This window comes from Lissotriton helveticus, chromosome 4_2 (assembly GCF_964261635.1).
Source record: "Lissotriton helveticus chromosome 4_2, aLisHel1.1, whole genome shotgun sequence".
In the NCBI taxonomy this organism is placed as follows: Eukaryota; Metazoa; Chordata; class Amphibia; order Caudata; family Salamandridae; genus Lissotriton; species Lissotriton helveticus.
Window position 1 is genome coordinate 66,668,922 of NC_136064.1, and position 144,179 is coordinate 66,813,100.

Sequence of the window (144,179 nt, forward strand, 5' to 3'; positions counted from 1 at the left end):
GAAATTGAAGAATTTGGTGGTTTTCTTTTCAAGATTGGTAAGTTAATTCCTCCTTCTTCTTTACAAGAGAAGATTTTGTTGCTAGCCCACCAAGGTCATATTGGTATGTCATCTATGAAACGTTTGGTTAGAGAAAACTTCTGGTGGCCTGGCATTGACAAAATGGTCGATAGAACGGTAAGGGAGTGTTCTCAGTGTATTAGCAGCGATAAAATGCTTCATTTGTCTTCTGCTCCTCTTAAACCTGTAGCTTGGCCTAAGTTTCCTTGGCAAAAGGTGGCGTTTGACATCTCCGGCCCTTTTAAACATTTGCCTTTAAATGCCCGTTTTGCTCTAGTTTTGGTAGATTACCATTCAAAATGGCCTGAAGTTAAATTTGTAAATAATGTTTCTTCTCAGGTTGTTTTACTTTTCTTGAAAGAGACCTTTGCTAGGGAAGGTTTTCCTGAGACCTTTGTCACGGATAATGGTACACAGCTGATTTCCTGTGAGGTGGAACAGTTTCTTGACGGTTGTGGTATTAAACATCATACTGTTTCTTTATATGAGCCTAGGGAGAATGGTCAGGTGGAACGTTTTAATCGTGTCCTCAAGGATTGCATTTCTGGTATTGGTTCTTCTGACGATTCTTGGTTGGAGGTGGTCAGGAAAAGACTTTGGGTCTATCGCATCACCCCTCACTCTGTCACTGGTGTGAGTCCTTTTAAACTTCTGAAAGGTAGGGAACCTACTTCTGTCATTTGCCCCTGGTGGGTTAAAAAGCTAAACAGGAATGATTCTAAAATTGATATTGAGAGTCTTGCCAAACGGGTCGAAGATAAACAACAGTGTATGAAAGTTGCGTTTGATTCAAAAATGAATGTTGAACTTCATGATTTTGTTGTAGGTGAGTGGGTGAGAGTAAAAAAACCTGGATTTTTGGTTAAAGGATTTTCCAAATTCTTTCCTCCTATTAAAGTGGTCAAAGTGTTCAAAAACAGTGTTGCCACACAAGATGGAAGAGTTTGGAATGTTCGTAGGGTGGCCAGATGTCCTAATTCCTCTAGTTCCTCTAACTCGTCCAGTTTCTTGTTTTCCCCTAACTCTCTTCCATCACCATCACGAGCACAGGTTAATGTGTCTCCTCATGTGCGAGTTAGTATACCTTCCCAGAATTTTCCCCATAAAGATTCATCTGTTGCTTCAAGGGTTAAATCAGATGTTAGAGCAAAAAAAATGCCTAGTAGGTACCTGTCTTAGTTTTTTTATGGGGATAAGATGTGTTGCATTCTTGCTTTTTCTATGCTTGTTTTTCTTCTCTGTGATTTATCTCATTGTGCTGGAGCCTAGAATGTATGATGCGTGCCTGCATCTTACATGCTGGGTTCCACGTTCTGCTCCAACTGTTATCTTGCCCTGGACCTACTGCTTAACGGATGTGCTGTGCTTCTTCCATCCATCTTCAAATAAACCTACATTTATATATTCAAAAGAGCCTTCTACTTTTTTACACCATGCAGACAATATCTTGTGCACCGAAGGCAATGATTATTATGTCATAATATTCATAGAATAAGTAACACCCGGAAGCACAACCTTATTTAACAAGAACACGTTCTGAAACCAATAAATAATATTGATATATTAATATTTGTTTTATTCATAATGTTAGTGGCAATGCCAGACGACCTATAACATGGTTTTCTCTCACCATCTTTCTTCTGTGTCTCTCATTCTCTTTCTCAACTCACTTTTCTCACTAAGGGGTATATTTACAAGAACTGCTGCTACCTAGGGTTAGCATTAGTTGGCAGCAGTTTCCTTAACGCGCCCTATCACCAAAAACTATTGCCCTGTTACCAATGTGCACACTGTTTTAATCTAAATTGGGGGGCTGCTTTGAAAAACTTGCACATTTTATTTGGGAACGTTTTTAAATTGTATTACTATGTACCTTCACGCTTCAAGGTGAGTGCGCTCTTGCACATGCACTTCACGACTGCATTACGCTACGTCTGGCCGCCATTTTAAGAAGTGCGGTCAGCGGGCTAGTTGATCTGACGTTGTTCTACCAAAGGGAGACTGGCGCGCGTGCGCTTGAGGCAAGCGCGTCTGCGCCTGTCCGCGTCCAGATCGCGGCCAGTGCCAGCCATGCTGCCTGTGGCTCCCTTCAGGCCAGGACTGATTGGACTAGGGAGCAGTCACTTGCTATTTCAACTTCAAGGTTGTATAAGGCCTAAGTGTTTTGATCCTGGTTTAGGAGAGGGTGAGGAACATGAGCTACACTGTAGGACTTGCACTTTCAAATTGGATATGGCACCTCGGAAAGAGGGGGAGATATCAATAATTCAGTGGATGCATTGACCTTAGTACCCACATCTAAATCCTGTCCCAGCCCCCCCAATTAAGGCATGCCTGATCAACAGCAGATCTCTCCCTCAATACGCTTGTGACGCCTGCCTCACTCTAAAGACTAATGATTGGGATGTCCTGTTTCTAACGGAAACCTGGCTGAGGGAGAGCTCGAATCCAGACATTTCCCTGGCCATCCCTACAGGCTATAGAATAACCAAGGAATAACCAAGGTTGATAGGACTGACAATGGGCTTGGTGACGGCTTGGCTATAATTATGAGGGAAGGCTGGGAGATTTCATACGAGAAAATTGAAGACATTGGGCTAATTGAGGCCATGTCTTTTTGTATTAAATTCTCCATGACCTCCTCTATCGCAGGACTCTTGGACTATAGACCTCTGAATATTTGACTGCCCACTGGAAGAAATTGTATGATAGCATTGCCGATCTCTCACTGAGGCATACTAACTTCACTGTGCTCAGTAATTTTAACGTCCATATGGACAATGTGAACTGCCCCTTAGCGGTTCAATTGGGAGATACCCTTAAAGGGTTAAACCTGTTTCAAAAGGTACTACTACCTACACATGCAGCTGGCCATACTTTTGATCTACTTTTTACAAATGATCATACTCTACAGGTAGAGGATCCCTCACCGGTGACTTGGTCAGACCATTGGTTGGTCCCTTTTAAGCTAACTTGTGCTGCCTGAAACAACCACAATAGTTCAACTACTGAGGATAGGAGAAACTGGAGGAAGATTTCACCTGAATCAATGGGTTGCAAGCTACATAACAACCCCTCTAATCTCACAGGGTACCGGACCCAGGATGCCTCTGTCTTCAATGAAAGGGTTAACTCAAACCTTGATAAAATAGCCCGTATTAAGACAATGAAATTAGCCAGGAATAAACTTTCGCCTCCCTGGTTCACCATGGAACTCCGTACGGAGAAAACACTATGTAAGAGACTGGAGTGTATCTGGCGAAAATATTATGAACCTTCAGCCAAATGCGAGTGTAAAGCAGCACTGAGGAAATTTCATAGCCTGAAGCGTAAGCTCATTAGGGACTAAGTTGCAAAGCAGATCAAGTCCTCTGACAACTCCACAAAATAAGTTTTTAAGATAGTCCAAGGTTTTATGGAACCACAAGCCCTGTAGAGCACTATTACCCCGTCTTTCTCTGTGAAGATCTAGCTACTTTCTTCCAGAATAACATTTTAACTATTTATTCCTCCTTTCCTTCATCGGGATTATCCGATATGGCAACTCATTCCCCACTGGATACATGGTTGGCTTTCCACCTGTTTGGGATGGAAGCGTGACTGGGGGAACTAAATAAAATAAAATCAGGCTCTCCGTTGGACCCATGCCCGGCCAGATTTTTTAAGTTATTAGTCCCCTGGCTTAATGTACTTAACCCTATCTGGAACTCCTCACTTAACACTGGGGTCTATCCAACTAGCTGGAAAAAAGCTTATGTCCAGCCTATCCTCAAGAAAGAGGATGCTGACCCAGCAGAGCCAAAAAAAATTAGGCCTATATCTCTTCTCCCAGCCCGGCCAAAATTCTGGAAAAAGATGTCCAAAGACAACTCTCAGACTTCCTGGAACCGAACAACCATCTTCTCAGTCTGTATTTAGGTCGGGTTACAGCACGGAGACAGCTCTGCTTGAAGTGGCCAAATCGATCAGTGAAACCTTAGATCAGGGAAGCTGTGCAAGGCTGGTGCTGTTGGATTTGTCCGCAGCTTTTGACACAGTGTCACATAGGATCCTCCTGAACAGACTCCATCATTTAGGAGTGACAGGAGCTGTTTTGGCATGTTTCTGTTCATTTCTTGAGGGTCGCTCCCAACAAGTGATTCTTCATCCCCATGTCTCTAGTTCCAAGCCCCTGATGTGTGGTGTTCCTCAGGGCTCAGCTCTGAGCCCCACACTTTTTAATGTTTATCTGACTCCCCTTGCGGCAATTGTCGAGCAATGTGGGGTGAAAGTTGTCTCGTATGCTGATGACACACAACTGGTGTTCTTTTTTAGAACAAAAATTGCCTAAAATTAAATACCGGTAAGACGGAGGTCTTATTTTTTAATCAACCTACTCTGCCCGATCAGCGCTGTGGCGGCCAACTGAAGTTAAATCCACCTCCGCTACCAGTTCCCTAAGCCAGGAACGTAGGGTTCAAGTTTGACTCTCAACTCACTGGCAAGGTGCAAATTGCTCATGTCTCCTCGCGGTGTTTCTGGAAACTGAAGGCACTGTGAAGATTCCTTCACTTCCTGCCCATGGATTGCAGGATGTCAGTAGTGCATGCATTAGTCACCTCTCAACTTGACTATGCCAACAGCCTCTATCTTGGTCTTCCGGAGTACTTGATCAGGAGACTACAGGTTATCCAAAACGCGGCAGCCAGGTTAATTAGGAATGTGCCACTACGACATCATATTACCTCCCACTTGTGCAGTCTACACTGGCTCCCGGTAGAGAGAAGAGTGAAGTTCAAAGCTCTGGTCCTGGCACATAGAGCAGTTAGAGGGACCTGAAGCGGAGACTTCAGAAATATAGCCAATCCAGAGCACTCCGATCTAATGGTCAGAATCTTTTGATCACTCCCCGTTTTGCGAAGGCTAGGAACGGTGGCCGTGCTTTCTCTGTGAAAACCGCTACCTTATAGAATTCCACGCAGAGGGAGAGAATGGGTTTGGATAAATGTCAGGAAGATATGGTGCTCAGCGGGTACCTAAATGTAGGTGTTCGTAGATAGAGTAGGTCCGGTGCCAACAGGTCAGGGGAACAAACCCAGCAGAAACCAGCCCCTGCTAAGATAGAGAGACGTATCTCCTACCAAACAAATGCAAAGAGTGACCTGTGCACACGATTATCTAAATTGGTTCTGAAGTGAGAACCCAAAATTGGTAAGCGTTTAATATACGATTTCAGAGTCCATCTTCATAGAGTAAGTATATTTAATGATTATTTTATTTATTTATTTATTTGTGCATCTTGTACCGCGCAAACTAAAACCCGAAGGTGTCAAGGCGCCTAACAAAGGAATCAGAAAAGCATGGCATGACTACTCATACGCTTGTACAAAAAGGCGTGTTTTAAGGGCAGCTCTGAAGGTTTGAAGAGAGGGGAGGGACCTAAGCTCAAGTGGGAGGTCGTTCCACCATTTAGGAGCCAGAAGGGAGAAGGCCTTACCACCCCATATGGCTTTCCGGATACGAGGGACGTGGAGAAGAAGGTGATTGGAAGAGCGGAGAATCCTACCAGGATTGTAGTAAGTCAGGATGGGTCTGATGCCTGTAGGGCTACTTTTGGTCAAGGCCTTATAGACCATACACATGGACTTAAAAACAATCCGCTCCTTTATCGGAAGCCAGTGAAGCTGCTTCCTGGCCAGAGAGGCCGAAGAGCGTCGGGGGAGATCGAGGACAAATCTGGCTGCCGCATTCTGGACTACCTGCAAGCGCTGCAGCTGACTCTTATTCAGTCCAGCATACAGCGCATTGCAGTAGTCCAGACGGGAACCCAGTAGTGCGACAGCAATTTGCCTTCTTGCCTGCAAGGAAAGGTAGTTCCTGATTTTCCTGAGCACGTGGATTATGCCCCAACAGGTAGATACCGTCCGGTTAACCTGAAGGCGCATGTCAAGAATAGGGTCAATCATCACCCCGAGATTTTTAGCCGAGGAGGTAGGTTTGGGACAGGAACCCAACGAGTCAGGCCACCACTCCAGGGACCAGATGTCTTCCCTACCGCCGAACACCATCACCTCGGTCTTCTCCCCATTCAATTTCAGTGAGTTGTAAATCATCCACTGGCCGACGGCCTCCATGCAAGATCTAAATCTGGAGGCCGTCAGTCCAGTTGACTGGGAGAGAGACACGAGGATCTGGGTGTCGTCCGCGTAGGAAACTACCTCCATCCCAAAAGATCTAATAAGTCTGGCAAGGGGGGTCACATAGATGTTAAAAAGGGTGGGGCTAAGCACCGACCCTTGAGGGACCCCACAATGCACAGACAGGGATGGAGATAGAAATTTGCCCAGCATAACCCTCTGCTCTCTGAGATCGAGAAAAGAGGAGAGCAGCCTCAGGGCTGCCCCCCGGACCCCAATCTCACCCAGTCGGGATGTTAAGACACGGGGAGATAGGGTATCGAAGGCAGCCGTGAGGTCGAGGAGAATCAGGAGGGATGTCCGACCCTCGTCCACACTCATACGGATGGAATCGAGCACCAGGGTGAGGGCGGACTCGGTGCTATGTTCCCTCCTGAAACCATGCTGGGAAGGATCTAGGCAGCCCGAATTCTCTACAAAAGCTGTTAGATGCTCATTTAGATGGGACTCAAGCATCTTTGCCGGGGCCGGAAGCAGTGAGATGGGGCGAAAGTTTTTTAATGCCCCAGGATCTAGGGAGGGTTTCTTAAGAAGCGGTTTTACCACAGCATTTTTCCACTGCTGTGGAAAGACACCCTCCCTCATAGCTCCATTCATGATCTCAAGTAATGGAGGCAGAAGAGATCCTCTACACTGCTTCATGATCTTAAGAGGGCAAGCATCTAGCGGAGACCCTGACTTGGTTTTATCAAGCAGCGTATCGAGAGCTTGTAGGGAGAGTGGAGGAAAAAATTCCAGATAACCCGCCAAGGGGAGCTCCACCGAGGGGGCATCCGGGCTCACAATAGCCGGAGGCTCAGTCGTGGAAAGCCTCTGTGACTCCAGGGAAGTGTAGATGTCCGATATTTTGGACTGGAAGAAGAGAGCTATGTCGTTGCAGAGCTCCTGAGATGGAATAACAGGATCGGGGACCTGAAGAGATGTAAGAGAGTCCACGATCCTGAAGAGCTCTTTGGGAGATGAAAGGGAGGAGGTCAGGGCCACAAAGTGATCTTGTTTGGCCCCAATGACTTCCCGCTTATATCTTTTCAGCAGGGATTTATGGGCTTCCCTGTCTTTGAAATCCCAACTTGCATGCCAACGACGCTCCTGTCTCCTTACTTCCTGTCTAAGGAGTCTAAGTTGTTCAGAGAACCACGGGGCTGATGGTCTTTTCCTGGCTGAATAGCAGGACCGAGCCGGCGCCAATTCGTCCAGGGCCTCCATAAGAATATTATTAAAGTGTGGCACTGCCGAGGAGGGATCCATCTCCGAAATGGAAGACAGACTAGGAATCCACGGGTCAAATGAGTGTTCCCCGATATTTTTAAAATTCCTACGTACCTCAAAGGTACTCGGAACTTTCCTAATAGTTTTTTGGCCAGGGAAGGCTACATTAAAAGGAACGGCCAAGTGGTCTGACCAGGAGAGGGGGAATGGGTCCGTTACTGACAGTCTCTGGTCGTTAGAGAAAATCCCATCGAGCGTATGACCAGCTCGGTGGGTAAGTCCTTTCACCAGTTGGGTGAATCCACAAGCCGACAGAGCTTCCAACAACGTGGAGGTATCATGGGATTCTGATAGCTCTAGGTGAAAGTTAAAATCCCCTAAAATCGTTAGATTCTCCTGGCCAAAGTAAGGCTCCAGGAACTGAAGCAGTTTTAGGCTAAAATCCGCTCTGGGACCGGGCGGACGATAGACCAAAATCCCGTTGAATAGAGAGATATTAGGGTCATGTAGTGAAAAATGCAGCACCTGGACGGCATCCTTGGGTTCAGATAGAGGCATAGTACGGCATTGAAAGCTGTCTCTATGCAGGATGGCTAAACCCCCACCGACCCGGTCTATTCTGTCCAGCCGAGTCAGGCAATATCCATCTGGGACTGCTTCAATAAGATCTGGCCCCGATGAATCTTTGGCCCACGTTTCCGTAATAAAAACCCAAGTCGGGTTCTTCTCCAACACAAGCTCCTTAAAAACAATATTGTTTTTAATGAGTGAGCGCGCATTAAGGAGCAAACAGTTGACAATCAGTTCACCTGGAGATACTGGCGAACAAGGCTCCCGTGAGGGGACAGGAGGTAAAGGGTTTGCGCCGTCCTGGTCTAACTGAAAGCACCTGCACCCCTTGAACGCGGGGAGGTCTTCAGGAGTGATTCTGTGGAAGCATGGTGCAAGGATAGGACGAAGGCGTAAAATGTCCTGTATTCAGTGTTGATCAGTACATACAAGAGAAAATAGCCGACACGTGTTTCGTCACACCGTGTTGGGGCTGTGACTCTTCATGGCGCTGAAAATGAAGAGGTTCAGGATCTGGCGGCGTATAGGTAAAAATCAGCTCGGCAAGCCTTTCGTAGGAAAAAATGCACGTCTCAGGACAGGTCTGTCCTGCCCGGCTAGCTGTCAGATTGAAGTATCTTGCACTGGTGTGTGCATGTGGTAGATCTCGTCATCCGGGTTGTGGATCCACAACCCGGATGACGAGATCTACCGGCTCAACTGCATGCTCCTCAACGTGCGGTCCCTTTACAAATGCACCAAAGAAATCAGGGACCTCCTCGACGCCACCTCTTCAGACATCGCCTTCTGCATGGAAACCTGGACCAACCTGTTCTCTGGACCGAACATCCCCATCCCCATCCCTGAAGGCAACAAGATCACCCGCAAGGACCACCCTTACCGTCCAGGAGTAGGCATTGCCATAATCTACAAAAGCACAAACACTCCGACTGACCACACACTCTAATAACCCAACAGCGACCATGGAACACCTCTACTTCCAGATGCGGACCAACCAAAACACCACCCTCGGTGACAGCTTAGTCTACAGGCCCCCCGGACCATGAACCTCCATTCACTGATGCCATTGTAGACCTCATCACACCCCAGGCTCTCCCATCCATTGCCTGCATCCTACTCGGAGATCTCAAGTTCACCTGGATAACTTCAGTGACCAGACCACCAGCCCCCTCCTGGGCAACCTCACCAACAGATCACTCAAGCAGCTAGTCACCGCACCTACCCTCATAGCCGGACACACGCTTAAGCCCATCTTTTCTGCCAGCAGGAACTTCATCTACAGCAGAACTCTCCTTGACCAACCATCATTGTATACATCACAACTTCACCATGCCCACCATACACCACCACTATCGCCCCCAATCAAAGCTGGATCAAGGCCACTGAAGAACTTCTTGTCAACTCCCTTAGCACCACCACGCCACAAACGCTTACAGTTGCCAACACCGCAGCGCTCAACCGACACCGATGGATCTTTAACTGCACCGGCATCCCTCAAGAAAAGACCAGGCAAGCAAAACTCCAAGAAGGCCAACTGGTTCACTGCCGCCCCCCAATAGTCCAGACACACCTGCAAACGTCTCGAGTAGAGATGGTGCCACAACATCAATCAACTCCGCAACACAATCACCTCTGCACCATGGCACAAGGGCGCCTGCGTTGGCGCATGGCAGCCATTGTGCGCCATCATCGGTAAAAAGATAAGGGGGCTTAATCCTGAGCCCCTTCGGGCAGTTTAATGCCACTATGAATCATTTTCTTGACATACTAGTAGTGGGAATCTTGCACCACGTTGTACCGTATTTACAATGTGACACATCTAGGCATATGCATGACCTTGTGAAGCCCTGTGCCACATTATACCTGCCTCAGGTATGATGTATGTAGGGTGGGCATTCCCACACAACAAAGCCTTGTAGGATTGGCGCAGTGAAATCTCTCAGATTTCACTGCGACAATTCCAGGATGCCCCTGTGTCACAACTTTACGCATGCCTCATGGCAGGCATAAGGGTGAACCAGTGCCATAGGGATAGGCTGTCCCTATGCATTGCCGGAGTTTCTTCATGCTTGCAACACAACTGTAGCAATGCATGATTTTAGCGCTGCCAGATAAGTCAGGATTCCAGACGTATCTGTCATTGATTGTGACATGGATCGCCGTACATTGAATACAGTGCATCTGTAGTGGCGCAAGGAGGGTGCAGTGAAAATTGTTGCAACACTGTTTTGTTGCAGCAATGCAACACTTTTCATGAATGAGGCCCAGGAATGCACCCTATCTTATTGATAGGGCCCATTCCTGTCTATTTGTTTTGGTGAAGGGCAGCGCAGCAATGTTCCTTTAAGCGCTGTCTAATACCCAAACATTCAATATGTGGACCCAAGTGTTTGCACCTATTTTAAGACAAACTATTTTCTGGCAGTTTTTTAACTGCCTCTAACTGGACTAAGCAGCAGTTTTAGGGGGATATCGCCGTATGGGAATTTAATTGTAATTTTTGCTAAGTGGGGTTAGCAGGCGGTTTTGCACGGGAACACCCACCTTGCATCTCATTTTTATAAAGTCCCACTAACAGAAGTGACGATCTTAAAAATTCATGTTTACGCTGGAAAAGTGCCGCTAACTGCAGTTAGCGGCTACTCGTACATACAGCAATAAAAAAGGCTGCTGTAACATCAAAAAATAGACACTACGGCTCCGTTAAGTTCTTGTACATATGCCCGCTGTCTCTCACATCTATCTCCCTTGTTCGCTTTGTATTTCTTTCCCCTTTCCTCCCTCTCTCTTACTATACAATCTCTGCTTCTCTTGTACACACCTGTTTCTTCCTTTTGTTATCTCTAGCCCCTCTCCCTTTCAGTCACCTCCAGTACTTTCCATCTCTCTCACTTTCTCTCTTTTTTCATCTTCTTCTCTCCCTCACCACCTTTTTCTATTTCTCTCTCTTTCTCTTCCCTCCCTAGTTCTCTCCCTATGATTCAGGGCTGAACATAATTAAAGATAATACACATTACAACAGAGACTGCTGGTTTGGTACAATAGCTAATACAACTACATTATAGAATACAGGTGAATCCTGATTTCACGATCAGTATACACTTTCCCATCTGCCCATATTTTGTCAACCTATATACATCTTCAAACCTCCTCGGATTCGTGTATGTCTGGACTGTCTTCTCCCAGATTCAGTTTTCCAGCAGACCTTAATAAATCATCTACAACTTGTAGCGTTAATGATAGCCAACAGATTGATGACTGTGTAGCAAGTGCTTGTTTATGTGCAGAATTCAGCCTGTTTGACAGCTCTCCTGGCGCACTGTCTGCAGCATGTCTCCTTCCCACAGGCATCTGCTTTCTATCTCCTGCTCGCAGTGTAAAAGAATGTGGCGAGCTACTATTTTTCTTAAACATGGAAACAGATTAAAAGGCTAATCCCGTTTTAATGCTTTTGAATACAATCTGGTATTTTCTGATCTGGTGTTTTTATTTCATAGACTCTCAAAATAAATGATCCTAAGTGTGCTGATAGTCAGATCTGTATGAGGCACTAAAAATGACAATCCAGCCCAAGGGAGTAAGGTTTCCCTCCTTTATATGCACTTACTATAACGAAAGAGATTAGCTACGTTGAACAGAAACTGAAATGTAAAGAATGAATCTATACTTTCAAATATTAAATATATAGGAGATCTTCAGCCTCTCTCCAGCCTCCTTTGATGGATAATACTGTTGTAAATGTAGGTTAAAGCTGTCACTTTGATGCACAAATTCTATTTTAGTTTATTTATTTGTTCTCTTCTTATATACTGAAGTCTGCTTCAAAGGAAAAGATATACTGAAATCTGCTTCAAAGGACATGATGGAGTTTGATGTTGCAGAAGGCATGCAAGGGAGCACAGCCTTCTCAAAGAAAATAATAATAATAATAGGATTTATAAAGCACTTGGTTGCTCCAAATTGAGGTTCCCAGCGCTAGAAAATGTCCTGCATGAGCTACACAATATAACCTGACAAAAGAAGGAACAGATTAAAGTTGCAACCTCTCGCTGGAGAACAGACATCGGTCAATGGCCGTCTAGATTATATATAGTGACTGAAACAGACAAGTTTTCAACTTTTTACGAAAGTTTGTTTCAAAAGACTCAGACCTAAGACAGAAAGGCAACATGTTCCATATTTGACCAGTTCCAAGGCAGACAACAATACATTCAAGGCTTATATTAATCAGTTATTAATCAGTTATTTCACAATAAAGAAAAATGCTGAATTCTTGTTCTTCTTTGTTCTTTAATTCATTTTAGCCACACGCCCAACGCGTTTCGTCGCGGTGGGGAATTACCCCTTGCAACTTCCTCAGGGCTAGAACATGCCCCAAAAATACCTTTGTATTAATACACACAGTATATATTCATCATATACGTGCATGTATGGCACCCAGTGCAGAAGCAATGTAGAACATTTTAAGCCTAGTTTTGTGACAGCCTAAACCATCACAAATCCATGTTAGTGTTTTTCAATATCTCATCAAAATTATAAGTTCATAGACATATTTGGTTATTCTAGTTATTTCTAATTACTCAAGACCGTAATTCATCTCATTGAGGTTATAAATTCATAGACACATGTGGTTGTGCAAGTTATTACCAATAACTCAAGACTGTAATTCATATACCTATCCTACCAGTGACCTTTCATTGCTTATACTTAGTGTCCCATGACTTATGTTCATACACATTTGATCATTCAAATTATTCACAATCCCTTAAACATGTTCCATAGTTTTGAGTCTCGAAACGCAATGGAATAGACACTTATCCGGTTTCTTCTTAACATGTTGACTCAAGGCTCTGGCAGGTTGGTACAGTTTCACCAAAGGAGACATATAGCGGGGGCCTATGCGATTAAACATTTTGTGGCAGCAGCACATAGCTTTGAAGGAGATTGTTTAGAGAGCCAATGCAACTTGGCTAAAGCTGGGCGGAAGGGGCGCGTCTAGGAAGATTTAGCAATAACCGTGCTGCTGCGTTTTGGACTCTCTGCAGGTTTAGCAGTATGCCCAATGAAGCCCCCATGCTCTTTTCTATCTTCTCTGCCATGCACTAGGAACTCTTACCCTACATTATTAATCCCTCCACTCCCAGATCCCTTTCTGTGCAAGTGTCACTCTGCGGTTGATTCTTCTGAGGTTAATTGGTTCCCAATGAGTTGTCACTTCAGCTTCTCAATTAACCAATATTTCCCAATGAGTTGTCAGTTCAGCCTCTCAATTAACCAATATTATGAATCAATTGATTTTATCAATATAATTGCTCTATACTCTCACCTTCAAAACTAATCCTCTGGCGTTCCATATAAATAGTCGCTCAAGAATATAATCTGATTCTAATCATATAGTTAAACTCTAGTGACTGTTTTGTTTTATTTTTTTTTAGAACATATATGGTTGTAAAATTAGTATTTTATGAAACAATTTTTTTGAGGGTTGTTGGATTTATGGGGGTTTGGTTGGTAGTGAGTTTTAATTAAATAGACATATGTGTTCATTTATTAATTATGTTGTATCTTTTTATTCTTATTTGTTTAAATATTTAATATGTTTTACATTATTTTTATTTTGGGTTGTTAGAGCTTAAGTGGGTGTTTGTTTGGGGGAAATTTAATTAAATCCATAATAATTAATATTAATTGATTAATTTGTTGATTGTTGAATTGTTATTCATATGTTTATTTGTTTATTAGAGTCTGAATATATGTATTTCATTTTAATCTCAAGTTCTGGGGTATATTGTGACTTCAAGATATTTCTTTTAAATCATATATTCATGTACGTTAATTGATTATTATGCTATTTTCTTAAAACGTTTACATTGTTATTTATTTGTTTGAATGCTTTATTATTTCTTGAGTTATATATTGCATTTTAAATTCAAGTTGGGGGTTTATTTGTGGATTAGGTGGATAGGTTTTTAAATAACATGTACAAATGTAGAATAATTGACTGTAGTCTAATTATAATAATTTATACAGTTCAAGCAACTCATTTTCTTTTTAGTTGATAAACAGTATTTTATAAACTTTTAAGATAATTTAAATATTTTGAATGAGTTGTTTTTCATTTTGTGGGTTGGATTGTGTTTACATTTATTTTGTAATTACTGTTTGTTCTTTGTGAAATTTTTAAATGAACGACCATGTTTCATTAATACTTATGTTATGATACAGAGAATTGTTTAAACTTTTGTGGGTTTTTGGGGTGAGTTTGAAGTGTACAGTTTATTTTAAGTTTTTTGATTTTTTTTTTAAATACTCCCATTCATGTATATACCTCAAAAGAAATATTATATATATATATATATATATATATATATATATATATATATATATATATATATATATATATATATATTTATATCAATGTTTTTGAAAATATTTTTAAGATGAAATGATATTAGTTGGGTCTATTTAATGTGACCCCCTTAACATATATGTCCTTTACCCCAAGATTGGATTTAGGACAGTAACAGATTGGATTTAAGACTTTAATTGTGATTCCCACCCCCAATGTATGGTCTTGCACCAACGCCATTGTTTGTTAGACTGGAGTTGGAATACTAATTACCTACCGACCCAATATGTGTCATTTCATCAATGTTGGTTAGATTATAGTCAACATAGGAAATCTGACTTTTCCCCCTGCCCCACCCAAAGTAGTCTGTTTCCCCAATGTTTCTTACATTGGAGATAGAATAGTAAAACTGACACCCAGTGAAAAGGTGGATTTTGCCCCTTTGTCAGAACATGGGTTCCAGATCCCACAAAGAGGCTGGAAGAATCCTAAAAACTGATACCAGTCAGGTTATAGTTTTTGGTGTTAGTAGATTCTTCCTGGCTGTCAACTTTATGAGAATGAAATTGGGTCTGAAACTCTGAAATCATAGAACCTATTTATCGGGTGCAATCCTCTTAGTAATATTGATGGATACTTATGAAGCAGAATATTTATAATATTTATATATGATATATTAACATTCTTAATGTTGGATATCCAGAATTTTTATCATCTTTTTATATGCATGCCTTTTTAGCTTTTTTAGCTTTTTAATTATTTAAATGTTTTAACGTGACTTATTTTGCACCCGGAAATGGTGTCCAGGTAGATTCGTAGCACTGAGACAGGGGCAAGGACAGGACCCAAAAGATCCAGGCCACCAGGCCTCCGACCAGATATCCAACTTGTCTCCAAAGATAAGGACCTCCGTTTTGTCCCCATTGAGTCTTAAGAAGTTCTTGACCACCCATGAGGCCACCCCCGCATGCAGTTTTTAGGGCTCGGACTCCTCCCCACTGTAAGTGGGGGGAGGAGTTTCGAGAACTAATGTTAAAGAAGAAAAAAAAGAAGTATCTCCTAGGGCTTTGGCCGAGACAAATTCCACACATTCCTTAGCGTGTTCTGTCATCTGGCCAGTGATTCGTCTTCGTTGTGTTGTCGTTTTAATAGGCTTGAAGTGATAGGGTAAATTTAGTTTTGTTCCGCCATCTTGGGCATATTTCGTTCGTGCTCGCGCAAAGAAGTACATTAATTATAATTAGGAGCTGTCAGGGTGGCCGTGTAATGCATTCCAGATGGTGTGCGCGCGTTCACCATCTAGCAGTGTGTTGATGTGCTTGCTGCAGAGCATTCCATGTAATAGCAATTTAAAGGTCAGAAATCAGTTTATATAGTAGGTTATGCAAATTGTTAGAGTAATTACGCACAAACACACCTGATGTTTCTAAAGAAAATGTATATCTTACAAACCCGTTTCAGAACTTCCTTCACGTTTTATTGACTTGTGATGTAGCACATTGAATGTTTCTTTGTTCTTCCTAATTGGCTCCGGACTCTAATATGATGTGATGTTCAGACTGTTTGACCTCCGATTCGTGCTTTTATTTGTTGCTGTTTTATTTAGCGCGAGCTCGACCCGAAGGTAGTGAAGCGATTTACATGAGCACCAATCACACATTCATTTTTTTGTATGCACAGGAAGAGTAAGCGATTTATCCAAAATCATAGGATGTTGAGCCGACGCCTCAGACTGGAAACCCAGTTTCACAGTCAGCAGCTCTGGCTCTTACGCTACATCTCATCCTTTCAGCACGGATACAGATAGGATCTGATTGTCAATGAAGTAATGCATGTACAGTTGGATCGTACTAAAAGGAAGCTTAAGAGCTATGACTTTCTCCCTATGGTCGGCGGCACAGTGAAGCAAATGCTGCCTGTTCACTGCCCTGCATGTGCCTCATGGTTGGCACACTGCATCATGACAGTCTGTTTTTTTTGTTTTCTGGAGACAGCTTGGAATCTGGAATGGCAGGAAAATAGCTACTGGAACCAATATATAGCTGATTCTCACCCAGTGGTAGTACTGGTACGTTGTTTATCCATGCTGCTGGTGGTCTGCGTGTTTCCTGATAGCCTGTGTGTTGTCTAACTGGCATATATTGTGAATGCTACTTGACAGTTCTTTGCCCGGCGGATAGGTTTTTTACCCTGTCTGCCAGTCTGCAACCTGCCCCAGTGCTTTTGCTTGGATATTTTCTTACTATTTCCTTCCGCTGTCCACACCCTCAGCTTACCCTTCCAGCTGCCCTATTGGTTTAAACCAGATATTCTGTTTATCCTCTTTATAATCTTTAATATTATAAGACCCCCCACCTCCCCCCGAGCGACCTCGAAATTGTCTAAACGCGGCAACGCCCCCTCCTTACTTACTCATGTGTAATACTTGACCTTCACTAGTTACGTTACATTTCTTGTGTGATTGACCGAAGGTGAGGCTAATCATAACTAAGTCGTAGCAATGCTATCATGCCTTGTATGAGTGGGGACCTCGCCATCATTCCAGTGCACTGCGGCATGAAGTCTCAAGCTTTCCTATTCATGCACATATAAATGGTGTGGTTTGTTTTCATATTTCAAAGCTAACAGAGTAGTGAGTGCAGAGTAGTGAGTGCAGAGTATTGAGTGCAGAGTAGTGAGTAGTGAGTGCAGAGTAGTGAGTGCAGAATAGCGAGTAGTGAGTGCAGAGTAGTGAGTAGTGAGTGCAGAGTAGTGAGTGCAGAGTAGTGAGTGCAGAGTAGTGAGTAGTGAGTGCAGTGTAGTGAGTGCAGAGTAGTGAGTGCAGTGTAGTGAGTGCAGAGTAGTGAGTGCAGAGTAGTGAGTGCAGAGTAGTGAGTAGTGAGTGCAGAGTAGTGAGTGCAGAGTAGTGAGTGCAGAGTAGTGAGTACAGAGTAGTGAGTAGTGAGTGCAGAGTAGTGAGTAGTGAGTGCAGAGTAGTGAGTAGTGAGTGAAGAGTAGTGAGTGCAGAGTGTTGAGTGCAGAGTGGTGAGTGCAGAGTGCAGAGTAGTGAGTGCAGAGTAGTGAGTGCAGAGTAGTGAGTGCAGAGTAGTGAGTGCAGAGTAGTGAGTGCAGAGTAGTGAGTGCAGAGTAGTGAGTAGTGAGTGCAGAGTAGTGAGTGCAGAGTAGTGAGTAGTGAGTGCAGAGTAGTGAGTAGTGAGTGCAGAGTAGTGAGTGCAGAGTAGTGAGTGCAGAGTAGTGAGTGCAGAGTAGTGAGTGCGGAGTAGTGAGTGCAGAGTAGTGAGTGCAGAGTAGTGAGTGCAGAGTAGTGAGTAGTGAGTGCAGAGTAGTGAGTAGTGAGTGAAGAGTAGTGAGTAGTGAGTGAAGAGTAGTGAGTGCAGAGTGTTGAGTGCAGAGTGGTGAGTGCAGAGTAGTGAGTGCAGAGTGGTGAGTGCAGAGTAGTGAGTGCAGAGTAGTGAGTGCAGAGTAGTGAGTGCAGAGTAGTGAGTAGTGAGTGCAGAGTAGTGAGTAGTGAATGCAGAGTAGTGAGTAGTGAGTGCAGAGTAGTGAGTGCAGAGTAGTGAGTAGTGAGTGCAGAGTAGTGAGTGCAGAGTAGTGAGTAGTGAGTGCAGAGTAGTGAGTAGTGAGTGCAGAGTAGTGAGTAGTGAGTGCAGAGTAGTGAGTGCAGAGTAGTGAGTGCAGAGTAGTGAGTGCAGAGTAGTGAGTGCAGAGTAGTGAGTGCAGAGTAGTGAGTAGTGAGTGCAGAGTAGTGAGTGCAGAGTAGTGAGTAGTGAGTGCAGAGTAGTGAGTAGTGAGTGCAGAGTAGTGAGTAGTGAGTGCAGAGTAGTGAGTGCAGAGTAGTGAGTGCAGAGTAGTGAGTGCAGAGTAGTGAGTGCAGAGTAGTGAGTAGTGAGTGCAGAGTAGTGAGTGCAGAGTAGTGAGTAGTGAGTGCAGAGTAGTGAGTAGTGAGTGCAGAGTAGTGAGTGCAGAGTAGTGAGTGCAGAGTAGTGAGTGCAGAGTAGTGAGTGCAGAGTAGTGAGTGCAGAGTAGTGAGTGCAGAGTAGTGAGTGCAGAGTAGTGAGTGCAGAGTAGTGAGTGCAGAGTAGTGAGTGCAGACTAGTGAGTTCAGAGTAGTGAGTAGTGAGTGCAGAGTAGTGAGAGCAGACTAGTGAGTGCAGAGTAGTGAGTAGTGAGTGCAGAGTAGTGAGTGCAGAGTAGTGAGAGCAGACTAGTGAGTGCAGAGTAGTGAGTAGTGAGTGCAGAGTAGTGAGAGCAGACTAGTGAGTGCAGAGTAGTGAGTAGTGAGTGCAGAGTAGTGAGAAGTGAGTGCAGAGTAGTGAGAAGTGAGTGCAGAGTAGTGAGAAGTGAGTGCAGAGTAGTGAGTAGTGAGTGCAGAGTAGTGAGTAGTGAGTGCAGAGTAGTGAGTGCAGAGTAGTGAGTGCAGAGTAGTGAGTGCAGAGTAGTGAGTAGTGAGTGCAGAGTAGTGAGTAGTGAGTGCAGAGTAGTTAGTAGTGAGTGCATAGTGAGTAGTCAGTGCAGAGTAGTTAGTAGTGAGTGCATAGTGAGTAGTCAGTGCAGAGTAGTGAGTGCAGATTAGTGAGTAGTGAGTGCAGAGTAGTGAGTGCAGAGTAGTGAGTAGTGAGTGCAGAGTAGTGAGTGCAGAGTAGTGAGTGCAGAGTAGTGAGTAGTGAGTGCAGGGTAGTGAGTGCAGAGTAGTGAGTAGTGAGTGCAGAGTAGTGAGTAGTGAGTGCAGAGTAGTGAGTGCAGAGTAGTGAGTAGTGAGTGCAGAGTAGTGAGTGCAGAGTAGTGAGTGCAGAGTAGTGAGTGCAGAGTAGTGAGTGCAGAGTAGTGAGTGCAGAGTAGTGAGTAGTGAGTGCAGAGTAGTGAGTAGTGAGTGCAGAGTAGTGAGTGCAGAGTAGTGAGTGCAGAGTAGTGAGTGCAGAGTAGTGAGTAGTGAGTGCAGAGTAGTGAGCGCAGAGTAGTGAGTAGTGAGTGCAGAGTAGTGAGTGCAGAGTAGTGAGTAGTGAGTGCCAAGTAGTGAGTAGTGAGTGCAGAGTAGTGAGTGCAGAGTAGTGAGTGCAGAGTAGTGAGTAGTGAGTGCAGAGTAGTGAGTGCAGAGTAGTGAGTGCAGAGTAGTGAGTAGTGAGTGCAGAGTAGTGAGTGCAGAGTAGTGAGTAGTGAGTGCAGAGTAGTGAGTAGTGAGTGCAGAGTAGTGAGTAGTGAGTGCAGAGTAGTGAGTAGTGAGTGCAGAGTAGTGAGTGCAGAGTAGTGAGTGCAGAGTAGTGAGTGCAGAGTAGTGAGTAGTGAGTTCAGAGTAGTGAGTAGTGAGTGCAGAGTAGTGAGTGCAGAGTAGTGAGTAGTGAGTGCAGAGTAGTGAGTAGTGAGTGCAGAGTAGTGAGTGTAGAGTAGTGAGTAGAGTAGTGAGTAGTGAGCAGAGTAGTGAGTAGTGAGTGCAGAGTAGTGAGTAGAGTAGTGAGTAGAGTAGTGAGTAGAGTAGTGAGTAGTGAGTAGAGTAGTGAGTAGTGAGTGCAGAGTAGTGAGTAGTGAGTAGAGTAGAGTAGTGAGTAGGACATCACAGGCAGCAGCTGTGCAAGCTTCTTACACTCACAAGGAGACCACAGGCAGCTGAGTTGCAAGCTTCTCCCACTCACAAGAAGGACATCACAAACAGCAGCGGTGCAAGCTTCTCACACTCACAAGAAGTACATCACAAACAGCAGCGGTGCAAGCTTCTCACACTCACAAGGAGACCACAGGCAGCTGAAGTGCAAGCTTCTCCCACTCACAAGAAGGACATCACAAGCAGCAGCGGTGCAAGCTTCTCACACTCACAAGAACGACATCACAGGCAGCAGCAGTGCAAGCTACTTACACTCACAAGGAGACGACAGGCAGCAGAGGTGCAAGCTTCTCACACTCGCAAGAACGGCATCACAAGCAGCAGTGGTGCAAGCTTCCCTTACACACTCACAGCAGGTACTGTGCCAAGGCAGCAGCAGCAACAGAGCAAGAGTCCCTTACAAAGAACAGGCACAGCACAGAGATGCACAATGCAATCTTCTCATACTCACAGGCAGCAGCGGTGCAAGCTTCTCACACTCACACGAAGGACATCACAGGCAGCAGCTGTGCAAGCTTCTCACACTCACAAGGAGACCACAGGCAGCTGAGGTGCAAGCTTCTCCCACTCACAAGAAGGACATCACAAGCAGCAGCGGTGCAAGCTTCTCACACTCACAAGAACGACATCACAGGCAGCAGCAGTGCAAGCTTCTTACACTCACAAGGAGACCACAGGCAGCTGAGGTGCAAGCTTCTCCCACTCACAAGAAGGACATCACAAGCAGCAGCGGTGCAAGCTTCCCTCACACACTCACAGCAGGTACTGTGCCAAGGCAGCAGCAGCAACAGAGCAAGAGTCCCTTATAAAGAACAGGCACAGCACAGAGATGCACAATGCAATCTTCTCATACTCACAGGCAGCAGCCTGTGCAAGCTTCTCACACTCACAAGAACGACATCACAGGCAGCAGCAGTGCAAGCTTCTTACACTCACAAGAAGGACATCACAGGCAGCAGAGGTGCAAGCTTCTTACACTCACAAGGAGACCACAGGCAGCAGAGGTGCAAGCTTCTTACACTCACAAGGAGACCACAGGCAGCAGAGGTGCAAGCTTCTCACACTCACAAGAAGGACAACACAGGCAGTAACGGTGCAATATTCTCACACTCACAAGGAGATCACTGGCAGTACACACCACATGAACACACTCCATAACACATAGCAACAATACATTGGCATTTACAATGCCATTAGCTCAAACTCAAATAAATCCGAGCCCGATTGCATTTCTAATGCTTGTTAAAATTTACTGCAGAAGCTGAGACACTATCAGTGATGGAAATGATGATCTGCGTGTCCTCAGCGTAGGATAGCACTTCTAGGCCAAAGGACCTTACCACAGTGGCGAGCGGGGTTACATAGATATTAAAAAGGATGGGACTCAGTGAGGATCCCTAGGGGACTCCACAAAACAGTTTTTTAGGGGCAGAAAGAAACTGGCCCATCTTAACTTTTTGTGACCGGTTCAAAAGGAACAATGAAAGCAGGTTAAGTGCGGAGTCCTCTATCCCTATTTCCCGGAGCCCGCCAACCAGTCTACGAGGAGAAATCGTATCGAAGGCTGCCGTGAGGTCTAGGAGGATTAGTAAGGTGGTATGACCACCATCAACCTGCTGTCGAATGTTGTTAAAGACAATGGTTAGGGCCGTCTCGGTACTGTGTTCACTCCTGAGAGCCATCGAGCAGTTGGTATTCCTCCAAGTAAGAACTGAGATGGCGGTTAAGATGTTTTTCAAGGATTTCAGCTGGAACAGGTAACAGGGAAATAGGTCAAAAGTTTTTTAATTCTCTCGGGTCCAGAGAGGCTTTCCTTAAGTGAGGTTTTACCACCGCCATTTTCCATGCAGAGGAAAATTGGCCAGAGGAGATGACGGTATTAAGGATGACGGTCAGAGGTGGTACAATGGCCTCCCTTCCTAGCTTCAGGATCTTGAGAGGACAGGGTTCAAGGGGGGAGCCAGATCTCATCCCACCTAACAACAAGTCAGTGTCCTCTTGGAGAATAGAAGGAAAGGAGCGCAAGTGGCAATCCTTCAGCGGTACAACCAGAGAATCCAAAAGAGGATCAGGATTAGCTCCCGCAGAGTTTAAATTCTCCAAGGAGGAGTAGATGTCCTTAATTTTGGCATTAAAAAAACCTGCCATTTTATCAGAAAGGTCCTGAGAGACCTCGGTGTTGACATTGGTCGTGATGAAGAGTTCCCTCTCTATTTTTTTTTTTATTTTATTGGATTTGTACTGCGCTCAGCTACCCTCAATGGGTTTCCCGGCGCCAGGGACAGACTGAAGAAAGAGAACAAGCAGGTGCAAAAAAGAGATCACAAAATGATCATCTCTCTCTCTCCCTAGGGGAGAGAGAGAGAAAAAAACTCTGTTTATTTAGACCTAGGGGATCTAAAGGATTCCGTCATCATAGAATAACAGGAGACCTTTTCCTCATTAATAGCTTGCTTGTATTCCCTTAACCTAAGTTTATGCAGATCCCTTTCAACTATAGTGGGGTTCCTGCGCCACTTTCTTTCCTGATGACGGCAGACCTGTCAGAGCTTTCTCAATCTCTCAGAGAACAATGGGGATGAAGGGCACTTTCTTGCTACATAGTGTTTCTTGAGAGGAGCAAGAGAATCTAGGTATGCCGTCAGCCAGTTGGAAAATTCGTCATACACAGCATTGACATCAGTGTGAGGGGGGCAGCAAAAATTGCTGAGTGTTTTGAAGAGATCCTCCTTACTAATCAGATTGAGGTTTCTCTTCAATTCCACCCTGTTCTTAAGATTAGGGTCATTGTTAAAAACTAACATTTCCAGGATAAAAGGGATGGAAAAATGGTCAGACCAGGAGAGTGGAATAGGATCCATGACCTCTATCCAAGGATCATTTGAAAAAATCCCATCCAAAATATGTCCTGCCGTATGCGTTGGGCTCTTAACTAGCTGAGGGAAACCACAGGATTCCATAACTTCTAGAAAGGCCTGCGTTTCAGGGCAGAGGATTTTCTCCAAATGGAAAGTGAAGTCACTCAGAAACTTAACCTTGGAGCTAGCTAGCAAGGGCTCTATTCGGCTACTGAAGCTCTGGGGGAACTAAGCTCTTGGTTCAGGAGGCTGGTAGGTAACCACTCTAAAGAAGCTTTTAGTGGGTAGCACCGTCAGAGAGAAATAAAGGGCCTGAAGGGGATCTGAGGGAGAAGTGAGGGCCAGAGTAAAACAGGAGTAGGTGTCTATATACATTACTCCTAATCCCCCACCCAACTTCCCTTCCCTATGGAGTCTAGCAAAAAGATACCCACAAGGAGTGGCTTCCACTAAGTCAGGACATGAGCAGTCTCTGGTCCAGGTTTCAGTGATGAAGACCCAGTCGGGTTTACGAAGGGACACAAAGTCATTAAATTCCGTAGCATGTTTGAAAAGGGATCTAGCATTAAGCAGATATCTCATAAAAGAGTATTTCAGAGGCACGGGACTGGGCGACAGCTATCCTCAAAGGGATGGAGGGCTGCACCCACCAAGAAAGATGCCTCACATTTGGCATATTTAAACCTTTGACCACAACCCGGAGCCTCAAGGTTCATAGGACAACAGTGCCCCTGATCCTGTGATTGAAGTTCCAGGAGCTCTTCCCTGGAGTAGACCAGGGGCTTACCAGGGTTTGGGAACGATTGACCAGGGTCTGTGGTGCATGGCGCAGACCTGGCACGGACGGGAGCAGATGGGCTTGCCTTTGGCGTACATTCGGTGAGCCGGCGCGCGTCCGCTGCACGTCCGGCCGAGCATGCTGCCTAAATAGCTGGGACCGGTAAAAGACTAGAACGGCGTCCATAGTCTGTGACAGGGAATGCGAGGGAGGAGCCCAAGTAAATAACTCACTTCCCTCCACTCAATCGGCAAGCTGTGGTGGACCGGGGAAGGAGCGAGAGACCCTCTACTGACCCCAAAGAAATGCCCAGAAGAATGAAGTTCCCCAGTAAATTAAAATGAGAGTGAGGTAAAAAACAAGTTTCGTTTTTCTATTAAAAAGATTAAATTCCCCCCAAAACACAATGCAAATTCTAAAATCCCTGTAAGGTAGGCACTGGTTAAAACATATAAGCAGAAAACCGGGCTATTTAGGCCGTCCTGACCCTCGAGCTAACGCGGTAGGGAGACGGTGGCAGTGTCTCCCAGACCCGCTGCTGTGCTAGAGAGTGTCCTTCACTTTTACTAAGAAGTGGTAAATATAGGGGGCTGCGAGAAGCGCTAATACGAGCGGACTGATTTTAAAGTCTGTTGTATTTTAATTTGTATAACTGTGTTTTTACTTGGACAGACTCACGTGTTCCATCAAAAACTGTTTCTCTCCCTCTAATCACCTAGGCTCGATCTTACCGCCTGCCCGCCTCGTTCCGACCCGGCAATAGTGCCGTTGTGCGGAGGGCGGACAGGCAAGAGCCAGGCAGACAGCACTTCCGGTTTTCCCGGAGTTGAGGTTAGCGCTCTAGTGGCTACCTCACTCCGGGCTATTTAGCCACGCCCTTCCCATAAGCGCGCAGTGGTTGCGCGCAGGGGGCGCCTTCGAGCGCGCCTAAGAAGCGCCGAAGACAAGCCCGTCTGCGCCCGTCCGCGACAGGACGGGGCGAGGGGCGATGGACTCTGACCCTACCCAACGAGCTCTGACCGGTAAGGACACACGGATAATTAGCTACTCGGCCCAAACGCTTCTGACCCTTAGACCATCACGGTCATGTAGCACTAAAATTCCATGGCACCGGGTAGAGGGAGGTTTCTCCTGTCTGCAATGTCGGCGTCTATCTGGAAACAGTATTCCCCCCTCGGTTCTTAAACCCCCTCCTTCGGGCCTTAGGAGCTTCTTTCTTAATGTACGGTCATTACCCAAACACCAACATCAAGTTTGGGATTTAATTTACTCTATGCAACCAGACATCTGCTTCCGGGCTGAAACATGGCTAAAACCACATACAGTTACTGCCATTGCCATGGGGATCCCTGCTGGGTATAAAATTAAACATCTAGACCGAGAAATAAAAACCGGAGGCGGTCTCGCTATTATACACAAAGATTGTATAAAAGTTACTATAAGTGAGCAACACATGCACCCTCAGTTAGAAATAATGATTTTTAAATTCACTCTCACCAATCATATAACCTGGAAAGGTGCTTTGGTATACCGACCCCCAGGTCCCAATACGAATTTTGCTCTTCTTCTTCAAGAAATCTTAGCCCCTCACATTAAATTTAAAGAAGATTTTCTTCTTCTGGGAGACTTCAATACACATGTTGATCTACCTACACACTCTGATGCCACTGCCCTGATTACAGACCTTGCTAACTTAGGTCTGGAATTACAAAATCATGGACCCACCCATAAAGGAGGACATACGCTAGATCTACTCTTTTGTAATTGTGCTAAAGTAATTTGTTCCTCGGCAAAAGAAATAGCATGGACAGACCACTCCATGCTTGAATTTCTTTTGGTAACCCCTGTAAGAATTGTTAAGAGTGCTCCTCTTCCCCCTATTTGGCGACGAGAGTGGCATAAAGTCACTGCCAATAAAATCCAGGAACTCTGGACAAATCCGGAAATTTCAGCAACTGACACCGCTGATATGGCCTTAACTAAGCTCAATGTCTCTATCAAGCAAGCTATTGACATTGTAGCCCCATTAAAAAAACACAAACAGTATCCTGTGCTTAAACAAGATAGCTGGTATACCCATGAATTGAGGGTAGCTAAGCAAAACTGCAGACGAGCTGAGAAAGCTTGGAGAAAAGGGAAGACCGAGAGCAGTAGAGTAGCTTTCTTAGACACTCAATCCAAGTATTACAAAAACATCAAGCAAGCCAGGAAGCAACATCTAACGCAGCAGATAGCACAGGCTGGCAATTGCTCTAAGGAGCTTTTTAACATTCTGCAGAATTTTATTAAGCCGACTGCTTGTGACAGCTCTGAGGACTTCTCACAAGACTTATGTGATGAAGTCTCGAGATATTTTGAGGATAAAATAAAGAACATCTATGAAAAAATAGTAGCAGCCAATGACGCTATAAAAACTACTAACACAGGCCACCCCCATCCTCAAATATTGGTATCTAGCAACAAACCCACCCTTTCATCTTTTCCTCCGATCACCAACACAGAGCTCCTTTCCTTCTGCAGCCACATTAAATCTGGGTCGCCTAATGACCTTATTCCAACTAAAATGGTCGGCCCCATGATTTCTTTTTTGGGACCGCACATGTTGGATGTGATTAACATCTCCCTAACAAAAGGCCAGGTTCCTGCAGATTGGAAAAGGGCGGTGGTGAACCCGATTAGAAAAAAGGCATCTTCTCCTTGGACAGACCTCTCCAATTTACGACCTATCTCCCTCTTGCCTCACCTGGGCAAGGTTACAGAGTGGCACGTGAACACCTATCTTTCTCAACATCTGGAAGCGACGGATGGCCTGGACTATTCACAATCTGGTTTCAGGCCAAACCACAGCACAGAATCAGCCCTTCAGACAGTGACCAATAACATCAGAATGGCACTGGATGAGGGCAGCTCCATGATTCTGGTGCTGTTGGACCTTTCCGCCGCTTTCGATACGGTGTCTCACACGGTGCTTCTTGACCGCCTAGGTGAGGTGGGTGTGGAGGGAGAGGCTCTGACATGGATGAAGAGCTTTTTGACTGGTCGTGTCCAAGAAGTTAGGCTGGGCTCCCACAAATCCACGCTAAGGGAGCTCAATAAGGGAGTGCCACAAGGCTCATGCCTTAGCCCTACACTTTTCAATGTGTATGTGGCACCCCTAGCCAACTTAGCTAGATCTTTCGGGTTCACCCCGGTGTTGTATGCTGACGACACCCAACTCCTTTTCCCTTTTAAAACTCTCACATCTGCAATAAAAAGATCTTTTGCAGATGGTATGAGAGCCATGGCAGACTGGATGTCAACTAACTGTCTGCAGTGTAATGTGGGGAAAACGGAGGTCATGTGTTTTGGACAAGCGGCAACATATTGGTCATCTGACTGGTGGCCCGTGGAGCTAGGCCCTGTCCCCACCCCCAAGAGTTCTGTTAGGAACCTGGGAGTGCTCTTTGATCAGCAACTTACCTTTAAGGGACATGTTAATCAGGTTGCTGGTACCTGCTTCTGGGCTATTGGGATGTTGAGACGAGTCTTCCCCTACATACCAAACCATCACAGAAAAACGCTCGTGCAGGCTTTGGTCATCAGCAGGGTGGATTACTGCAATGGGCTGCTCCTCGGAGCTAACGAGGAGCAGCTCAGTAAATTGCAAGTAATCCAAAATACAGCAGCAAGGATTGTCCTGAATGTTCCAGCAAGGACTCCTTCCAGTCCCCTGCTGATGAGACTCCACTGGCTTCCAGTGAGGAAGCGAGTCCAATTCAAAACTTTATGCACTATTCACAAGAGCATGATAGGGGAGGGCCCGAAATACATGACTAAGATCTTTCAGTCCTACATCCCTGGGCGACTTCTGCGCTCCAGTCATCAGCAGCTCTTGCAGATACCAAGAGTAAAAAAGGCCAGACAAGGTGGCCGTGCATTAGCTTATGCCGGCCCAGCACTCTGGAATTCTTTGCCTCCAGAACTCAGATCAATTCCCAGTCATCTGAGTTTCTGGAAGACTTTAAAAACGTATTTGTATCCTGATAAATAATTGCTTTCCAGCTTCTGCACCCTATATTAGACACACTCTCGGAATTAGCACACTCTCGTGGTACAGCAATAGCGCGGAGATACCCCTTCGGGAGTCTAGTCTGGCGCTTTATAAGAATATAAAATAAATAAATAAATAAATAAACTCAAACAAACAGTGATCTGCTTTCCGCAGTTAAATTCCTCTCCCTATAATGAAAATGTTTTTTCTTATTTCTCTAGGATTGTACTTATGTTATGTTATGCTACGTTACGTTGTTATGTTAAGTTATAATGATTTGTATAGCGCACTAATCACCTGAGAGGGTATCCATGCACTTGGACCGGTCTGCAATTGTGTAGTGCCCAAGGTGCTCATACGAAAAACCAGGTTTTCAGCTTCTTTCAGAATACAAGAAGTGAGGATGAAACTCTGATGTGTTGAGGGAGATCAGTGGGTGTGATGTAGGAGAATGAGTGACCTTCAATTTTGCTTTTCTGGATGGGTGGAATGAGTGCGATTGAAAGTGAGGCAGACCTTAGGCATCTAGTGTATTGGGATATACTTTATTAATTCTGTATTGGAGTTTCATTACAAATTTTATTTTTAGGTTGTTGTTATGGACCAGTTTTAGATGACGGGCAACCGGGTAATTAGGGTCAGAGTTGACCACTGCACTATTTTCTACTAGACTGAATTGCATATCGTTTTCCTACTCTCCTCCCTCCATCTCTTCTGAGCAGTCTGCTAATTTAAAGAAGCATTTGATTCTTTTGTACTCATTTCTTGAAGCAAAAACAAACATCACTTTAACTTTAAATAGTTACAACTATATATATATATATATATATATATATATATATATATATGTACATTAAATTTAATAATAAATTACATTTAATGTAACATATATTTGTGTGTGTGTGTGTATTTATATATATATATATGTGTGTGTAAATATGCACATATATATATATTTACTTACATATATAATTTTGCATTTAATATAACAGCTTGGTATATAATACAAATATTCTAAACATTTGTATTTATTTAAAAAAAATAACTATATAAGTATTAAACCATTACAATTTTTTTTTCATGAGTTACTAAAACTATGACTTGTAAAAGACTAAAACAAATGAAAAAATAATTTAAGTTAAAATCTCGGAAAACATGTAGAAAAGTGTTGAAATAAATAGAAAATTGTAATGAAACTCCAATACAGAATTAATAAAGTATATCCTAATACACTAGATGCCTAAGGTCTGACTCACTTTCAATCACACTCATTCCATCCATCCACAAAAGCAAAATTGAAGGTTGCTCATTCTCCTACATCACACCCACTGATCTCCCTCAACACATCAGAGTTTCATCCTCACTTCTTGAATTCTGAAAGAAGCTGAAAACCTGGTTTTTCATATGAGCACCTTGGGCACTACACAATTGCAGACCGGTCCAAGTGCATGGATACCCTCTCAGGTGATTAGTGTGCTATACAAATCATTATAACTTAACATAACAACGTAACGTAACATAACATAACATAAGTACAATCCTAGAGAAATAAGAAAAAACACTTTCATTATAGGGAGAGGAATTTAACTGCGGAAAGCACATCACTGTTGTTTGAGTTGCCACACGGTTTTCTGCTTATTTGTTTTAACCAGTGCCTACCTTACAGGGATTTTAGAATTTGCATTGTGTTGTTTGGGGGAATGTAATCTTTTTAATAGAAAAACGAAACTTGTTTTTTACCTCACTCTCATTTTAATTTACTGGTGAACTTCATTCTTCTGGGCATTTCTTTGGGGTCAGTAGAGGGTCTCTCGCTCCTTCCCCGATCCACCACAGCTTGCCGATTGAGTGGAGGGAAGTGAATTATTTACTTGGGCTCCTCCCCCGCATTTCCTGTCACAGACTACGGGCGCCATTCTAGTCTTTTACCGGTCTTAGCTATTTAGGCAGCATGCTCGGCCGGACGCGTGCAGCGGGCGCGCCGCCGGCGCGCCGCCGGCGCGCCGCCTGCGCGCCAAAGTCAAGCCCATCTGTGCCCGTCCCCGCCAGATCTGCGCCATGCACCTGAGACCTTGGTCAATCATTCCCAAACCCTGGTAAGCCCCTGGTCTACTCCAGGGAAGAGCTCCTGGAGCTTCAATCACAGGAACAGGGGCACTGTTGTCCTATGAACCTTAAGGCCCCGGGTTGTGGTCAGAGGTTTAAATGTGCCAAATGTGAGGCATCTTTCTTGGTGGGTGCAGCCCTCCATCCCTTTGAGGATAGCTGTCGGGCCAGTCCCGTTCCTCTGAAACACTCTTTCTTGGGATATCTCCTTAATGCTAGATCCCTTATCAAGCATGCTACGGAATGTAATGACTTTGTGTCCCTTCGTAAACCCGACTGGGTCTTTACTCAGGCCCTCACTTCTCCCTCAGATCCTTATCAGGCCCTTTATTTCTTCTTGAAGGTGCTACCCACTGAAAGCTTCTTTAGAGTGGTTACCTACCAGCCTCCTGGACCAAGAGCTCAGTTCCCCCAGAGCTTCAGGAGCAGAATAAAGCCCTTGCTAGCTAGCTCCAAGGTTAAGTTTCTGGTTGACTTCAATTTCCATTTGGAGAAAATCCTCTGCCCTGAAACGCAGGCCTTTCTGGAAGTTATGGAATCCTGTGGTTTCCCTCAGCTAGTTAAGAGCCCCACGCATACGGCAGGACATATTTTGGATGGGATTTTTTCAAATGATCCTAGCATAGAGGTCATGGATCCTATTCCACTCTCCTGGTCTGACCATTTTTCCATCCCTTTTATCCTGGAAATGTTAGTTTCTAACAATGACCCTAATCTTAAGAACAGGGTGGAATTGAAGAGAAACCTCAGTTAGATTAGTAAGGAGGATCTCTTCAATACTCTCAGCAATTTTTGCTGACCCCCTCACACTGATGTCAATGCTGTGTATGACGAATTTTCCAACTGGCTGACGGCATACCTGGATTCTCTTGCTCCTCTCAATAAATACTATGTGGGAAGAAAGCGCCCTTCATCCCCATTGTTCTCTGAGAGATTGAGAAAGCTCTGACAGGTCTGCCGTCATCAGGAAAGAAAGTGGCGCAGGAACCCCACTATAGTTGAAAGGGATCTGCATAAACTTAGGTTAAGGGAATACAAGCAAGCTATTAATGAGGAAAAGGTCTCCTGTTATTCTATGATGACGGAATCCTTTAGATCCCCTAGGGAACTCTTCATCACGACCAATGTCAACACCGAGGTCTCTCAGGACCTTTCTGATAAAATGGCAGGTTTTTTTTAATGCCAAAATCAAGGACATCTACTCCTCCTTGGAGAATTTAAACTCTGCGGGAGCTAATCCTGATCCTCTTTTGGATTCTCTGGTTGTACCGCTGAAGGATTGCCACTTGCGCTCCTTTCCTTCTATTCTCCAAGAGGACACTGACTTGTTGTTAGGTGGGATGAGATCTGGCTCCCCCCCTTGAACCCTGTCCTCTCAAGATCCTGAAGCTAGGAAGGGAGGCCATTGTACCACCTCTGACCACCATCCTTAATACCGTCATCTCCTCTGGCCAATTTCCCTCCGCATGGAAAATGGCGGTGGTAAAACCTCACTTAAAGAAAGCCTCTCTGGACCCGAGAGAATTAAAAAACTATTGACCTATTTCCCTGTTACCTGTTCCAGCTGAAATCCTTGAAAAACATCATAACAGCCATCTCAGTTCTTACTTGGAGGAATATCAACTGCTCGATGGCTCGCAGCACGGGTTCAGGAGTGAACACAGTACCGAGACGGCCCTAACCATTGTCTTTAACAACATTCGACAACAGGTTGATGCTGGTCATACCACCTTACTAATCCTCCTAGACCTCACGGCAGCCTTCGATACGATTTCTCCTCGTAGATTGGTTGGCGGGCTCCGGGAAATAGGGATAGAGGACTCCGCACTTAACCTGCTTTCATTGTTCCTTTTGAACCGGTCACAAAAAGTTAAGATGGACCAGTTTCTTTCTGCCCCTATAAACTGTTTTGTGGAGTCCCCTAGGGATCCTCACTGAGTCCCATCCTTTTTAATATCTATGTAACCCCGCTCGCCACTGTGGTAAGGTCCTTTGGCCTAGAAGTGCTATCCTACGCTGATGACACGCAGATCATCATTTCCATCACTGATAGTGTCTCAGCTTCTGCAGTAAATTTTAAAAACTGCATGCGGGGGTGGCCTCATGGGTGGTCAAGAACTTCTTAAGACTCAATGGGGACAAAACGGAGGTCCTTATCTTTGGAGACAAGTTGGATATCTGGTCGGAGGCCTGGTGGCCTGGATCTTTTGGGTCCTGTCCTTGCCCCTGTCTCAGTGCTACGAATCTACCTGAACACCATTTCCGGGTGCAAAAAAAGTCACGTTAAAACATTTAAATAATTAAAAAGCTAAAAAAGCTAAAAAGGCATGCATATAAAAAGATGATAAAAATTCTGGATATCCAACATTAAGAATGTTAATATATCATATATAAATATTATAAATATTCTGCTTCATAAGTATCCATCAATATTACTAAGATGATTGCACCTGATAAATAGGTTCTATGATTTCAGAGTTTCAGACCCGATTTCATTCTCATAAAGTTGACAGCCAGGAAGAATCTACTAACACCAAAAACTATAAATATAAAACTATATATTGTCATCAGTGATGTCACTGACCATGTCATGAATGATGTAATATGTGACATCATCAGCAGTGGATTGCGTGCGCGCGAGATATAGTTAGTACAACTAACTATATCGGAGGAATTTCAATGGTTTTGTATGAGTAAAATGTCCAGCTAACTATAACACCCCTAAAATCTACAGTTTTTTCAGTGAATTTCTAAGGTTTTTTAAATGCTAATTCCTAACTATATCAGGCCTGAAACCTATGTTTTTTTCAGTGAATTTCAAAGGTTTTTTAAATGCTAATTCCTAACTATATCAGGTCTGAAACCTATGGTTTTTTCAGTGAATATATATATATACATATATCGCATCTCTCCCAACGAAGAAATCAGAGCCAGAGGGGAATCTAAGGAAGGAAACACGCTTTATTTGAAACATCATATTGGCGGCGAATGCATTTCAGCACATAGCCTTCTTCAGCGCCCTGCACTGCAAGGAGTCCTGCTTCCTGTTTGCCAATTACTGCTGCATCATTCATGCTTACATGCCCTGAAATCTCCTCCACCCCCAAGAGAAATGACTCAGCATACCTGTTGATCGTTGCACAAATGTCCCAACTACAACTACCAGAATACATCATGTTTATGTATCTGGGTTGGCAGCATGGGGAGAAGTGAACCGCGTTGGTGCGGGCATGTTCCTTATGTGCAGGTAGGTGGTACAGGTATCCCCCAACAGAAGTCCAAAGTTCACGGCTGCCTCCTTGGGTCCCATCGGACGGCTGCTACCAAATAAATGAAGACCGCAGTAGAGAGGGGGCACTCACATGACAGTATAGCGCACTAATGGAGGTGAAATACCCCGCTCCTCTCGTAATGGTCTTAAATAGTTGGTGGTCTCCGAACATCTCGGTACCCCGAGTCAAGTGGACGCTGTCAACCAACGTAATGCCAGTAAAAAATCCGGGTCACTTCACGCAGCAGGGCCTTCTGTACTGCACCCCTGGCCGGCGCAGAGAATATATCACCACATCTCTCCCAACGAAGAAATCAGAGGCCAGAGGGAAATCCAAGGAAGGAAACACTTATCTATATATATATATATATATATATAGTTTTTTAATTATGTAACTTTATTTAAAGTTACAGTAATGTTTCTTTTGGCTTCAAGAGGCATACTACAAAATAATCAAATGCTTCTTTAAATTAGCATGATGCTCAGAAGAGAATGGGGGAGGAGAGTGTAGCATCGTCCTGCCTGACTTCCTGTTTGATACAGGACAGGCGAGCAGGAAGAGGAAGTGAGGACACAGGAACGGTTTAGTCTGTAAGTCAGTGTGAGGCTGGCAGGGAATAAAGTAAGACGTACAAACCTTACCCCTGTGTCGGTGTGTCCTTGCAATGGGCGTCAGCGCTGCGACAATGGCGACGAGGGTGGGATATTTGTAAAGCCCACAAGCAGCATTGCCCAGCCACCCAACGTGGCCGACCACCGAACCTTGCAGCGGAGAGAAAAACCGCCGAAGCCAAGAAACACCTGACTGCTGCCGGCGAGAGGCGCTCGCCGCTACTGCCCAGGGACGAGAGGCGCGAAGGAACCAGAGCGCGGGTGTTCGAACGGCACCCCAAGCACCCCAACTGCTGCACCAGGAGGTAGGCGCGTATGTCAAAGCGCGGCCCCCACGTGTCCAGAAGAAGCAGCCGAGTGTGCAGCGCCGGAGAACAGCACCCGATCCCAGGCGCGAGCGAGGAGAGAAGAGCCAGAACAGAATACAGCGCGAGGAGCGAGGGTGAGTCCAAACCCTGCCGCTTCCCTCACGCGCGCTGTCTACCTGATCCTAGAGACAGAGACACGAGGCATACTGTCCCGCGCGGTGGCCATTTTGAAGTCAGGCGCCCGCCCTCAAACAAACCTGCACTCTCTCCATGGCGGCCATCTTAAAGTCAGGCGCCACTCGCTAATAAAGACATTGCCAGTATAAAGAGGCAACCAAGACACGCTAATGCTCAAGGAGCTGAAAAATAACCAACAAACACTGTGTACAGCCAATAAGACGCCAATAAGCACTGGATAACGCTCTATACAGCCACTCAGAGCCAGCTAAGCGCAGATGTCCAATCCGGGCCCTGATAGCTCCTCAGGCACTGCCACCACAGCGTCAAGCACATCAGGCACAGTGAGTTCAGGAAGCCCAGCTCCTAGTACAGGAAGCCCAGCTCCCAGCACAGGAGGCCCAGCTCCTCCAGCCACCGTACCCGCAATGGCGAACAACCCGGTTGGAGCCTCATTCATGCGCCAACCTCAGCCTTTACCACTGACGCCGGGCAACAGCATGGGCCCATCGTGGAAAACATGGAGTGAAGACTTCGAGGACTACATGGTCGGATCCCTAGTACAAGATTGTGGTATATAAATAAATAATACCGGATCTATTTTTGGATGAATGAATGAATAACAGATAGCTCAATAAAATAAGAGTCAAGATTCGAGGTAGTAGGAGTTTCTGCAGGTTTATTACAGCATAAGGACAGGATCAGGACAACCTGCATAGGATGACCCAGCAGCTGCTGGGGCTTGGTCTGGGATGAGCGCGCTAACTTTTAATAACAATACATCAACTTATATACATAGCGCAAACACATAGCATTACATTGCAGTAGGCGTAGCAGTGGGTGGAGCAGAAGGCGTGGCGCGTAGCAGTCGCGAAAGATAACAGTAAAAAGAGGTGTAACTGGGAGTATACTTAGGCATGTGGTGCAAACGTAACAGAATATGTCATGAATGGGGCGGAAACATAGGAGGGGGCTACCTAAGGAGCCGGGACCTCTAATCTAATGGTGCGCGAAAACTGGCAATGACGTGTTACTAGGAGAAGCTGGGGGCTACGAACTCTGTGCTAGGAGCAGAGACTAGAGTCTGGAGGGTCGGAGCGACATGTACCTAAACCCTATCTAGTATCTGATGTTTAGGGAACATGTTGATATAAACTAGGAGTCATGAGGGGAGAAGCTAACTTGACTCTAAGACTGGACCATGCATTATTCTACATGTAGTGCGTGATGAAGAATATTAAATGACCATTAAATACAGTATTTCTCTAACGTGGAGCCGAAAAGGCTAGACAATGACGGAAACTATTGATGCAGTTCAGTAGCTCAGGAATGCAGAGAAGGAGGACTGAACTGATAGCTGGAATCATAACATACTCTTGGCAGACTCAGAGGCAGAGCCAAGCTGCACCGGGCACTGCGAGGCAGGAAGTAAGTGAAGGGTCGAGGATACAGGTGGGGGCTGTATCGCTCCTCAGCGAGGCTTTCAGGAGACAGGAGCTGAATCTGTGGTCCGGGCCCTGTTGAGGCCTGGAAACGGGGACTTTATAATGAAATAACGTGCACACTGGGAAACGTGGCAACATAACTTTACATAGGCCTGATATTCGTAGTATTCACGAGGACTGGAAACTAACATACTAGAGGTGGACACAACTGGAATTGCGTCATTAATCGGACATGGGGAATAACATATGCATATTGGTCATGCACACATAACATATGATGGATGAGGCGTAGGGACACAGAACATGGCAAAATTTACTTTTCCACATTCCCTCCTTGTCACTACGTTTCCATCAGGAAACATCAATTTTCATGATACCATCTATCATTTCATACAGTACCATTTGCTCGTCTCGAATTGTCTTGGAACGGGATTTAGAACGGGGCTTGGGACTAGGAATACAAGAGGTAGCACACATGCTGCAAATCGCAGGGCCACATTGTATACAGAGGCAGCAGCTAAATATGATCGCTACTGCAATACCTAGAAAGGACAGGACTTTCCATCCCCATGCGGAAATTATATTCCAGAACCAACCGGACCATGTCCAGGTGCCTGGATCTTGGTGTAACAGATGGGCAATTTTATGGAGTCTGGTTATAGCTGAATAAACAGACGGCGCGTTATTTGGAATGAAAATGCAGCAACTAGATCCGATGACTCTACAGGCCCCGCCCCTATCGGCCAGTATGACGTCAAGGACGAGACGATTTTGCAAAACGACGAATCTCATAGCAGATTGTTCTTCGGTTAAGTTACCTAGAGCAGAGGCAGTCTCATTTACTACAGCTTCAAGGGTTCTCGTTAACCTACGGATTAGTTTACTATTCTGGACAGGTCCTACAAAGAAGAAGAAACCTTTATTGAAATCTGTATACTGTTCTAGAGTAGTTTCAGTATAATCGACAATTGGGGACTCCCTTCTATGTCTAATGTGTACTAGATGTCTGTTTCTGTGATAATCAGATGGGGCTAGGAAAACAGGTGGCAGTAGGAAAGCAATGTAACAGGTTCCCTCCCAATCGAGGGGCAGACGGACATATGCGGTCTGACCACAAATAAAATAGGAATGACGTGAAGCTTTGAAAACAGATTTCCTATTGTCACTATACTGGATAACAGTAGTACATTCACTATGACCTACATGTATGGAACCATAACTACGGACACATAATTCGCCTTTGACAGGTAGTACTGAAATAGCAGGTAAGTCTGGAGTAGTATCAGACTGAACATTCAGGACCATGAAATTCGACGAATAATTACCTAAATTATATACTTCATTTTCTAGATCTAAACCTGTTCTGTGGGGGAAACCTTGCTTGTCTGAGAAACATGTACTGTTAAGAAAAGACATATCTGTTGAGGATGACGTTAACGTGGACCATGCTCCACATGAACCATTATGTGAGAATGGATAAGGAAACAGTGGCAGAACTCCCTTCGGTGTCTGGAAAGGGGGGAGTCGACCACACACCCAACAATTAGTGGCATTGCTGGTCTGGTGTGAATAATGTAACATACGGATAAATGTGTTGTTGCGCATAGCGAGGCGGTAAGAATATTCGTGAGGAGGCAGATCACTAAGCGTGTGCTCTACTGTAGCATTAGCAGACATATTTACATGAGGAACTGGAAAATACAGATAGAATGCATAGCTGGTGCAGGAAATCATTATGCTGATGAATAATATGAAACTCAGAAAAATGATACATCTGATTGAACTTCGACCGACTCTCTCACTATGGGGGTCTATTTTATACATGTCAGAAACAGTCTAACCGTTTCACCTAGGGGAGGACTTATACAATCAAACTGACTGACTTATTTTACTAGACCTGAGCTTTAACTTATACTCCTGCTGCGGAGTTTTCTCTAACAAGGGAGGGGTTGTAATAATGTCTTGTGCGGGACAGTCCTTAAGAGCAATATTCTGGCAGTCTTTCGAATCCTGGGAAATGTTTTTAGAAACGGATTTCAGTCCTTTAAAAAGTTTAACATGAGACAGGTGGATCCATCCTTTTCTGCCTTCCAACTTGACGGCGGTACGGGTGGTGAGGAGGACCTGACGTGGCTCCTTCCAACGTGGTTCCAGCGGACTTGATCTGTCAAAATTTCTGATCATCACTAGGGAGCCTGGAACGATCTCGTGCGGTGCCACCTCGGTATTGTCTGGAAAAGCGGCAGCAACCTGTGAACGACATGAGTTGAGGGCAGACATCAAGGAAGCTAGGTAATCTGTCAGCATATTACATGAAACATCGGTAATACTTCGGGGTCTAGGAGTACCCCACATGTTAGGGGGGCGGCCGAATACGACCTCATACGGGGACAGACCTGATCTAGAATGTGCGACCATGCGCATATAAAACAAAGCAACTGGCAGAGCTACTAGCCAGTCCACACCTTTTTCTTTACAGACTTTGGCAATGCGGATTTTCAGGGTCTGATTATGTCTCTCGACCAGACCGGCTGCTTCAGGATGGCGTACACAATGAAACTTCCACTGGTACCCTAACAACAGGGAAACGTGCTTCATTAACTCTGAGGAGAATGGCTGGCCATTATCAGAATATACGACTCTAGGGAGTCCATATCTAGGGAAGAATTCACGAACCAACTGCTTGGCAGTGGTCGCGGCTGTGTAATCTGGGACTGGATATGCTTCTGTCCACCTGGACAAAGCGCATACAACTACAAGGACATACTTGAAACCTCGACATCGCTCCATCTGAATATAATCCATCTGGAGGACCTCAAAAGGGTGGTCAGGGGGCTGGAAACCACCTTGTTCCACCGGGACACTTTTTCCTGGATTAAACTGACAACATATCATACAGGTACGGACTTTCTGCTTGGCTGCAGCTCGTAAATGCTTGTTGAACCAAATGTTCTGGATACTGTCTAACATAGCTTTTTCTCCTAAATGTGCTGGACTATGTGCGGTATTAATAATGACTTGAACCATAGAATCGGGGAGAAACCATGTGGCTCTACCCTTCGTTAACCATCCTTGATCTGTCTGGACCCCTCCTTGTTCAGACCATTTCTTGATTTCATTGGGAGTAGCATGTAACTGGATATCTATGACATCTTGTGTAGGGTCCTTAACTGTCATGCATGTAATCGGATCTGGAGTATGTGTCTGATTAACTGGAATGTCTGGAGTCTGTGCTGTAAGCTTGGCTGTGCGGTCTGCTAGATCATTACCTTGGGAAATAATGTCAGTAACTTTCGTATGTGCTTTGCATTTCATGATAGCAATGGATGTCGGTAAATGTATGGCATCTAACAGGGCTTGAATAAGGAGACCATGCTGAATCTTGGTTCCATGAGAAGTCATGAACCCTCTCTCCTGCCAGAGCACTCCGAAGTCGTGTACAACTCCGAATGCGTAACGTGAATCTGTGTAAACATTAACTTTCAGGTTCTTGGCATGTATACAGGCTTGTGTCAGAGCGACTAGCTCTGCTGCTTGAGCGGACAGGGTATCAATACGGTGTGTTTCAATAGCTTCAGTGTCAGTAGTCACTGCATACGCGGCGACTAGTTCTCCTGTACTAGTTCTCATACATGAACCATCCACATAAAGTGTCAGGTCAGGATCTGGTACCGGAATGTCTGTCAGGTCTTGTCTTGGCTTTGTCGTAATATTAACTACTTCCACACAGTCATGTGTGTCTGGTTTTGAATTAACTGATGGTAACAGTGTAGCAGGATTCAGGACGTTGCAGCGTCTAATTTCTATGTGTGGCTGGAACAGTGTCAATTCATAACCTGTTAAACGTGCAATTGTCAAGTGCTGTGTTTGTGTTCGGTTCAAAAGAACTTCTACGGAGTGTGGAACTTGTACTGTCAGGGAATGCCCTAAAACTATGGAATCACTTTGTCTGATAGCTAGTGCTGTGGCTGCAACTGACTTGAGGCACACAGGCAACGCCTGGGCGACTGGATCTAATGTGCTCGAAAAATAAGCACAGGGCTTGTATTGTCCTGCTTGATCTTGTGTGAGAACAGATAATGCTGTACCTTCGCGTTCAGTAACGAAAAGTGTAAAAGGCTTACTGTAGTTCGGTGTAGCTAGAACTGGAGCTTGACATAGGGCTTTCTTTAACTCGTTGAAACTAAGTGTATGTTCAGATGTCCAAGGGAGGACAGTCGATACGGCTGCCTCCTGTGTCGTTAACTGTATCAGTGGCTTGGCTAGAAATGCATACTGGGGAATCCATTGTCTACAATATGAAGTAAGGCCGATAAAGGCACGTACCTCCTTCTGGGTTCTGGGCTGGGGAAGACTCGCTATTAACTGGATACGGTCGGGTGTCAACTGCCTACCCCTCTTGGACAGCAAGTGTCCTAAGTATACCACTTGCTGGACACAGAATTGAAGCTTCGAAGGTGACACCTTGTGCCCCATCTCGGCTAGAAAATACAGGACTGTAAGGGATGCTCGCTCACAAGCACGTTCAGAACGGGCTGTGATCAGGAGATCATCGACATACTGGAGCAGGGCAGTGTCAGTTGGCATGTGAATATTGTCTAGTTGTCTCTTGAGTGCTTGACTGTAAATACTAGGGCTTTCTGTGAAACCTTGAGGAGCGCGTGTAAACATATAGCTCCTTCCATTTAAACAAAATCCGAAAAGAAACTGGCTGTCTGGATGAATCGGAACACTAAAAAATGCATTCTTGAGGTCTATGACAGTGAAAAACATGGCTTCGGAATCAATAGCAGTTAACAGGGATGAAATATCTGGGACAACTGGATACTGAGGAATAATACATTTGTTAAGCTCTCGTAAATCAATCACTAATCGATATACTGGGGGTGCATTCGGATCAGTACGTTTCATGACTGGAATGATCGGAGAATTACATACATTGGAGTCAGTTTCTACAACTACTCCTTGAGCCATGAGCTCGTCTATAATTTTGGATAAGGCTGCTACAGCCTCGGGTGGCAATCTGTACTGTCTGATTCGGGGTAACACTACACCTGGTTTGAGAGTCACACGATGGGGTGTGATTTGCATGTAACCTACATCAGTTGGGCCTTGCGCCCATAAGTGCTGTGGAACATTAGACAATCTTGAATCAAAATCTCGTAATACATAGTGACCCTTAAAGTCACGTAGGAACAGACGTATTCCCTCTGGGGAACAGCAAATAACTGCACCTAATTCTTTCAGTGTCTTAATGCCTAATAGATTTTCTGGACATGACTTAGTAAGTAACAGATCAGTAGTGCGGGACAATGGACCTACTTCTAGAGTAACTGGCTTTGATATCTCATTAACTATTGGCTTTCCTGAAAATCCAAGGGAAACATTTCTTGAGCCTGAGAGCGGAGCCCCTGGAACTTCGGCATGACTAATTGTGGTCCTACTTGCCCCTGTATCGATCAAAAACTTTCTGTCTTTCCCTAATACTTGACTGTGAACATAGGGACCTTCTTGATCTACAGGTATCTCGATGAGAGGCAAGCCTACCTCCCTCTCTAGGCTGTTTCATGAATATGGCTGGTACTCTGGATACTCAGACTGTGCATACTGGTACATCTGCGATGTAACGTGCTGTGTTGCAGCAATAGGCTGCGGTGCGGAAACTGTCTGTTGTGCATTCTGTGACTGCGGAGTCTGTGAAACTTGTTCTTGTCTAGGCGGACGTGGTCTTTCTTTAGTCTTACCGATAGCTATGTTGTGTTTCAGAACTGCACACTCGTTTATAAAATGACCTGGCTGTTTACAATAATTGCAGTTCCCTTTAACGGGAGCTGCAGGATGACTGGCTTGATTCGGACCCCTCTTCTGACTGTCTTGAGGAACAGTTTGTGCAACTAGCACTTTCATTTTCGTGTCTTTCATACGTTTTCTTTCGTGTTCTTGTTCTTCCCTGATTCTATTCTGGTGATACTGGAGCATCTGGAGCATCTGGGACGGGGTATTAGCTTGCCAGGTGCTTTCGACTTTCAAAACTCGATTTTTAATTTGTGGACTTGAATTCTCGACTAATTTGGTAACGAAAAGGTGAGGGTATGACTCACTACTTGTCTTGAGACCACTGTTGATACTGAAACATTTTTCAAATCTAGAATAAAAATCACTAATATCTTCATCTTGTTTCTGTTTACAGGCTGAGATTGCATCCCAGTCTTCCTTCCTAGTTGTCAATAATCTGGGTAAAACTTGAATCAATAATTCTGGTAATTCTTTACATTTATCTCCAAGACCGGTACCTGGTACTCGTGCCTTGTCTTCAGCTTCTAGAGCTGCCCAGTCGATCTTTTTCTCTCCCACCTCCCATTCTTTTTCCTTTAGTTTTTCATACACCCCTGCGGGTAACAGAACCTTTAACATTTTAATGATATCTGGGTAAGTGTATTCTCCCATACGGAGCATGTCTTTTAATTCTCTATGGAACCCTGCTGGATCTTTGTCATGACAGGGAATTAATTTCTTCATTTCAAGAAGTTCCATCTTTGAAATCGGAGTGTATACAAACACTCGTTGCATTACGCCACCCGCCCCTTGGACTGGGTGGACTTCTCGTAACGGATTCTGTCTGTCTATGTAGAATGATTTACTTTCTGGGGGTGAGACATGAACAAAATGCGGGTTCAGGAACGTTCTATATTTGTGGCGCTGTTCTAGAATGACACTAATTAAATCGGTACCTAGACCTCTCCATCTATACTGGAGTAACTCGTTCAGGATATCATGTAACGGACCTGGATCAGAATGTTGACCCTCATACAGAGTAATAAGGTGTTGGATCATATACATACCCACCAGTCGTTGCTCGGCTGGGGGCAGTTTCAGAAACATTTGTGCCACTATTTCGTCTGGAAAAGTGGTAGAATCAGTAATCCATCGGACTGCTGATCGGGCTAGTTCTTGTTCATGCATGGTACTTAATTCACTGTAACCGACTCGTGATTTCAGAATGTGATCGGTAGCTTGAAATACTTGTTCTAGAGAACCTTGTTCTGGTGCTGGATGATGAAAAATAGACTTGTGTTCTAGGCGTAAATGGCGATCTGGAAATCTGGATTTTCCTACATACGCTATTCTGGCGGGATTCTCTTCTTCCTCTTCAGGATCAGAGATACTTTCTTTCTCGCTTACTTGTGCTGCTTTACGCTGTTCGTGTATCTTTACTATCTCTTTACGGATTTTCTTGTACATACTCTCCATAGCACTAATGGTCTTGTGCTTACCCTCGGCTACATTATCACTCCACCTTGTCAGGATTCTCATTTCGGCGGGATCTTTAGACGGGTAATCTTGTTCTCTTATTAGACAATTGATCAGGAACTTTAATATCATGAGCTGAATCTCGGCTTTCCTTTGAGACATAATCTCGCCAATACTTTCTGGATCATCCCCTGTACGGATGAAACGATATATTCTGTCTAGATCTTCTTTCATATTCGGCAAGGTGACTAGATACTCGGTCACTCTCCTTACACGTAAGGAATATAAAACCATATTATATTCGCCTGGAACTGGATCATAGACACATTCGTTAAGGGTTTGCCTGATTTCTGTAACAGACTGATGTTTGGGCGTACGCTGTAACGCTTGATCATGTAATTCGAGTAATGTTAAACGCTTGTGTGGCGGCGGGGTTTGAGGAAGACCTCCTCCCGCGGCCCCTAAACTGGAATCGTCGACTGACATTCTTCGTCCTGGCAGGGTCGGTAATTGTAACGTGGGCTGGACTTGTATGGCGGACTGGGCCGGGGGAGCTGTTAAGGGCACCCCGGTGTCTGGAGGAGCAGGAAGTGCCTGATTTACAGGGACTGGCGGAGCGCGAACAGGATTTGCATATTCGGGGACTGTGTCGTCCAAATAGGACGAAATAAAAATATCAGCTGCGGTCTGTTTGTGACGTAGCTTGGTCGGAACTAATGGCGGCGGGAAATTACTGGATGCCTCTGGGGTCGCTTTTGGCAAACCTTCGGCAAGGAGAGGATACATAACCTTAATAAGGGCATGCCTCTGTCTGTCTGACTGTTCGGCTTTGACTTGTTCACCTATCTCGATTAATTCTCTTTCTTGGGCTCGTTCTTGGGATTCTCTACTTAACTCTGACTTTCTGACTTCCTTTTCCGTTCTTCTATGAGCTTCCTTGCGCCATAACTCGATGGCATCTTTCTGTGACTGTCTGGCTTTCTTTTTCCATAATGCTTCTTCTACTCGCATGATACATTCGGCATCCCATGTACCCGATACGGGCCATCTATACTTTTCTTCTAACTGTTTGGTATACTCTACCCATAAATCTAGATACATTATGGCGCTTATGCCATGTTTCTGATACATAAAATGACCTGGACTGTCCCTAGGCGGGACAGGAACTGCTTCTTCTAATAAACCCTTTCTAGTTTTTAACTGACGTAACTTGGAAAAGAGCGGCATTGTAAACTTGAATCGGAACACAATACAATACACGAAAAACAATAACAATTGGGAAAACAATTCAGGCATACCATGACATTGGAAAGACATTAAACAACATTATAAATAACAGTTCGAACAGAATATTACCTGGAATACTGAGAACAGAACAGAACAGAATGTCTCGAGAACGGAACAGACTAGAATTACTGGATGCACTGCTGTAACAGTACGGAACATACCGGTCCCATAAAGGGACGCATCAAGACCCGTATCCACCTAGGTGAACACTTCGTTTGTGAGTCTGGGCACCACCAACCCACGGACCAGGAGTCAATTTAGATTGGTCCTGTCTAGATACTACCCCAGCAATGGTACTCACCGGGCAGCACGGAACGGAAAGCCTCGGACGGGACTGGACTGCTACGACGACGAACTTCGGACTTCGGACTTCAGTTACGGGTGGGCCTCCGGATACCTCGGACCTTGGACTCTCGGCTTGGGCTCTGGTCGGGACTCGCCGCGTTCCTCCACCGTCTCGTTCGGATGCTGGACCGCCTCCTCCGTCTCCTCCGTGGGCCTGAGGGATACTTGAAGCAGAAATATCTGCACGTGGCCGGTATGGTTCCGTCACGGCTGCAGAGGGTCAGGGGGTCGGCGTGGCTTCACCGACGCGTGGGGAAAGGGCAAGTCCCTATTCGGGCGCCATTATGTGGTATATAAATAAATAATACCGGATCTATTTTTGGATGAATGAATGAATAACAGATAGCTCAATAAAATAAGAGTCAAGATTCGAGGTAGTAGGAGTTTCTGCAGGTTTATTACAGCATAAGGACAGGATCAGGACAACCTGCATAGGATGACCCAGCAGCTGCTGGGGCTTGGTCTGGGATGAGCGCGCTAACTTTTAATAACAATACATCAACTTATATACATAGCGCAAACACATAGCATTACATTGCAGTAGGCGTAGCAGTGGGTGGAGCAGAAGGCGTGGCGCGTAGCAGTCGCGAAAGATAACAGTAAAAAGAGGTGTAACTGGGAGTATACTTAGGCATGTGGTGCAAACGTAACAGAATATGTCATGAATGGGGCGGAAACATAGGAGGGGGCTACCTAAGGAGCCGGGACCTCTAATCTAATGGTGCGCGAAAACTGGCAATGACGTGTTACTAGGAGAAGCTGGGGGCTACGAACTCTGTGCTAGGAGCAGAGACTAGAGTCTGGAGGGTCGGAGCGACATGTACCTAAACCCTATCTAGTATCTGATGTTTAGGGAACATGTTGATATAAACTAGGAGTCATGAGGGGAGAAGCTAACTTGACTCTAAGACTGGACCATGCATTATTCTACATGTAGTGCGTGATGAAGAATATTAAATGACCATTAAATACAGTATTTCTCTAACGTGGAGCCGAAAAGGCTAGACAATGACGGAAACTATTGATGCAGTTCAGTAGCTCAGGAATGCAGAGAAGGAGGACTGAACTGATAGCTGGAATCATAACATACTCTTGGCAGACTCAGAGGCAGAGCCAAGCTGCACCGGGCACTGCGAGGCAGGAAGTAAGTGAAGGGTCGAGGATACAGGTGGGGGCTGTATCGCTCCTCAGCGAGGCTTTCAGGAGACAGGAGCTGAATCTGTGGTCCGGGCCCTGTTGAGGCCTGGAAACGGGGACTTTATAATGAAATAACGTGCACACTGGGAAACGTGGCAACATAACTTTACATAGGCCTGATATTCGTAGTATTCACGAGGACTGGAAACTAACATACTAGAGGTGGACACAACTGGAATTGCGTCATTAATCGGACATGGGGAATAACATATGCATATTGGTCATGCACACATAACATATGATGGATGAGGCGTAGGGACACAGAACATGGCAAAATTTACTTTTCCACAAGATAACAAGCAAAAACTCGTGGCCTTGAGAAACCTGATTGGTCCAGACATTGCACAAATCATCAAAGAATTACCCAACGCTGCAACAGCTACCTATGATGAAACAAAAGCTGCACTTGACAGACGCTTTCTCCACAAACGCAACGTAGATTATGAGCGCCATACGTTCAATCTTGCCACGCAGGAGAAAGATGAATGCATTAGTGACTTCATCATGCGCATACGTAGGCTCGCACGATACTGCGACTTCGACACGAAAAAGAAAACTGAAATCACAGTAGACGCCAGTCCAGTGGGCCTGGGTGCCATTCTGGCCCAATACCGCGAAGACTCAGACCAGCGACACATCATTGCCTATGCAAGCCGCAGTCTAACGGATACGGAAAAAGCATACTCCCAGCCGGAGAAGGAAAGCCTAGCTGTGGTGTGGGCGTGCGAACACTTTCACCTTTTTGTTTATGGCAAACATTTTACGATCATTACAGATCATCAGGCGCTCATTACCATTTTTGGTAACCCCAATGCGAAAATGCCAGCACGCATTGAGCGGTGGGGCTTGCGCCTCCAAGATTACGTCTTCTCCATCATCCACAAACCTGGGAAAGCCGAAAACCTGATTTCATGTCACGACACCCGCTGGCAGGTGCCCGTTCTGCACTTTCTGTGGCTGACGAATATCTCCATTTCGTTGTCGACGCTGCGTGTCCTCCCACTGTTCCTGTCGAGGCCATCCAGGAGGCGTCCGCACTTGACCCCCTCGTCCAAGCAGTGATGACCCGCATTCGCTCCAATTCCTGGAGGGATGTGAAGCAGTCCTCCTCCGAATCAGCTCAACTTCGACAAGACCTAGCCGCATTCCAACGAGTGCGTGAGGAACTCTCCATCAGTGACAATGGTCTCCTTTTACGAGGGGGGAGAATTGTGATTCCACTCAAACTGCGCCAAGGGGTCATCAACCTGGCACATGAAGGACACAGAGGCATCAATGCAACCAAGAAAGCTCTGAGAGAACGAGTCTGGTTCCCCACCCTTGACCATATGGTCGAGACAACTCTGAAAGACTGCATCACATGCCAAGTAGTCAGCCGGGAAGAACCACCAGCACCGTTACAAATGTCAGAGCTGCCGGACGGAGTATGGCAACAGATTGCGGTCGACTTCTTCGGCCCACTACAATCAGGACAGTATATCATTGTTGCCATGGACGAATACTCCCGCTTCCCATTCGCACAACTGATATCATCGACTCGAGCAACGACAGTGATCCCAGTGCTTGATGAGATATTTGCAGCCTGGGGCATCCCACTGCGAGTAAAGACAGACAATGGACCTCCCTTCAACGGTCATGAGTTCACAAACTTTGCAACCCATCTAAACTTCAAACACCAGAAAATCACTCCGCTGTGGCCACAGGCAAATGGCATGGTGGAGCGATTTATGGGGACACTAAAGAGGGCAATCCAGCAAGCAGAACTGACTCACCGAGACATCCAGCAGACATTAAATGAAGTACTCAGAGCGTATCGGAATACGCCGCACAACACCACCGATCAGTGCCCAGCAACTGTAATGCTAGGAAGGACACCTAGGACAAGACTGCCCATGCTAAATGAAAATCCTCAACAACGAAAAGTCACGGTTGATCACAACACCCTCGTGGAAATCGATCACACCAAGAAGCATAGAATGAAGACATATGCTGATCAACGCAAACATGCCAAAGACTCCAACATACACGAAGGAGACTGGGTGATAGTGCGAAGCGATCGGCGATCCAAAGCAGACAGTCGATACCTCGACACTCCCATGCAAGTCACCAAGAGGAAAGGAACCATGGTCACAGCCAAAGCTGACCACAAGCAAATAACGAGAAACATCTCACATTTCAGAAAATGCAACCGGCGCGGCTGTCACGAGACCGTGTCAAACCTACCCTCAAGTGACTCTTCTAATCAGAGTGATAACAGTGACCCAAGCCACCACAGCCCCACGCGAATGGTGGAAATCACAAATCACCACAGTCCAGCGCCAAGACACAGAGAACGGCCGCAACGTCTGATAAGGAAACCTCGACGTCTGGTCGAAGAGATATAGAGGAGGTGAGACTTTGCAAAACAGGGGAGATGTAGCATCGTCCTGCCTGACTTCCTGTTTGATACAGGACAGGCGAGCAGGAAGAGGAAGTGAGGACACAGGAAAGGTTTAGTCTGTAAGTCAGTGTGAGGCTGGCAGGGAATAAAGTAAGACGTACAAACCTTACCCCTGTGTCGGTGTGTCCTTGCAATGGGCGTCAGCGCTGCGACAGAGAGTATGAAAACTATATGCAATTCAGTCTAGTAGAAAATAGAAGCGGGCAAGCCAGGTAATTCAGAGGTAAAGTCGAGCCAGGAGTCTGGCGTTGTTCTAAGAAGCAAAACATATACCGAGCTGTCAAAATACTCTACATAAACGCCATCCTGCAGTCACAACGTCATAGCATAAAATAACTCTTTACATTAAAAACAGGTTATTTCTTGAACGCCTGTGTTTCACTTAGTACGTTAGACTACATTTATAGAAAGTAATTGTGTGAACGTTTCACCACCAATGCCCTGACAGCTCTGCATGACTGAACCAAGGGATGTCATTTTATTATGTGTACCTGTCTATGTGTTCAGTGATGTTAATTATATGTTGAGCAGCATTCCATTATATGAGGAGCAATAGTCTATTAACCCCATGTTAGTGTATTTTTGTAAAGCACATACCATAAACTGAAATTCTTTAATGTGAGCCCAGATTTGAAATGAGTTATAGAAAAGTAAAATGATTTGCATAGGAGCACACAGTTTGGTCAAGTGGGGAAGTAGGGATTTGAAGCCAGTTTTCCCAGTTGCACTTTGTGCTAATTAGCCACTGAAATAATGTCTCCTGTCTCCTTACACCAAAGGACAATGTTTTGTGTTCAGTTGTTTCCTGACCTATATTATGCAAAATGCAAATTGCATGTTAATGAAATCTGCCTCGTTATATATCTGATATGTTAAATAGTCGTAAGCGTAGGCAGGAGGGTATTTCACATTAATAACACTGCTTTGTCCTGATTTAACAAACTGTGCAGAGGGAGAGGGTCAGTATCGCGATGACGGCATTTACACTGATTAGCAAGGGGGTGGGGTGGGGGCTCTAACTCCCAGCAAATATTCAGAGATCCAAGTGAGCTGCAGAGACACAGAGCAGAAAAGCACCAATTTAGATTCTGTGTACTCAGATGTTATGCAGTTAGAATTTACTAGAAACTGGTGGAGCGTCGTGGTCTGCCAAAATTGGTAATGTCGCACTTCACCCGTTTTGAAACGCAGGGATGCTAGCTCTTCGCCCCGAAAGATCTCTTTTTGTGATTTTGTGTAAATCCATGTATTCGTTTTGGAGTTATTAAAGAAAAACGTGAACCCTCCGCGGATCCAACAGATCTAATGCTGAGATCTGATTGGCTGCCAACACTTCAACCAGGAAGTGCTGGCAGCTATTAAAAAGTTTTTTTTTAAACATAAGGGGGCAGAGTAGTAATACCCTGACCCCTGGGCCAAAAACATTTTTTTTTAAGTTTACTGCGATTCCACTGTAAAATTTAAGAAAAAGGAAAACAGATGCAGGTTTTTTTTAAATGCCCCTCCCTCCGGGTAGGCCAGGTCAAATGGGGGGGTACATATGTCCCCCCTCCCCAGGCCAATTTCAGTCCAAGAACCCCCACCCCTGGGGCCCGGCCATGCATAATTGGGGGAGGTGGACCTTATGGCCCACCTCCTGACCCAATTTAGGCCCTGGGGGCCACCGAATCCTGGGGCCCAGTCATACAAAATTAGGGGAAGGGGTACGGCGCGGTTCCTCTCAGGGGCCAGTTTCTTGCTCATGGACCCCCGGCCATACACAAATAAGGGAGGGAGGCCGTTGGGCCCCCTCCCCAGACCGCTTTCAGCCCCGGGATGCAAACTCCTGGGACCTGGTCATGAAAGGGAGGGGGGTGCAGCACCCCTCCCAGAGCCATTAAAGGACCTCAGGGCGAGGATCAGCTATGCCCTCAGATGCCCACCCCCGGAGACATAGCACTTTGCCTGCCCACACTAGTGTAGGCGGGGAATCTGTTGAATAAGGGTGGCACTACCAACCAGAATATAAGATCCTTAAGTATTGCCCGGCGGTGTCGCCTCTTGAACCCACAAAGAAATTAAAGTATTGAAGAGGCAGGCGCTGGAGACTGGAAGGCAGGAAACAAGGTTTTTATTCTCTCCGGAGGAGAACACAACAAAACGGGCAGAAGGTATCGTTCTGAGGTGCTCTAACTGCATCCCTGAGGCCTGGCCTCTTATACACAAGTTTATCTCTTTATTACATGTAACACATTCTCGTCGATACTTTGATGTACGGAAAGACATCCTCAGAATCCCCCCTTCCCAGCCCGTTCCCACGCAAGGTTACAGTGGAAGTCCCCGCCCCGTTCACAACAGGTGATGATCATCGCGCAGCTGGATATTCCGCCGACTCACGGAGTGTGTGGGGTTCGATCGGATCTCGTAGGGCGGGGGCTTTGATCAACCCGGGGATCCCTTGCTGGGGGGAAACTTTCTATTGTACGGGGAGGGGCAAGGAACAGTATCGGCAGAGCTGGGTGTCGGCCTGGGAACGAGGAAGACGAACGGGCACACGGGGAAAAGGGGGGTTTGCATCAAAGGGCCGGGGATCATAAATGGGAAGAAGGGAGGCGTCGCGCTGGGAACAGGACGAGGGCCTGGGGCAGAGCAGCGCTGAAGAGGGGTTTTATGATTCGCGGCAGGTGCAGGCAGGGGAGTTGTCAGTATGCGGGGGTGCCGGCGAAGCTAGGAGGGGGAGAGCGGCGCACTGGCTCTCGGCGGGAGCAGGGAAGCCATGGTGTTCAAAATGGCGGCTGTTTTACGCGCACAAAAAGGTTAAGGAGAGCAAGAGGGCGCCGATAATGTTGACGGTCTCAGCCCAACTTTCAACAGTCCCCCCTTTTCAACATATCTAGCCAACTTGCTTTACTCAATGTCAATTTTCATCAAATTCCTAACTTCGGTATCATACAATGCTCTCATGTGTTCGCTTCCAAAGTCCACAGTTTTGAGAAAAATGCAACTCGCACATAAAGAACACATAGGTGGCAGACATTGAATTCCTAAGCATAGGCCACATATTACAACTACGGGAATCATGATAATGGTGAGCAGTCTCCAGCCCCAGCTTTTGATGGTGTCCCAGAACCAACCACCAAGCGACCATTCTTCTTGCTCTTGGTGAACTTCCGAAGAGAGTCTGTGAAGATGTTCGATGGCTTTGTACACTGAGGGTGAGTTGTCCGGTATGTATGTGCAACAGCTGGACCCAATTATGCGGCATGCTCCTCCACGGTCCGCCAGAACCACATCTAGAACGAGGCGGTTCTGAAGAGCCACCAAACGGACCGCTTGGAGCTCGGCAGTGTTGTTGGCAAAGATACCAGCTGTGATGTTCATGGTTGTTTCAACTGCCTGAGTTAGATGTCGGATGGCGCGGCTGTTCGCCATCGGGCCCCAGAGGGGGACGAGTCCTTTCATAGCATCGAGGAACTGCGCCCCTGTTGAGTCGGCTTGTTCAATGTCTTTGGCTCGTTTTTGCCTGTGGTGGTTCGCTGGGGCTACATAAGTCGGAGGAAGGACGAAGGAGATGTAGCAAGTGCCCCCCCAGCCTTTGGGGAGCCAGGTGTAGGCCTTCGTGCCGCAGATGAAATACATGTTTGGGGATGACACAAAGGATGGCGGATCTGTGGAATCCAAAGTTCTGGTGAAGCGGCAGGCGCTGTGGCCCACCAGCTGTGTCCCAAGTCCTTCTACACACATGTGGCCTGTGACGTTGATGACCGACAGGGCTACAGTCAGAGTGGCAGCCGTTCGTTTCCGCAGATAAGAGAAGGTGGGTCTGGTTGGATTGTTGAACACCTGCATTTCGATTCGTTCTTTAGCCGGGATGTCCATTTGGATCGAGTCGCTGGGGGTCAGCGGGCAGAAGTGTGTCTTTGTCTTGTTTCGCCCGGCCCCGTGAGAAGAATGTGCTGCAGCTCTGCTGGAGGTGGCATTGCCCGTATAGCTCTCTTGCAGGAGGATCAGCCAAGCAAGGCAGGAGCCGTGGACAGAGAAGGGTGAAGGGATGAATGGTATTGAATGTCCAGTGGCATGGGGTAGCAACCCACAGATCCAGCAGTTGGTGGTATTGGTGGCAAGGTTGTGCTGGTGAAGTAGCTGCACGAAAGAGTTGTTCCAAAACTCCTTTCGTCTCTCTCTTAGTTGAGGAGAGAGCGAAATTAGATAATGTTCCTTCATGGTGGTAGGCTGAGCAGTGGTTAGGAATGTTTCGTGAGCAGGTGCATGTTCTTCCAAAATCCAGAGCGTGGTCATGAGGAGAAAACAGAAGAGGATTGTGATGAAGAGTGCAATTGTCTTTGAGCTATGGAGTCTGTCTGTTCTCGGATTTCTGTAGTGGGTATTTCCTGCTGTCCCCGTCGGCTTCTTGTTTGGCGCTTCCATCATCTTCTTATCTGGCGCTTCCATCATCTTCGTTTTCAAGGTGCTCGGTAGTGGGCAGGACCACAGACTTAGTTTTAGCTTCTCTCCAGGTAACCCTTGGTAGTTTGGGTCACCGTTCTGAGATCCTTTAACCTAGTCCGTGGCCTACTTAGCCGAAGCTCCCTCCTTTCGACGCAGGAAATACCCTTCTCGAGATGGCACAGTGGGGTCAGGATGCTTTGAAAGTTCAAGTGTCTCTGTGTCAGGATAGCAGTTCAACGATGGTCGGTCCTGGTTCAGGAGCTCTTCTTGGGTGTTGACGGTGTCTGTCGTGGCCAGGGCTGGAGAGACCTTTTTGCAGTGATGAGCGTGCAGCCAGTGTTTCTTCCCCTCCACTCGAAGTGCAGTCCGAGTGGTGATCAGCACTTGCCAGGGGCCCGTCCACCGGGGTTCCAAACTCTTTGATCGCTGAAAATTTCGGATCAGCACGAAGTCCCCCGGCTGGATGGCGTGACCCGGACCCCTGGAAGCATCGGGGATGGCCTGCTGCACCTGCTGATGAAGGACAGACAAAGTTTCAGTCAATTTGTACAGATAATCAGACATTAGGACGTCCGGAACGTCATGAATGGGAGTTGGTTTCGGGGCAGACCAGACGCTCATGGGTCGACCGAAGACAACTTCATAAGGGGTTAAGTGATGTCGGGTGGGGGTAGAGCGCATCGATAGCAATGCCAATGGGAGGGCGTCTGGCCATTTCAGGCCCGTGGTAGCCACTATTTTGGCCAGTTTAAGCTTTAGTGTGGCATTGTGTCGTTCGACGAGCCCAGCAGATTGAGGGTGGAAAACTGCGTGGAATTTCTGTTTAATACCCAGCCCATTTAGGATGAGCTGGATAACTTTGGCTACGAAGTGGGGGCCATTATCACTCCATAAAACACGACAGAGGCCATAACGGGGGAAAAACTCCTTTAACAGAACCTTTGCAGTGGCCATAGCGGTGTTGTCACGGGTTGGATATGCTTCCACCCACTTGCTAAATGCGCACACCACGACGAGTACATATTTCAGGCCTTGGCATCGGTCTAGCTGGATGTAGTCCATCTGCAGGACTTCAAATGGGTGGTTTGGGACCCCAAATCCCCCCCGGGGTACTACAGTTCCTTTCCCGGGGTTGTGTTGCAGGCATATTAAGCATTGTTGGACCAGGCGTTTGGCGGAATCTGGGATCTTGTCATTGTGCCAAACCCTGGAGACAAGTTCGATCATGGGGGCTGATCCTATGTGGGCAGGGGAGTGTGCCATGGTCAATATGGGAATCAAGTATGAATCAGGTAGCAACCATCTGTTCGTGTCTTTTGTCCGCCAGCAGCCTTCGTCGTCTTTCAATCCCACCCGTGTCCATTCAGTCAATTCGTGTTGTGTGCTAGCCGTTTGTATGTCTCTAATTGTGTCCTTGGCGTCAGTCCAGTTTTCTGCTTGTGACCTGGTCACGTACATACGTGTTGTCGTTCTATTTTCAGCTGTCGTTCGGGCGGTGATGTCGGCTAGTGCATTTCCCTGTCCAATAATGTCTGTCACTTTCTTGTGTGCCTGGCATTTGATAACGGCAAGTTTGTTGGGGAGGAGGACAGCTTCGATTAAGGCGGAGACTAGATCCCCGTGCAAAATGGGTGTGCCGTGTGAGGTCAAGAATCCTCTCTCCCTCCAGAGGAGCCCAAAATGGTGAACCACCCCGAAGGCATACTGGCTGTCGGTGTAAATGTTCGCTGTGGTTCCTGTTGCCAGGATGCAGGCTCGCGTTAACGCAATCAGTTCCGCTGCCTGGGCAGATCGCTGGGTGGTGCGGGCTGTTTCTACTACAGTTCGAGCCGTGGTGACTGCATAGGCAGCGGAAGTGGTACCATCGGAGAGTTTGATGCAAGAACCGTCCACCCACAGCTCCCCGTCGGGGTCAGGGAAAGCCGTGTCTCTGAGATCGACCCTACTCCTGGTCTGTTCGTCCGTAAGAGTCACGCAGTCATGTACGGGGTGCACATTGGGATCGTTCTCTGGCAAGGGTAACAGAGTTGCTGGGTTCAGTGTGGTGCATCTTTTCAGGGTGATATGGGGGGCAAGCAAGGTCAGTTCGTATCCAGTCAGTCGTGCACTCGTCAGATGTTGCGTCTTGGTTTGGTTCAGGAGGGTGTCGACTGCATGGGGTACCAGTACCGTGAGGGAATTCGAGAGTACAATCCCCTCACTTTGTCGGATAGAGATTGCAGCAGCAGCTACAGCTCGAAGGCAGGCAGGCAAGGCTCTGGCGACAGGGTCAAGAGTGGCAGAGAAGTAAGCGCACGGTCGCTGCTTAGGGCCGATGGCCTGGGTCAGGACAGATAAAGCGCACCCCTCCCTTTCGTGAGTGTAAAGGGAGAAGGGCTTTTTGTAATCAGGGGTACCTAGGACAGGGGCTGAGCAAAGGGCATCTCGTAGTTCTGTGAAGGAAGTTTGACACTCAGGGGTCCAAGGGAGTGGGAAAGGGACGTCTTTGTTTAGCAGAGAAAGCAGTGGTTTTACAACGAGGCTGAAGTTTGGTAACCATTGTCGGCAGAAGGAGGTGAGGCCTAATAGGGAGCGAACCTGCTTCTGGGTCTTAGGGGCAGGGGTATCTAGAATGGTTTGGATTCGATCAGGGGTGAGTTTTCTTCCATCTTTGGACAAAAGGTGGCCTAGGTAAGTGACCTGGGGTAGGCAGAATTGCAACTTCTTCTTGGAGACCTTGTGGCCATTTTCCGCAAGGAAGTGCAAGAGTTGAATGGTGGCGGTAACCGCTAGAGGGGTGGTGTCGGCCGCCAAAAGGATGTCATCGACATATTGTACCAACACCACTCCGTCGGGTAACTGGACTTGGTCTAGTTGTCTTTTGAGGGCCTGGCTGTAAATGCTAGGGCTTTCCGTGTAGCCTTGAGGCGCTCGGCAAAACCTATATGAGCGGGCTTTTAGGGTAAAGCCGAAGAGATATCGGCTGTCTGGGTGGATGGGGATGGAGAAGAATGCGTTCTTGAGGTCGATGACGGAAAAGGTGGTGGCAGTGGATGGAATCAAAGTCAGGATGGTGGTGATGTCTGAGACCACAGGGTACTGGGGTACCACCACTTTGTTGATCTCTCGGAGGTCGATGATAAAACGGTATGCTTTCTCATCTCCCTCTCCCTGCTTCTTGATAATGGGCAAGATAGGGCTGTTGCAAACGTTGCTAACCACTTCCTCTACCACTCCTGCGTCTATCAGTGACTGGATAATCATTACCAATGCCTTCTCGCCCTCTGGCGATATCCGATATTGTGGGAGTTTTGGGAGTGTTGCGTCTGGTCGGACAGTAATGTGCACTGGGTCAATTAACATACGCCCTACGTCCGAATCCGCTTTGGCCCACAGATACGGAGGTAGAGTGTCAAGCAGGGATGCGTCAACGTCGGTGATGGAAAACATGTGTCGGGGAGAGCAATGTCTAAGCAGAACGGGGTTGTCGTAAAGAAACACTCGAACTCCATCTTGAGAACACCTGATCGTCGCTCGGAAGTGTTTCAGTAAGTCAAGTCCCATAATGGCGTCAGGGCTATTGGAGGAAAGCAAGAACGTGGTGTCGGTGGTGTTGTTTTCTACGTCAAAGAGAATCGGGGCAGACAAAGGGTTGGTGGAGGGCGTTCCATCGAAACCTGTCGATGTTATGAGTGAGCCAGACAAGGGTGCCCTTGGAATCAGTCGTTTAGATAACGCACTACGTGTCGCGCCAGTGTCTACCAGAAATGGAGACTTGGTACCCAGGACCTTAGCAGTGACATAAGGGCCCTGCTGGTCAACATAGAGCTCGACTGGATCCCTCCCTCGCCCTTGGCTGTCCTATGCGAAGGTGTGAGTGTCGTCATAGTCAGATTGTTGATATTGGTTCTGCCTGGGTCGATCGAACGTATTTGGTCTGCTTGATCTGTCATTAGTCGCGTCATTTGGGGGCCCTCGTTGTTGTCCCTTAGGTCTCGGTCCGTTTGCTACATCCCTGGGGTCTTTGTTTCTGATCATTTCCAGAAGAACTGGGCACTGGGATTTCCAATGGCCAGTCCCTTTGCAGAAAGCGCACTGATCTTCTCTAAGGTCTGTGCGTCCACTGTAGGAAGTCAGAGTGCGGTCCTGGGGAAATGTAGTCTTAGGGACGTTTGTCTGGTAGTTTCCCCGGTATTGGTCTCGTCCTATAGTCACCCCTTGCAGTTTGGCAATCATCACCCTCTCTTTTAAGTCCTTCTTCTTTTTCTCTGTCGCCCTATCGTTTTCATTTTTCTGATGCTCATAATATTGGGCCATTTGGAGAATCGCTGTAGGTTTGGAGGCTGCCCAACTACTCTCGCTGGCCTGTAGTTTCTGGGAGATTTCCGATGATAGGCCCTTAACATAATTCTGGACAAACAGATGGTGTCCGGTTGCAGTGGTCATGTCCTGGCCGCTGTAATCGGAGAACACCGTTTCAAACCGGGAGAAGTATTCCGATACATCCTCCTGGGGTTTTTGGCGACAGGCTGTTACTATCGACCAGTCCACTTTCTTTTCTGGGATTAGGGTTTTTAATTTCTCTACGATTTTATCTGGGAGATCTAGAATGGATTTCAAAGGCTTTTGTCCTGGTCCCCGTTGTTTATCCAGGTCATCGAGTTGTGACCAGGTATGTCCAAACAGCTCAAGGTGGTCGACTTTCCGGATTTGCTTCCACACATCAGCTGGTAGACATAACCCGAAGAACAAGTCGATGTCAGCCAGGGTCATAATCGTTGAGCCCAGGGCTGTACCCAATTCAGTATAGAAGGCAGTGGGGTTTTTACGTAGGTCGGGTAGAGATTTCCGGAATGTCAGTATCTCTTGCCGGTCCCATGGCTGGTAGACCCAGTTGTACACTACCCTTCCCTTCGCATCTTGGTTGTTTGCATCATCGTGAGTCCCTGTACCCCGAGGAGGAACCCAGTAAGGGGCAGCCTCTCGTATCGGCATCATGGTGTTAGATTGCTCGGTTGGTGGTTCGGTCACTACAGAGGCTGCGGATTTAGCTCCCGGCTTTCGTTCAGTGAGGTGGCGGAAAACCTCAAGCGTACGCGTAAGGAGGTCCGACACATCACACTCGCCCTCATCCCCGATATCGACCTTCCGGTACAGAGTCCTTAGGCTCTCGGGACCTTTGTCTCGATATCGGTCCTCGTATGCATTCAAGACATGATAACACAGTCGTACGGTAAAATGTCGTCTGTGACTCCCTGTATACGAGCTGAACACATCCGTGATGTACCCTTCATCCTCCTTCCTTTCTACCAGTGTCCTTGCTATTTTGTCGATCCCCGCTCGCTCATCTTTGTCTAGTCTGTTTGTTCTTGCAGGGCCAGCCCCTCGAGTCTCATGGTCGTCTATCGTTGTTGTGGATGCGGGTTTTAATACAAGGGGTTCGGCTGGCACAGAGGCCATTGGGGCCGACGCTGTGGCGGTACCTTCGTTTGTACCTGGGGGTGGCGCGTGCTGCGCCAAGGGTTGAGAAGGGGCATATGGAGGGGGCATGTAGATGATAGGAGGACCTAACAGCAGGTCCTCATTGGCTCGTTGTTTCGAGGGTAAATCAGGGTAGAGCATGGAGGGGGTTCTAACCGGACACTGGCTTGGCGTTTCCATTTCTAGTTTCTGTTTAGCTTTCTCTCTTTCCTTTATCTCTTTTTCTAGTTTCTGGGCAGCTAGGTGGGCTGCTTTTCGCAGCTCTTTTTCCAACCTACTCTCAGTTTTCTTTTTACATTGTTCAGTTTCTTTTCGCCACATGCCGAAGCTGTCAAGCATAGTAGGTGTTGTCTTGTTTTTACCCAGGGCAGTTTCTAGCGTTTTTATTTTATCATCATCGAAGGATCCTATCAGGGGCCACTGACGTTCTTGACCCTTTTTTGTATATTTATGCCATAGTTTATTATAGGCTATAGCGGTCAATCCATGCTTCATGAACATGTCCTTATTAGGGGTGCCTTCCAGTGGGGCTGGATGGTCCATCTCTAATAGGCGGTCCGGGCTAAACAGGCTACTAATCAGTGGGGAGAAGACAGACATGACGGCTCGTAACGAGGGACTAAAAAGTCAGCACTGCCTATCTTATCACTAGGTGCAAAGACTGGACAGAATATTTCTATTCTACGTTGTTTGCAGGCAGTGAATACCTCATGGATCAAAAATAACAAAAGACCAATAAATAACAATGGGGAGAATGAGTAGGTCCGCAAAGATCTGCGTTACCTACCCTTTTCACTGTCTGCAAAAAGGGTGGTCTCTTCCCTGTTTGCAGACAGGGAATCTCCAGGAAACAATAGTTTTGCGAACAACAGTTCAGTTTCAAGTGATTATTGAGTGGGGGAGAAAAAATAAGCACGGTTGCTGCCCTACCTATCCTCCACTGCTTGCAAAGAGAGAGCCCGTTGTTTCTCCGTTTGCAGACAGTGAATCTCCAAATAAATAAAAAGAGCAATACTAGTATTTTTAAACAAACAAGCAATCAAGCAATTATTTCGCAACTTGTCGTGATTTACACGACCTTACCCGGACCGCATGGACAGTTTCTTGTCTTCCGAATCCAGCGCCCGATCGTCCTCTCTTCTCCGTTATCCTCGCGGCACTCCTGATGGTTCCCAGTCAGGACCGTAGATCACTCGAGAGAGGTCTGTTCGGAACCAGTGAAGTTCGGATGATCGGCTGTCAGACGAGGGTCTATCGGACAGACGCGTTCCCGATCGTTGCAGTCGTTCACTTTGTCGTCAGGACCTCTCCCACTGGATCCATGGGTCGCTGATGGGCCCCACGCTTGGGACGCCAATTGTTGAATAAGGGTGGCACTACCAACCAGAATATAAGATCCTTAAGTATTGCCCGGCGGTGTCGCCTCTTGAACCCACAAAGAAATTAAAGTATTGAAGAGGCAGGCGCTGGAGACTGGAAGGCAGGAAACAAGGTTTTTATTCTCTCCGGAGGAGAACACAACAAAACGGGCAGAAGGTATCGTTCTGAGGTGCTCTAACTGCATCCCTGAGGCCTGGCCTCTTATACACAAGTTTATCTCTTTATTACATGTAACACATTCTCGTCGATACTTTGATGTACGGAAAGACATCCTCAGAATCCCCCCTTCCCAGCCCGTTCCCACGCAAGGTTACAGTGGAAGTCCCCGCCCCGTTCACAACAGGTGATGATCATCGCGCAGCTGGATATTCCGCCGACTCACCGAGTGTGTGGGGTTCGATCGGATCTCGTAGGGCGGGGGCTTTGATCAACCCGGGGATCCCTTGCTGGGGGGAAACTTTCTATTGTACGGGGAGGGGCAAGGAACAGTATCGGCAGAGCTGGGTGTCGGCCTGGGAACGAGGAAGACGAACGGGCACACGGGGAAAAGGGGGGTTTGCATCAAAGGGCCGGGGATCATAAATGGGAAGAAGGGAGGCGTCGCGCTGGGAACAGGACGAGGGCCTGGGGCAGAGCAGCGCTGAAGAGGGGTTTTATGATTCGCGGCAGGTGCAGGCAGGGGGGTTGTCAGTATGCGGGGGGTGCCGGCAAAGCTAGGAGGGGGAGAGCGGCGCACTGGCTCTCGGCGGGAGCAGGGAAGCCATGGTGTTCAAAATGGCGGCTGTTTTACGCGCACAAAAAGGTTAAGGAGAGCAAGAGGGCGCCGATAATGTTGACGGTCTCAGCCCAACTTTCAACAAATCCTCTGTTTGCACTCACTTGGCAGGAGCAATTTAAAGATACCATCAAGCGAGAGCAAACAGTAAGTCCGCTCACAGTGGCGGGAGCAGGAAAAATGCTCCCACTCACCGGCAACTGACTTTTCATCTTTTTCCCTGCCAGCAATCAAGTGGGCAGGGAAAAAGATGAAAGAATTGCTCTAGCACGCAAGAAGCAGTATTTTTTGTGGCTCCCGGTGTGAGGGAACAATGCCGGGTTCCGCTGGAGCTGGGGAGCCGGCAGGGACCACAGAGGCATTGGGGCTCCCCATGCAGCCTATTTGTAGTCTTGTCATTTTGTCTAAGCGAGGATTCATGTTATCACAGATTTACAGAAGAAGACGCTTGAGAAACAACCTCATTGCCAAAATTAAATAGAAATAATGTCACTGGAGACATTTCCTCATAGTCATTACACTGCTATGGTGTAGAATACTACAGCAGGTAGCACTTACTAATTAACCATCAATTCAAATAATCTTTATTTCGATCCTAAAAGATCATAAAAGATATACAAATAATTTTCATCATTAAGAACATTATAAAAATATGCTGTAAATTTTACAAAATTCCCCAAGGACATGATTACACACTGATTGCTGGAAAATACAATTTGGTTTTAAAAAAGAGAAGCAGATATTCATGGAGCTTTAGTCTCCCTGATAATTATTGCACGTAATCGCCACATTGCCGTCAGGAATTTTGCCATTACGAACACTGTTGGAGCTGATAAGTCTGTTTTGAGGACTTTGTAGGCCGGGGCATAAGTTCGGAAGCCCAGATTCCTCAAATGGGGGACCAACCAATATCTCCTGATTCTGCTGTATGCTCTGCAGAACAGGACCACATGAAGATCACTTTCCAGTTTATAGTTGCATGCAGGACACACCCCTAAGTCCAGATTACCTTCCCAGGATTTAGTAAGGGACCTCAGGGGAAGAGAACCGTATCTCCATTGCATGAAGATCTTCCGTGCAAACACAGGCGACATAGCGTCTAATACATATTCGGGACAATAGAAGTCTTTTGTCTTAATAAATGTGCCCGTTAGGGATCCATCCCGTATGGAATTGATAGTTTTCTGAAGCATAGCGCTATAAAATAAATTTGAGAGTTCCTTTCTGGGAAGTCTTACGGCTACTGCTTCCGGGTTGGACCATAACTCTGGGACTCCGAGGAACGTGCACATGTCCCTAATGTACTTTATCCACGGGATTTTGGTGGCGTAAGTTGATCTAAGGAATTCCTGCAGTTCATTTCTGTAGTGTACCAACTCCTGACAGCTCCATAAGCGCCTCCAATAAGTCAGGGGTTTAAGGCCCAATTCCTCAGTGATTGGTCGTAGTGCCAGGTCCATTCTTAGGGGGAGTAAAGGAGTGCTCGGGGGGAGTGCGGCTAGTTGTCTTATGAAATTATTTTTTGCAACCTGTACAGTGTGTAGCGGTATGTGTCCCCATAACTCACCCCCATAAATGATGCCCCCCCGAGCTTGGGCTTTGTAGATTTGGATGGCAGGTGCCAGTGGACGGAGTGGTGACTTTTTAGCAATTCTTGTAATGGCACCTGCCCTCTGGACTAGTTTTGTGGTTGCTTTTATTTTGTGTGGCAACCAAGTCAGGTTCTGGTTGAGGGTTATGCCGAGATATTCTATTACGTATACTCTCTCTAGGATTGTGGATCCTAGGCGGGGATTTGGGCAGCTTTTGGGTCTGGGATTGAGGATCATAAATTTAGTCTTGGAGGGGTTTATTTCTAGGCCCCTTTCATTACAGAACCCCAGAAACCCATTCAGAACCCTCTGGAGCCTCATTCGCGTTTTTGAGAGCAGCAGGGTGTCATCCGCGAACATAATCGCTGGCACCCTGCTGCTGTTCAATTGTGGGGCATCAATATTAGGGATCCTATTCAAGTGCTCTATCACCCCGTTTACAAATAAGCAAAACAGGGTCGGCGCCAATACGCAGCCCTGCCTTACCCCTCTGCAAACGGGGAATCTATCTGTCAATCTGCCTCCCTTCCCATATCTCACTCGGGCATAGTTTTCAGTGTGGAGCCTGATTAAGATGTGGAGAATGTCTCCTGGGATGCCCAGATCAGCCAGCACCGCCCACAATGTAGCCCTGGGAACTAAATCGAAGGCGGCGCGGAGGTCCACAAAGACCGCATACAATGTCCCACCTTCTAAAAGCACAGTTTTCCAATATATAATATTCAGTCTTAGTATTTGGTCGACTGTTGAAACTCCTTTTCTAAAACCAGCCTGGAGAGGGCTTAAAATATCAGTCTCCTCCATCCAGCTTGACAACCTATTGAGAACTAGTCTGCCAAACAACTTTTGGGATACATCAATGAGGCTGATTGGGCGATAGTTGGCTGGGAGCAGAGGCGACCCCTTTTTGAATATCGGGACCACCTCCGCTCCCAGCCAAGTATCTGGTATTTTCATTCCCCCCAGCACTGCATTGAATAAAACCATAAGGTAGGGTGCCCAGATTCCAGGTTCGTGTTTAAATAGGTCGCCCGGCACCCCATCCAGGCCCGGTGCCTTCCCAGAGGAGAGCCCTGCTATTGCATTCCTAATGTCTTTTATGGTGAAGGGATCAGAGGTCTGTCCAGCAGGAATGATTGGCAGTGCTACTTCTATCCCCTGATTCTCAAGGGAGTATAACTGCTGGAAATGTTTCTGCCAGACATTTGCAGCAATGTTGGGTTCGATTGCGGTAGGAAGATCCCCACATCCATGATTAATTATTCTCCAGAATCTACGGGAGTCTCTTGTTGCTAAAGACTCCGATAGATTCTCCCAGTGCTGTACATCCCACTCTATCTTGGCATTAGCTGTAAGTGTCTTGTAGGCCTTCCTTCGGGAGGCGATCTCTTCCCTTGGGCCTCCTGCTTTTATGCTAGATAGGAGGTCACGTTTTGCATCTCGGCAAGCTCTATTGAACCAGGTGCATTTATTCAGACCCTGGGATCTAGGTGCTCTGGTGCTAAAAAGGTCAGCTTCAAGCTTTCTGATTAGATGTTCATGTGCCTGTGCAAGATCCTCACTAATTTCCTTTGTGGAGCCTAAGTTCCATAAATTGAAGACCTCCTCTAGAGTTGGAATAATTCCAGCGTATAGGGAGGCTATCTTATCTTCGCTGGAGGCGAGATTTTCCCATTTGATCCTCTTCCTGTTGTTTTCCAGGAGATGTCCCTCTCTAAGATTTTGCTCGCTTGGCGCACTCTCCTCCAAACAAGGGATGGCAAGGTCTAGTTCTAAAACATTGTGATCGCTATCCTGTCTAGGCATTACTCTAAAGTCCAGAACCATTTTCCAAGCATGGAGCTGTACCAGGAAATAATCTAGTCTCGATTCCCTCCCAGCCCTGTTGAACGTACATTTACTCGGAATGTCAGAACTAGTGCGGCCGTTACAAGCTCTCAAACCATAGGTGAGATTAAGTGTATTTATTTGAACGGCCAGCGGTGTCCATGCTCTGAGGGGGGGGGCCTCTGTTGGGGGTACCTGCCAACTTGAATCCTCCTCTAGGGAGGGTCCATCAAGCAATCCAGGTAGAGGTTCGAAGTGCTCATTAAAATCCCCCCTATTAGATATGGTATGCCCTCTGGAATGGTTTCTAGGAGTCGGGACAGTGCCTCGATGGTTTTGGAGGTGGCAGCTGTTGGAACTGGCCTGGAATAAATATTTATTATAAGTAATTTGTAAGGTACCGGCCATTCGAGTAGTACAGCCAGTATGTCCTCCGACTCCACAGTATATTGTGAGGCTAAACAACCTAAATCAGAAGCCACCCAAATTGCCAAACCACCAGACGGCCGGCCTCTCCCTCCCCAGCTAGCTTGTATTGAAAATGTCTGAAAGCCCCTGCACATAGTCTCCTCCCTTGCCCAAGTCTCTTGAAAGAGACAAATGCTTTTTGAATTTATTAGTTCGCCCCACGAAACCGAGTCTATTTAATTGGCCAGGCCTGCCAGATTCCATGAAAGCAATTTTAGTGGTTGGGATTCATGGTGCCCAGTCCGCAACATGGTTTGGTGGTGCATTTGTAATATATGGACTGGCCGGGCTAGCTAATTAACCAGTAGAAAGTACTCCAGTTGGGTAGACATTTTGTACAAAACTGTGGAATCTTGTTGTATAAACGGGCAGGTGAGTTTCCGTTCTGGCCCTGGCACTCATTTCACAGAAATTAAACCTAAACAAGAAGCATTTACAAATATAAACATATCGTGGGCCCTAGATGAAGCCCCACTACTGTAAAGGACAAATGATCCTAACTTCTTGGGCTTGGCAGTAATTCCACTTTGAAAAAAGTCATGAAATCCTTTATGCAGGTGAATGCATCATTGATGTGTCAGAGCGCAATCTCTCCTGTAGTGACTGTGACTTGTGGGTTCTTTTTTGTTGTCTCCTTGTGAGAGCAAGGTTCTCCCTTGAAATTACTATGAGTATGCAAACACACAAAATCACTTGCAAGCTCCATCCATTTGGCCCTGCACTGTCCACCTTCATAGTAGGCAAAGATCTTCCCACCTTTTCCCATGTTGATTGGCAACTTACCAAAAGGCTCACTGAGCATGTTTGCTACTGATTTTGGTGACTCGTTCTCGATGCAGAGGAATAAGAGGACAACTCAGCAAACAAAGAAGCCTGTCATATAGTTAGGAGGAAGTACCCTTGTGTGGTGGAGATTCACCTCTTTGTAGTCTTGTTGTCTTCTCTATATGAGGATTCTTGGAAGAAGACGTTCAAGGAACAATCACATTGCAGAAATTAAACACACACAATGTTACTGGAGACATGTCCTCAAGGTCCATTATAAAGCTGTAGTGTAGAATATGCCCAAGACATTTACCCAACAAGGTAGCACTTACTAATTAACCAGTAGAAAGTACTCCATTTGGGTGGAAAGTTTGTGCAAAATTGTGGTCTCTTGTTGGATAAATGGGCAGGTGAGGTTCCATTCTGGCCCAATCACTCACACAGCTACTGGCACATCCACACAGACACTCAAACATGCGCTCACACATCCGTATAGCCACTCTCGCATCCACTCTCAGACCCACACAGCCACTCACATTCATATACCGTTAATCACATACCCACTCACAGGCCCACAAAACCACTCACACACCCACACATAGACCCACATAACAACTCACAAACAAACTCACACACCCACATAGCCACTCATACAGCCACTCATTGACCCACAAAACCACTCACACACTCACCCACACACCTTCTAAACTACTCAAACACCCACCCACGCACCCATATAGTCACTCACACACCCAATCACAGACCCATATAGCCACACACACACCCAGTCACTGATCCATATAGCTACTCACAGACCAAACAGCCACTCACACACTGACTCTCAAACATTACAGGTTACAGTTAGGAAATACATTTTTCAAAAACCTTCAAATTCACTAAAAAACAAAGGTTAGGGTGATGTTATAGTTAGGAAATAACAAAAAACTATAGAAATTCACTGAAAAAAAACAAGGTTTACAGGGACATTATGGTTAGGAAATAGCATTAAAAAGAGCTTTAGAAATTCACTGAAAAAAACAAAGGTTAAAGGGATGTTATAGTTATAATAACTCAGCAGAAATAGTTACCTGAGCTAACTATAACTTACACCCCGCAATGCACTGCTTATGACCTCACATATTACGTCACTCATGGCATGGTCAGTTACATGGCTGATGACATCACTGATGACATCTCAAATGACATCACTGATGGCATTACATATGACATCATTCAGCAAAGTAAACTTTATTATACTTCATTAAATACAATTTCGATGTTTTAAAAGTAGGAAGACACAGGTGTGAGACACAGCACTGAGATCACTCTTACCTTATTAGCTAGTACATTCACTTATCACTTAAGAGGCAGTTCTCAGGGTATAGTCGTATCTCTTCTGAACCACTACGCTAAACACTGATGACCAAAGTAAAACATCTAACGGTATAGGCTAGTCTATTGCAAACCACAATAACACCATTTGTGAGCTTGGAAAGAAGTTTCATTGCGTATGTCAGATTTACACAAACCACTACAACATACAACCAGTAGAGAGGTCTTAGCGGACAGGCCACTGTGTCACAACCCAATAGTCAAATTCTTTCTCTTCCTGGTCAAAGGTGTGAATTGAGTTGTAAATGTCTACTACACTGAGCCACCACCCTAGGGAAAGGTCTTATTGAACAGATTAATCTAGCCAAGAGATCAAATACAAGTCTATTTTGATTACGATGCACTTCTATTTTATTAAACTTTGTCCAGAAGAAGGTGGGGTTAACCAACTCAATACCACCGAAACGCCACGTCGACAACTTGTGATAGTATTTATTTATTTATTTGCATATTATGGTATATGTTAACTCCATGATTGTATAGGTCAGAGGAATTTGATTTTATAATATACTTGATCATTGAACTAGGGAAGTAATGTGATGTTGCACAAAATATGTATATATATACTGGATACAGTATTTTTAATTTTGATAATTGTGGATCCATAAAGGATTGATTATATTTATGGCTCCCTGTTTTTCGTTTTTACTGATGTTTGCATAATAAATACAGACCGAAAACATACATTTTCTTGTCTGTATTTATTTTTAAAAGAGGATAAAAACGGAAATTGGGTTGCTTTTTGAGTAATTCTACATATTGTCTACCACAACTGCCAGACAATTGATGTCTGGGTTAATAGATAAGGGGGTTAAAAAAGAAAGGACTTTTAGTAAATAGGCTTTAACAGTGGCAGATATGCACAAGGATGATACTGAAATTTGCATAGTGCATATAATTGCACTGATTTATCTTCTGCGGGTGTTCACAGCACTGAAACCTGGCAGACGTCCATCCAAAAGTGCATATTTATTGGTTAAATAAATGTGGAAATATACTAATTTCAGCCTAATTTTTCCACAAATCCCAAAATAAATAAGGATAAATACAGATAAAATTAGCAAAAAATAAATATGGATAAATACAGACGGAAATAACAACAAAAAGAAATAACATAAAACCGGGAGCCCTAATTATGTTGAATAAATTAAACATCAGTTCAGTGTCAAGATAGTTGAGTCGATGGAATTAATGTTGGCTTTCCCTTTGGTGAAGTATATGAATATGTTGTGGTAATAGCAAGAGTGTGAAATAGAAAAGGGACCCTTTTTTGTTTTATTGATATTTGACCCTGTCCCTTTTTGTCAGAAGGGCATCTCTCTCATATTTGGGGAGTGACTCACTGGATGATGTCATCAGTGATGTCACTTAAGATGTCATCAGGGATGTCACTGACCACGTCATGAGTGATGTAATAATTGAGGTCATAAGCAGTGCATTGTGGGGGCGTGAGTTATAGTTAGCTCAGGTAACTATAACTGCTGAATTTCTGTGGTTTTGTGTGTGTAAAATATGAACCTAACTATAAAGTCCCTTTAACCTTTGTTTTTTTTCAGAGAATGCATATATATAGCTGTATATATTGTTGTTGTCACTGAAGAGTATTTTGGCGGTTTGTTTGTCGGAAGGGAGAACGCACCGGACGAGCGTACCTTTGTCCCTGGGGCTCCGCAGAGGCGTGCAGCAGCCTGTGGGTCGTGGCTGTTGGGTGGCCGGGCTTAGCTCCGCTGTCTGGGACCAACACCTGCTTCCGGCTGGCCGGGCTTGGCTCCGCCGGTCGGGCAGGCTACAAACTACAGCCCCCATCAGCCCTTGCTCCAGGACGCCTCCCCTACCATCACTGCACAGCGCCAGGTGGCGCATAAAGACCCACCCACTGCCGAGGACCGGGTGGCGGTTTGTTTGTCGGAAGGGAGAACGCACCGGACGAGCGTACCTTTGTCCCTGGGGCTCCGCAGAGGCGCGCAGCAGCCTGTGGGTCGTGGCTGTCGGGTGGCCGGGCTTAGCTCCGCTGTCTGGGACCAACACCTGCTTCTGGCTGGCCGGGCTTGGCTCCGCCGGTCGGGCAGGCTACAAACTACAGCCCCCATCAGCCCTTGCTCCAGGACGCCTCCCCTACCATCACTGCACAGCGCCAGGTGGCGCATAAAGACCCACCCAGTCCCTCGTCCCGCGAGGACGCGCGCGGGACGCGTCGGGCTAAGCCCGGGCAAAGGGCGGGCCCTCTGAGGCCCTCAGAGACTGAAAGAGACTGGACTGGGCCACCCCCTTGATATCCACCCTCTCATGCCCACCTAAGGTATTCATTCGCGTTATTATTTTTACCAATATATTAAGCAGTGGGTAATAGGTCTGATGGAGGCCAAAAGCAAAAATAAGGTAGCGGCTAAAAAGACACCTATGCTTACTCGCTCAACCACAAGAAAACAAATTCTGGCGCCGACCCCTCTACCTACTTTAACTGCCATCGACAGGATGTTGCAACAAATGATTGGCGTTGTTGTCAATGCTATCGAAAGCACGGAAAGAAGATTATCATTACCAGCGAGTATGTGCTTAATAAATCAAACCCCACACACAGAAAATGTACATGTTAGCATTCCAAATGAAACTACAATGTCACATGATTCACTTCTATTGGAATCATTTGCAGGTTTGCCAAGGTATGATTTAATTAACTCTGATGTACCACAGTTTACGGGACCCACTGTTCCTTGTACTAGGGAGAGTAGATTGTCTATAACACCTGACTTATCAGCGAGTATTTTTCCACAGCCCCTAATATCTAGTATTGTGTCTGTAACTAATGGGGATTTGAATTGCTGTGATACTAATTCTGTCACTCCAACTGTACAAATCAGTGATACTAGCCTGTTAAGTAGTGAAACTGACGGTGAGCCCGTACCCTCAAAAAGGAAATTAACCCAAAGTCGAAAAAGGTTAATAATAAATAATCATACTAAAATATATAGACGGAAGAAGAAGAGGGTTATACAAATTTCAGAACCCAATGTAAGAGAAGGTGACAAACAGCAAAATGGTGGAGGGAGACAGGCAAAAGATATAAAGTCACTGGAATTGCAAACTCTTAATGTCGAGGCAGTTATAGAACGTCTCGAGAAAATAGTAAAGGTTTGCATTTTACCAGTGATGGAATCCCTGGGAATTTTAAGTAAAAAAATAGAAAATCTTGAGAAACTGGGAATAGCTAACTTGGATGTCCTTGAACAACTGGGTACACAAGTTATATCTCATTCAGTTAACTTAAATCCCGGGAACCAGAGTAATAGTAAACCAAGAGCAGTAAATTGTGCTCCTAATGCGCCCAATGCGAAGGGAAATCCGGCACCCTCTAGAAGTGGAAGGCAAGGGCCAATAACCATCATCCCCAAGGTAGCTCGAGGGCAAAAAGTAAATGGGGGACAAAGTAACATCAATGAATTCGCCCCCACTAACAAGAGCTTACCCGCACTAAGGCGCCATATTAACAATGTTATTCCAGCTACTATTAATTTGCCACCTGATTGCAGACCATTCGTAGCAATACTTGCGAACGTCCCCAAGTTGTTGCCTAACCAATTCGAAAACCAAGAAACCTTGAAAAATAAGACCTTGCATTGGTTGGTGAAAAATTGTGGATTTCCATTACGAGGCGCGGAAGAGATTATAACTACACAGAGGGTAGGCTGGGTAGGGCCAAACAAAAAGGAAATAGACGGGGACTGCATAATTATAAATTTTAGGACCACTGAGTGGGCAAGAGATTCGATTTTGCATGCACCTATGCCATCGAATCACGAATATAATATTACATTGTTCCCACTTGATTATTTTTATAGGAACCAGTCAGGAAGACACATCACTACATATAACTTCCAGCATCCAAGAGTGGTTCCTACTAAATATCCTAATGTCGTACCTAACTGTCCCCCCCTAGTGCCCAACCTAGTGCCCAACCTGTATGATAACTTCGCGGTCCCAACTTTTAATAGATTCCAGCTGCTCAGTTCACTTGATGAGAATGATTGACTGTGCGAACTACCCCTGACCCCGAGCTCTGGAAGCACCGTAACAGGTGATACATTAACATCTACTCAGGGTAAAGAGCAGGGTGATGAAAACTGGGTAAATAATATAACTGAGACACAAGTAGCTTCATCATGTACTGAGTTATGTATAGGCAATGTTGCAGATAATGAATCAACTGTAACCAATGACAACGCTAATGTTCCTCTGATTGCAAGTTTAGAAGTCTCAGTTTTGTCTAATCACATTGAAAGTACAGAGATTAGTAATGCTGACTCGCTTGTATTTAACAGTTGGAATATAGCTGGAATTAATTCCAAATTAGGTACTACATTTTGGGACAACTTCATCACATGTGGTTATGACATTATCTGTCTACAAGAGACATGGCATACAGGATTAATAGAAGTTGAAGGTTACAGCTCCTACAGTGTGGCAGCAGTGGCTTCGAAAGCTGGTAGAGCTAAGGGAGGTTTACTGACTTTGGTTTCAACTAACTTGACAGAATTTATTCTTGGGGAACACTCTATAGTCTGTCAGCATGCGTCTATATTGCGCCTAAAACATAGCCATGGTAGGGATTTAATCATTGTGAATTTTTACAACAACATTGTGGGCCCCAAACGTGATAGGATTGTCCCCGATGTTGAACGTGCTATTGAAGCTGCAATCTCTCTTTCTAAGAATAACTATATAGTTCTGTGGGCAGGTGATTTTAACATTCAAGCCTGCAGATACGCCCGGAAGGGGATATGTGGTCACCACGAGGATTATGTAGGGGGTGACAGTGTTTATGTTAACCATTTCCCGCACAGTAACTATGGCAGCGCATTGAATAATTTAATAGCCAAGTTTAATTTGGAACTGCTTGATTGTATAAAAAACAAAAATAATGAAATTTGTCCAACTTTTAGGGGGAGAGATGCCCATACTAATATAGATCACATTCTGGTGTCTAGTGGCTTAATTTTTACCAATGTTTGGGTAATAGAGCAGCCGGTGAGTGATCATAACAGCATCTCTATGGAATTAATGGGCTGGGGTCAAAAAAGTGTTGTGAGTAGTAAAGCTGTTCACGGGATTTTCGCTGAGAGACCAAATGGAACAAGAATTAAATGGATCAAAATTGACCCCAATAAATTAACAAAGGATATTATTTGTAAATGTACCAGAGAGGTTGAATATTGCCTTGCTCCTAATGTGATAGCGCATGATGTTCTCTCCAACTTTATGAAAATTACATGTACAGTTGAAAATTCCCTGTTAAAAAGAAACAGAAGGGTTAAAAGAAACAAAACTGTATGGTTTGATAAAAGTTGTGCTGAGACTCTGAAAAGACTAAAAAGTGTATTGAATGCTAGACCTAGAAATAAAGAAAGAGTCAGAGAAGAACGTAATAATTATAAACTGGCCCTGGCAATAAGGAAAAGGGAGCTCCAGGACGAGGCCTGGAATAAACTTGATATGGCCGCTGTAACTAAAAACCATAAACTTTTCTGGGAAACAATAAATGGCCCATTCTTAAAGAATGAAAATACCCCTGAGGTCAGTTCCCATGTCAGTTGTCTTGCATGGATTGTATATTTCTCAGAGATTTTTAATTCGGATCTTAAAATTGATGGGTCTATTTTATGTTTTAACTGAAAGAAAATGCAGTTGTTTTTAACTATGAATGAAGTGATAGATGCAATTAAAAAAAGTAAGGGTGGTAAAGCCCCAGGGCCCGATGGGGTACCCATTGACTTTTATAAGCATGAAATAACATTATGGGCACCAATCTTAACTCGTTACTTTAATGCTGCGGTCGAAGATGATCTACCACTGACCTGGGGCCAATCAATTATTATACCCCTTTATAAAAAAGGACCCAGGTCAGAGGCTAGCAACTATCGTCCAATCTCTCTTTTGGACTCGACAGTTAAAATCCTCAGTCGAGTCCTTTTAGTGCGATTGGAAGCCTGGGCCGAGGAGAACAACATTCTGTCTCCAGTGCAGTATGGGTTTCGTAGGGGATTAGGAACACTGGAGCAGTGCGTGAACCTGGAACTCATAGTTGGCAAGTATACCAAAGCAAAATCAGGTAATCTTTATCTATGCTTTGCCGACTTGAGTTCCGCGTTCGATCTGGTGGAACACGCACTGCTCTGGCCCATATTAATATCTATGGGTGCCCCTACTGAAATTATCCATCTGCTAGCTCGCCTGTATAGTAATCTATCATGCAAAGTAAGGTTTGGAAAAGATGGAGAGTGTACCCCTTTCTTTGAAGTCAAGTGAGGCATCCGTCAAGGATGCGTATTAGCTCCTTTATTATTTTCACTTTTTATTAATCATGTGGATACATTTCTGAAACTGACTAATACAGATGCTCCAACTATAAGTGGTAACCCCGTCCCTGTTCTTTTATATGCGGACGATACGGTCCTCCTTTCTAGGACACAGAATGGTCTACAACAACTAATTGACCAATTTCAAATTTTTATTAAGAACAGGAATTTGAAAATCAACAAAGGGAAGACCGTCACCATGGCTTGTGGTAAGAAACCTAGAAAACACAAACCTTTTTTCTTAGATAGAGAGAAATTAGAATCTGTTAATAGTTTTTGCTATTTAGGAATCAATTTTTCGGGTAATGGGAAATGGACAAATGAACAAAATAGCGTCCTTTTCAAAATGGCCCGGAATACAAACTGTATTTTCAGATTCGCAGCGAAACTGGGAGATCGCAGAGTTCGTGAAATGTTAACCCTTTTTAACGCTAGATGCATCTCCTCTGCTATCTACGGGAATGGAGTATGGGGGTATGATGCACAGTGTACTAAATCTATCCAGGTGAGGGAGAATGTGTTTTTAAAAAGATTAATTTGTGCTCCAGTTATGGCTTCAACAGAGTTAATACACAAGGAATTAGATATGTACTACATCAATGATCTAATTGCCCTTCGTCCTCTATCCCTGTGGCGCTCAATATGGGTAAAGGAGGAAACCAGGTTCACACAGGACGTAATAACAGATTGTATTAAACTTGATTGCCGATCGAACATTCCTTGGCTGAAGCATATACATTATTGGTATAAAACTTTATATGGACTGGACATTTATAATGATTTAACAATGGACCCTATTTTATCAAAACGGGAGTTGAAGGTCTCGTTTATGAAATATGCTGAAGAGACCAGGTTGGAAAAATATACTAAACAGAGCACATTCATTTTTTATCAACGATATAATATTAATGTTGGCTTTCAAACTTATCTTGTAACAGTTAGTATTCCATCCCACCGTTTTGTTTTAACCCGTCTCCGCCTAGGAATTGCGCATCATCTTGTGGCTTTTCCTGTGCCCAAAAAACCTGGAACTTGTGTATGCCCATGTGATGGTAAATCAAAGCAGAGCACATGTCACTTTATACTATCTTGTACTTTTTATACTTTTTTAAGGAAATATTACTTGAAACCCATCTTTTTAAAATATAATACGCATCATCTACAAACAGCAATGTCACTAGTATTTAATCTAGAGTCTTCAGATGTATGCTTTTATGTGGCTACTTATATTTTAAAATGCATCTCTGCAAGAAAATCAATTATTGTATGAATTTTGTTAGTTGTTAATTGTACTATGCACTTTAAACTTGATGCTGCTGAACTACGTATTTGTATTTTGTACAAAACCATGGTGCACTTTGAATTTGATGCTGCTGAATCATATAATTGCATTTTGCACATATATTGCTGTTGGACTAATTGCTGCTACCAATATTTTTCTTGTGTAGGATTGTCTTATTACCTGCAGTTTATTCATCATTATTTTAAGCTAATAGTTAGTTTAGGTGCTGCTAATTGGATATGCACTTTAGAATTGTTAATTTGCACATATACTAATCTTGAGATAATACTTAGCACTTTAAATTGTATATTTGCACATAACCAAAGGTCGTAGGATTGTTAAGTTTTTAGCCAAATTTGTTGACCCTATGACTATGCATTTTTAATATTGTTAAAATGTTTTTTATCATGAGTGCTATTATGCAAGATTATTTTTGAGATAGCTTAATTTAGTATTGTGTTAAAAATTCTCTTGTGTGTATGCTGCTATATGGTTGTATTTCTTTTACAAACCGAATAAAGCATCTTTGAACTTGAACTTGAGTATTTTTTGTTACACCAATAACTATGGTGGTGTTTGACGAATCTTCATGAAACTTTAAAAACAAGTTCAACCACTGTAGCTCCTTCATGGAAAGTTCTGGGATGATCTGTCTAGCAGAGGCCAAAAATAAGTGGGGGTCCCAAAGTGTTGATTTCCCATAGGAAATTTTAGGGACTTATGCAGCAAAAACTAGCTAATCAGAATTTCACCAAATCTGTCAAAAAGTTAGAAATGTACTCTGAAATCATCCTTGTTGTAATTTGGTGAAAATATATTGACCCGTTTTTGCGAAATTTACATTTAAAGAGGGGCTCCGGTGGTCATGAAGGGGTTAACAAAATTGGTATACCTGAACTGTTGGAGTCGAGATATACTCTGATCGGTTACTTTAAAGGGGACCAATGAATCATGATTGACTAGTCTCAACCTGAACAATATGTTGTGGCAGCCATTACAGGACTCATGGTCATGGTGCCTGCATCCTAAAAAGAAATTTAAAAATATCGATGATGCAGGATGACAACACCCTGAGCCCAAGGGCAATATAGGGGAGGGGTCCCTAAGTGACTCCTTCTTGATTAACTGGCCATGTTGTGGCAGCCATTATAGTACTCGGGGACATGGTCCCAATTGAAATGCATTGTAGAGAAAGCCTGTTTTTGAGGGTCACAAAAAGGAGAACATATAAAAGATGATAATCGATTTTAGTCACAATATATAAATCATTTATTGGTGGTACCATACTAATGTTTACGAATTGTGCTGTGTTCTAGGGTGATTTTACCCAGTGAAAAATGTGAATTCTCTGCTGAGATGTTATAAAACAAAAAGATTTTCTCTGATGATTTAGATTATGGAAGCTTCTCAAACAGGGTCAGACTGGGAACAGAAACCGGCCCTGGCAAATTGCTCAGCCGCGCAGTTTGCGAAGGCCGGTTTTGGACGATTTTTTTTACAGGGGTCTAATATTGCCTACCCCCGGTAACAGCAAATCCAGTTCTCATATTTATGAGAAAGGCTAAAGCTGTTCTTGACAATACATTACCCACCTGTGGATATCTAGGTATGTGTTCATGTTAAATAATTGTAATACAGTGGTATGAAAAATTGTTATTCGTAGTGTATGTTGCTTTACAGTATTTTACTAAAGATCTTCAGGCATTGCAGGTTATTGAATAATGTAGAAGGGAGGGGTATCCACTTAGAGGTGGTTTACCTCATACTTGTGTTGTAGCATGGCGCTAAATTTGTATGCCATTATACTCATCTCAGGAATGCGAGTAGTATATTTTACTCAACTACAAAGCGTTGTCCATTGGGCCTAACAGAGGGTGTCTTTACAGTGACAAATGTATACCTGTCAACCTCTTTACTTAAAAGTGCTATAGTTTCCACCAGTATGCATGGTGTAGCATGATCCTGGAGCCATGCAAGTGCTCCCTCAACATAGTTTTAAAACCTGGACTATATTTTGTATTTACCTGGACCATAATTTGTATTTACATTTTTTTTCTGCCCAATTATCAGAGTGTTCTTAGAGTTGCCAGCAGAACATTTAATTTCGGTGGCACCAAGTGATTTATGATTGCTTCTTTGAGGTGTTACATATTAGTCAACAGTCTAGCATTGTCAGTGATAATCTGTACTGCCACCTCAGTTAAGCTGATGCAAACAAAACAATGTGTATTCCCTGCAAAAGTCCTGATGTAACAGATCCATTGGGTATATTGTCTGCTTTGCAACCCTATATCTATCGCCAGTGCCACCCTTCCAAGACTTTCTTTCATTAATTCTAGATTCCACATGCAAAAGAATGCTGAACCCTCTCCATTATGGTAGCTAGCCCCCCTTCTCTAACTTAGGGGCTCATTAGGATGGCGGACGGACCTGCGTCCGTCCGCCACCCTAGAGGAGGAGGGACCGCCTGCAGGGGCAGAGGTGGTCCCTCCAGTGCAATTAGGATGTGACCGCCAGCCTGGCGGTCACATCCTCAATATTTAACGTTGCGGCGGGTGCTGCCGTAAGGTTAAATATGCATGCTTAGCATTTGCATGCACAAAGTGGCAGGCACTGCGCGGTGCCTGCCGCTTCGTGCACGCAAATGCAGGGGGTTACCATAGGTACCCCCCCATGTGCACCCCCCACACCCCCACTCAGCCTGCAGGCCCGCTACGGGCTCCCAAAGAATTCACCGTATGCCTTTCCACGGTGGAGAATCCGCCGCGGAAAGGCATCTGTTTTTCGCCATCCTAATATGGCTGGTGGTGTCTGATAGACACCGCCAGCCATGTTAGAGCTTTTCCGCCGCGGTCGGAAGGCGACCGCGGCGGAAAAGCTGCGGACAGATTTTGAGACCCACCGCCATCCTAATTTGGCGGTGGGTCTTTCGTGCCTCCCCAGCGGTTTTCCCGCATCCTCTGGGCCGGCGGTGGATTCCGTCGGCCCGGAGGATGCGGGAAAACCGCGATCCTAATTGGCCCCTATAGGCTGTTAATGATCTCTGTGACAGTGGGTTAGTTGTTTGCTATATGGTCCTGTTGTTCTTTAGTCATGATGAAGACACTCATTTAGTGATGTCTTTGGAAGGTATACAACCTTTACCACGCAACTTTTACCACGACCTACCTTTACCACGCAACTTTTACAACGCAGGACCCTTTACCACGCATACCATTACAACGCAGGTATTTACAACGCAGATACCTTTACAACGCATACCATTACAACGTAAGTATTGGTAAGTATATTATTTTATTTAAAATATTTTAGGTTTGGGTTTTGGGTAAATGGGTATTTTTAGGGTTCAGGGTCAGTTTTCAGTTTTTGGGTAAAGGGGTATTTTTAGGGTTCAGGGTCAGTTTTCAGTTTTGGGTAAAGGGTTATTATTAGGGTTCAGGGTCAGTTTTCAGTTTTTGGGTGAAGGGGTATTTTTAGGGTTCAGGGTCAGTTTTCAGTTTTTGGGGTACAGGGGTATTTTTAGGGTTCAGGGTCAGTTTCCAGTTTTTGGGTAAAGGGGTATTTTTAGGGTTCAGGGTCAGTTTTCAGTTTTGGGTAAAGGGGTATTTTTAGGGTTCAGGGTCAGTTTTCAGTTTTTGGGTAAAGGGGTATTTTTAGGGTTCAGGGTCAGTTTTCAGTTTTTGGGGTACAGGGGTATTTTTAGGGTTCAGGGCTGGGTTTGGGTTTTGGGGTACAGGGGTATTTTTAGGTTTCAGGGCTGGGTTTGGGTTTTGGGGTACAGGGGTATTTTTAACATATATATTTAAAAATTAATAAATAAATATTAATATAAATAATTCAATTATTAATTATTAAAATAATAATTTATTAATTAAAAAAATATTATTAATAATTACATTATTTTACCATATTATTTACTTACCTATACTTACGTTGTAATGGTATGCGTTGTAATAGTACCTGCGTTGTAGTGTATTGCGTTGTAAAGGTATTCGTGGTAAAGGGTCCTGCGTTGTAAAAAATGCGTGGTAATGGTCTGCGTGGTAAAAGAACGCGTGGTAACGTCATATATCCCTTTGGAAAGACTCCCCTAAAAGGTGTGTAGCTTTAAGTGTTATTTCAGCCAGCATCCCTCCTGTCAAGCCACCATTAAAGCCAAGGCGATCCACAACAGAAATAGATTTTATGTGCCCTGAGAAGCGCTGGAATAAAACTATCAACATGTTAGGTGGCATTTGTTATGTTAGTACTGGAAATTGTCTATCTTGAAGACTAACATAAGTGATAAAACACTGCTATTCCAAAGTGTCATGGCAGACCTGCTCTCACAGTCTTTTTTCCCTAACAGCTCATGCTATGCTTGCAAGAGCCATGTTGGGTGGAAACAGTTCTACTTCTTCGGAGGCCATCTTTAACTTGGAATCTCACCTCCCAGTGTGGCTGAGGACTACTTACACCACAATGATTGTTATGTGTCTAAGCTGTCAAACCCAAAATGACCATGAAACATTTGTGCTGGTGCATTGCTTTAAACTTTAAATGTAGACTGCTGTGATCTTTTGCGATATTATCATCAGATCCAATGGAGGGTGAGCTCCGATTTGGAGACCACATAAATTAACTTAATTTTACTCCTTGTTAACATTTCTGGTTTTTTTTTTACGAAAAAAAGTCAAAGTTCTCCCATTCTTTAAAACATGGGTGCTCACAATTATTTCACACGGGCCAAAACATTTGGACTGCGGTGTGACCAAAGGCTGCATTGATACTCTTGGTGGTATCAGTTTGATGGTGGAGGTTGGGTGGGGCATGTGAGGTGGACGTAGGAGGAAAAAAAAGAACATACATGGTGTGGCACATGAGTCATGGAGTTATTTTGAGGGTTTCTTTACATACTATTCTCTAAATTAAGCCCTTGGTCTCTAGAACACACACACAGATTTGAGAATTCTGAGTGATGCTGTATCTGGGTTGCTACCCCTCTACCACACCCTGGAGTAAGCCTTCTCTACCTGACATTCATCCCTTTGGTGATTCAAGTGTGCACTGTAAATAACTTGATTATTGAATTGTCAGCCTCACAATCTTCTTATGCCTTTAGTCTCTTCTCTATAAACATTAGTAGTGGTTAGAAACAGGCTTAGTTAAGGTAGTGAGTGTTATAAAAGATCCTTTAGAAAGACCCCCCAACAAGGTGTGCATTTCACTGAGATAGGCGCAAACATCCAACCTTCATAACTAGAAATGGTACAGTGAGAACGTTTTAGCCATAGCACTAGGAAATCTAGTGTTTGATCCTGGCTTTACCACTTTGCTAGAATTTGCTGGTTGTAAACTGTGCAATAAAAATGTGGGCAGGTTCCACAGCACAGTGACATTTCTCTGGTGAGTATAATCTCTCAGTCTAACCATCAGAACCACTCACACCTCAGTTGTTGTACAACGAGTAAGATGGAAATTAGGAAAGCAGAAGACTTTTTTTGTTAATCCTGGCCTGTCTTTTTGACAAACAGTTTGCTTTTCGGCAATGATGTTTAGAATATGTTTCTCTGTTGCTTCCATTTTTCGAGTGATAGGAAGAACTTAACTCAAATTAACACTGGTAAAAAGTATGGCAAATGAATACAGGACTATAGCCCAACAATCATTTGATTTTGCCCATTAGAGAAAGCACTCAGTTTAACAGTCCACTTGTTAAAATGAGGTGGAGTGAGAAAGTTGTGGACCTTGAAACAAGGGTCCTGCACTGTGGTGTTGGTACTCCTACTTTTACAAATTGTTTGATTTTAGACAGATCATGTTGTTGCTATGTTTTAATCCCCTTCAATGCTGCTAGAATGTGATGGAAGCGTGAAAGCCACAGTCTGGTTCAGGTTCAGGCTTAGCTCAGGTCCTCTTGGATCCTGCAGCCTGAAACGACAAGACCCCTTATGTGGATTCAGACGGCCGCCCGTGCTCGAACCTCAGGTATCGATATTTAAAGAGAAAGCATCTGCTTGTGCTGTAAAACAAGAGAGAAAGAGATACCCATCTAGAGGCTGAATAGCACTGTGTGAAACCAGAAAATCTGGGATCAATCCCGCTTCCTCACTTGACCAACATGCGTGATGGAAGAGGTGTGGCGCAACTACCAGAGCGGTTGAATGTGGAGTGCGGGGTTCATGGTGTGATTCCCCTGTGCCCCGAAACCAGTCCCAGGATGCTTGTTTCCGTTCCAGGGAGAACTTGGCTTAGCCGTTTGGGCTGGACTGTTCCCATGAGGCACAGGGTCAAGACTGATTTGCATATGGCTAAGTCTAAACGGGGGTGGTGTGGTGAGCAGAAGAACGATGGATTAAACCCAGATCTTTGTGACTGGGGTGAATGTTTGCATTGTTCAGCATTCCGTCCATCATGTGTTCCTTTTGTAGTGTTCCCCAGAGCTGGTAGCAGTGTAGCACAGCATCATGTGACTCTGGGCAATATCTCACTTAATCTCCCCATCGGCCCGCAGCGCCTTGAAACCCTTAAGGGGGTGATATTTTCGCACTTTACAAATAGGAAATATCCTAAGCAATTGTTTTATTTCGTCTTGACTCCTTTGTCTTCATTACCACATATGAGTGCACATTAAAATACATGAGGTCAGGATTTGAGCTGTACAAAAATGTCTGTGTTTATTTTTTTGACTATGATGTCGTTCCATTTATGATAACAGACCAGGCCTCATAAAGGGTGCACATGACAACTGACTTGCCTATTGGTTCATTAATGGTATTGTCATCAGAGATGGGGGAGGGCATGAATATTTCTAAGTTCATGTTTGAAAACTATCACTTCCAGTCAATGCTAATGGGAATAACTTTCACATACTAAAGAAATACACTGTTCTGCATTCTGAAGAGACTTTATAAAATTGTTACATGTTTGTTGCACAATATTCCTAAAATTGAAGTTGTTCCTAGAGCTAAATGGCGCAGGATGCCTGTGCTGTTTTTCCTTTAACATCTTTCTGAACCCTAGTGCTCACTCAAGTAAACATTAGGCCAGTGCAGCTGTTCCCCTGGGCTCTACAATGAGTATCCCTGGTTTAAAATAAGGGAAGTTACTGGAGCATCATGCCATAATTCAATTTATGGGATTATTCCTGACTTAAAAAAAACACGGAAGCAACATTTTTCCAATTTCCTGGACCTTGAATCCAGATGTTGTGCAGTGATTCAGTCCTGAGGAACACCTCCTGTATAATTTGACTTGCTGCTGCTCAATTAATGTCACAAGAGCCAGGCATCCCACCTTCCTCTCAACTGCATTTGTATTATTGATGAATGTCTTTAATATTATTTATTTATGGAGTGTTTGTAGGGCCTACGCACACTCAGTTTTAACAAGCATTGGCACAGCCAATAGGTCTCGCCTTGTGACCTATTGGTTCTTCCTGTTGCTTTTTTTGGTACTGTACAGCATTAGAACGCTCTGCAATACCGGCAGAATAAAAAAGGCGCTATGGCGGTTGTATCATTCCATTTACATGCATATGTTCAATACACAGGCGTCTGACAGAGGAACAGTGGAATCGGCATTTATTTTAATTATTTATTTACCAATTCAAGATGGTGATGTTACCTGGAAAAGGTTATTTGTTTTTCAGTGTGATGTGCTGCAGTTTTGGGAGTGGGTTAAGGGTAATTGAGAAGCGTGGCGGAGAGGAAAAGTAGCACATGCATGGTGGGGGAGGGACGGAAGCACAACTGTTGGAGGACACCATTGGTAAAACAGTGAGGAACACAGAGCATGGGTTGGGGTCTGAATAACACACAGGCAAGAGGGAGAGAGAGCAGCACAGGGGGAGAAAGCACAAGAATGAGAGAGAGGAACATGGAGCAGGGGGAAAGGAAGATGTGAGGGAGACAGCTAGAAAACACGTGCACCCTTGTGAAGTGCATGAGCAAAAAGAAAAAAGCAGTTCCCTCAAAATGAGCAGTGGAAGGAAACAAGCAAAGTGGCTACTCTTCAGAGAAGAAACAGGCACAAGAGGGACAAGGTAAGCCATCGAATAAGAAGCAAGAAAATGAGAGTGACAACAATGCCAACCAATGGTAAGTAAGGGGCGGGCTTTGAACCCACTGTAAGATTTGTTGAGCTGACAATAGGTCTTATGCAACCTACAAATTGTTAGCCTGACCAAGAGCCAGAAGCACAGTTAGAAGGTCACAAGCCAGGTTTTCAATTGTTTTCTCAACTTAAGATGATCCAGCTTTATCTTTTGAGTGGGGTGTTTGCATCCGGTGGCCACTGCTCTTTACTTTCTCTTTCTTTCTCACTTATACAAGAGGCTTTTTCTCAATGGTTTACAGCGGAATTATGTCACATCACGCATGTCCTCCTCAGCCCTCTAGTCACACACCAACCCCTAGGTACACTTCAAGTCTCAAAGCACTGTGACTTATTCTCTGATTACTACACTGAACCACATATCACGATGGAGCTACTCTCCCTTGATTAACTTGGTACAGTGAACAAAACTAATTTATGAAATATATTACTAATTATAAAATAATATTTGTAGCAGAAATATCATTAGATAGAAAACAATCAACATTCGAAAATCTCCTGATTCTTAAACAGGAGATTGATCTGCATTTCACTGTTTATGAAGCTGGGTGGATACATCTCTGGACATAACTGTGTAAACAATTTATCATACCTCCAGTCACCAACTCAACTGCACAATTAGTATAATACCCGATTAGATATCAGAGATATGCTCAACATGTGTACTAGAAACTATAAATTCAGAAGAGTTTAAAACTGTTGGGATATTGGAAACAATTCCATGAACTATATTGCAGAATAATAGGATCAAGCGCTAACCTTAAGATGACCATACTAAAATAAATGGAAAATGTAATATTAACAAAAGACTTCTGTTTGGGGGCTGAATGCATGCTCAGCTTCCTCTAAAATACCAATTATTGCATGATTTGAATGAAGTTGGTACCTACGAAATTACCACTAACCCAGTTATAGAGGGTAACCTACTTACTATGAAGACATTAAAGAGAAGATTTCTTAAAGATAACTCGAGATTGGAGATTGTTCTAGTTCTGTCTGACCATCATCTGGAAAATCAATGGGAATGAAAGGCTATATGCCTGACACAGTCAAGTTTTGTTAAAGGTATTAGCAATTTTAGTGAACAGGCCTACAGCAGGCAAGAGAGCAGGAGTAAAACTATGAAGAGAAATGTGCTTTAGGAAGTAACCTGTATGAATTAGATCTAGCCATAGTGTCTTAACATTGGCAAAAGACAAATCCGCAAAGTTAGTCAAAAGAGACAGATCCAGAAGCTTAGTTGAAGTCTTACAACTATTTCTTATGAAAGTATGAACTCCAATTAATGCTGGAGGGAGAAAAGAGCAGTAGCGGCTGGTACCGGACAGAGGTGGTGGGGAGGGTTTGGGGTGAGGGGGTTAGTTATGAAATAAATAATGACTTACCTTAGAACAGACGGCCAGACGCCACCTCCCCTTCGTCCTCTTCCTTCTTCCTCTGCAGTCCGGCCGACAGCAGGAAGCACCAGGCACCAGGCACACAAGCTTCTCTGAGCCAATCACAACACTGCAATGCAGTGTTATGATTGGTCTGAGTGCCCTTGATCTGCACTCAGACTTGAACAGGGAGCCTATACATGTTCCTGACCAGGCTGTTGAATGCAGCCTGGTAGGAACATGCAAAGTGCGCATGAACTGTTTGGTCAGCCCAAGAGGGCTGAACAAAGACCTTACTTTATTTAGGCTTGCAATGGACCCACTGTAGTGTAGTTCCTATTATCCCAATAGGCTCTGCGCATTGGAATAATACCTTCAATAGTATAGACCTAGGGCCGAGGTTAACTAGGTCTTCTACTGACGATATTAGACTTAAAGTTTTGGGTTTGCCAGCTAGCTCAGAGTTCACTAGAAACTTTCTCGAATAGGCAAGGAGGAGTTTAACCTCCCTGGATAGACAAGAAGGGATTTAGTTTCTGACAACCATAGAACATGACAACTTTGCTCTCCCCTAATCAAGAGTGTATCTCTAGAGTCGTGTGAAAACAAAAGACAACTTATTTTACTCAGTCAGTTCAGTGCATTCTTAGTTTCACCAGATTGTAGAGAAAAGGAAGAGACGGGCGTGTTCAATAAAAGATGTTATTTATTGATCAGTCTCTTTTCTCGTACAAGAGAAATGAATCGATATTATTGCAATACTTATGGTTAAGTAAAGTGCATACAGTAAAAGCAGAATTATAAAATAATACTGTAAAAGCATTGATATGGTTTCTAAGCCATAAGATATTTAAAATGGATAAAATAGATACAGACATATATACATTTGACTAATCGTACTCAACTGGTGCTTCTAACCACGCCTACCCCGGTGTACCTGACCTAAGCCTAATACGTGGGCGGGAGTAGATAAGTAGCAGTTTAAGTTAAGTTTGTTTTGCCAAGTGACTGACTCAAGAATTCTCTGCAAGGGGTTATTCAGTTCTGTACCTGAGATCTAGAATGGTTGAGGGCTGGTATCTCTCGTCTTTGGTCTTGATATTCCAGCTGCCTGCAAGGGCTGCTTGGAAGCGCCGGAGCTGGATTTCTCGGCAGGAGAAAGGCAGCGTCTCCTTCTCAGCGCGTCAGGAAGGCGGGGCAGCGCCAGTGGGCTTCGCTCTGTGCTGGGCTCTTCGGCAAGTCTCGCTGCTCCGATCTCGTCACCACCGCGTGTGTTTGCTTAAGGCAATGTCGGTAATATTTATACCTGTAAGGTGCCGAGATTGACGTAAGGATGGACATATATACGTCAATAAGGATGTCATACGAACTGGTCGTTAGCACATTCTTTTACTGAAGTTCTCGGTGAAATCAAAACAATGGCTGTCGGGATTTTCCCAGGTTGTCATAGGTTTGATTTGTTTTGAGAACTCCGTATGCCTTATCAGGGGCTGGAGGAATAGTGCTTGCCTAATTAGATGGCATGCGTTATGACCTAATCAGATAACATGTTTCTGTGCCGTGGTGTGGCTTAATCAGATAACAGTTTTTGCACCGTGGGATGGCTGCTAGTTAATTATTAACCAAACCAGGGTCAGGAATAGGGGGATCGATACAGAACCTATAGGAATACATCACACCCACTCCACGCAGACTATGTCCATATTTACAAATCTAGGCATAGTAAATATACAGTAGTGTATGTGTATACCGTACCACCCCAAAATACATTCATATGCATTTTGAAATTATGTAATATACGAGAAAAAAATAATCATATGTACTATATGCACTCAAGCAGTAGAATAATGCTAAATTAATCACGCATATCCATACATTATTATTAATCAAATATGAGAATTACACATGAAATGGCTCTTAATACAGAAGAAAAAGTGCGAGACCATTTCATCACAAAATAAAATATTTATGAACATGCCAGAGGGCAGCTAATGTCTCTAAAGTTTCCTAAAAATAGAAATTTAGTTCTCTAAGAATAGTTTCAACCTTAAGCAGAAGATAAGTGTCCCGAAAAATTGCAAAAATATTTTGGGGCCGCTGAAAAAATTGTGTTCCGCTGTCCATAAACTGGAGAAAAATTGTTCATGATACTTTATTATCAAAGTTGAAGGCCAAATTCAGGGTGTTGGGAACGCCGTGTGCTAGCTTGCTCAACAGTCATTATTTCTGCTCTGGTAAGAACATCATATCATTTAGACTGTCGAAAAAGCTGTCAACAGCTTCCTGTGAAAGTTCCACTAACTCGGAAAAAGGATGTCACCATGCATTCATGAGCATGATTGCCTCCATTGATGTTTCGATTAGCATTGCTGACAGAAGGTCGTACCTGATCGATGCTGCTTTCATCTTGAACTTCACTACCCCTCAATTGTAGTGGTGAAGTCTCCACGAATGCTGTCATCAGGATTGGTAGCCGCTGGGGACAGCACAATGCATGAGCCGTTACCGGACCCAACAAGGTTTCTGCGTCCATTGGCACATCCGATTGTAGTGTCAGACAGGTGTCCAACACGCATTCTTCTCCGCACAGCATGCACCTTAATACAGGTAAAACACATCGTTGCCACATTGGTCGAAATGATAGAAACCAAGTCATGTTTAGGTCTCTAAGCCGGGATAGTCCCAGTATTTTAGATATCCGGTCCCGGTATCCAATGGCTAGGATTGTTTCTTCCCTTGTCGCAGGTGTTTTGTCTGTGACACGGTTTGCCATAACGAAATAACAGGATCAAAAATAGGATTCCTGCCACTAGTCCCAAAAGGAGAGGAAGTCCGCCAAAGATGGAGTGGACAAAGTCTGGAAAAATACCCAGAATGGCTTTGAATGGTGTTAAAGCCCCCGAAAACACTGTCTTAAATACATTTGAGACTCCACTGGTATCAGAAATATTTAAGATTTCGTTCAGGATTTCTGCGAAATGTATGGGGAAATTAGTTGATAACAATGAATGAATCTCTGCCGTTGTCCTTGCAACTTGGAGATCATACGTCTCGTTTGATGACGTGAGCCTGGTCGGCGTCTGAAGGAGCACTGTCTTCATTCTGCTTAAAGTATCAATTCGAATAGAAGTAATTTTCAATTTGGGCCATAACCTTGCCTCCCTGTCTGGCGTGGCGCTGGGGAACAATACCCGTTCACAGCACATGACCTTCGCAGTCGTAGTTATGAGATAAGGTATTCCGGGCAGCAAACTACAACATCTGTGGTCTACTATTAGAATGTAACTCCCGTTCGATAGTCTCCTAAAGAATGGTTCCATTTGTGTTGCAGGTGTGCCTAGCTGGTGACATGAAAGGTTATTTGAAGACCCTTCACAGGCTCCATGTAAACTAATACCATTACACAGAAGTGTACCGCTTAGTGACATCGCACAAATAATTGCCACTAAGAAACACTTTCTGGCCTTTATTACTGACACATGCATGCGAATAGGGCAAGTTCCATGTTGACTTAATGTACCCTTTTCCCAATTTTTCGTACATGCCTGCCTGTATATATTTTTGGCAGTATTGTAACCTGAAAGTAGATATTGGAATATTAATTATTCCATGTATTATCCATTCAATGACAGGTCGTTCTGACATTGTCAATGGTACTCTCTCGAGTTTCTCAATGCTCAGGATTGTATAATCAGCACCCTTCTGTGCCATACTGATTTGTTTATCAGTAAGGTTAAAGATATTGAATAGTGACGTTGTGTTGATTAAACGCCAAGGCACATAGCCTGAACGCAGATTTTGTAACGTCCAGCCAAGCTGTATAATAGAACGCAATTGGGACTGACCGTGTTGTAACAACAGTAAGTCTTGCGATATTATGTCGATTGCTGAAGACACAATGCTGTCCAATGAAAAAATTCTGGAGGACAGAGTCATTAACCCATTGTCCACTACAGAAAGTGATTTTTCCAAATTAATACGGTCAATTTCCCGTATTCTCTCTGCTGTCTCAATTTGAGTTATTTTCCAGGCTTCGTTATAAGCTGCATATATAGAGGCTGCTATGAAGCGTTTTTGACGCTGTTTGCGCGGTCCCATAATGAAATCACGCAAGTCAGCACGATCAGTAAGTAAAGTTAGGTGTTGCTTAATTTCTGCCAGTGTGGATGTTTGTAGCCATTGAAGGCAGAGCTTGCCCACACTGTACGTGGTAATTATCCCTGGGTGTTGTCTTTGGGAATATCTAGGGTCTGGCCTGGTCAATGTGAACCCCTGTATTTTGTTCAGGAATCTGTCTTGACAGTTATTAGTATCTGTGGGCCAGATCAACCATTGTTTCCAATCAGGATGTGTTCTGTTTTGGCTTAATACATGGTTTACGTCTATCTCCTCATCTATAGAGCTATTACTGTTCATTGTTGGCTTTGGAATAGACGGTTTGTTTAAATCTTTGATTTTGGCTAGCCCAAGACAGGTAGTTTGTTGAATAGTGTCATTCAAAAATAAAATTTGTTCTGGGATCATGCAGGCTCTAAACAATGATTCCATACCTTGTACTTGCCATTCTTTTGTACCCCAAACACTTTTTACTTCAACATTGTTGTCCCAGTAATCAAAACCAAATGTATTCATTTGTTCAAAAAATGAGTCTGAATATATCAATTTAGTGTTTGTAAGCATGGTCTTCGTACCTGTCCTGTTTGACAATTTGAAATAAAATGTTTCTGCATTACTTGTGTTGAACCCTGAAAAATATGAATATTTGTCATAAAAAGTTCTTGAGCTACCTTTTGGAGGGGTTGCACAGTGTTCCCATTGATTATAATTTAAAACATTTCTAGGTTGTGCAGATTTATGCAGATAATGGTTACCAAAGTGATTATAGCAGAACATCTTATCATAATTAGACGAACCCTGCAAATAATCATGTTTTGTAAATTTAGCAGACATCACTAGGTCAGACATCATATCATTAATACTTTCAAAGTCCCAATCATCAGCAAATGAGCTTGGTTTTACAAAGTCACTCAATGAGATCTTAATTTGATGTGGATACTTCAGGATTTCAACCGGACCATAGATTTCATAATCAGTATTGTCCCATGCTACCCCACCGGGTATAGGATTGGCTGTGAAGTTGACTGAAGAAAGTTCTCTTTTCTCGACGTGTGAAGATGTGTGTGGTTTGAGGACCAAGTTGATTTTCTGGCTTGCTGTGTCCATTTTAGCATATTTTCCCTCAATGAAATGTCCCAAACATAGTACCATGATGAGCCAAAGTATGAGGATAAATGCACCTAAGGCCACCCAAAATTCAATCCATGGAGAAATTAGATAGGTTTCTTTCAGATGTTGAAAAAGTTCCTTAGCTCTATCTTTAAAAGTTTTTGTTGATGTCTGTTTCTTTGATTCAGTCAGATCTTCAGATGAATCATTGAAGTTGATGAAGTAGCCGGATGCTGTTCTGTCTATTGTTCCAATTGCTTCTGGATTATTTTTTGTTCTAGAAGTTTCCTTTGTTTCATCAGCATAGTCATATGTTACTTCATTGTAGGTTGGTGTGTCTCGACTAAATGTTTTTATTTGGGTTTTTAGAGGTTTAAGTTTAATTGCTTTGTTGCATAGTCTTTCTTGATGTTCTGTAGGCATTTCGAATGTGATTAGCCTCTTAGTTTGAACCTCTGTATTTGTAGCAAACCTTGGTGTTCTACTACTTATCGGGAGTCCACTTGGCCTACTGTTTGTTATCGGCCACATGATTGTGGTTTTACCAGGTCGATGGATACAACTCTGTTCTCCTTTTTACCAGCAAGAGGCGGTAGTACTACTGATCTTGTCCCTTTGATAGACAAGACAGGAACTGCTTTTCTGTAAGAAGGCCCAAATTCCTTCTTTACCGCGATCTTTTCTCTGACTAGATCCCCGACTTTTGGAATCCAGACAGGTCTTGCTGGGACAGGTGGTTTTTCTTCAGTGGTTGTTGGCTGTTGTTTCAACTTTATGTTGCTCAGGTCTTTCCTTGTTTCGTTTAAGTCCTGCAAAATAGCCAAACGATCTTTGATGTCAAAGCTTTTTTCTTTAACCACTGAAGTCTGACTGTCAAGATCTAAGATCATCATTCTAGTCCCAAACAATAATTCGTACGGACTGAATCCCCTCAGAGAATTTCTTGGCAGGTTGTTTAGACTACGTTGGACACTTATTAGATGTTTGACCCACCCAGCTCCCGAACCTAATACCTTCGTTGTTATAGATTGCTCTATGCCTTTGGTTTTTTCTTTACACCATCCCGTATCCCTCAGGTAGGAAGTGAGAAGAGTCCCGCTATGCTATGCTCATTTGGCCATGTTTTTCCACACGCTTTAGGGCAAGAGGAAAAAACATTAGCCAAACGTAGCATGCTTCTAGCGTATATGCCATTATAGACTCGCAAATCTTTTTATAACAGTCCAGACATCAGCCGAGTGCTGGGGTCTACATTACAAGTGGAAACTAGTCTTTATATGTTAATTGGACGCATTATTTTTTATTGTTGATCCAATCTGGAGTGAAACGCCATGGTAATATACCGTTTCTCTCGCCACTGCGATCTCTATTGCAGTCTGGGCAGTTCTTTACAAAGATGTGATGATGCAGGCTCATGCCTGGCCACCAGTACACTGATTGTAATTCTTCCAGGGAATCTTTTAGTTTGAGGTGTCTGAGACCCTCACCCATATGTGCGTCTGCTATTAACAAGCCTCTCCTGTCCGTGTTTGGAATTACTCTATCCCCCACTCCAGGGATTCGAGCAAAAGGAACGGAGTTTGCATCGATTATGTATGTATAATTGAGTGGATAGTTGATCGGTAGCGCTGAGCAGTCGCCTTTTGATGACGTTTTCACCGCCAGCACTGTTTCACCGTCAATGTATTTTACTGCACGCTTTTTTCTAACTACGGAAGCCGATTCAGTTGCTACTGTTGTGGCTTTCTCAGCCAATGAATTCCCTGCAACGTGAACGCCATCACGCTGATGACTCAGTGAGTGTATCACGTGAGTTTTTGGTAGTTCTTTCTGCAAAATAACTATTTGATTCCAAAGCACTTTTTGCTTTATTGTTGCACTTGTGCCATCTTTGTAACCGTTTTGAATCCATTTCTGCAAATCGTTGTTATATGATTTGACGCAGTAATATGAATCGGACACTATAAGTGTCGGGAATTCGCGATCTGCATTATCTAGCGCCATTTTCAATGCTATTATTTCAGTTTGTTCTTCTGAATTAGTTTCTACTGAGTGTGTTTTTATTAGCAGAGGTCTCAGTTTCCCTCCGTGCCACACTTCTTTTGTAATTTCACATGTGGGGTTGTACGCTTGTTCTCCCCACCCTGGTGGTTGAGCATGGCCGTCTGTATAGATTACACAGGCGTACTGTCGTAAGGGCAGAATGTTGATTGGCAGAGGGTATGTCATTTCATATTCTAGATATTTTAATTCCTTTAATTCTGGATTAAAGTAGTATTTTACTTTGTCCGTTGTAATTGAATTCACCCATTGTATCCATTCTGGATTCAACGCTGTTGTTGGTAAATTACATGGGGTTGTTAATGCCTCAAAGGCTGATTCTGCTGTTCTGACTGTGATACGTCTACCGTCAGCTTTGTCTTTTTCTCTTGCTATAGCCGTTTGAACTGCATGAACAATGTTTTCTTTAATACTGAACTTCTTTTCAGCTTCTGTGTACAAGTGTGATTTGTATGCAATCGGTACCTTTTCTCCCTCATTAGAGGTCAGGTATGTGAATCCGCATCTTCCTGGGATGACTCGAATCACAAGATTGCGTGTGTTATCACGTGTTTCTAATTTTTTATTAATTACCAAGTCTGTTTGTAAGGATCTCAGAATTTCTGTATGTTTTTGAGTCCAATTGATTCTTTTAAAATCTGGTTTTATTAGATCATAAAGGGGTTTGACCATTTCTGCGTAATTTGCAATGTATGTTCTTCCGAAATTTAGGAAGCCTAGAATTGATTGTAGGTTTTTTAGTGTTCTAGGTGCTTGGAGTACAGCACATTTCTCTAGGAAATTGTCAGCCAGGCTTTTGCCTTCACTTGATAATTCATATCCTAAAAACAGGACTGTTAGATGGGCAATTCTAGACTTTTTAAAGTTGAATTTGTAACCCTCTGCTGCGAACCCAAGTATTATGGTGTTCACTCTCTTCAAGTGAGTATCCAAGTCATCATCTGTTAGGTAAATGTCGTCGACATAAGATAATGCCTCGTCATCATAGGTTTGTAGTAACTCTGTTACTCTCGCTGAGAATAATCCTGGGCTGTTCTTGAACCCCTGGGGTAACCGACAGAAGTTTTTTTGAGCGCCATTTATTGAGAACGCGGTCAAATATCTGCTCTCTGGTGCTATATTCTGACAAAAGAATCCATTAGAGATGTCTAATGTTGTTTTGTATTTTTTGCGCACTATGTTATTCATTAGTGCAGCACTATGCGAGTTTTGCACTGCAAAAGTGTTGCAACATGAGTTAAGGTGTCTGTAGTCCAAAACAAGACGATATGAATTGTCTGGTTTGGAGACAGGAAACAAAGGATTGTTCATTTGTGAGGTGCAAGTTTCAATCACCCCCTGGTATTCAAGTTGATCTAGGATCTCTTTTACCTGTTTTTTAGCTTCTTGCTTAATTGGATACTGCCTCTGTGCAGTAGGTTGTGATTTTAACTGGATTTTGTGAGGAGGAGAGTCCTCATCCCATCCTACATGATTTTTATATAAAGCAGGAGCTTGAGCTACTGCCCACTTTCTAGCAAGTGTATATTTTTTATGAATTGGAATATGATTTGAGAAGGCAGGCATAATTATTTCTTCGCCATGAGGGCACTCCCTGACAAACTCGGGTGGCCAGTCTTTCTCAGCTAGAAGGATGTCATAGCCCTTGGAGAGATTATCCCAAAATAAACCCCTTATTTTTCTAGTCTTATCCCCCTCTATACGTAATGTTATTTCATATATTTTGTGAGGTTTGCTAACTCTGGTGTCTGCAGTTTCCACTTGAATATATTCATTCGTGTCCACTGTCTCCAGATGATTCATAAGGACTTTGCGAGCTATGCTCACTTCTGCTGCGCTGTCTAGCATTGTCTGAGCCCATTCTCCGTTTTTCAGCTGTGTCCTCAGTATTCTCGGCATCTTTGATTACTTTAATACTGGCTACCTTCTTTTTTGGAAATTGTAACTTTTTATTTGGATGAGCAGGTTCCTTGTCTTTGGACTTGACGTGCTCTTCCCTGTGTTCTGATCGTCCTCTTCTTTCCGATTTCTGCGAGGAAGTCTGAAAAGATTGAGAGGGACGTGTATCATTATCTTGATATCTATCAGGTTTCTTTATATTATCCCTATTTCTAAGGTTGTATTTTTTCCCAGAGGGCTCACTTTGGGGAGACCTGCGTCCTTGGTTCGGAGATCTTTCTGTCCGCCGAGGAGACCTTCCTCTGGACTGGAATCTTTTTTCTTTAGGATTGGATTGTTTGTTTCCATCCCAGCTCTTTTTTAGAGTGTTTAAATTATTTTTAATAAATACTTTTTCTGGACTTTCAATTAGTTGGGGTTTTACCGGTATTCCACCCAAACTATTTCTACCTAGTACCTCATAGGATTTTTCTATAATTCTGGCAATTTCAGCTGGTTGGTCTGCTATATTTGTCTCTTTTAACCTCTGGCGGATCGCCACATTCGCTGCTTCTCCCTTTATGTTGGCTAGTAATATTGCCGAGACCTGCTTGAAGTCTTTCAGTAATTTCATACCAAGAGTTAAAGCGGGTTCTGGACCGTATTCATCTTGAATTTGTTTTAGCACATCTGGTATTACTGACATGGATGGTACACCATGTGTTTTTGTGTAAATGGAAGCAAAGACTGTACCCCAAGTGTCACAGTCCTCCACGTGTGGTGCTTTCCCATTGGAAGACAGATAGTCAGAATCCTGTGTTTCTCAAGAGGAGTGGTGTCTGGAAATACCGCCTCTATTTGAGTGATTTTTTGTGCTAACCAGAATGGAATTTGTTCCCGTTTAGCTGGTACTTTACCTAGGCAGGACTGTATGTTCTGTGGTGTAATTTTATTTGTGTTCCCCTGATGAGGGGTCAGCTGTGGAATTTTAATTGCTGGTTGGACTGTTGAAGTCCGCATTACATATTGGACTAATTGTCTATGTATTTTGATTAGTTGTTTTAGCTGTATTAAAAGTTCTGGTGCAGGCATTTCTTCAATGTCTGGATGTGGTGTGTATCCGGCTAGGACCGGACACGTTGCTCCTGGTCTACCTAGTGGACCGAGCCTGGTGATGTGATTATTATGTTTTAGGGCGCCATTAAACAAGAGCAGGTGCTCTTGGAATTTGAGTGGTACTTCCACCTCCTCGAAAGGAGTGTACTCATTAGGAGGTTCCTCTGTTTTGTAATAGTGGAAGTCCTTTGTTACAGCGTTTGCTTCTGGAAAGTTTATCCATGAATAAAATACCTCTGTCTGCCGATATTCGTGTGCCTCAATTACGAATATGACTGTGCCACCTCTCGGTGTCAGTCCATTTTCTATAAGTTTTAAAGTTATAGATTTTCTTATGTTGACCGGGATGAGTATTATATCCGGGTCATTTTCCTGCAGAGTAGTATCAGCTGCTATGAGTTTAGCTGTTATTCTAGCTGTCCCTCTTTCTTCTTCACTGTCTACCATTTTACCGACAGGAAGGTTATTCCGTTTGTTTGCAGATCAGGTTTCTTATGGAAACAAAGATTAGATGCACAATATTTTGGAACAGTGTATCCTTCAACGTTGACTAAACCAAGAACCATACATAGGAGTCTCCTCCTGCGAGGTTTGGCGGATATGACCTTTCACCCACTCCAGACGTCTTTGGAGTATTTTGGGAAAAAAGGGGTTCTGTGTGAAAAAGCACGACTGAGTTACTCTAATGTCTTGCGTTAGTTTTATCGCCTATCCAAACGTTTGGGCGCCATGTAGTGTAGTTCCTATTATCCAATAGGCTCTGCGCATTGGAATAATACCTTCAATAGTATAGACCTAGGGCCGAGTTTAACTAGGTCTTCTACTGACGATATTAGACTTAAAGTTTTGGGTTTGCCAGCTAGCTCAGAGTTCACTAGAAACTTTCTCGAATAGGCAAGGAGGAGTTTAACCTCCCTGGATAGACAAGAAGGGATTTAGTTTCTGACAACCATAGAACATGACAACTTTGCTCTCCCCTAATCAAGAGTGTATCTCTAGAGTCGTGTGAAAACAAAAGACAACTTATTTTACTCAGTCAGTTCAGTGCATTCTTAGTTTCACCAGATTGTAGAGAAAAGGAAGAGACGGGCGTGTTCAATAAAAGATGTTATTTATTGATCAGTCTCTTTTCTCGTACAAGAGAAATGAATCGATATTATTGCAATACTTATGGTTAAGTAAAGTGCATACAGTAAAAGCAGAATTATAAAATAATACTGTAAAAGCATTGATATGGTTTCTAAGCCATAAGATATTTAAAATGGATAAAATAGATACATACATATATACATTTGACTAATCGTACTCAACTGGTGCTTCTAACCACGCCTACCCCGGTGTACCTGACCTAAGCCTAATACGTGGGCGGGAGTAGATAAGTAGCAGTTTAAGTTAAGTTTGTTTTGCCAAGTGACTGACTCAAGAATTCTCTGCAAGGGGTTATTCAGTTCTGTACCTGAGATCTAGAATGGTTGAGGGCTGGTATCTCTCGTCTTTGGTCTTGATATTCCAGCTGCCTGCAAGGGCTGCTTGGAAGCGCCGGAGCTGGACTTCTCGGCAGGAGAAAGGCAGCGTCTCCTTCTCAGCGCGTCAGGAAGGCGGGGCAGCGCCAGTGGGCTTCGCTCTGTGCTGGGCTCTTCGGCAAGTCTCGCTGCTCCGATCTCGTCACCACCGCGTGTGTTTGCTTAAGGCAATGTCGGTAATATTTATACCTGTAAGGTGCCGAGATTGACGTAAGGATGGACATATATACGTCAATAAGGATGTCATACGAACTGGTTGTTAGCACATTCTTTTACTGAAGTTCTCGGTGAAATCAAAACAATGGCTGTCGGGATTTTCCCAGGTTGTCATAGGTTTGATTTGTTTTGAGAACTCCGTATGCCTTATCAGGGGCTGGAGGAATAGTGCTTGCCTAATTAGATGGCATGCCTTATGACCTAATCAGATAACACGTTTCTGTGCCGTGGTGTGGCTTAATCAGATAACGGTTTTTGCACCGTGGGATGGCTGCTAGTTAATTATTAACCAAACCAGGGTCAGGAATAGGGGGATCGATTCAGAACCTATAGGAATACATCACACCACCAACAACAAGGGCGCTACCCTTTACCATATCATAGCTAGAGAGCACATCATTCAACTTGATGACATTGTACCCTGTGATTGGTTGGATCATTACCAAATCTCCTTTCACATTTTTGAAGAGGTCTTGCTCAGACAAGGTCAACCGCTTAAAAACAAACAGCTGGCTTGTAATCTGAGAGACATCAACATCTCTAACCAACATCTATCCAACTTGAGCCGGAATCTGCTAGAAACTGCCTCTAACATGAACAATTTGGACGGGATGTACGACATTACAATGCATGCTTTTACATCGCATGCTTTTACAACGCGAGTTTTACAACGCATACCATTACAACGCATAGTGCTTTGGGGCGCTGGATAGTGAATTATTTAATTTACTATTCCAACTCCAGTCCCCGTGGATAGTAGGGAAGGTGTTGGATAGTAAATTAAATATATTCCCTATCCTAGACCGCCCCCCAGCGCAATGCGTTGTAATGGTTTGCATTGTAAAAGCTGCGATGTAAAAGCATCGCGTGGTAAAAGTTGCGTTGTAAGTGATGTTTCCCTTTGGACGAGTAGTCGGATCATTACATCAACTCTATGAGAAGTATTCTCGACTGCTGCACTGAAGCAACTCAAAAGGATTCTGATCAAACAATCCAAACCCTGGTTCAATGGCTCCCTTTATAAGGAATGTCACAAACTTAGGCTCTCTGAGAGACGATGGAGAAATGCTCCCTCCGCTACTAGTCTCAATAAGTTAAGGAGGTTGAGAAGGTGGAGAAGCTCCTACAACAAACACATTTGCATTGCTAAAACAGATAATTTTAGGGCTCAGGCAGACAGTGCTAAAAACCGACCCAAGAAACTGTTTTAAATCATTAAACAACAAGCTAACCACTCTACTAATCTTATCCCGGATAATTGAACTGGAGCTACAACATGCCGCTCCTAACTTGCGGTCTATGAGTACCCTGGCTTCGGCTCTACCTACGGCAGTGTGTGCTCCTCTCTACCACACAGTGTACACTTCCACAAACAATGCCTCTTGGAATTCCTTCCTGCTCCCAGATGGGGAGGAGCTGTTACATTCTTTGGCATCTATTAAACCCTCTAACAATCTCAGTGATCCACTTCCCGCTAAGCTTCTCAAAGATCTCAACTCGGCCAGTCTCCCTTTCTGGGCCCGGATCATTCAATAATCTCTCTTGCAGGGGAGGATTCCAGAATGCCTTAAGATGGGGCATGTCACACCCATGCCCAAGAAGCCTAATGCCAACTTAGCAGATCCCAATAATTTTCGCCTGATCACCAGCATCATGTCTTCAGCTAAACTGCTCGAGAAATGCGTTCACGCACAGCTTTGCAACCACAGCAAGTAATTTCAGCTCCTAGACCACCACAAGTCAGGCTTTAGAGCGGGCACAGTACAGAAACAGCTCCAACTCACATTGTTGATGACGCCTTGAGGGCTCTTGACCAAGATGTTCCTTTTCTTCTGATCCTTCTTGACTTGTCCTCTGCTTTTGACACTATCAAACATGATAACTTGATTGCTCTTCTACAACATAGGATGGGGTTGTCTGGCACTGTCTTAAATTGGTTCGCTTCTTTCCTACGTAACCGTACTCAAAGAATCAAAGTCAACCAATCACTTTATGCCAGTACCCCGGTCTCTATTGGGGTACCTCTAGGTTCTGCACTCTTGCCCACACTCTTCAACCTCTTCATGGAACCTCTAACTGTTATGCTGAACTGCGCTAGTATTCATTACCATATGTACGTGGATGACACTCAACTGTATTTGAAGATTTCCTGTCCGGATGACGTAAAAACTCTTAACAGTGCGCTTCAATTAACTCAACAATGGCTAGCGCATAATCATCTGTTACTTAATACCCTCAAAACAGAATTCTCGTGATTACTCCCCGTAACCCCTCGTCACCTACGTAAAACTGGATTAAACAACTTTCAGCACTCAACTGCACCCCTCATATTGTTGACTCCGCTAGTTCTTTAGGCATCACCCTAGACAAATACTTAAATATGCAAGTGCACATCAGGATTGGAATATGGTTTGGTGACCCTAGCTGGGCTTCCTAAGACTAGGTTAGCTCCTATAAGAACTATTCTGAACACTTCTGCTAGACTCATCACAGGCTCCAGAAAGCATGATCATATTACACCTGAGTAAATTCAACTTAACTGGCTTTCCATTGAAGCAAGGATCTGCTTCAAGATAGCCTGTCTGAGGCATAACGCTATTCACTACAACACCCCCGTTTACCTGGCAAAAAAACTTGAGCTCTCCGCCTCTAGTCGGAACTTAAAAATCTCTAATACTCTACTACTGAAACCTCCTAAATTCAACAAAAAACAAGCATTGGCATAGCCAATAGGTCTCACTTTTTGGACCGTATAAGCATTTAGCTATGCAGCACAATATCTTTGGTGCAACAACATTAACTGTTGCATGGCTAAACACTTATAAGGTCCCAAAGGCGAGACTTATTGGTTATGCCAATGCTTGTTTTTTAAGCCACTGAAGACATTCCTCAAATCCTATAGGTGACATACAGTTGTATCTGTGCATTAGTCTTCTCATTCAACTCGGCCCCTAGATGGAAATATATAATGACCCTGCTGCTCCTATAAACGAAGCCTCGACCTTTCCACGACAACCACACTACTCAATATTCTAAAACGGAACGCAATGCAATACAAAATATCCTAATCATCAAGTAAGAAAAAATAACGCGGAGGAAAAATCAAGGAGAAAAGAGTCTGTAGATTAACTGCAGAAGGGAGAAAAGTGAGGGTGTCCGTTCTACTTTATTTATTGAAAGCAGTAATTGGAAAAGTCAATGACAAAGAAAGCAAGCTGTTGAAAGTAATCTTTAGAAAAATAAGGTTTAATCACAGGCCAACATAAGCTAAAGCCTGCCCTACTAGAAATATCAGGACATTGACTAGGAATTTTATTACCAACACTTAAATCTAAACCACTGCTAAGTAACTGGTTCATGAGCCTAAAGGGATAAATTCTACTTATTTTTTTCTGATAGTTGTATGCATTTAATACCGGACACTGGAAGTTTCAAATGCATGGGCAACAAATGTAACTGAACAACCAACGCAAATCCACTTTAACATATCCTGGAAAAATGTCAGCAATCTTGTCAAACCAGTATTGTCTTGGTGTTACACCCACTGTAAGCAGTGAACAAGGTTGCATGCACATAGTTTGCCTTTGAAGTGACTTGTTCACTACAAGTGCAAAGTCTGATATTTCCAAAACCCAAGGATGAAGCTAAAATACACTGTCCGTGGTACCCTCTAAGAACTTTCCGAAGTTTCCGCCCAGTCAAGCATGCAAATATTAACCCTTTGAAAATAAGAACAAGCAGAGTTATTACATAAATATTAGACTGGTCATGGAAGGGCTGCTGTAGTAATAGGCAGAATAGTGTGAAATTACCTGAGTGCTGGTCACAAAAAAAGTCATATTTCAAATTATTTTTACTCTTTTCTAGCAATTGCGGGCAGCCAGGACACGGCTTCCAAACTACTCAAATAGCAACCACTTTCCGCCAAGGTTTTTGGACACAGCGAAATTAGGCCCGTGCAAATTTACTCTTCGCTGTATGTCTACTTGCTAAAATAATTATTTTTTAACTGATGCTGTAGAAACAATTAAAAGTGGTAGAAACTATTTTGTCATTTATTAGATATTTGATCACTAATTTAAAGTTGCTATTGTATTTAAGGCTGGATCTCTCTGAGGTTTTTTCAAGATTTGTAAATATCCATCTTCAATTTGCCAAAGTTAAGGTTAAAATGGTGTGCTACTCCTACAGTTTAAGTCGTGCATGTACAAAAAACATAACAGCTCGCAAATTTGTTGAGCTCAACCAAGTTTCGTGTTTCTTTCAAAAGCATGAACCAGAACACCTGATGTTTACGCAACCTGTTGTGTTCAAACAGGTCGAGCAGTAAGTCACCCAGCAGCCTGATCTGCATAATTCGTGGCTAAGCCTCAAAGCTTTTCAAAAATACAAGTGAGAGTTTTCAATGATACCAACTAAAATACACTATCTAGAGCACTTAGGGCCATATTATCAAGATCGGCGTTAAAATTATCGGCGCTTTAGCGGCAGGAAACTGCTGCTAAAGTTGCGATAATGGGCTTGATAATATGTCCTTGTGAATTCCCATAGAAGCCCAGGTTCAAGCGGCAATAATTTTAACGCCATTCTTGATAATATGCCCCTTACTTCTTAGAAATGTACATATCAGGTTCACTGTTGGATTCATAAATCCAGAGATGCAATTGTCTTAAACCTCTCTCCAAAAGCATAATCATAAAATCAAAACATTATGAATTCCAATGTAAATAAGTGTTAGGTACAAATTCAAATGCAATGTCATAGTGAAGCAAACATGCCTAACTTTTGGTCAAAAACCCTGAAACGTCACCTCAGTATAATTTTGGAACTTGGAACCCATGCTCTTTAACTCTACCCACGCCCAATAATGGTCCTAAAGGCAAATGTACTTATGATTTTCCCGTCAAAGCTTACACAAATCCCCACCCCCTCATCCCATAGCCACTTACAGGATGCCAGAACAAGACGTGCAACAGTCATGTTGGCATAGGTGGGTCCATGCTGGTCACAGTGAAAGCAGTTGCGGTTGTGCGGGAGGCTCGTCATCTCCCATAGCAGCTTTAAGTGCTTTTCCTCTTGCTGGCGGCCATGGCGGGAGCGGAGGTGGGCTCTGTGCCGGTTTCGCATCTTCAAGGGGTGCATGTACTGACGCGTGACACCTACAGGAAGGCAACACAAGCCCAGCAACAGACAAGCAACTGCCTCCGCTCTAACCTCGAGCCCGGCAGCCGCTGCCCTGGGCAACAGCACAGGAGGCAGTCGGGCAGGGCAAGCGCCATAGACAGAGAAAAGGGACACATTTTTAGGCTAAGGGAAGCCTAAAAAACAGACAAGTACGCAGAGCTCAGGTGAACCTAGCAATTTTTGTAGTGAGCTTTTCCAATCCCTTAAAAAAAAAAATACTTCTCTTGTTAAAATAAATACGTTTCAAAGTGAGTCAGTTAAATTAAATATATCCTTCACGGAATATTCGGCAGTAGAGACTGTCATTGTTGAGTATGTGACTTATACATACAAATATATCTATACTTGAGTAATGTTTTAAATATGAAAATGGGGCAATATTAATGAAAAATAACGTTTTGAAATATTGCCTGAGCGCAATGACCGCAGAAACACACTGATACGCAAATATGGCGATCTAAGTTATAATAAAGTGTGGCTGGGCTTTGCATATTAGTCCCTTTTTAGTTTCAATTTCAGTCAACTTGCATTTACGAACGAATGCTGAAAGAATGTTCAGAAAAAGAGGAAAGGTGGCAGGATAGAGGTTCTACAGACCATTGCAGCCATTTGCATCCTCTGCTGTTAAGAAAAAGCGCCGGCATCCTCTGCTGTTTAGAAAAAGCGTGGGCGCCTCGCGCTAAAAGTAAAAAACACAAGTTTGAGGAGGAGACAGCAGGGGGAGGGGAGAGAGGAGGGAGGCTGTGCTTCCCTTGCGGGAGCGAGCAGGATCCATCTGTTAATTAATAACAGATGGTTTGTAAGCTTGCTCCCGCAAGGGAATCGCCAAACGTGCATGCATTGCCATTCAAAGCAATGCGATGCGTGCAAAAGGGAATCGATTGCTCAAGGTCTTTTTCATACCCAGCGCATGCGTGCTGCGTAGGCGAGACCTAAAGAACTAACAACCGTGCCTTCTCCGGGCTTGCTCAAAGAATTTGGAATGCCCTTCCGCCGTAGATCGGATCCACCCCTCGACAGCTTCATTTAAATGCCATGTCAAATGACTACTCCTGAACGAACTTCATCAGCAATAGCCCTGATGACATTTGCAAGTCACTTCCTTCTGATGACAATCGTTTTACATTGTGTTTCAAAATGTATTTTGTTGTCCTTTTGACATATTGCTCTGCTACTACTAGCCTACTGCGCCTACTAGCAGGACTGTTTCCTGTTGATCACTTGTTATTTCGTATTCCCCTTGCACCCCCATGTACTTTTTATGTTTCAGGTACTTCATATGTCTCCTTATTGATTGTTACCTCATGCCAATATTCGTTACTTTGTACAGCGCTCTGATACCGGTTTGGGTCTTGTTTCACTTTATAAAACTTTTCAAATAAGTTGTTCTGATGTTTAGGTTTTTTCTGGTCACAAGGCTATGTTAAACGCTTGTCTATGTTAAAATCTTGGTGCTATCAAGGAAAGAGATGAAGGTTCAACTCTTTAAAGAATATTAGCTCACAAAGCATTAACAGTCTCTTTGTTGCCTCTTCAATCATTTGTTGAATGTTTCTTAGACAAAAAGCAGCATAGCACTGCATAGTGTCAAAGGCATAGTTTGCCCTATACAAATATCACATTCATACACACTTGCACAATTACCGCAGTACACAGAATAATGGCATTATTTGAGAATGTTACACTTTTTGTACAACTGTACTGTCTTTGTTAGGAAGGAAATTCTGTGTGCTGCCTGCTAGGGTTATATTTCAAGTGGGCCTGTAAAGTTGCAATTTCTGAAAACTCCTGTGGCCTTATTTATGAAGGCATTGCGCCGCCGGTGCGTCACTTTTTCCCATGTTAAAAGTGACGCACCGGTGGCGCAAGGCCTTCATAAATAAGGCCCCTGTTTTCAACTGAAACAGATTTTTAAGTGTCCCAGTGTAACCTAGAAAATACCCACCTGCAAAAACCAGCTGGAATTGAACCGAGATAAAACTTGCCAGATTTCAGAAAACCTGTAATAATTAGCCTGGGCAAAGTAGAAATTTGTCTCCCATAATTCGGGTAATTTTGGAAATGTTGTGCTGTGTGTTCTATGAAATTCCTGAAATTATAGCATTGCACGACATCACATAGTTACATGGCAGTCACAGTAAAAGGTTAGAGCGAAACACACAATTTTCAATACAAATGTACTGCAAACAGCACAACTCAAAGGCGTTTGCTCTCTGTGATTTTGTTAAATGTGTCCTTGAGCTAATAATTGATGCTAAAATCCAGTGCAAAATTACAGATTTGCATTTCGCGTAATTAGGCATAATTCCAACAAAATTTTGCATAATTCAACAGCAAATTGCATGAATTACGCGCACACCATACCACTTTACACATGTTGGGGCAGATTTACAATTCCTGGCGCATCCCTGCAAATCAGCAGGGATGCGCCAGGAAATTTGCAACATGCATCACAATCCTTGCGCCACCAAAGATGCGGCGCATCACGGCGCAAGGAAATACAGATGCGTGTCGCATCTGCCGTCGTAACGTTGGCGCAGTGTTGGAGTTGTGTTGCGGGCGCGACGCAACTCCGGCACTGTGCCAACCCGGCCCATCTTGCACATGGTGCATCACACCTTACGCCTGCTTCAAGAAGGCGCAGGGTTTTGACGCAGCGGGGTCAGAAAAGTGACTGAGTGAAATCTTGTAGATTTCACTCAGGCACTTTTCCGAGGCGTTCCAGCGCCGGAACGCCCCCCCCTGCACCGGAACGCCCACATAAAACCTGATGCAGGTTTCATGTGGCGCAGGGCTTTACAACATGACGCATCTCTCTAGATGCGTCACATTGTAAATCCCCTGCAGCATGGCGCTAGCTTTACGCCACCGCTGCGTCACATAAGTGACGCAATGGCGGCGCAAAAGTGCCACACAGGGCTTGTAAATCTGCCCCGTTATTTATAGGCCCATGCGACATTAAAATTCTGCAGGTGTAATTTTAGAAGTTTCACGTTGTGCTCGAAGTTCCCAAAATAACACCATTACACCACACTGTGTAATTGCGTTCCTTTTGCAACAAGATTTTACCGTGAGCGCTTGGGAATATCGTAAATAGGCAGAGCGTGGGCGGCTGTTACTCACGCCATCTGTGTTTTCGTGGAATTTCCTTACTGTGAAGTCCTCGCTTCAAAAGCTGACATGAGAACCTATTTTGTGCTAAATTATAGCGTAAATGATGGATTGCATTCCACGTGTAATTTCCCCCCCCAACTTTCACAAATAATGCGTATTTCGCACACCCCTAATTATTTCCCATTACAGATGTGAAACCTCATTATCTCCTGTTAAAGGCAGTGTCCTTCCACCGGCGATTGGTAATACCGTGTGTAATATTAACGCACCTTTTTACTGGCGCACATGCAAACAGTCAAATTGGAAAAACTGCCCAGGAAATCATTTAGCCTAGTGTGCTATGCCGATATTTTTATTTCTATTGAAGATTCTAAATACATGTCTAATAATTCACTTTTATCTTCATTTATGGTTGTATTTTAATGTATTATTTAAATGTGTTATCCACTCAGCATTGGTAGGGAAGAACTTTTTGACTTCAGTTTTTATTATTGACTTTAGTTTGTGCAATCAAATGGCAACAAAAACATAGATGTAACATCAAAGTAGATGACTTTAATAGCTTGGGTAAAATATCTCTACATATTTATGTGATAGTAATAGAAAGAAGGAATGCATGAAATTAAATTGTAAGATTTCCAGTAAATTGACTATTGACCGTGTCATAGAGGATGTTTTCAAGGAAGACGCTATTTCCCAAACATATCTTTATGATTTGTGCTTAAAAAGTTTGCCTTGTTTTAGTTATTGAATATTTTTATCTTCAAAGATCAATCTATCTATCTATCTATCTATCTATCTATCTATCTATCTATCTATCTATCTATCTATCTATCTATCTATCTATCTATCTATCTATCTATCTATCTATCTATCTATCTATCTATCTATCTATCTATCTATCTATCTATCTATCTTTCTGTCTGTCTGTCTGTCTGTCTGTGCCATGCACTGTGTTGTCATCAATGATGTCATGTCAGATGTTGCAGTCATTATATCAATGATTTCATAGAACATGTAATGAGTTACGTAATATGTGAGGTAATTAGCAGTGCATGGTGAATGAGCGAGTTATAGTTACTTTAGGGCACAAGTTATAGTTACTTGAGATAACTATAACTGGTGAATTACAGTGGTTTTGTTTGTTTAAAATAAATGTTTTAAATAACATTTTGACCAGACTAAACCAGCCCTTTAAGCTTTATTTTTTTCAGTGAATTTCCAAGTTTTTTTTAAATTAAAGGAAGATGATATTACAATTCCTAACTATAACGAGACTTTCACCTTTGTTTCTTTCAGTGAATTTCTATGTTTTTTTATCCATCCCATGCGTGGCATGGAGTTGGGCACAGGACCTGGCCTGACCCGATTTGAGAAAAAAAGATCAAAAAAAGAGAAGAAAAGCAAATTGCCAATAAAGAAGAATTCTTTGCACCAAATGCCAAGGACTGTCTTCTGACCTCTCAAGGTCTTGGAGCAGAGACATACTTGTGAATCCTGCATGGTAGATACTGAGAGCCCTCTCTTGAATCCACTTCTCTCCCATGGAGAGATCTTCTCTCCCGTTCCTTCCACAGAAGGATGGGAGGGAGGGGGTAGTGGTTTTGAAGAAAGCTCCAAATAATGCATATTATATAAATTGCTTGACCTCTTTTGTTAATTTCCACCTCCCACTTGTGGGACTGCCAAAGAAACAAAGAAATGGGAAAATAACAGTCCTGATGCATGAGGCAGAATGGAGTTTAATTGGCGCTTTCAGGCAGCTGAGACGCAGCATCTGTTCCCGTCCAGCCTCTTTTATGTTGTCATTGTGAATTAATGCTCTTCTTCAGGACACAAAGCATGTAATGATGGTGCACTGTCTTCTTGTGCAATACAATGGGGATAATTTCACCGAAAGTGGTCAACCTTCACCCTCTTACATGTGCGTATGGAGCTCGAGATGTTTTGCACATTGTTATCTTTGCGTATTTTGCATTCTACAATCTTGTTGGTCAAAGTCGAAGTAATGCCTCGGTTACTTACCGGTAATCCTCATGATTTGCTCATCACAGTCACGCTCAAATACGGACAATCAGAAAGAAGGCAAATGAGGTAGTGATGCAGATGGATCCTATGTTTCTCTATCCGCAGTGTTTTTCACCTATAAGCTCCCATGTTTTTAGGGGATCCTGCTTTGGTCAGTTTGAGTGCACATTTTCCATGTGCATGAAGTTCTACTTCATTTTCTGTATGTAGGTGGGCTTATAAAACATGAACCCCACTGCAAATTAACAGAGATATGTATGTTGTAGAAGATGTGGTACATCAAGACAGGGGACCATCAATGAGGAGGGCATGTTAAAATAAGGAATCAATCAATCAATCGAACATTTGTAGAGCGCGCTACTCACCCGTGAGGGTCTCAAGGCGCTGAGGGGGGGAACCGCCACTGTTCGAACAACCAGGTCTTGAGAAGTCTCCTGAAGGTTAGCAGGTCCTGGGTCTGTCGCAGGTGGATGGGGATCGTGTTCCATGTCTTGGCAGCGAGGTGAGAGAAGGATCTGCTCCCAGTGGTCGTTCGGTGGATGCGTGGAACGGTGGCGAGGGTGAGGTCAGCGGAGCGAAGCTGGCAGTTGAGAGTGTAGAAGCTGAGTCGTTTGTTGAGGTATGCTGGTCCGGCATCTTGGAGTGCTTTGTGGGCATTGATGAGGAGCTTGAAGGTGATCCTCTTGTTGACGGGGAGCAAGTGCAGGTTCCTTAGGTTGGCAGTAATGTGGCTGTGGCAGGGGATGTCGAGGATGAGGCATGTGGAGGCGTTCTGTATGCGTTGAAGTCTCTTCTGGAGTTTAGCCGTGGAAAGAGGATTACAGACAGGCTGGGCTGCAGGTTGGCGGTAGCAAGCCTAACGGGGGCTGGAGGACTGAGGATTGGTTGAGGCTGGGCCAGGGTTGGTCATATGATCCTCAGCTATCTTTAGTCCCTGTAGACTGTTTCATAAATCACCAATAATGTTTACCCTCCATCGCCCTGGTATACTTTACAAAACATGCAGCAAGGCTTAGACTGGAGTGTTTGATAAACTGAGCTGTTGCAGCTTTATTTGATTTGGCACTCTGTCATTTAGACTTCTCAAAAAAATTAAAACATTATTTTTAGGGCTACTAGAGGAAGACAGCGAGTGGGGGTTGTCGGGGGAACATCGCGCCTAGAAGCCCTAGATACAGAGACTATGAAGTGGGAATATGTGACCATACTGGGAGAGGGTCCCCCCTACTTTGACATGCCACCATTTTTGTTATGGTTCAGAACACCTGTCCTTGGCCAGGTATTGTTCAGTTCTTCTCTTAATAGGACATGTTTGTTGGTCACTTCATTATGGTTCAGAGTTGGTGGGTTAGTCCCAGTCCCTTCTTGAAGGCGAGTGCCTGGTATGAGATAACAGGGTGGAGACAACATGTGCAGCGCTGCTGCCCGTGTTTGCTGCAGGACTTGAGCTGGGCACCCCTTCCACATCTCTTCTGTGGTTTACAAAATGCTGTGATGGACAGCTGTCTTCAAAGGTGGTATCCTCTAATGGATCTGTTGTGTTTGGTGCCTCTGGGGCCCGGCAGAGATTCTGGCTCAAGTGTTGGTGTCACCTCCTCCTTGTTGTGATCAGTTAGAGTGGAGAGTAGGTTCCTCCGGTTGCACATCTGTTGACATCTTGGATGGTTTTTGTTGTTTGACCTGTGCTTGCACTCTTCCAAGCAAGTGGAGTTGAGGTAGGTGGCTTGCAGTGGAGATAGAAAGAATTTCTTAGCATGCCTTTTCCACCCTTGATCTTGCCTAGTGATTTTTTTCCTTCTCTTACAGCATTTCTTGGCTCTGAGCTTTTCACTCTCCATCATGCCAAACTATGTTGTTTGTGTTGCCCGTAGGAGGGTGTAGGGCCCATGACCACTTCTATGACCCCCTTTCTCCGTTTACTTGCCCTGCTCCACCCAAGCTGCGCTCTCTCTCAGGCTTCAGGGTGAAGAGATCTCGGAGAGGTTTATATATGGTTACGGATAGTTGGTCTAACGTGGCAGAAGGAGACTCTGTGCATAGGCAAGACAAACCCTGCTAGACACCAATGATCCTACTTTGTAGGTGTGGGGTGAGCATGTATATGGGTACAAATATAGGAAATACAGCAAATTTGGAACCCCTGACTGCTAACTGCAGATCTTTGGACTACTCACTTCCTGGGTCCGAGGTGATTTTTGGATCATTGGAGGTAGATCCCTATATAAAACCTATGAGGGCTCATGCACCTTGCCTGGCAACAAATCATTCGCTGTATTGGCTCTTCACTTATGCTTAGTCTGCAGCCATGCTTAGTTCCTTCGCCTATGTTGCTTTCCTCCTGTTCGGTTCCCCCAGTGTTACTAGCCGCTGCCTCTTGTTACTCCATAGTTCTGTTGTGCTGTGCTTTGCTTCTCATAATTTACTCCTGACTGTTAGACAGCAGTGATCTGTGGCAGTCAGCTAGTTTCCAGGTTCGCTCAAGCTCATTAGAGCTACCCCCAATGTTGAGACCGGTAATTCTAGTGTTTGTACAAGTGTTTATGCATTGTTCATAGATATTGCATTATACTTATCAGTCCCTTCCTCTTGTACAGCTGTGTCAACTCTGCAAACTCCATCAACAATTGTCTCTGAAGTACTACACCCTGAGAGACTTACTGAGGTTCAGAGAGAGAGTCCAGTCCAATGTTTACAGCTCTCTCTTTCTACTTTCCTGTTTTCCACACATTCTACTGCAGACAGCAAGTACTATTTTGCTGTTGGCACAGAGACTCTGGGGGCGAACCCTGGTTTTCTTGATGCATCCACAAAGTTGGAGCCTGGCATTGTTTTAAATTGGCTGTGAGTTGCAGGTGTACACAGTCAGCTGTGGGATGCGGGTGTTCACAGTCAGCTGGGAGCTGCAAGGGTTTACAGTTGGCTGTGAGCTGCAGGAGTTTACACTTGGCTGTGTTTGTAGTCGGCTGCGAGCTGCAGGTGTTTACAGTCGGCTGTGAGCCGCAGGTGTTTACAGTCCGCTGTGATCCTCAGGTGTTTACAGTCGGCTGTGATCTGCAGATGTTTACAGTCAGCTGTGAGCCGCAGGAGTTTACAGTCCGCAGTGAGCCGCAGGTGTTTATAGTCCGCTGTGAGCCGCAGGTGTTTGCAGTAGGCTGTGAGCTCCAGATGCTTATAGTCCACAGTGAGCCGCGGGTGTTTATAGTCTGCTGTGAGCCGCAGATGTTTAAAGTTGGCTGTGATCTGCAGGTGTTTACAGTCGGAAGTGAGCCGCAGGTGTTTACAGTCGGCTGTGAGCCGCAGGTGTTTACAGTCTGCTGTGAGCTGCAGGTGTTTATAGTCCGCAGTGAGCCCCAGGTGTTTACAGTCGGCTGTGATCGGCAGATGTTTACAGTCAGCTGTGGGCCGCAGGTGTTTACAGTCCGCAGTGAGCCGCAGGCGTTTACAGTCGGCAGTAAGCCGCAGGTGTTTACAGTCAGATGTGAGACGCAGGTGTTTACAGTCCGCTGTGACCTGCAGGTGTTTATAGTCTGCTGTGAGCCACAGGTGTTTACAGTCGGCTGTGATCTGCAGGTATTTACAGTCAGCTGTGAGTCACAGGTATTTATAGTCGGCTGTGAGCCACAGGTGTTTACAGTCACTTGGGAGCTGCAGGTGTTTACATTCAGCTGTGGCTGTTTGAAGTGAGATGAGGGCTGATGTATTGGTCTTCTTGAGCATGCTGATGATATTTAGCATTTTTACCTAGATGCAATATACAGCATATTCATGTGTAGGTATGGGAATGTGCAGATGTGGGGCCTGAGGGCAAGGCAGGGCAAAGCAGGGGTGATCTAGGAAAACTGTCACATGCCCTGTTGACCAGTGGCTGTTCTTTCCAGTAATGGTGGGGCCAGAAACCAGTGTCGTCAGGGTCTGGGGTCGATACTAGCAACAGATTGGACCTTATAGGGTCTTCTGGTGATGCTGTGGAAGCTCTTGTAAGCTTTGCCTCCTATCTTCCCCCGCCCCCATCGCTGCAGGCCGCATGGAGGTCAGGTAGTTGGGTACACAGACAGTTGGCCACTGACAGATGTATGAAAAACCAGGCAGGAACCAGGTAGAAGCGAGACGAGAACCAGGCAGTAACCAAGTGGTGTTACGGAGCAGCAGCAGTAAGTGCTACAGTGGCTGGTTTAGCCTGCCGGGCCCTGGCAACCTCATAGCAGCCTGACACAGCCCTCCCTATAATGAACATGCTCTAAACATCGAGATGGGTGGGGGCCAAGCAACCTCTAGAGCATTTGCGGAGTGAAAAAGGCAGGAAGTGGGAAAATTAACATCCTTAAGCCATGAGGCCATAGGTCCACTGGGCCTGAATACCACAGGTCCACTGGGCCTGGTTACCACAGGTCCACTGGGCCTGGATACCACAGGTCCACTGGGCCTGAGTACCACAGGTCCACTGGGCCTGATTACCACAGGTCCACTGGACCTGATTGCCACAGTTCCTCTGGGCCTGATTACCACAGGTCCACTGGGCCTGATTACCACAGGTCCACTGGGCCTGATTACCACAGGTCCACTGGGCCTGATTACCACAGGCCCACTGGGCCTGATAACCACAGGACCACTGGGCCTGATTAGCAAAGGTCCACTGGGCCTGATTACCACAGGTCCACTGGGCCTGATTCCCACAGGTCCACTGTGCCTGATTACCACAGGTCCACTGGGCCTGGTTACCACAGGTCTACTGGGCCTGATTACTACAGTTCTTCTGGGCCTGATTACTACAGTTCTTCTGGGCCTGATTACCACAGATCCACTGGGCCTGATTACCACAGGTCCACTGGGCCTGATTACCACAGGTCCACTGGGCCTGAATACCACATGTCCACTGAGCCTGATTGCCACAGTTCCTCTGGGCCTGATCACCACAGGTCCACTGGGCCTGATTACCACAGGTCCACTGGGCTTGAATACTACAGGTCCACTGACCCCATAACCACAGATCCACTGGGCCTGATTAACAAAGGTCCACTGGGCCTGATTACCACAGGTCCACTGGGCCTGATTGCCAAAGGTCCTCTGGGCCTCATTGCCACAGGTCCACTGGGCCTGATTGTCACAGGTCCTCTGTGCCTGATTACCACAGGTTCACTGGACCTGATTACCACAGGTTCACTGGGCCTGAATACCACAGGTCCACTGGGCCTGATTACCACAGGTCCACGGGGCCTGATTACCACAGGCCCACTGGGCCTGATAGCCACAGGTCCACTGGGCCTGATTACCACAGGTCCACTGGGCCTGATAGCCACAGGTCTACTGGGCCTGATTACCACAGGTCCACTGGACCTGAATACCACAGGTCCACTGGGCCTGATTACTACAGTTCTTCTGGGCCTGATTACCACAGATCCACTGGGCCTGATTACCACAGGTCCACTGGGCCTGATTACCACAGGTCCACTGGGCCTGAATACCACAGGTCCACTGGGCCTGATTGCCACAGTTCCTCTGGGCCTGATTACCACAGGTCCACTGGACCTGAATACCACAGGTCCACTGGGCCTGATTACTACAGTTCTTCTGGGCCTGATTACCACAGATCCACTGGGCCTGATTACCACAGGTCCACTGGGCCTGATTACCACAGGTCCACTGGGCCTGAATACCACAGGTCCACTGGGCCTGATTGCCACAGTTCCTCTGGGCCTGATCACCACAGGTCCACTGGGCCTGATTACCACAGGTCCACTGGGCTTGAATACTACAGGTCCACTGGCCCCATAACCAAAGATCCACTGGGCCTGATTAACAAAGGTCCACTGGGCCTGATTACCACAGGTCCACTGGGCCTGATTGCCACAGGTCCTCTGGGCCTCATTGCCACAGGTCCACTGGGCCTGATTGTCACAGGTCCTCTGTGCCTGATTACCACAGGTCCACTGGACCTGATTACCACAGGTCCACTGGGCCTGATTGCCACAGGTCCACCGGGCTGAATACCACAGGTACACTGGGTCTGATTGCCACAGGTCCTCTGGGCCTCATTGCCACAGGTCCACTGGGCCTGATTGTCACAGGTCCTCTGTGCCTGATTACCACAGGTCCACTGGACCTGATTACCACAGGTTCACTGGGCCTGAATACCACAGGTCCACTGGGCCTGATTATCACACGTCCACGGGGCCTGATTACCACAGGCCCACTGGGCCTGATAGCCAAAGGTCCACTGGGCCTGATTACCACAGGTCCTCTGGGCCTGATTACCACAGGTCCACTGGGCCTGATTACCACAGGTCCACTGGGCCTGATAACTACAGGTCCATTGGGCCTGAATCACACAGGACACTGCAGAAAAACTGGACGCCAACTCGACAGCTGCTGCCGGCAAGCCATACAGTCCATCCATGGGACCCCGATTGAGCCAAAGACCTATGCACACTTGTGTCATGTGGGAGACTCAGGAGGCCCTCCTCACATTCTGCAAGGGCAGCCCATCATTTTGCGTTTTGCCACTGTTTGCACTCCAGAGACAGTCAGACCGATCTCCAAACAAAATTCAACAAAGCTGCACCACGTGAGAATATAAAACAGTAGTTCTTGTGTTCTTAACACGTGTAGGAACGTTTTTGTTTACACCTTTACCATGACTCATTATGTTTTATTGCCAATTGCACATCAACACAGTTCCCAGGGAAAACTCTACCCAGCATTCAAAAAGTTTTTGTAACTTTCTTTAAATCAGTTTGATCAACTCGAATAATGAAATAGTTCAATATGTTTCCAGGGATGACGTGAAATATTCTTAATTTCAAAGATTATTCTGGAAAATGGTGAAAAAATAATACATTTTGCAGTACCATGGGCCATATGCATGAAGGCAATTTTGCGATCGCAAACGCCGAAATTAGCAGATTTTCGCCGTTTGCGATCGCAAAACAGCATTGTCATATGTCTGACACAAGAGCACCCCTTGCAAAATAAGGAATCGCAGATTTTGCAATTCTATTTTGTGATTGCAGTTAAGGAATCACAAATTACGATTCCTTAAATGCCATGTAAGAAGCACAGAAAAAGTGCAATTTGGAATTAAGGAATCGCAAATTACCACCAACTTCAAGTTGGTAATAATTAGCGATTTCCTTGAAACGTACACTTTTATGCATTGTTCATAGTGCCATGTGACTCACATACCTGCCCTTAGGGCATGTATGTGTGCCACATCTGTACCCATGCTCATTTGAGGGGTGCAGCAGGATGTCTTTTTGACACCCTGGCACCCTTGAAATTGCATTCGCAATTTGCGATAATCTAATTAGGAATCGCAAATTAAGAATGTGTTTCCAGAGGCCCATAGGAATGAATGGGGAGGTATTCCTTAATTGCGATTCGCAATTTGCGATTCGCAATTAAGAATTGTGTAGGATTCGCAAAATTATTTGCAAATCCTACATGCATAGGTTTTTGCGATTCTCAAATAACGATTCGCAAAAAACGTTATTTGAGAATCGCAATTGGTACTTTTCATACACATGCCCCCAAGTTCCTTAAAATCAACGAATAAAGCTGTAGGTATAATAGCTGCTTAAAAAATATGGGTATTAAATTTAATTTTTCAAGTCGTGAATAGAAACTTTTGTGACTTCCACATTCCATTGTCTTTCTTCCTTTTTCCGTCTTGCCCCTTCCAAGCAGATTGTGAGTATATTATGACTAGAGTTCCCTGTTTAAGGTGTTTATTTTTTTGTCATTTCTGTTTGTATTGTTCATGTTTATTTTCTGCCACTTTTATGTGCACATGTCTTCATTTATTTTGCTGAAACTAATGAATTTTCACATTTAATTAAGCACTAACGATACAATTGCGCTAGGATGGCAGATGTTATTACTATAAGAATCCATATATAATGCATCACTCATGTGCCATGCATTGGTGTTAGCATCGTAGTGCAAATATATGCACATTCGTCGTTGATCCAACCTTTATTAGAAAAGATTATTTTACTACCTGTCCTGCCAGGCTCTGCTAATATTGAGCAAAGAATGGCAGCATTGACACTCACTCAAACGATGACCTGCTTTCCCTTTTTTACACATTTAAAAATAAATACAGCCAGAGAAATACATTGTTTTCTGCTTGAATATATCTGTAAAAATGGACAACTGGAAACATTAGTTACGACTCGGAATCTACTTGGAAGGGCAGGCAGAAAAGCCAATCATTTGCAGGTTGGAGGATGCAGAACTATAGCAATCTTGCAAACTCATAGAGCAGAACTATCTCCTTTTAACAGATACCTTACACAGGCAGAAATCATGCATGTTACCATGTCATGTGATGTAATCTGAAAGATACCTGACACCACCAGAAATCATGCATATTACCATGCCATGTGATGTAATCTGAAAGATACCTGACACCACCAGAAATCATGCATGTTACCATGTCATGTGATGTAATCTGAAAGATACCTGACACCACCAGAAATCATGCATGTTACCATGCCATGTGATGTAATCTGAAAGATACCTGACACCACCAGAAATCATGCATGCTACCATGCCATGTGATGTAATCTGAAAGATACCTAACGCCACCAGAAATCATGCATGTTACCATGTCATGTGATGTAATCTGAAAGATACCTGACACCACCAGAAATCATGCATGCTACCATGCCATGTGATGTAATCTGAAAGATACCTAACGCCACCAGAAATCATGCATGTTACCATGCCTCTGTGATGTAATCTGAAAGATACCTAACGCCACCAGAAATCATGCATGCTGCCATGTGATGTAATCTGAAAGATACCTAACGCCACCAGAAATCATGCATGTTACCATGCCTCTGTGATGTAATCTGAAAGATACCTAACGCCACCAGAAATCATGCATGCTACCATGCCATGTGATGTAATCTGAAAGATACCTGACACCACCAGAAATCATGCATGCTACCATGCCATGTGATGTAATCTGAAAGATACCTAACGCCACCAGAAATCATGCATGTTACCATGCCTCTGTGATGTAATCTGAAAGATACCTAACGCCACCAGAAATCATGCATGCTACCATGCAATGTGAAAAGCCAATCATTTGCAGGTTGGAGGATGCAGAACTATAGCAATCTTGCAAACTCATAGAGCAGAACTATCTCCTTTTAACAGATACCTTACACAGGCAGAAATCAAGCATGTTACCATGTCATGTGATGTAATCTGAAAGATACCTGACACCACCAGAGATCATGCATGTTACCATTCCATGTGATGTAATCTGAAAGATACCTAACGCCATCAGAAATCATGCAAGTTACCATGCCATGTGATGTAATCTGAAAGATACCTGACGCCACCAGAAATCATGCATGCTACCATGCCATGTGATGTAATCTGAAAGATACCTAACGCCACCAGAAATCATACATGTTACCATGCCATGTGATGTAATCTGAAAGATACCTAACGCCACCAGAAATCATGCATGCTACCATGCCATGTGATGTAATCTGAAAGATACCTAACACCACCAGAAATCATGCATGCTACCATGCCATGTGATGTAATCTGAAAGATACCTAACGCCACCAGAAATCATGCATGCTACCATCCCATGTGATGTAATCTGAAAGATACCTAACGCCACCAGAAATCATGCATGTTACCATGCCTCTGTGATGTAATCTGAAAGATACCTAACGCCACCAGAAATCATGCATGTTACCATGCCTCTTTGATGTAATCTGAAAGATACCTAACGCCACCAGAAATCATGCATGCTACCATGCCATGTGATGTAATCTGAAAGATACCTAACGCCACCAGAAATCATGCATGTTACCATGCCTCTGTGATGTAATCTGAAAGATACCTAACGCCACCAGAAATCATGCATGCTACCATGCAATGTGAAAAGCCAATCATTTGAAGGTTGGAGGATGCAGAACTATAGCAATCTTGCAAACTCATAGAGCAGAACTATCTCCTTTTAACAGATACCTTACACAGGCAGAAATCAAGCATGTTACCATGTCATGTGATGTAATCTTAAAGATGCCTGACACCACCAGAAATCAATCAAAAAACAAAGGTACGGAGGGTCGAGGGGATTGTTTTATGACCTGACTACTCACTCCCCACAATTAGAATACATGACAACTAAAAGAGTAGACCAAGTCAGGAGGGGGTGTGTGTCTGAACAGGCGAATGTGAAACAGTTGGAAAAGATTATGGGTGAAGCCAAGACTGTTAAGTTACAGAGGTTTGAATAAATCCCATCAGACCACCCATTTGGCGGAGTTTCATCATTTAGGAATTGATAAATATTCAAACATTCTCCCGGCCATTTAGTGCCAGGGTAACATAGAAACTCTATGTACATTGCTCCTCAATGTAATAAAGTTGATAAAGTGCAGTGCTCAAAAAAATATAAAGGTGAATAAAATTGACTACTCAGACTCAAGAACTTTTCAAAACATAGAGGTCTAGGTTTCAAAGGTTTAAAAACACGCCAGGTGATTGGATACTACCCTGTGGCGCTAAGCAAGATGGTCGACATGTTTCAGCCTCTGGGGGATGTACCCCGGCTTTCTTCAGGACCTTTTGTATAACCTTGCTACTGCAACTAACAAAAATTGGTGATATGAGGAACAGTAAAAAATTGTGCTTATGAAAAGTCACATATCTACCAGGAACTTTTGTACTCCAATGTTCGCTGGACGAAGGGAGACAAGACTTCTTCCCAGCTTTGTGTGGGTGATGACCTCACCTCACCCGGCAACCGCTCGGGAGAATGAGGCCCCGCTCTGTCCGTCGGTACCCCTAGTGTGAAACGAGCGGAAGTGGAGGTCACCAGAAATCATGCATGTTACCATTCCATGTGATGTAATCTGAAAGATACCTAACGCCATCAGAAATCATGCAAGTTACCGTGCCATGTGATGTAATCTGAAAGATACCTGACCCCACCAGAAATCATGCATGTTACCATTCCATGTGATGTAATCTGAAAGATACCTAACGCCATCAGAAATCATGCAAGTTACCATGCCATGTGATGTAATCTGAAAAATACCTAACGCCACCAGAAATCATGCATATTACCATGCCATGTGATGTAATCTGAAAGATACCTAACGCCATCAGAAATCATGCATGCTACCATGCCACGTGATGTAATCTGAAAGATACCTAACACCATCAGAAATCATGCATGTTACCATGCCACGTGATGTAATCTGAAAGATACCTAACACCACCAGAAATCATGCTTGTTACCATGCCACGTGATGTAATCTGAAAGATACCTAACACCACCAGAAATCATGCATGTGATGTTACCATGCCATGTGATGTAATCTGAAAAATACCTAAAACCACCAGAAATCATGCATGTTACCATGACACGTGATGTAATCTGAAAGATACCTAACACCATCAGAAATCATGCATGTTACCATGCCACGTGATGTAATCTGAAAGATACCTAACACCATCAGAAATCATGCATGCTACCATGCCATGTGATGTAATCTGAAAGATACCTAACACCATCAGAAATCATGCATGTTACCATGCCATGTGATGTAATCTGAAAGATACCTGACACCATCAGAAATCATGCATGTTACCATGCCATGTGATTTAATCTGAAAGATACCTAACACCATCAGAAATCATGCATGCTACCATGCCATATAATCTGAAAGATACCGAACACCATCAGAAATCATGCATGTTACAATGCCACGCGATTTAATCTGAAAGATACCTAACACCATTGGAAATCATGCATGTTACAATGCTACGTGATGTAATCTGAAAGATCCCTATCACCATCAGAAATCATGCATGCTACCATACCATGTGATGTAATCTGAAAGATACCTAACACCATCAGAAATCATGCATGTTACCATGCCATGTGATGTAATCTGAAAGATACCTAACACCATCAGAAATCATGCATGTTACCATGCCATGTGATGTAATCTGAAAGATACCTAACACCATCAGAAATCATGCTTGTTACCATGCCATGTGATGTAATCTGAAAGATACCTAACACCATCAGAAATCATGCTTGTTACCATGCCATGTGATGTAATCTGAAAGATACCTAACACCATCAGAAATCATGCATGCTACCATGCCATATAATCTGAAAGATACCTAACACCATCAGAAATCATGCATGTTACCATGCCATGTGATGAAATCTGAAAGATACCGAACACCATCAGAAATCATGCATGTTGCCATACCATTACACCTTTATCAATATACTTGGGGAGTGTCTACGAATTAAAAAGGCTTTTAGAAATCCTTGGTTTAAGTACATTTTATGTTGTCAAACATACATAACCCACAGACCACACAAAATGAGGGATGACACAGGAGAGGAACCTCAGATGGCGGAATAAATGTAAGTATTTACTGAACACGCTATGGGAGCCACACAAACTCCGAGACGCAGTAGCGAAAAAACGAATGAAGTAACACGAAAGTGGCAAACATCCTGAACAACGCAGACTCATCCACGTGTGCCGTTTCTCCGTAAGCCAAACCACATTTGCCTCAACCACGCATATGCCTTAACAACGGTATGCGCCGGTAAGGCAATGTGCAGTCTCAGTAGCTATCGGTGGTAGGAGTCCTGCCGGGCGGTGACGTGGGGAAGGGGAGGGGCAGGGCAGGGGGGTAATAAACTACGGAATACAGACAAATACAGGTAAATAAACATAAAAATAAATAAATGAATTTTGTTGTGCACACTGCATCGCCAAATGCAATGCAGTGTGCGCAACAAAATTCGTTTTTATTTATTTTTATGTTTACTTAATTGTATTTGTCCATATTCCATACCCCCCATCCTGCCCCTCCCCCTCCCCATGTCACCGCCCGGCAGCACTCCTACCACCGACTGCTACCGTGCAGTCTAGATGCCAAGCGGATGGGTGGGGGAGGAGGACGGGAAGAGGAAGGACGATCAGGAGAGGATGCAGTGAGGTGAGTGGGGGTGGGACTGGGTCTTGAGTGTGTGGGAGTTCGTTTTTCAGGGTGGGGTTGAAGAACCAGGTCTTTTTCAGAACCGGCGGTGCCAGGGACACACCCGATGTCTTCGGATTCACCTGTCTTGGCAACAGAGACACGGAATACTTCTAGGTGGCGTCAGAGATCAAATTTATTAGCAGCAGCTAGTAACAGTGAACCAAGCAATACAACACGGTGTACAACTCAGGAACCTGCTCAATTTGTGTAGAGCAAGACATCTTTTTTTATGCACAATTTCAACCCATTACAAATGCACACCCATTGGGGCAAATTCTGACCAATAGAAACACATTTCTATACATTATCACATTCCAAAAAGCTCACTTTACATTGTACCAACCCACAAGTTAATTATTAGGACTGTCCCAAATTCGATTACCAAAAGCCGGACAAACCCATAATTGAAAGCACTACCCATGTAATGAAAAGACATAAAGAAAAGAGCAATTCAGATATAGAGTAGGATAAGATATGTGCAAGAAACTAAAGACTAACGATATCCTGAACAATGATTGGATTCCCAGATTACTATCAGCTAACGAAACTAGCTTTGTGGAAGGGTCAGTTTCAGGTGAAAGGGGTCAGCATCTTGCAGTTCACTCGCAAGTCGAAAAGGCCCACGTTAATATGTACATGAACAACGAGGCCCATGCAACTTCGTTCGTTCGTTTACCACCTAGGCTTACATGAGGGCAACATAAAATGGCGTCTCGAACAACGCAAAACAAAATGGAGTCCAGTCCCGAAAACCACGGAACCACAGACCCTCCTTTTGCCATTGCGTAGGCAATGACCCAAACTCATGTCAATCTGAATCCCGTTCAATATCTATTCTCATCAGATCATCAAGGTGTTGCTGCAACATCATCTTATTCTCTCTCGCTTCTCTCGAAATGGGTCTTCTCACACAGATCGTAGCACAAAGGCCACAAATGGCGGGACCACATTGGATGCATAAGCAACACGAGAAAAGGATCGCTAAAGCCATACCAAAAAACATTAGAATCTTCCATCCCCATTTGGATAGCAATTCCCAAAACCATCCTATCAATGACCAGTTACCTTCGTCCACATGTATAGACTCAGCAGACTTATGCAACTTCTGGATAGCTTGGTACACCGTCGGGGCATTATCTGGTATGAAAACGCAGCAACTAGATCCGATCAATTTGCATACCCCACCTCTATCTGCCAGTATAATATCTAGAACAAAGCGGTTCTGTAATGTCATAAGGCGATCCGCTTGAAGCTCAGCAGTAATATTACTAAGGGCACCCGCAGTCTCATTTATAGTGGCCTCAACCACTCTCGTAAGCTGACAAATATTCCTACTATTAGCCATAGGACCCCAAAAGGGCAGAAAACCCTTAAAGAAGTCTCCAACTTCTTAGGCGACAGTATCTTTCGCATCGATAATACCTCTACCAAATCTTGTCTTATGGTAGTCAAAAGCAGCTGTATATGTAGGGGGAAGCAAAAACGCTACATAACATGTGCCAGAAAAATCAGACGGCAACCATGTATACGCTCTGTCATAACAAACAAAATACGTGCCTTTGGCTGGCACGAACAGAGGAGATTTCTGGGACGTATAAACGTATGTGTGAACACACGAACTCTTACCAAGCTGAGCTCTCGGATTCTGACCATTACCTTATAAGCAAAGATGACCACGGTGGGGTACAATCCAAATTGGAGGAGACCTTTTCTGTCTCTCTTTCTCCGTCAGACTAACACTATATGTCGTCTTATTCCAACCGACATATGCTCGTACCTCATCTTTGTGGATAGCATTATACGCGTCGATATCTCTAATCATATCGACTATTCCCCGTACCAAAGCATTCTTACTCACATTTTCATTAACAGAACGCACTGGAGAGGCTTCATTCGCATAGATAAACATCGATTGGAGGGCCCAAAATGACCCATTAGGTGAAAAAGGCAAAACCCAATATGGCATTCCCTTATCTGTTGTATGTGGCATAAGACCACACACCCAACAATTCGTAGTATTTATGACTAGCTGATGCTGATGTAACATTTGTATAAACGAATTGTTCACAAATTCTGATTTTCGTGTCTGTTCATGTTCAGGCAACGTATGAAACTCATGTGGAGAAACAGTAGGAAAAGAAAGAACAGGTTGGGAGGTAGATGTAAGCGGCTGTTGTGTGGCATAGAAAATCAAACCCACACAAGCTAACGTATTATTCAAAAGCATTAGAAAACACATTATTAAAAAACATTTGCTACGAACCAATATACATAGTCGGACTTTAGAATCCACTTTCCTAACACTCTGGTCAGACTCAAAAAACTCCATCCTCTAACGTGCTGCTCACGGTCGTTACCTTCTTCACTTAAGTGTGTGCCAAAATTGCACTAATGACCCTGGACCACAGACCTTGTGTCAATACGTGGTTCACCCCTTAAGAACTTCCTACCGTGACCCTGCAGCGGAGTCCGGATGGTGACTCGAAAAAGGAAAAAGCAAAAAAAAAGTTTCTTGATCTAACAAGGGGTAAATTCACTATATAAAAAAATAATTTTTATTTGTCCTTTGCGATAGGCTTTCTTGGCCTCAAATCGTAGCGTTCTTTATCAGGCACAGTCTGATCCTTGAATAAAAGTTCCGGATTGGTGGTGTCAATCTTCAGATGAGGCGGCACAGCAGCTTGCAGAACATCATCATCCTCGCATTCTGACCGAGTCCATGTCAAATGAGCATCGCTAAAAGGAACGAATCTAGGGACCCGCTCACATTCTGAATCAGCTATACCATCCCTCACCCACTGATCATACGGTAAAGGCAAAGGAACTTTTTTACAATGGGTGGCATGCACCCAGTTATTTTTGCCTGCTACTCTAACAGCGGTTCTAGTAACCAACAACACCAAATAAGGACCAGTCCATCTCGGTTCCAAGTTCTTGGTACGCTGAAAGTTCTTGACGAGAATATAATGACCAGGTTCGATGGAGTGGCCTGGATCTGTAGTAGCTGTCGGCAAACTGTCATAGACCTGTTGGTGGAGAACACGTAATTTAGCAGTCAAGTCATGTAAGTAATCCACCAACATAGGGTACTCAATACTGCTGTATTCTTTCGGACGAGGCACACCCCAAACATTCGCTGGACGACCAAAAACTATTTCATATGGACTAAGTCCCACTCGAGAATGCACAGTCGTCCTTGTTGACAAAAGGGCCAATGGCAAGGCATCTGGCCATGTAAGACCAGTGCTCGCTTGTACCTTAGCTAATTTCAGCTTAAGCGTACCATTGTAACATTCAACAAGTCCAGCAGACTGGGGGTGATTCGCTGCATGGAACTTCTGGTTTATACCCAAATCAGCACACACTTTCTTCATGATTTGACCCACAAATTCACTCCCATTGTCCGACCATACAATTCTCGGCAATCCATACCTAGGGAAATACACTCTCAGCAAAACCTTGGCTGTAGACAAGGCAGTATTATTCTTTAGGGGGTAAGCCTCTACCCATCTGGAAAAAGCGCAAACAACCACAAGAACGTATTTCAGATTGTTACAGCTCTCCATGTGAATATAGTCTAACTGTATCACCTCAAACGGATACGTCGGAGGAGCAAAATGACCAGCTGGAGTTGGAGTTCCCTTACCAGGATTATACTTCAAACAAATCATACAATGTTTCACCACATTCTCTGCACATTTCGGAATTCCAGCATTCTGCCAAACTGGACCCAACAACTTACATATTCCCTTCGAACTGAGATGAGCCATTCCATGAGCCATAGTAACCACTGGGAGAACATACGTGTGAGAAGTTGGCCTGGTAGGGGATGTTTCCAATTCTGGAACCACCTACTACCTGACCAAACAATCCCCTTATGGTGTCTGGTTGTAAGTCAACCTTATTAGACAAGCTATCCTAGTGGTAGCATGGACTAAGCAGCCTAAAGGCTTAACTTAAGAGGTCGTGTTAAGCGAGCTGTTTTACCACATACAATCCTGTAATACCAAATGAAAGGACACCACACAAGTATATATTATAAAAATATATGTGTTTATTACTAAAAACAATCCCCAGTATTCTTTATGAATAAAGGGGCACAAGCGTTAAATCAAAAGCACTGTTTAAACATACAAAGTTGCACAATTATGGATGAGGGCAGGGGGCCACTCAAACCATATACTAAACAAGTGGTATAAGAGAGGCCACTCGAACAGTGGTTAGGCCTAGGGCCTAGGGAATCGCTGGGAGCAGTCAGGACAAGCAATGCTGAAGTCGGGAATGGCCCTCGGGATTCGGGAGATGTGCGGAAAGCGCACGCATGCACCAATGTTAACCAATGGTGCGTAAAAGTCAAATAGTTAAAGTTTAAGGACACTTCCGCTGAACCTAGAGGAACAAAACTTAACACACAGACCCTAGAGGTGTGCACCAGTGTGGGAACACCGGCGGAGCAAAGTTACCTCACCCACAGGAAGTGGGTGCACAGGGTCGAAGTGGCGTCGGGTTTTGACACGCAGGCTCTTGGTGCTTGAAGCTGAAAGGGCTGCAGGCAGGGTGAAGACGAAGTGTCCGGTGGAGTCCAAGGGTGGACTCAAGTTGTAGAGTACCTGAAAGCAGAGGGGACAGAGTCTGGGTCACTCAGCAGTGACCAGGGTGGAACCAGGACGGAACCAGGCAATGTCGGGCGCAATCAGGTGGTCGTCGAGGCGCTTCTCTTCGCTGTCACGTGGGCTCTGGGGCATCTGCGACGTCCAGGAGCAGGTCACGATCTGTCCCACGCAGGCTCTCACCGTCGGTGCAGTCGGCTTCCGGTTTGGAGCAAACAAGCCTTGGTAAGAGCAATCCACGCGGGATTGGAAGATGGCGTCTCACTCGGACCAGGAAGGTCAGAGTCGGGGCTCCCTTTCAGGGGAGCTGGTGTGGATCTGGAGCAACCAGAATCACGAGTCTTCTTTTGTAGTTCGTCGGCACAGGGACCACAAGCCAGCTGGCAAGTGACCGGGCCAACGCGTTGAGCCAAATCGTGCCAAAGGGCCCCACGCAGCACTCGTCGAGTGTGGAGGGCTGAACTTCGGCTCAGGAGTAGCTCAGGGTGGGGGCTTCTCAAACCCCGGTGTACAGCTTCGAGGGTCACTCGTGGGCTGCACGGTCAGCGTCTCGTGGTCACTTCAAGATGGCGTGCCCCACGCTTCCGGTCGCCTCCACGGGTCTCAGCTTTGCAGGGACTGTGGATCGGGCTGTTAGAAGCTGGGCAAGCTTGATCTCGTCGATCTCAGTCGCTCGAGTTCCGGCGGGAACTGCAACCAAGTAGACGTCGAGGGCTGGATGGTGCCTGCTGCTGCAGGGTGGTCACTCCTTGACCACAAGGGAGATTCTTCGGGCTTCCACGTTGAGATGGAGGGCGAAGGGTCCAGAATATCGTTTCAAATGTTTCTTCCAGGAAATCTGATGTGCATTGGCACTGCTCCCACTCTTATTCGAATCTGGTGGGCGTGATTACCTGCTAGGTCCCCTCCTATGGGTGGGACCCAGGAAGTGGGTGGATACACCCCCTTCCTTTGATCCAGGCCGCCCTGGCACGAGGGCTGGAGTGCCCCAGAACCGGTTTGGCCGGATTATGCAAGGGGCAGCCTTGTGCGCCCCAGGCAGTGTCTGGTTTCTTTCAAACCTCCCTGCTACAATACACTATCTCCTGTCTGGAGGGCGGTGACACCCTCCTGTGACAGGAAACCCTTTGTCCAGGACCCCCTTGACTGGGTTTCGGTCAGCTCCAGGGGTCCAGACATTTGTCTGTGGCAGAGGCATCCATTTTGGGGATCTTAAGGTCTTTGGAGAAATCAACCGCATTAAAGTAAAGTAACATGTCTTACCCCTCTAGAGGGGTGGAATGCCATCCCCGTCGCCAGAACTGGCGAGGGGATGGTATTCCAAAGCGTATGACACCTTACACGACATGTTTTGATAAAGCCAAACCAGAGTTGCTAAATAACCGCGAGGATTATAAGGCACTTAATAGTATATGGTATGGCATTATCCTGAAACAGCTTAGGGATTTGTTCCCGACGGCTGCAGACAGGCTCAGCTCATGCTAGAGCTCCATCTCACATAAAAACCAAGCACCCAGCCTCCAGGATTGGTGAGGCCTGTCTATAGGAGTGGCTCACAGGTTTACATGTGTCCAGATATAGGTTTCGACATAGGTATACTATATCTAAGCAAGGGGTGTGTACACCACCTTACCCCAGCTGAGTGATCAGCCAGTTGTGTCAATTTAAGAACCAGCCAGGGGTGGCAAAAGATATGCTGCAGCCCCTGGTAGGCCTTAGTGGCTCCTGTGCCCTGTGCACCTATAGTGCATTCTACAGGGGCTGACAAGGAGTCCATTTCCAATTGGTATGTGCCTATAGCACATGTGTCATTAATTTAGTGAGAGAACAGCAGGCTGGGGGTCTGATCAGCAGGCCCACAGCCTCAGTAGTCGAAAACCAGTGAAGCAAAAAGCAAAAATTTGGGGTGACCATAGGATAGCAGACCCTACTCTCCTACACAACCCCCCCCCAAACGCAGGGACATTAAACTAACCTTGACCAGATAAGTCTTCATGTTCTAAGTGGAAGTACCTGGAGAGACCATCTGCATTACCATGGTCAGTCCCTGGGCGGTGCTCCACTGTAAAGTCCATCCCCTGTAGGGAAATGGACCACCTGAGCAGTTTGGGATTTTCACCCTTCATCTGATTAAGCCATAAGAGGGGCTTATGGTCTGTTTGCACTAGGAAGTGAGTTCCAAACAAGTAGGACCTCAACTTCTTTAATGCCCAAACCACAGCAAAGGCCTCCCTCTCAATGGCTGACCAACGTTTTTCTCTTGGGGTTAGCCTCCTGCTAATGAAAGCAATTGGCTGGTCTTGACCATCTTGATTAAGTTGTGAGAGTACAGCTCCCACCCCCAACTCAGAAGCATCTGTCTGAACAATGAACTGTTTGGAGTAGTCAGGACTCTTTAGGATAGGTGCAGAGCACATGGCCTTCTTCAGGTCTTCAAATGCCTTCTGACAGCTAACTGTCCACTGAACCTTTTTTGGCATCTTCTTGGATGTCAAGTCATTTAATGGTGTCACTATAGACCCATAGTTTTTCACAAACTTTCTGTAATACCCAGTCAGGCCCAAGAAGGCTCTGACTTGTGTCTGGGTAACTGGAGGAGCCCAGTCCTGTATGGCCTGGATTTTGCTTTCCAGTGGCTGAACCTGGCCTCCACCTACTAGGTGGCCCAGGTATACAACCTTACTCTGCCCTATCTGGCACTTTGTGGCCTTGATAGTTAGGCCTGCCTTTTGCAGGGCCTCCAAAACTTTCTTCAGGTGGATCAGGTGATCCTCCCAGGTGGAGCTAAAGACAGCAATATCATCCAGATAAGCTGCACAAAAGTCATCCAACCCAGTAAGGACTTGGTTCACCAACCTTTGAAAAGTGGCAGGTGCATTCTTCAAACCAAAGGGCATTACCACAAACTGATAATGTCCACTAGGGGTAGAGAATGCTGTTTTGGCTTTTGACTCCTCAGCTAGTCTGATTTGCCAGTAGCCAGCTGTCAGATCAAATGTGCTCAGAAACTTGGCAGAAGCCAATCTGTCAATGAGCTCATCTGCTCTTGGAATGGGGTGAGCATCTGTCCTAGTGACAGCATTGAGGCCCCTGTAATCCACGCAAAACCTCATTTCTCTCTTACCATCTTGGGTATGAGGTTTTGGCACCAGGACTACTGGGCTGGCCCATGGGCTCTCTGATGGCTCAATCACTCCAAGCTCCAACATCTTTTGCACCTCAGCCTTGATGCAATCCCTGACATGATCAGGTTGCCTGTAGATCTTATTCTTGACAGGCAGACTGTCACCAGTGTCCACAACATGGGTACACCAGTCAGTTTGGCTGGGTGTGAGTGAAAACATTTGCCTGTGAGCCTGCAAAACTTGTCTGCAGTCCCTCTGTTGCTGGTCAGTGAGGCTGCCTGCCAAGGCTACTCCATCAACTGAACCATCATCAGGGTTCTGGGAAAGCAGGTCTGGGAGAGGGTCACTCTCTTCCTCCTGTTCCCCATCTGTGGCCATGAGCAAGCTCATGTCCTCCCTGTCTACAAATGCTTTCAAGCGATTCACATGGATTACCCTGTGAGGGCTCCTGGGTGTTCCAAAGTCTACCAAGTAGGTGACTTCCCCTTTCTTCTCAATAATAGGATAGGGTCCACTCCATTTGTCTTGGAGTGCTGCTGGAGCCACTGGCTCCAGTACCCATACCTTCTGTCCTGGTTGGAACTCTACCAGCACAGCCTTTTGGTCATGCCAAGCTTTCTGCAATTCTTGGCTGGCCTCCAGGTTTTTGGATGCTCTTTCCATGTACTCAGCCATCCTGGAGCGGAGACCAAGTACATAGTCCACTATGTCTAGTTTGGGCTTTTTGAGAGGTAACTCCCATCCTTCCTTCACCAAACACAATGGACCTCTCACAGGGTGGCCAAACAAAAGTTCAAAAGGGCTGTAGCCAACCCCCTTCTGTGGGACCTCTCTGTAAGCAAAGAGCAGGCAGGGTAAAAGAATGTCCCATTTCCGCCTGAGCTTCTCTGGTAATCCTTTTATCATGCCTTTAAGGGTCTTGTTAAATCTCTCCACAAGCCCATTGCATTGTGGATGATATGGGGTGGTAAACTTATAGTTTACTCCACATTCCTTCCACATTGCTTTTAGATAGCTGGACATAAAATTTGTCCCTCTATCTGATAGTACCTCCTTAGGAAAGCCCACTCTTGAGAAAACTGCAATGAGGGCTTTTGCCACCACAGGTGCTGTGGTGGTCCTTAGGGGAATAGCCTCTGGGTACCTGGTGGCATGATCCACTACCACCAGTATGAATCTGTTCCCAGATGCTGTTTGGGGGTCCATTGGACCCACAATATCAATTCCAACTCTCTCAAAGGGGACCCCCACCACAGGTAGTGGTATTAGGGGGGCCTTTGTTGTGCCACCTGACTTACCACTGGCTTGGCAAGTGACACAGGAGCGACAAAACTCCTTGACATCCTCTGACATGTGAGGCCAGTGAAAGTGTGGAACAAGCCTGTCCCACGTCTTGTTCTGGCCTAAGTGTCCTGCAAGGGGAATATCATGGGCCAAGGTAAGGAGGAATCCCCTAAACTGCAGAGGTATCACCAACCTCCTGGTCATGCCAGGCTTGGGGGCTCTAGCCTCTGAGTAAAGGAGTCCCTCATCCCAATACACAGTATGGGTACCTTGGGCATCCCCAGCAGCCTCAGCAGCAGCCTGCTGTCTGAGGGGTTCAAGGGAAGGGCAATCTAATTGAGCCTGCCTCAGGTCTGCCCTTGAGGGTCCCCCTGTCCCCAGAAACTCAACCTGGTCAGGTTCAAGCTCCTCAGAGACAGTCTCCTCTTGGACTGCAGAATCAGTTTCCTCTGAAACCTGATCCTCAACCTGGGGCAAGGTGGAAGGCGAGGCCTTTCCTCTCTTGCTCCTTCTCTTGGGTTGTGGCTGGTCTATTGTCTCAAGATCCACCACTGGTTCAGGAAGGCACTTCTTAGCCTGAGCCCTTGTCATGGCAAGGACATGCTCTGAAATCCCTAGCATTTCTGCATGAGTCCTGTACTCCACTTCTGACCATGCTGAGCTTTCAAGGTCATTGCCTAACAGACAGTCTACTGGGAGGTCTGCACTCACCACAACTTTCTTTAGGCCATCAACCCCTCCCCAGGAGAAGTTCACAACTGCCACACTATGGGAGGTAGTGGAGTTGCTTGCATTGGTTACTAGGTAGCTCTCTCCTAGTACCATCTGTCCAGGGTCCACAAAGCCAGGGGTCACCATGGTGACACTAGCACATGTGTCCCTGTAAGCTTGAGCCAGTTTCTCATTTATTAAGGGAGTCTGCCTGTATTTGCCCAGGTTAGTGGGGCTTACTGCAGTGGGCAACTCAATGTCCACATCATACAGGAGAACTGCCTGTGTAGGGACTCTGACTAGGCCAGATCCTACTTCAATACCCAGGGTCAACCCAGCTACACCCTTGGACTGTGTTCCACCACTGCTTACTGTACTTGGGGTTGCAGTTGCTTTAGGAGCTGTAGTGGTGGGAACTGGATTTGCCTTGGTGCACTCACTGCCCCAGTGTGAAACTGATTTGCAGGTATTACACCAAGGTGTCTTTGGACCTTTGTTCTTCTTCTTCTTGTTACCATTTTGGGAACCACCCTCCTTACTATTAGTTTGGGGGCCTGAAGACTTCTGGTCTTTTTCTTTATCTTTCTGATTCTGATTACCACCCTTCTGGTCTGTTTTCTTCTGGTCACCACCTTGGTTCTGGGGTTTCTGCTTAATCCTTGTTCTGACCCATTTGTCTGCCTTCTTTCCCAATTCTTGGGGAGAGGTCAGATCAGAGTCAATAAGGTATTGATGCAACAGCTGGTTTGTACAGTTATTAAGGATCTGTTCTCTCATCATAAGATTGTACAATCCTGTATAGTCTGAAACTTTACTTCCCTGTAACCAACCCTCCAAAGCCTTAGTGGCACACTCCACAAAATCAGTCCAGTCTTGAGTCTGTGCTTTCTGGGTGTCTCTGAACAACAACCTGTATTGCTCAGTGGTTAGGCCATACCCTTCAATGAGAGCACTCTTCAAAACAGAGTAGTTTTTGGCATCCTCAGGTCTAACTGTGAGGAGCCTGTCTCTCCCTTTCTCAGAAAAGGAGTACCACAAAATTGCAGCCCACTGGTTCTCAGGAACCTGCTGTACCATGCAGGCTCTCTCAAGAGCAGTCATCCATTTGTGGATGTCATCCCCTTCTTTGAAGGGGGGCACAATCTTGGTCAGGTTTCTATTGTCATAGGCCCTGTCTTTTTCTCTTGGAAAATTGCTGCCACCAGTGACATCTAAGCCACTTAATTTCTGCTCTCTTGCCAAGGCAAGTCTAGCTTGAGCCAAGGCTACCTCCTCCCTCTCTATCTGGAGTTTGACAGCCCTCATTCTGGCCCTATGCTCTAACTTTTGAGAAGCATTCATGCCTCTCTGTGATTCCCTGGAGGCACTAGAAAGATGAGAGTCTCCTGAGGGAGATCTCACTCTTCTGTTGCCTGGGAGAATCATTTGTTGGGATCTGGGGAGGTGCTGGCCCTCTCCATTTCCCAGTAGGTCCAAGTTGGCCTGGCTAAGCCTACCAACTGGAACCTGGCTACCCTGATCCTGTACTTCTAAGTCCTCAACTTCTGAGTCCTCATCCAAGTCATCATCATCCTCCTCTTCAGGGGGATCAACTGCAGGGGGGTTCCCTCCAGTTCCTGTATCTAGGGAAGCTGCTTTTGCCCTCTCTAAGTCATCCTGTTCTAGGAGTCCTATCAGGATTAGGCAGGTGGGGCTTCTGCCCCTTTTTAACCCTCTTGCTTTGCACAAGACAATCAAGTCTCTGCGGGTTAGTTTGTCATATCCAGAAGTTGCCTGGGTAGGGTCAACTGTCACAGGACTAGACCCTGAGGCCTTTCCTGTGTCGGACATGGTTACTAGTGAGGTGTAAGTGGTGCACTTACCTACACTAAGTGTTTTCCTACTGGACCTTGCTAGTGAGTTGTAGTCAGGGGTGTGCTACTCCCTTCAACCTACAACTACTAAGTTCAGTAGAACTTAATATGCTAAGCTTTTGATTTTATATGTACCTAGAGGTACTTGATGTGATCTTTCAATTTGATATAAAGATTGCAATGGTAAAACAACAGCAAGCTCAAATCCGCACCGCTGCTCACCAATGTGAGAAGTTGGCCTGGTAGGGGATGTTTCCAATTCTGGAACCACCTACTACCTGACCAAACAATCCCCTTATGGTGTCTGGTTGTAAGTCAACCTTATTAGACAAGCTATCCTAGTGGTAGCATGGACTAAGCAGCCTAAAGGCTTAACTTAAGAGGTCGTGTTAAGCGAGCTGTTTTACCACATACAATCCTGTAATACCAAATGAAAGGACACCACACAAGTATATATTATAAAAATATATGTGTTTATTACTAAAAACAATCCCCAGTATTCTTTATGAATAAAGGGGCACAAGCGTTAAATCAAAAGCACTGTTTAAACATACAAAGTTGCACAATTATGGATGAGGGCAGGGGGCCACTCAAACCATATACTAAACAAGTGGTATAAGAGAGGCCACTCGAACAGTGGTTAGGCCTAGGGCCTAGGGAATCGCTGGGAGCAGTCAGGACAAGCAATGCTGAAGTCGGGAATGGCCCTCGGGATTCGGGAGATGTGCGGAAAGCGCACGCATGCACCAATGTTAACCAATGGTGCGTAAAAGTCAAATAGTTAAAGTTTAAGGACACTTCCGCTGAACCTAGAGGAACAAAACTTAACACACAGACCCTAGAGGTGTGCACCAGTGTGGGAACACCGGCGGAGCAAAGTTACCTCACCCACAGGAAGTGGGTGCACAGGGTCGAAGTGGCGTCGGGTTTTGACACGCAGGCTCTTGGTGCTTGAAGCTGAAAGGGCTGCAGGCAGGGTGAAGACGAAGTGTCCGGTGGAGTCCAAGGGTGGACTCAAGTTGTAGAGTACCTGAAAGCAGAGGGGACAGAGTCTGGGTCACTCAGCAGTGACCAGGGTGGAACCAGGACGGAACCAGGCAATGTCGGGCGCAATCAGGTGGTCGTCGAGGCGCTTCTCTTCGCTGTCACGTGGGCTCTGGGGCATCTGCGACGTCCAGGAGCAGGTCACGATCTGTCCCACGCAGGCTCTCACCGTCGGTGCAGTCGGCTTCCGGTTTGGAGCAAACAAGCCTTGGTAAGAGCAATCCACGCGGGATTGGAAGATGGCGTCTCACTCGGACCAGGAAGGTCAGAGTCGGGGCTCCCTTTCAGGGGAGCTGGTGTGGATCTGGAGCAACCAGAATCACGAGTCTTCTTTTGTAGTTCGTCGGCACAGGGACCACAAGCCAGCTGGCAAGTGACCGGGCCAACGCGTTGAGCCAAATCGTGCCAAAGGGCCCCACGCAGCACTCGTCGAGTGTGGAGGGCTGAACTTCGGCTCAGGAGTAGCTCAGGGTGGGGGCTTCTCAAACCCCGGTGTACAGCTTCGAGGGTCACTCGTGGGCTGCACGGTCAGCGTCTCGTGGTCACTTCAAGATGGCGTGCCCCACGCTTCCGGTCGCCTCCACGGGTCTCAGCTTTGCAGGGACTGTGGATCGGGCTGTTAGAAGCTGGGCAAGCTTGATCTCGTCGATCTCAGTCGCTCGAGTTCCGGCGGGAACTGCAACCAAGTAGACGTCGAGGGCTGGATGGTGCCTGCTGCTGCAGGGTGGTCACTCCTTGACCACAAGGGAGATTCTTCGGGCTTCCACGTTGAGATGGAGGGCGAAGGGTCCAGAATATCGTTTCAAATGTTTCTTCCAGGAAATCTGATGTGCATTGGCACTGCTCCCACTCTTATTCGAATCTGGTGGGCGTGATTACCTGCTAGGTCCCCTCCTATGGGTGGGACCCAGGAAGTGGGTGGATACACCCCCTTCCTTTGATCCAGGCCGCCCTGGCACGAGGGCTGGAGTGCCCCAGAACCGGTTTGGCCGGATTATGCAAGGGGCAGCCTTGTGCGCCCCAGGCAGTGTCTGGTTTCTTTCAAACCTCCCTGCTACAATACACTATCTCCTGTCTGGAGGGCGGTGACACCCTCCTGTGACAGGAAACCCTTTGTCCAGGACCCCCTTGACTGGGTTTCGGTCAGCTCCAGGGGTCCAGACATTTGTCTGTGGCAGAGGCATCCATTTTGGGGATCTTAAGGTCTTTGGAGAAATCAACCGCATTAAAGTAAAGTAACATGTCTTACCCCTCTAGAGGGGTGGAATGCCATCCCCGTCGCCAGAACTGGCGAGGGGATGGTATTCCAAAGCGTATGACACCTTACACGACATGTTTTGATAAAGCCAAACCAGAGTTGCTAAATAACCGCGAGGATTATAAGGCACTTAATAGTATATGGTATGGCATTATCCTGAAACAGCTTAGGGATTTGTTCCCGACGGCTGCAGACAGGCTCAGCTCATGCTAGAGCTCCATCTCACATAAAAACCAAGCACCCAGCCTCCAGGATTGGTGAGGCCTGTCTATAGGAGTGGCTCACAGGTTTACATGTGTCCAGATATAGGTTTCGACATAGGTATACTATATCTAAGCAAGGGGTGTGTACACCACCTTACCCCAGCTGAGTGATCAGCCAGTTGTGTCAATTTAAGAACCAGCCAGGGGTGGCAAAAGATATGCTGCAGCCCCTGGTAGGCCTTAGTGGCTCCTGTGCCCTGTGCACCTATAGTGCATTCTACAGGGGCTGACAAGGAGTCCATTTCCAATTGGTATGTGCCTATAGCACATGTGTCATTAATTTAGTGAGAGAACAGCAGGCTGGGGGTCTGATCAGCAGGCCCACAGCCTCAGTAGTCGAAAACCAGTGAAGCAAAAAGCAAAAATTTGGGGTGACCATAGGATAGCAGACCCTACTCTCCTACAATACGCATAAGGGGCCCGATTCACAGAATTAACTTAAGACTAAATCCTAAACTTATTACTATTTGGTATTCACTGAATGCACTTACTACTTTCGGGATTCACAGAATAAACTTACTACTTTCGGTATTCACAGAATAGATTTAAGACTACTAACTCTAAGTCCGAAATCGGGGAGTAAATTCCGGCCCGGAGGCGGAGCTTACGGCCCGGAGGCAGAGCTTCCGGCCCAGAGTCGGAGCTTGCGGCCCAGAGTTGGAGATTTCAGCAAGGCAAAAATCCCCACCTCTGAGCCGGAAGCTCCGCCTCCGGGCCGGAAGCTCCCCCTCCGGCACGGAGGAGAGAAGCGGCAATCAGGTATGTTTTTTTTTGTTACACCTCTACTCCCCCGATCTGTGCTGGCCGCCACTGGTAGCAATCTGCAACAAATTGTTGGCTGAATATGTTTTCAGTCTTGCTAGAGACAGCTCCCACTGTCTGGCAAGAAGTATAGTCACCAGTGCTCACCACACAACACACACAAACATACATATCTGAATGTATTTGACCAGTCTATTGTCATGTCCCCTTCAGCCATTATAATTTCCGAACTGATCTCTAACGCATCTGTTTTACTCTCTGCCTTCACCGCTTAACTTTTTGGATCCGATCTTGTGCAGTTTTTCATTCGTTAAATGTTAAAGCTTTGTATATTTCTTGACCTGTAATGTTGCATCAGCTGTGGGTGCAGAGTTGCAATATAGCTCTAAGTGACATCCTTGCTGTAGCAGCCTCCAGTTAGGCAACCTGATGAATAGTGTTGGACTGTAGGGACTTCTAGTCACTGCTTAATTTCAGCCGTGGTTTTGGGTGCTGGCACCAGCTCTTAACTGTCAAGAACAGCACTTATGACAGTCTGCCACATGGTGGCACTGTCAGACTAATTTAGATACAACAAAACTACTGTTTATGATTCATATAATATGCATAAAAAAATAAATAACACCAGCTGCCAGAGCCATTCTTATTGCTTTGGGGGCCTGAAATATATTGAATTGTCACACTTGTAGGAGTGTGATGGTTAGTAGTTGTGTTGTTACTGTCATTGCAGCGTGGCAGGGGTAATGTGTGGTGCAAGCTGCAGCGGTTTCAAGACGAGGACACTGGCACTTATGTTTTTGCAAATTAAGCACTGCTTCTAGTAATGTTCTATGGTAAGGTGCTGATTCGAGGCCTATTGCCTTAGCCAAAGCATATTAAATTTGGCACAGAGATGCTTCACCGCAACTCCTGCTACTACTAGAGTGAATATTCAGGCAAGATTTGACCAAGTGTTTCACAGTTCTGCCTCTTTCTATGGACATGGCACAAAAGTCCGGAATTTATATTGAAATATGAGGATCTAAAAGCACCAGGATGTAAGGAAAAAGATAGACCGGAAGTGATACTCGTGTATGAAATTGAGAAACATGGAGGCCTGCAAAATCCGTAAAACTCCCCTGCCTTATGTCTAGTGTCACTGACATTTCATTTGCCTATTAAACAGGACATTTTGTGAGCATAAGAGGAATGCTCCTTGCCTGTAATTCTCACATAAATATTATTTTTGCTTCGTGCTAGATTTTCTTTTTTCCACTTTTAAGTCTTGTAAAAAAACAAGTCTTGCAATTACCCAATTTAACGATGAGAATGTATCGATCTCAGACCAATGACCGCTGAGTTGGTCTCACCAGTTTTCAAGGATGAGAATTAACTCATTGAGCCATCTTGCCAGCTGTGTGTCGCGTCGCTTCCACGCACACACGTTGTGCCACCCACACCCACCAGCACACACAGTATCATGTTCCCCTTCCTTCCTCTGCCATTTCACCGCACCTTACCCTTTAAACTCCCCCACAAAACAGACCATACAAAAGCCAAACCTGTTGGTTTTGCAAGAGGGTTATAGATGTAGTTTGATTAGGGCGTATGTTATACATAAATATATGCTGTCAGCAGAAATGAACCCTAGACCCATCAAGAGTGTGCAGTTATGTCCCTGCTGCATCTCGCTGCAGTCTCCTGATCCGCCTTTCATCTTTCATCACGGTCACGACCCCAGTATTTGTCCCTTCTTTATTGGTCTGGCTAGAGAGAGCTTTATCTAGGCGACCTGTCTCGTGTTATACAAAAAACAATTATAGATTAAAAGATACATGCATACATTCATCCATCAATTGGTCTAGTCCACTGGCTTTGACATTTAGGGGTCAATTATGATGGCTGAAGGCCCGGCACCGCCAGTTGTGCTGTGGCGGGCCTTCCATCATCGGACGACGATTCCCCCCCCCCCTTCCCCCCCCCCGCCAAATCAGGATGGTGGGGGGAATTAGCCTGCGACCGTGGCCAGCGCAAAGACTACCCGCCACTCTTCCGCCACAGGCAATCGGCCAGATTGCCTGGCAGACTGAACACGTTGCGTAAAATGGTGGCGGTACCTAGCAGGCACTGTCTGCCAAATTACAATGTGTGCTTCAGCCAGCCATGGCAGTGGAGCCACCATGGAAAGGCTGGCAGGGATTGGTTTCGGGGGCCTGTTGTGGGACCCTTTTGTGTTGGGGAGAGGTGGTAGTGCACTGGGTGGGTAACATTGGTACCCCCCCTGTATTTCTCTGCACCAAGAGGCAGGCACGTAGCACATGGAAATGCACGGCAAAGAAATGTAACATTGCGGGGGCTGCTGCTGCCAGCAGCACCCGCAGCAATGTTACAGTGCCTAGATGCTACCGCCATGGTGGCGGTCGCATCCTAATGTGGGGTCCAGGACCACCGCCTTCCAGGCAGGCGGACCCAATCCCCGCTACGATGGCGGGCGGACTCAAGTCTGCTCGCCATCGTCATCGGCCCCTTAGTTTGGCACACAGCAGCATGCAGCTGAAGAAACGGCTCAGTCCACGTTTGTCATTGGCTTTCATGGACTCTGAGCATATTTTGACTGATTACTTCAGTGAGGGGCTGGTGGGCCCGTACCTTTCTTTAGCAGTGACTTTTCTCTTGCCATTCTTTATCATTTCCTTTTTGTTTTTAGGACATTCTTGTTTTTGTAAATTATGTCTTGAAGTTGCAGTCATTCATGGATGGCTAGTAGTAACCTTTTGGGCCTGTATGAACCATGGTTAAAGTACACAAGTCTGCTCACACAATTAAAATTAAAATGTGATGGCTCTTTTTTTTAACTCAACATTTTTTTTGCAAGCCTACAGCCGCCACGTTTAGGCGACAGCATGTTTTCTTTTTCTTCTTATGTTTGCAATAAAAGACTTTAAAAATGTAATCATTGCACAAGCTTCACAAGTTTGCCATGGCCAGATCTATTAACTTAGCCAGTGCTTGTTTTTGAATGAGCAACTTTTTTGTGAAAATCCTCTCCATGCAGTCCTTAGTTCCCCGCCTCCTCAATCAAGTGGCCCTTGTTCTAAGACCACCCTTGCCCCACCCATTCGCGGTGACCACCGTCTCACAACCTTACATCCTTTAGCAGACACCACAGTGAGCAGGGGTGGCAGTTCTTTGGGAGAGAGATGTACCTTGCCTTCATTCCCATATCCACACATGCAGCTGGCTGGTCTTGCATACAGCCACTGGCAGGCAGTCAGTGTCTGCCTGGGTATTTATTTTATTGCTGTGCAGAATGTTTGTAAACTGCATTCCAAGGAGACGACCATAGACTCCTCAGCCCCTGCTATGGAGGAGTAATGTGGCAGATTTATTAGATTTACTTTAAAAATTCCCTTAAACAGCTCAAATTAACCATTTTCAGCCTCATCAATGCCACCGAGTGGGGCAGCTGCATAAACAGGAACGTCAGATGCAAAATGTTAAAGACACAAATCAATTTTAGTTCAAGTTTCAAGAACTTGGAGCCAGCGAATGGAGCCAGCATGGGAAACGGTTCAACTTCTTGCTAAAATCAAAACACTCATAAACCGAATGACTAAAACACTAAGGTTTAATAGCATAATCCATTTATAGAGCGTCTTGTATTGCTTAAAACAAATCTGTCCTCACCAATAAATACATTCATCTAAATCTGATCTAGGTACATTTCGGAAAGGACAGGGGAGAAGGAGAGCTCAACGAATTTTAACTTCTTTTGTCTTACAGTGGTTCTCTGCTGTTGTGTACTAGTTGAAACTGATTTAAACTAGTTTTAATTGGTTCTTTGTGGTTTCAACTGGTTCATACTGGTATAGCCTTGCACATTTCACATTACAGTTTCTTCTAGTTTAAACTGGGTTTTACTGCTATAAACTAATCTGACAGGGTTTTACTAGTATGCTCTGTTTGTGGTATTAACTGACTCCTGTTAGTTTGAACTGGTTGACACTGGTAGTTAGTGCTGTGGTCTTGGATCATATAGTTCTAAAACTGTATATTCAGATAAATGTTTTTTACTGGTCAGATTAGGGTGACATTTTTCTGGTTTTGACCTAATTCCTACAGTTTTTAACTAATTCATTTTCGGTTTTTGCACTAGTCCTTACCAGCGTGTACTGATGTGGCCTAATACCAGTGGCATTCTCGTTCACGCTGGTTTGAACCAGTTTCAACTTGTTTTAACTATAACGTCATGTTTTAATCAGTTTCTAAAAAAAAATCATTGATATTGATACTACTGCTTTATTTCTGTTTCTTATTGTATGGAGATTTGGTGGTTCCTATTTGCTTTAGCTGTTATTACTTGTTGTGGTATGCCTGCACATTGGTCATACATGTATATCCACATGGTACAGCGTATTTAGGGTGCAAATTACGAAGCCTTTCGCCGTGATCTACTCATTCTACACAGGGACATTGGCCATACAAGGCAAGGATTGGCCCTCTCTTTGTTTCATCTACAGGACATAGTCTAGTTCCATGCCCTATACTCAATAGACTTGTAGATATTGGACACATAGCCGCCTGTTACTACGTTATTGGTGATGTCTTCCATAGTGTAATTTCTGAGGCTTTGTTTTGTCATGAGTAGTTCATTGGTGAAGTTATGGGTGCATAGATAGCTATTACTTGCCATTTTCTGGTGTTTTTAGGTTTTAGTTGATAAAAAAAAAAACATTCTTTCAACTAAAGTTTTTAAAGGGAGCTTTAACAATTACCTCCAGTACGCACGGCAGGAGCAAACACCTGTGGCCATTTCCATCCACTCTCTAATGTCTTGGACCTTCCTTCACCATCAGCTCTGTCTATGTTTTAATACACATTTACTACCCTGTGCTCCTTCCAGAATTGTTTGTGATCCGTCATTGATTTGGCTCCATTGCTTTTGCTTAAAGGCCGCTCAATGCATTTGACACAGTTTCTAGGAGGACCTTCAGTAGAGTGTGTTCTCCAGAAGCTCATGACTTTCCATACATTGCATCCTCCACCTCATGTACAGGTTGGGGAAGGCAGTGTCCTGTCATCAGTGCCAACCCAGGCTCATCTGCCAGAATGAACCTCCGTGGCGAGGCCTCGGCCTCTGTACATGGTGTCAGGAGGGTCACTGTACTTAGAGTAGCCACTCCTACATCAGGTCTAACGCCTTTTTGTCTGTATAGGATTGCCATAGTGTCCACGGTAGGAAAAACCCTCAAATGTCCCCCAGTAACTGGAAGAAAACTACTGGTCCTCTTCCGAAATGGTCAACTGGTCAACTAGTCAAATTAAAGTCAAAATATCTGTCATCTGATTTTCCGCCGATGGCATTGATACCCAAGTCCAGAAGACAAAAAATAAGTATAAAGATCTTAAATGTCCCTTAACAACAGTAACAATAAATAATTGTGGGGAATAATTGGGGAACAATATTTAAGGTACCCTACCTACCTTCCATGCCAAACACAATGCTATCAGGTAAAGACAAAGGAAAGAATGGCATGTCATGGAGTTAAATAACACACAGAAAATCTGTAGGTGGGAAAGAGGAAAAAGCTGGAGAGGTAGGTAGAAAAACTTCCTAGGTGATTGAGGAGACTGAAAGAAAAAGCAACGAATAAAACAGTTACAAAAATCGGAAAGGGAAGGAAGAGGCTAAAGAAGAAGGGAAAAGAGGACTTGAATGCATAAACAGATGGAGTAAGGAACATCCATTTCAGTGCAAGACAAACAGCTGAGAATAGCTACATTCTAGGGGCAACATTCTAATCACTGGGCATAAGGCTAACATGCATTAGCAAAGCAAATAGCCGGACTTGTTAACACATTCAATTCACGGCATGCATAAGTGAAGTTTGCATGCATTGCATGCACAAATGCTGTTTCTCACATCAAGCCATATCTACTGCCTTTGCAAATAATGGAAAAAGTAGCAAAAATGGTTTCCTTCTTTAGAGAATGCATATTAGAGATAAAGACAAACACTGTGATGATTAAGTGTACTTATTGACTTAAAATAGCCCAACAGTCATTCTAATGGAGCAGTCTGTAAAAGGCAGAATGTTCTAGCAAATAGCCAATAGCATGAGACAAGAGGGAAATACTTCACTCTATGTATATTTTAAAGAGTGTTAACAATAGGCCTTGCAGACAGATATGCTGTGAAGCCAGTCCTAATAAGGCAATAGCAGGTGAGAGAGCCTTTGTCGCTGAGGCAGGCAAGGCAAAAGATGTGAGATTAAACCATGATATCCACTTCCTCGGTTCCCTTATTACTTCATGAGGCGGGTCCACCTCCTCTGATAACATGCAGTCTCTTACATATCTCATAAACATAAAATAAACGTTAAAGTCCTTCTATCCATCTGATGGATCAAAGGTCACTGTAGAATACAGTAGACCGCAACGGGGTTACTGCACTACTCCTCTTGGTCCTCTCGGCTGCCTTTCACACGGTTGACCATGAAACTCTGAAACAAAGACTCTATGAAGCCGGCATAGAGGGAACTGCTCTAGACTGGATCGCATCCGACATTTGAAACAAAAGTAATGTAATCCATACCCCACTTTTCACGTCCAAACCATACTCCACAAAAGTACGGGTCCCTCAAGGCTCTATCATCTCGCCCATGCTTTTCAACATCTACATGAAGTCATTACCGGTACTGATCAATCAATTGACCTCACGTGCTATAACTATGCAGATGACAAGCAAATACTCCTTCAACTGGAATGCCCCAAAGACATCGGAAAATCCCAAATTTTCAGTTGTCTCAGAGCCGTGGATCAGTGGATGACTTGGAGCCATCTTAAATTGAATGCTTCCAAAACAGACATACTCACGTGTGGTGATTGGTAACATTATGACCCGCTTGCCGCCTGGCCTTATGAACTGGGATCACCGCCTAAAGTATCGAGGGAAGTAAGAAACCTCAGAATGACCATGTACTCCAAGTTGTCGATGAATGCCCAAGTGGACAAGCTAGCAAGATTAAGCTTCGTCACTATAAAAACGCTGCGATGAATTTCCCCTCATTTGGGATTTCCACACAAAGTCCAAGCTACGGTCTCCCTTGTTCTGTCCAAGCTCAATTACGCCAATAGCCTCTACCACGGATCACCTTTAACGCCCTTGAGAAGACTACAACAGATTAAGAACTCGGCTGGCAGACTACTCTTGCATATCAAACCGCGAGACCACATCTCACCTGCCTTGAAATCCCTGCATTAGTTACCCGTTGCCAGAAAAGATCCACATTCAAGCTGCTTTGTATCACCCACAAAGCAATACATGGAATGGGACTGCTCTTCATCATAAATAAAATCACCAAACACATTCAACAAAGGAACCTCCACTCTAAAGGGGCATCTCGCCTCAAAATCCCAAGATACAAGAAAAAAAAAACATGGGTGGCACATCCTTCTCTGTTCAAGCAGCCAAACTATGGAACTCTATACACCCCAACATAAGATCCACCGACAACCACCTTATCTTCAGAAAACAACTCAAGAATTGGCTCTTCCCCACATAAGCACCATACGCAAACAGAAATTTACAGCATATCCCTCTGTATATAAGCATTTATTTTCACTATAGATATGCAGCTATCTTTGTGTATTGCATTCAATAAACATGTAGAATAATTATGTTGTAAAGAAAACATCTTTGGTCTACATGTACTTGCTTCCATTGTGCCTCTATGTACCTTCCATGTACTTGGAGCTGTGTGTCTGTTACTTTTCTCCTGAAAAGGCATATCCAATGCAATACCCTATTTCTCATCCTGTACCTCTATAAATATCTTTAATCTACATATACTTACCTCCTTTATGCATCTATATACTTTCAATGTACTTATGGATCTATATATTTGTCAATTTCTTCTAATCTAGCATTTCCAATGCACTACCCTATTTCTTTCAATATATCTTCTAGCCCAACTTTCTGACTCATCTCAAACTTATTTCTACTACTATTTCCAATGCACTACCCTATCTCTCACCCTACACATCTATCAATATATCGTCTACATCCACTTTCTCATTTATCCCAAACCTCATACCACTACTATGATCCCCAAAATAACCCTTTCTAGACTCTCTCCTACTCTACCCCTCGTTGTATCATCTGACACCTCTTTTTCTATACTGATCCCCCAAACAAACGTTTCTAAACTCTTCCCTCTGACTCTTCCCCTCCAAAAACCTTTTTTACTCATTCAAAAGCCTCCTCCTACTGCTATGCCCTAAAAAAACCATCACTCTTCTATCACTCCACTATCCTTTTCAATCAAAATAACAGACTGACATGTTCACTTCTCAAATTCCATATTCCACTATACTAATTCACCACTAATCCTTTATGGGTTCCAGAGTAGTGTGCTACTCGCCAATAAAGCATTTCAACACCCCATCAGGGTTACAAGCGCTATATAAATGCAAACCTTTTTCCCTTTTCTACCCCTACCCAACCATTCTCAATCCAAATAACTGACTAACATATCCACCACTCAAATGAATTTCATGTTTCACCATACTAGTTCAACACTAATCCTTACGAGTTCCAGAGTAGCGTGCAACTCGCCAAAAAAGTGCTTCAAAACATCATCAGGGGTAGCAAGCGCTATATAAATACAAACCTCTTTCCCTCATCTAGCCCGGTACCTACCCTTCTCTATCCAAATAACTGAATAACTACCCACCACTCAAATTACTTCAAATTTCACTATAATAATTGTCAACACTAGTCCTTTATGTGTTCCGGAGTAGCGTGCTATTCACCAGAAAAGCGCTTCAACACCCATCAGGGGTAACAGGTGATATATGAATGCAAACATTTCTTCCCCTTCTATCCCTCCGCTATCCTTCTCACTCCAAATAACTGACTAACATCCATCACTCAAATTACTTTCATAGTTCAGCATACTAATTCACCACTAATCCTTTATGGGTTTCCGGAGTAGCGTGCTTCAGCACCCCATCAGGGTTAACAAGCGCTATATAAACACAAACCTTTTTTCCGCCTCTATCCTTCTGCTATCCTTTTGAATCCAAATAACCGACTAACCTTTCCACCACTTAAAATGTACTTGTATGTTTCACTATACTAATTCAACACTAATGCTCAATGGGTCCCGGAGTAGCGTGCTACTCGCCGAAACAGCGCTTCGATGCCTCGTCAGCGATAGTAAGAGCTATACAAATGCAATTACAATACAATACAATACAATACATCCTGTTTACTCGCCTGTGATTCAGGCTGACATTTGCTCAGTCCATCAAGCAAAGCCTTGCGGTTGGTTGACCTTATTTTATCTTAAGTCTCCTTTTACATTTTTCTTTTTCAGTGGAAGATTTATTATTTTAACTTGGTGTGGGGAATGATTTGTTGAACAAGCAGAACTACTTATGAATGGTTTTACCTGGATCCCTATGGAGCTTGGGTTCTTACAAAACGTTTGATGAGCTCTTGTCTTCCAATGTGGGTCTGGACAGCAGCAGCACAGATTAGGAATGGAGATGATTTGGGCACTGTGGGGCAGGTCTGCGTGTAGGCATCAGCCGTGTGACTATTTCGTGTACCACATGTCCATTGAGAAGGGACGTGAGAATGACAAGAAGAAGAAAAGTGGCTACTCTTAAAATTCAACAGGCAGCTATAAAAGGTCTAGGGAGAATTGGAAACCAGTGGGACATATGGGATTTTATGTGGTGCGATTGTTGAGAAGTTTTCCTCTGAGTTGTCCGCAAGTAAATCATCTGGCTCCTTATTGGGACTTGATTTCTATACTGTAACCCTACATTTCCCTCGACCTCAGGCAGACCCAGAAGGTGCTTGGAGGTTACACACTCAGAAGTCAGCACAGGGGTCTGTGCTCAATGGCCCTTCACATGTACTTGTATTTCTCATAGTAATTCCGTTTTGCATGTTTCATTAAGGACTCACACCTCAAGCTGATTGTAAAGCATTCATGGGCGCCTTGCCACTAGAAGTTGAGGGGTTCTCCTCAGAAGGATTAATACCCACCCGTCATCCTTTTCACTGAAGTTCAAAGGTACACTGGAACCATTTATTTCCTCTCTCGCTCTCTCTCTCTCTCTCTCTCTCACACACACACAGACACACACACACAGTCTCTCTCTCCCATGCACACACTCTCTTTCTCTTTCTCTCTCTCTGTCTCTCTCTCCTTTCAAAACTCCTTCCCCCTATGGTCAGCCACTGGTATCAGTCATCCACTAAGGATTGACCTCAAGGGTAAGTGGTGAAAGATCTTTGCTTCCACAGAAGTCCTGGGAATTCAGGTGAGTGCCACTTGGTGTGACATGGAGTTGTTACCTATTTCGTTGGAAAGTCTCCTTCCTGGCAGTTATCACTTCAGCAAAAAGGTTGGGTGAGTTGGGTTCATGGGAATAGTAATTGATAAGTTGGTATTGAGAATGAACCTATCTTTTCTTCCCAAGGTTCATTCCTCTTTTCATTTATAACAGGACATCGTTCTTCCAAAGTTTTTTCCTGGGCTTGCTTCTCCAGAATAAGAACATTGCACACTTTAGATGTAAGGATAGCCGTCTTAGGGACAGATGTATGACCTTTGGATTTAGCGCCTCGC